This window comes from Pholis gunnellus (assembly GCF_910591455.1).
Source record: "Pholis gunnellus genome assembly, chromosome: 15".
NCBI classification, from domain to species: Eukaryota; Metazoa; Chordata; class Actinopteri; order Perciformes; family Pholidae; genus Pholis; species Pholis gunnellus.
The window spans coordinates 23,217,167-23,361,345 of NC_136542.1; the positions used below are offsets into that span (position 1 = coordinate 23,217,167).

At 42.1% G+C, this 144,179-nt stretch overlaps 5 protein-coding genes and 1 long non-coding RNA gene across 8 annotated transcripts; 3 read left to right on the forward strand and 3 right to left on the reverse strand.

Moving 5' to 3' along the window:
* Window positions 1-23,392: 23,392 nt before the first annotated feature.
* LOC306707136 lies at window positions 23,393-43,493 on the reverse strand. Its single transcript, XR_013767415.1, has 3 exons — window positions 43,416-43,493; window positions 42,033-42,152; window positions 23,393-23,549 (listed from the first exon to the last, which is right to left on the reverse strand). It is a non-coding gene; the product is annotated as an uncharacterized lncRNA (long non-coding RNA).
* rin3 (Ras and Rab interactor 3) lies at window positions 34,029-56,857 on the forward strand. 3 transcript variants are annotated; one of them, XM_079174458.1, is made up of 14 exons: window positions 34,029-34,458; window positions 39,442-40,093; window positions 42,066-42,177; window positions 42,297-42,369; window positions 42,615-42,706; window positions 43,241-44,306; window positions 45,356-45,536; window positions 45,675-45,846; window positions 46,607-46,728; window positions 46,859-47,045; window positions 50,747-50,878; window positions 50,964-51,130; window positions 51,427-51,541; window positions 54,442-56,857. In XM_079174458.1, exons 1-14 carry the CDS (start codon window positions 34,424-34,426, stop codon window positions 54,717-54,719), a joined length of 3,384 nt encoding a protein of 1,127 aa, XP_079030584.1. In that variant the 5' UTR covers window positions 34,029-34,423; the 3' UTR covers window positions 54,720-56,857. The 3 variants fall into 3 exon arrangements, with proteins under 3 accessions (XP_079030584.1, XP_079030585.1, XP_079030586.1); XM_079174459.1 differs by lacking the exon at window positions 39,442-40,093; XM_079174460.1 differs by lacking the exons at window positions 34,029-34,458; window positions 50,747-50,878 and having other exon boundaries at window positions 39,950-40,093.
* A 9,289-nt stretch (window positions 56,858-66,146) lies between these two features.
* On the forward strand, window positions 66,147-68,463 carry pth2 (parathyroid hormone 2; the record flags this gene model as incomplete). The annotated part of the gene is made up of 3 exons (XM_079174539.1): window positions 66,147-66,250; window positions 66,484-66,657; window positions 68,003-68,463. 3 exons carry the CDS (start codon window positions 66,147-66,149, stop codon window positions 68,178-68,180), a joined length of 456 nt encoding a protein of 151 aa, XP_079030665.1. The 3' UTR covers window positions 68,181-68,463.
* Window positions 68,464-69,583: 1,120 nt separating this feature from the next.
* tedc1 (tubulin epsilon and delta complex 1) lies at window positions 69,584-77,393 on the reverse strand. Its single transcript, XM_079174207.1, has 8 exons — window positions 77,117-77,393; window positions 76,642-76,711; window positions 75,977-76,203; window positions 75,769-75,906; window positions 75,376-75,441; window positions 74,852-74,938; window positions 73,217-73,363; window positions 69,584-70,813 (listed from the first exon to the last, which is right to left on the reverse strand). The coding sequence occupies exons 1-8, from the start codon at window positions 77,258-77,260 to the stop codon at window positions 70,454-70,456; spliced, it is 1,239 nt and encodes a 412-aa protein (XP_079030333.1). The 5' UTR covers window positions 77,261-77,393; the 3' UTR covers window positions 69,584-70,453.
* A 449-nt stretch (window positions 77,394-77,842) lies between these two features.
* On the reverse strand, window positions 77,843-82,124 carry dnal1 (dynein, axonemal, light chain 1). Its single transcript, XM_079174219.1, has 6 exons — window positions 81,989-82,124; window positions 80,633-80,688; window positions 80,480-80,535; window positions 80,208-80,334; window positions 79,650-79,790; window positions 77,843-79,143 (listed from the first exon to the last, which is right to left on the reverse strand). The coding sequence occupies exons 1-6, from the start codon at window positions 82,021-82,023 to the stop codon at window positions 79,094-79,096; spliced, it is 465 nt and encodes a 154-aa protein (XP_079030345.1). The 5' UTR covers window positions 82,024-82,124; the 3' UTR covers window positions 77,843-79,093.
* An 8,651-nt stretch (window positions 82,125-90,775) lies between these two features.
* LOC306706956 (uncharacterized protein) lies at window positions 90,776-96,507 on the forward strand. Its single transcript, XM_079174211.1, has 2 exons — window positions 90,776-91,006; window positions 94,765-96,507. The coding sequence occupies exons 1-2, from the start codon at window positions 90,814-90,816 to the stop codon at window positions 95,949-95,951; spliced, it is 1,380 nt and encodes a 459-aa protein (XP_079030337.1). The 5' UTR covers window positions 90,776-90,813; the 3' UTR covers window positions 95,952-96,507.
* Window positions 96,508-144,179: the final 47,672 nt, after the last annotated feature.

Here is a 144,179-nt window from a genome sequence, read left to right on the forward strand (position 1 = left end):
TTTGGTGCTGGACAGATATTGATTACTGTAGCTTTAAGCTTTGTTCCGGGTTCTTTTCTTTTGGTTCTTTTTTATTTTTGTTTATTCAGGTTTTTTAGTGAACCTGAGTTAAGGTATAAGGTAGCCTATATAGTAGTGTAGTGTAATCCAAGCATAGACCCTTTACAGATTGTAAACAAGAATGACGTATACGTAACAGAAGTACAATAGATTGTCAAGCTATGCAAGGACATTAACCACCAAAGATGGTGAACGCAACCTAAACAAAGGGACTTCCCAGATCTATGTGATATTAGTGAGCGGGTAGAATGCACGGAAGCATTCGGCTGAACGTCACTGATTAAACTGAAACACCCCTCGCTTTGAAAGGGTCGGAATCTTGTCGCAATTCTGTAGAACTTGAGGTCGCTGTTAGAATTTCAATTGCAACAACCGAACATTTAACAACCAGACATTTGTTCAACAGTTTTAATTCACTGTTTAAAGCTTGCTAACTTTTCTGGATGGCTGGAGCAAAACGCCAATTCTGTTCCTAACATACGCGTGCATATTATTGATGACGTCGGCTGTAAAAGGGTTTATTGATTGATTACTTCCCTGAGTACCATGCAGGGTTAAGACAGCGGAGACAGACACCAAACAGGTCAGAGTGAGTCACATTCCACCATCAAGCTTAGTCTTTATTTGCACATGAATGCATTTCAACAAGGCTTGGGAATACGGCACACAATACGATTTCACATAAATCATCTTTATCCACTAAAAAGTCCTCTCAGGTCTTAGTTCTTAATCATCACTAAGCTTTAACAGTGATCAGCGTTTACATGAACAGCAAAGTATTACGCCTACGGCCTGATATTAGTGAATTTCACAAAAGTCAGTAAAGGTGTATAGTAATTTAGCCTTAATATTTCACAGTGAAACTAAATGCCTTGCCACAGTTTAATGCGAGCGGAAATCCAAAATTATTTCATTAATAAAAAATAGTACATATAGCTATGCGGATCACTCTCTCATTTGGTCCACTGTGTGAGCTTTAAAGTTTAGTTACTAAGATAAACATTCCATCCAGCAGACATGTAAAGCAGCATGGTTAGAAAATACTGTGTGTCGTTATTCCAATAGAAACCAGGTTTTGAAGTGCTACACAGCATAGTGCCAAATGTTTAATATATAATAGAGACAATCCCCCACAGGTTACACGTAACTAATAGTGTCATGTAAACAGCCTTTTTAGGATGAGACCTCAGCCAGAACGTACAGTGGTTGTGACGTAACAGGCAGCGTGGACTAACAGGTAGTTTTATGCCAGGGCCCTGTCACGTTTCTACAACAATAAGTAGTCAGCTTCAAGTAAACAGCACAGCTCTCCATACATGATCACTTCGAGATGCCAGAGCTGGCAGAGAACCACCAAGAAACTTGTTGTTCCAATGCAATCTTTCATATAGAATAACGAGGAGAAGATATGAGATTGCGTCTGTGAAAACAATGTCTCATAACACATACATCCGCTCCGTGTCTTTATATTGCTCATGTGTGAAATGTGGGTGGAATGTGTCCAAACACTTCTAAATAAGAGCTAATTTTGCCATGTTTCTAGAATTCTGATATTTCAACCAACGGTTCCCAAGATGTAAGACTAGATTACAAACAAAGCAAGAACATGAACCAGGCCCCCACAAGTTCCTGTTTCACTGTATGTCAAAGGTCTTTGGTAATTTGATTGATTGTAGATTTGTTGACACCACTACAGTAGAATATCAAATGAGGCAGGTCCTGCTTAATAAACTTATTTTGAGATCCCAAATCTATTTTATTAGTCGATACCATGGCCAGTGAGAATCCTCAATTTTGATTGACAGGTGTGGATTAACATTTAGTAGGCTTACCGCATAACCAGACACTCAGGCTTTTGTTACCATTCTCTTGTATGCAGTTGCTGAGGATAAACCAGTTGCTGGATGATCAATAAATCCCTCCAAATAATAGGCCTGCTGGCTTGTGGAGCCAAAATGTCTCCATATATGATTCTACATGTGTTAAATAGAAAAGCTGCAACATGAAATAATGAGTAATGTTAATTACTTTAGCTGCTGACTAATTAGTAAAGTTTTGCAATTACTTTATAAGCCAATTGTCATGGACTTCGCTGAGGCTAACACCTTATTGTGTTAGTATGGTACAAATAACTGCAAAAAATTAAATTACCACTAACTGACACACACACAGAAAAACAGTAGAGGAAATTTTTGCCCAGGCGGCCCCTTAACAGGTTAATCCCTCCATGCCAAAATGTCCTCGCAGCTCACTTTTTCATGTTCTGAAACTGCTGACTTTTAACAGGGATTTGGGGTGCTATTGGTTATTATAACAATACAAATGAACTTACTTAATGCATTTTGACATGGTTAAAGGTGCTAAATAGGAAATTCCGAGCATATTTATTGCCTCTACATGTCTGTCAACATGGCGTAGGCTGAGCAACCTGCTCACAGCTAACAGTGTTGCAACAACGGCAACAGCGCTGACGGAGCTAACAGTGTTTACCTGAGGGGGAACAGGAGGGTGAGCGCAACGCTTCCACGACAAAGTCGCATCATCTGCAACCGCCGTAAAAGGTGTAGTGCAGAGCGGCGGCCGTGAGCTAGCACTCACATACACTAACATGCACTAAAAAGCATGTGCCGCCGGCCCGTCTACATAACAAAGCACAGAGAAGCTCTGATTACAGCACACACAGAGGGAGATTGACTTCCTTCTCTGCTCAGGTAGACATTAGTCCACGATATCTTTACATACACAATAGTTGTTTGCTGCTATATTGATGCTCTGAATATCGTATAGAGAGCCTTCAAGGCATTGGTCATTTTAAACCCTCGTCAGTCATTAGTTCAGTCCTGCTTAACATTCACGTCCAAAGACATACTGACAATCTTGCATCTTTAAAAATACAGATGCATGCTAACCAAGCACGTAATTCCTCTATGGTGGAAGTGCTTGTAAATCTGTGCTCCAAAGCACAAGAAAGTATAATAATGAACCATCACTAAACCAGGGGGGTGTATTTGGGGCTCCACCAAATCCTGCTGGTTTACACAGAGCATCATCTGTAAGAATAAGGACTGGCGGATCATATTAATGTTTAGAATGGCAGTTAAATCAGCACAAGGCAACATCATTCTCATTTCATGAAAGAAAAAAACAACAACCCTCCGCCCTCCCCCCCCCAGATATCCGAATTGTTGTGGCAATTTCTTCTTCTCTCACCAATAAACTCACACCAATACTTGACTTGGATTTTGTCATAATTCAAACGGTAATCTCTCACTGTCCAATCTGAAAAGTGCATATTTAAAATAGCACGACTACACCTGCTTCAGAAGCAATTTGCTTGCCAGGCCATAACTTCCCACACACAGCCTTTCATAACCACATCATATTGCAACAATAATTATTATTGTGTAACTGATAATGATTTGTCAACCTGCCATGTTCTCTTTGTCCCATTTGCAAAAGGATAACAAATGAGATATCACTGTGCTCTCTTTTAAAGGTACATGTGTCATTTTCAACATCAGCAAATGATGACCACATTCATTTTGAGACATTAGCATAATTACTCAACAACAAAACCACTGCTGGGATGATTGGCAGCCCGACCAGCCTCCACACTGCATTTTACATTTTGTGCAACTGACATGGATTCAGAGGAAAATCTTCTGGATTGCTTCCCTTTCTGCGCAAACAGAGCTAAATCTGTCAAATTTTCTCACTGTGACAAATGGTGGATGGGAGTGAGAGCAAAGTGGTAAGAAAAAAAAAAAGAAAATCTCCAACATGTTGTCCTCTTCAGTAAAGCCAAAGATGCCACAGAGGCGAGGAGAAGAGACAAAGCAAAAGGGATTATGGGAGATGAAGTCGCAAGCACTAAAAATACCACTGGCATGAGACGAAGGCTATCAATCATCTCATTGTTTATGGCAATTTTACCTGATGATAAAGACATGTTTAAAAATGTGTACGTGGAACCTCTAATTGACTGCATTTACAATTAGTATTTGGCTGTATAAATACAATTAAACTCAGCCATTATTATACACACCACTGAGGCAACACTTTCCACTTATGAAACGTAGAATATAGCATGAATCTGTAATCATATTGCTCAATTATTACATTCACATTTTAAAATCTAAATGATAAATAACACAATTTGTTTTAATTAAATGTTATTACTAAATCATTCCATATATATGTATATATATATATATATATATATATAATTATCACTATAATTATTTCAATGTTTCAAAATATATTATTGACAGACAATTAAATACACTTTAAAGTTGGATGTAATTATAAAATACATTGTACACTTTAAAGTTCGACCTCAGTCAGTTTTTAAACTGACTGAGGTTGTTAAAGTATATATGAAGTAGTAAAAGCAGGTATTAAAGAGAGGCATTACATGGGAAGTGTAATTTGATATAAGGCCTGAGACACATTTACATTGTTGGATCTGTATAAATGGAGTCCGACAGAAATTATTTTCTCCAGCTGTAATTATTTGTATGTGTTTATGCTAACTGAATTCCAACATTGTAGTATTTTTTTTAAATACAGGTGACCGAGTCAAATCATTAAGAATGTCTCATTGGTGAACTACGTTTTAAGGTGGATTTTCTTTGTTGTTGTGTACATCCTGTTCTGTACATTCAATAGAATAAAAAAAAAACTCAGAACTATTCATATTTCTTATTTAGATAGAGAATAAATCATCCATGCGTTTCAAAATTTGACCTTTTGTGAAAAACCATGATACATTTTCAGTGGCAGTATTTCCAAATAACCTCAAACTGAAGGTTTCTGTTTAGCCTTAGTCTTACTCCAAAGATCCAAACAGTGTCCACTTGTGATTTTTCCAGGGACTGTGTTGACTCATCCGTCAACAGACAGTGACTGAGAAGATATTTATTCAAATTAAAACTTTGAGATGATTACTTTAAACTGATAATATATGATGTTGTCTAGGCTAGTGTAAGAAAATGCATCTATGAACTAGTCTTTTATGCAGCCTTTAGAAGGTCATAAGAAGGCAATGGCAGCAGCTAGATGCAAAATTCAAAATTTACAGGCAAAAAATCTGTAGCTGTTCCAGTTGTCAGTTTCTTCTTCTCTTCTTCTTCTTCTTCTATTGGCAACAAACTCAGCTTCAGGTGATGGAAGCTCCTCCCGAATTTTTGCACAAAAAAACCATTTCCTTCACAAATCAACCCGAGGACGATGACGACGATGACGACGAAGGGCAGAGTCTATGGGTCTCACCCCCCCTCAGTTCCGTGAACCCTACCAATGGTGATGATGTCACTTCCTTCTCTTTCTCCTTCCTGCTTCCAGTGCAGACGGACCTCTGGGCTGGTCTAAACTGCCAAGTCACCTTCTTTGCTGTCGACGACTGCTCTGCCGATGTCTCCCGTTTTACCGGCGAAGGGACATGTTGGGTTGCCTCGGGAACGGCTGCTGTATCTGCCAGGCCGGCGGTGGCCCCAGTAACCTTCCTTGCTTTGCCGTTGTTGTTTTTGTCCTGTTCCGTGAAGAGCTCACTCAGCACTTCGGCTTCGTTGGTTTCTCCGAACAAGTCCCAGCCCGGCTCAGCAGGCGGCCGCTTGGACCGCCAGCAGCGGTCAGCAGCAGATTTGTTACCAGCAGCAGAGAGTCGGGAGGAGCGACTGGGATCGGAGTCGGACAGGTCGGAGTCCCAGTCACTGTCCCCTGCCACAGAGCCACAACCCAGCACCGACAGATCAACAGGTCCGGATCCTGAACTCTCTGAGTCTGACTCCCTGGAAAACCACAACAGACAGAATCTGGGTGAAATAATTGAACCACAGTGATATTGGATTGCAGTGACCAAAGTAATCACTGGCATCTACAGACTCACCAATCTTGAATTCAAACAATTTAAAATATTTCTGGTATCTTCATTCTTTTTATTAGAATGATGTTAAAATGACTGCTTTTAAATATATTGCATAAAATCTAAACTCTGTCACAAGCAATCTTTATATTATTGAAATTCAGTGGCGGGCCGTCAGGGCCTGCAAAGCCTTCTCTGCTGGCCTAAACAGAATCACAAAGTTATAGCTATTTTATAATTTAATATTTTTTCTTAAATACATTTAATTTTTTCTTATATGTATTATAATTTATAAAAATATTTTTCCCATTATCTTATTTTCTCATTGCACAGCTACTGTGCTCCTCAGTTGATCTGCTTCCAGTGCAGCTTGTTTTAAGTAGAGCTTTTATCCAATCAGATTTCACCTCTGTGTCTCTAGGTAAGAAGAGAGGCCCCAGGCCTGCAGACTCACCAGTGCTTCCATGTGCAGTTTAAGTTGAATGGGGACGATATTGTTGATTGACATAGTCTTCAACCAATCAGATCTTTAGTTTGGGATTCATGGACGCACCAGAGCGGTTTGCAGGCCTACAGTGACGTCAGCATTACTGCAGCTCAGAGTCCAGATGCCTCTCTGCCGCAAGGTGCATAGTGTGCTGTGATTGGTCAGTGGGCGGGCATGTGACTATGTGCCCACGAAACATAATGCTTGCTAGCAGAGCTTTGGTTGTAGCAGACAGAGTTCAAGTGGAAATATTTGAAAGACATTTTACCTAGCTTTGTTTTTTTAATATCAAATGGCAGAAGGAGGAGGAGAAACGGATTCAGTGGCGGAGTTACTGGGAACGCTTTTCTCAAGAAGGACATTTCTGAACAAACTGGACATAGTAAGAAATGACCCCACAGCTAGCAGCCCTGACCCAGCCAGGAAAAGGATTTGTATGCAGCGTCGGAGAAGCGTTACACATGTTATGGCTGTGAATGTGTTTCATTTTAACTGAGCGTCGGTACTTTTGGAGAGACTCGAGTGGATCTACAACTCAACGACCACGTTCGCAGGGAAACAGCAGCCCGCCCTTCGCCCTTTGGAAGACATTGAACTTCATGTAACATTTTATTTCATTTGTCAAATGTTGCAGTGTTATGTGAATATGCGGCTTTTACACGAAACAAATAATAACCCGTAGCTGTGACGTCATAATGAGGTTATTTGAAGTGTAGAACAGCACTGAAGGCCCAGGTATAAAATCCACGGCCCGCCACTATTGAAATTACATTATTATTAGTGCTGAATTTGTAGAGGGAGGGGAAATCAGACACACCCACACACATACATCCTTTTAAAATAGTTTATATCGAGTTCATAATGGAAATGAGATGAATGATGGTTTGTGAATCAAAGTATACTTTTGCATGGATTTAAAAAAATGAGCATCAAACACTTCATTTCCTGCGTTCTGGTGAATTATTCTGCATCAAGTTATGGTGGGAATGTTTTCATTTATGTAAAGGAAAACTCTGATGGCAGGTGACAATTCAAAATATAACTACAATTACCTCCTTATGCCTCCGCCAACTAAGTTATAGTTTACATTCATGTCTGTCCAAAATGTCATCACCGTATCATTTTATCATGTCATAATTAGCATATTCATTCTTGAATTATGGCCAAAAATGTGTTTCGTGAAGTCACAGTGACCTTTGACCACCAAAATGTAATTAGTTCATCCTTGAGTCGAGGTGGATATTAACACATGTAACGTAGTATAACGTAAAGTAATGTAATGTAACGTAACGTAACGTAACGTAACGTAACGTAGCGTAGCGTAGCATAAAGGCATTAATCTTACCATGTAGCTTATTGTCCACACAAATGTTAGTATGCTAGTGAGCCATAACTATTACATAAGAATCTTTCAATTCTAAAAAATGTAGTCCAACTCAAATCTCAAATACAAATCTGCTCAATATTTCATCAGCGCTGTCTCACAGAGGAAAGGGCCAGACTTTATACTGTACGCTATGACACTCATGGTCAGCTGTGGAGCAACGCAGCTGGTAAAATTATCATCGGTTTTAGAAATCTAAGATAACATAAAATAGAATAAAATAATGGCACAACAGAGCGTCAATAGTTTTCAACAACATCTTCTAATACTGTTCATATCACACTCTTTCATCTGCAGCCACCTCACCTGCCAGTTTCAATCGGTTTAGATGCGGAGAGACTGTGGGCTTTTTAGGAAATATGACAGAGGCCTGGATTTTGGTGACTTCATGGCTGGTGGGCTGTTCACACCAGAAGCGCATCTCTGCTCTTCCGCTCCTCTGTGTGTGTGTGTGTGTGTGTGTGTGTGTGTGTGTGTGTGTGTGTGTGTGTGTGTGTGTGTGCACTCAAAATATTGGTAGGTTAAATTCTGTCTTCCCAAAATATTGCAAACCTAGTCCTTGATTCATATTCAGGAGTTCCCTAGTCCTGGTCAGCAGTTCTCCCCTGTTCAAAACAGCATGGGCTAAGCCCTGTCTGCCCTTCCTGAGATGTCTGCTCCGGGCCCTCCCGAACATCCAAACAGGTCTGTAGCACAGACCGTATATATGGATGGACAACACGTCTCCACTTCTTCCCACTGTACAAAAGTGAAGCCAAAATATCCCGGATGCCTGAGCTGTCATCTTGTGCTTTTGCTGTTATCTGAAGTCAGAGGCTATGCAGTAGTAATAGGAGTGCTGGAGCCACGGTACCAAGGTCTCGCCATGCATCGCCCCCAAGCCCATCATCAGCCGCAGCTTGTTAGAGTGAAAGCCATCGAGCTTCTACGTTAGCACCACGGTTACTATTTGGCTAGAAAGACACAACAACTGTAATATCTCTATAAATACATTCATGATCAACATGGGCATGTATTATTACACATGTCTGGGGGCCCCAGGTAGCCCACCTGGTAGAGCGGGCGCCCTATGAAGTCCTTAGCAGAATCCGACCTGGCACCCTTTGCTGCATGTCGTCCCCTGTCGCTCCCTCTTCTCTGTCTATCCTCAGCTGTACTGCAATAAAGGCAAAAAGACCCCAAAATGATCTTTAAAAAAGATCTTTAAAAAATAAGTTAAAGTTACATCCCCTCTCAATGTCAAATAACTATTCCAAACAAAAATTCGGTGTCCTTTCTTTTTTTTCTTTTTGGCCCATGTCCCAAATGCGAACATGGAAGGGGCGGAGTTTGTGGCCGATGCTGCAGTCGGCTATAAGGGGGCGATCAAGATGTTTTGGCTTCACTTTTGAGGAGCTGTCATCTCGTTTATCTTTACATACAGTCTATGGTCAGCAGTCCTTTTGGCTTCCTCATACTTGTATGCTGCTTCAGTAGTCCCCTGATCCAAACATGAAGCCTCCTGTGAAGGTAATCCAGGCACATCCAGCCGGGACGAGTCCCTGTGGAAGACCCAGACCTCACTGGAGGGATCACATATCCCATCTGGCCTGGAACCTTTTCGGTTTCCCTGAGGGAGAGCTAGAAGATGTAGCTCGGGAGAAAGACATCTGGGCTACCTTACTTAGCTTTGAAATGCTGTTTTAGTTATTTCTCGGACCCCTCACTGAATAACAAACAATAGACTGCACTAGAGCCACAGTGAACACACACAAAAATACACATACCTGCCGCTGTAGGGTGCGTTTCCTGCAGGGCCCAGTAGGAGGCAGGCTGGAGCGGCCAGGTAGACAAAGCTGTCAGTGCACAGAAAGTCTCCTTCCTCTGGTTTTTGTGGGACAAGATAAGTCGGCTTGGCATTTATTTCTGTATTTGACTGGTCCAGGTGTGTTATCATGCTTTCCGAATGTTTCTGCGCAATGTCGTGTTTTATGCCATGGGTGGGGACTTCTGCCAATGCAGCGACTTCCCCCTGGGAGGCAGGTCTTGCAGACACGGCAAGGTAAACAAAGCTGTCCGATTGGACAAAGGGATCTAAATCCCCGCAGTCCAGTCCTGAGCTCCTGATTGGCTTCTGATAGGGATCTAGAAGGTGTTTGATTGGTTGTTTTGAGGGAGACAGAGGAAGAGGGAAGTCACTTCCCATGAGGGTCACTTTTTTCCTGGGTGGTGTCTCCTCACTTTGTGGAGCACTTAAAGATGTGGAGCCCTCAATGTTTGTTTGGTCGAGTTGGGTCCTAATGATTGAAACCGTTCCTATCTTACCAACCCTTCTTCCACTCTCACCTTTGCCTCTGTCTCCATCTCTCCCCGTCTGTCCACGCTCTGCTACCTGTCTTCCGCCATCACCTCCTACGTCCTCATGCGCAGAGGTGTTGAGAAGTGACGGGTAGCACCACTGCAGCTCCGCACTCTCCTCCCTCCCCCACTCTTTCAACCCGCCATCTTCCCCGTCTTTCTCCAGCGACGTGCTGCTGCTGCCGAGGTCAGAGCCGCTGATCGGCTGGTCGCTGTCAGAGCCGGCCTCCTCCTGGCTCTGGTTGGATAAGGAGAGGAAGACGCCACTGGAGTCGGACTCCAGCGTGAGGTTAGAGTCTGGAGAGCTGTCCTCCTTAGTGTAGCTAGAAAAAAGACAAGGCAGTCAAATGACTGCTACATCCCCATGTACATCCCCATGTACAGCCCCACCTACATCCCCACCTGCCTTCTAATGGTCTCTCTCTACCACTGGTTATCACTGATGCCATCAGACTTGTCATAACCTACTCTTTCTGATCTAAGTTATCGATTGTGTCTTAGTCCCCAGCTCAGCAGAGCACTTTGATCTTTAAAGTCTCTGATTTGAACACTAATTGGATGATGAACACATCAATATGGATACATCAGCCCTCTACTTTAGCTGAGGATGTGTTGCTTTCACACCTACCTCACTTGGTGCAAATCAAATGAACCTAATTTTACAGTTCATTAATGCATGATGTGCTGTCTAACTGTGCACTCACACAAATCTTTTTTTATAGAGAAGTTTTAATATGGTCCAGACCACAAATGTTACCCACAACAATTACAACTACGGTAGGGTGTTAATAAATACTGCAAAAAGAGGGAAGACATACAAAGTTAACTTTAAATGAGGTAATCGGCCAGAGATAATTACTCAAACAGATGTAAGGTTATTAAAGACATATATATTGGATTCCAGTGGCGGGCCGTCAGGGCCTGCAAAGCCTTCTCTGCTGGCCTAAACAGAATCACAAAGTTATAGCTATTTTATAATTATATAATTTTTCTTAAATACATTTAATTTTTTCTTATATGTATTATAATTTATAAAAATATTTTTCCCATTATCTTATTTTCTCATTGCACAGCTACTGTGTTCCTCAGTTGCTCTGCTTCCATTGCAGCTTGTTTTAAGTAGAGCTTTTATCCAATCAGATTTCACCTCTGTGTCTCTAGGTAAGAAGAGAGGCCCCAGGCCTGCAGACTCACCCAGTGCCTCCATGTTCAGTTTAAGTGAATGGGGACGATATTGTTGATTGGCATAGTCTTCAACCAATCAGATCTTTAGTTTAACATTCTTTGACGCCGGCTCGTCAAAGAATGTTAAACTAAAGATCTGATTGGTTGGACTTTGTCTTTAAATAGTGAACAGCAGCTCTGGTACGTGAACTGCAGTAGCTTTAACTGCCATAAATATTATTGATGTCATTATTTAATATGCTTGTTTATATTATTATTTGTACAACTTGTTTTTATGAATATGGATTTTCGTTTGGTTTTATATGTGATAGGAACTATTGTTACGTCCTATGTTGCGCTGGGGACACATTTAGCCGGTGCACAGCAACAAGAAGACGCGCAAAGCGGTAGCGGTCTACATACTCCGCACTAAGTGTTAAAGTTAAAGTTACGTTTAAGTGTTTAAGTGATCTACTTTGGAGATTCATGTATTTAAGTGGACTCATTTTCCCTCTCGGTGTTGACAGACGAATAAATCCGTCAGTAACAACAACTACGGAGTCGTGTATTTCCTGGAGAGTGATCGTTACTACTCTGTTCATTTGTCTATCTATGGTGTCGTTTTCATGATGTGGGTAATGTTGTTCCCTCTGATATGAATCATATTTGAATGGCTCGTGCTCTTGAGTGTGTGGCGGAATGCGTGTTTTGACTCTATGCATTGTTCGTTAATGCCGCCGCATCCCGTCATGCGGGTATTCATGTATCTGCAGGTATGCAGTATTTGTAGGTGTTGAGCTTCATTTTTACGAGTGCAGGCCCAGTTATAAAATGCACAGTTCGCCACTGGATTCTAGGTCCCGCCAATAAAAGCCCACTAATCACAAATGTTGCACAGCAACCTTTCAAGCCGACTTGGTCCACATTATAAAACTAGCCAATGTTGTAGAGTCAGCACAGTCTGTATTTGAACATGGATCATGTGGACTTGGGCAGGAATGTCAATAGCAGTAAGGCTTCCATAAATAAAATTGTTTGATTAATAAATCAGGATTATCACAGCCAGCCTTTCTTGGCTTTTACTGCCTTTCATGGCCAATACACAGGACAGATCTAGGAAAAAAACACAACTTCCCTTTCTCTAGCAGCTCATCAACACTGTCCTGCTCACATGTAATGAATGTGCCTATTCTCATCCCAAACTATGGGCACACACTCTGTTCTACCAGAATGAGATGTTCATAATAATGACAGATGAAAAGCAATGAAATAGCAACACGAAGCATTTGGCAGTCCATCGTAACAAATGTATGAATGTTCTCCAGCTGCATTGCCCATAAACACACAGATCACTTAAAGGTGGAGTCAGCGATCCAATGCACTTTTTTGTCAAATTCAGCAAATATCCCGTCATGGTCTGTTAGCTGTCAGTTCTCTGTATGAGCTGACAAAAAATCTGGTGTTCATACACAGCCCTGGCTGTAAATGGGAAACAAACAAAGGAACTCCGACCAAGCCACACAACATTATTCTAGCCAATCAAGAACACAGGGCGCTCAGATCAGGGGGAACACTTGTAAAGGCAGCAATCTGGGAGGGGGGTATTTGTTTGGGTGTTCAAATACAGTGTGAACAGCTCATAGTGATCACTGTTAATTAAGGTGTGTTCACACCAAACGGCGCGAATCGCGTTCATCGCGTCATTTGCGCCGCCGGAATCGCCGGGGACTATTTGTGTTCATTCGCGTGCATCGCGTGAATCGCGCTGGATGCGCCGGAGAGGGGGCGTGGCTTATCGGCCTGAAAGCTGTTCAACTGTCCGCCATCAACCGTAGAAAAAAAGCCTCTATTTCTGCTCAGTACGTGTTGTGGAAGTCCCAGATATCACGGGGAACTAAACGCCGTCATGTCTGGTTCATAACATACAGAGATGGGCAGTATTTCAATTACTTGTATTTGAAATATGTATTTCGATTACTTTTGAGTATTTTGTAATTTGTATTTGATAGGGCCGATTCAAAATCTAACGTAATTTGTAACAAAATACTTTAGAGTGGAGTAATTTAGTATTTAAAATACTCAAAATACTTTCTCCAGAATCAAAAAACAGTTCACGAGTTCAGTCTTCAGATCTTCAAGTTCAGCTGATTGTCTGTCAAGTTAAATATTGTATCTGAGTGTGACAGATGTCAACTAGCTTGATGTATAACTTATGTCTGGGTCTGGCTACATAGCCTATTGTATATACATGGTGATGGTTATAATATCAAGCTAGCGATCGATGCTAACATGCTAATGACGCTAGCATGCTGTCTAGGCTAGTGCATAGCCAGTGTTTAGCAAGTTAGCTTATCAGTCGAGTAGCTATAGGAAGAGGGAGATTGGGAGCTTGTATGTCATATGTGATGAATATTTTCTTGTTGATACAAAACAAAGTTTATGGGCTGTTAAGTCCCATTAATAAAAATATATATATACATAATCAAGTTGTTGTCTTTTAATAGCTTTGCTTAGTTACACTGACATTCTGTGACTGTTCTTCCTGTTTGTGGGGTTCACCAGAGCTTTGTGTACATTATATAAACCTGAATGCTCTGCTATACCAAATTGTGAGAAAACAGAAAATCTAGAAAAAAGTATTTCCTATATTTTAAATACAAAATACATGTATTTTGTTACATTTTCTGGCACCAGTATTTTGTATTTTGTATTTTGTTGTAATACATTTATTTGGGGGTATTTTGTATTTTGTATCAAAATACATTTTGATGTATTTTTGCCCATCTCTGATAACATAGTCCGTCATGAAAAACGAAAAAAAAAAAATGTATTCAAAATAATTCCAGAACTGAATAAAAATTATATTCAACCCAAAAAAAAATGTCATTCACTTATTTTTATTTTGAATACATTGCTGTATTTTTCAATGTTCAAGACCACAACTTGAACTTTCAGGTTTAGATTTTTTTTTCAAATGAACAAAACTTTTGACCTGGATTTAGCTCCATAGAACAGAACCACCCCTATACAAATGCTGTTTAAATTATTCTCTTATAATAATCAAGAAGTACACTAAAACTGTTCATTTTGGGTCTTTAAATACATGACAAAATATGGAAAAACATTTTAAAACTACTGTAGGCTTAATTAAATACATTTTTTGTTTTGTTTTTTACTTTACTCCCTTGATACTTTGCCTCGCAGTCTGCTTGTCTGCTTCCGGCTGGTCACCTGAAGCACATTGAAATCACTACAAGGAAAAGTAAATCACTTTCTCTCAATGAAAAATGAATACACACGCCTGTGGTTGAAGCTACCCATAATAATCATCTGCTTATAGTGATCAATTTGACCCGCAGAGAGTGTAAGCAGTTTCCACTGTATCAACAATCTTTCTCCAGAATCGTTGACCCCACCTTTAATAAACAAATTGCAGTATTTAAATTGTTGCAATGGGTCTGCTGGACTGGAATTTAGCAAATGACTAAATGCTAGGGAAAAATGGAGCAAACTAACAAATTCTGACATTAATGAATTTATCTTAATCTCCAGGACTGGCCAAGATTGTTATCCATCTTTCTTGTTACTGTTACTGTTCTGATCTACTGATTGCATGTGATGGGCCTCAAGGCTCAAGTGTTGGGTCACTACCATATTGTTTATTTAAATCACTCATGGCATTTACTTACATGTAGAATCCAAACAGTTCATTTTAAAGAACAAATCTTGCCACCACACTGCACTGTACAAGCCACAAGTCCAAATTAGATGTTGATAGATTTCATTGCTGTGTTAGTATCTAAAAAATATAAAAAGAAAATGAGAAATTAAAAGAATGACATCCAAATTGATGTTTTGTTGTCTAAATCAGCTGTAGTTTCTCAAAAAACAAGCGATGCACGTGCCATGATCCATATTAAAGTGTTTACTCTGGCACACACAGAATTAATTTAAAAATTCACAGATATCCCAATAAAAGTCATATATTTGCTAAACTGACCCAAAAAGGCCAGTAAATATAAATGTATAGTACACAATTATGGCATATATTTTTATTCTTGGACTTTTTATTGATATTAAAATTGCTCACTCTTCTCTACTGCAACTGCTGCACAATTTCCCTTGGGATGAATAAAGTTCTATCTTATCTTATCTTTGAATTGAACTGTAGATCCAGTCATTGTGGCCCTGTGCATTTACAATCCCGTCTAGAGGTAACTTTGATCAGATTTCTAGTATACCTTGGCTGAATTCAAACCTGGATGTTGTTTCTTCCCTGTGTGATGAACCTTTAGTCACCCAGGATGTACGTCAACATCTGGTGGAGAACAGTTCAGAATCAATGCTAACAACAATGAGGAATTACCTTGTGCCAACAGTGGAAGTCCCAGCAGATTTGGTTGACCAGTCAACAGGAGGTCTGTCTGTGTCTGTAGCTGGTGAGGCCATAGCACTGAGCTCCAAACTGACCTTGGATTTGCCCACCACTCCTGGAAAATATAGCACAGATTCAACACAATTAAAGATAAGAATTGGGAGCTATAATCAAAACATCAACATTCATGCCCTTCCTGGTCAAGCCTTTGGATATTTAATCACAGCCAGTGGATCAGTGTTTGCCATCGTCTAGTGGCTGTGGTAACATTTGTTCACAGGTTTCTGAGAGCATAACTTTGCCAGTTACAGTACCGGAGCCGGAGCCAAATAATTCTAATCTAAAAAAAATGCATAAAAAAATGCATAGAGCTGAGGTAGGACAAGCAAACAGCACGAACCACGCCTCAGACCCACGACAAGCAGCAAACAAAAAATAAATAAGCCCCTTGATGGACCAGTTAGTGCAGGGGCGGGCAATTATTTTTCCCAGGGGGCCACATGCGAAACAGGGACTGTTGTGGCGGGCCGGACAATAGACTGGACTCAATCCTGCTCTATATTATTCCACCTCTTTATCAAAAGTAAATTGTATGGTTTTGATAAGCTGTGAATAAATATTATGATCAGTGTCTGAATGTAACTAAGTATATTTGCTTAAGTACTGTACTTATGTACAAATTCAAGGTACTTTACTTGAGTATTTCTATTTTATTCAACTTTGTACTTCCACTACATCTCAGAGGGAAATATTGCACTTTTTACTCCACTACATTTGTCTGGTAGCTTTAGTTACTTTGCACAATATAATTTTTCAAACCTTTCCTAACTACCCAAACAGAGTATAAAAGAGTTAAAATGAGCTCCACCTAAAACATCTGCAGCAGCAATAATGATCCAAACAAATAATTTGTAATATCCATATATAGTAATAAAACACTGACAGGGATCATGTTTCTGATAGATTAGTACTTTTATTACTTTTGTTTGTAGTCCAATGACCTCATTTTCAGTTTTTCCATTCAGTGAACGAGTGCACTGAAGTCAGGTTGAATGTGTGAGGTGAAATGTGAAGGACAGCTGACAGGTGATCGTCAGTGAGAGAAGATCTGGATTAATTAATTAATTAAACTTCATCATGATGAGAATGTTTGTTCACATATGTAGGTCGACCCAAAGAGAACCAACATCTTCTGAGCATGTTGCTTTAGCAGCTTAGCTAGCAAAGCCTCAGATGTCCGTGCCGCTCTGCATCACCAACACATCTCAGGTAACCAAAATGACCTGGCCCAGCTCCGGCAAAAACTTGGCATGCCAGAAGAAACACGTCGGGCTGAGTCCGGTTGCCGACTCGGCTGAGACTCGGGATGAATTACGCCCCAGAATCAGGCCAAATACACCGGCCCGATTCCAACTGTCGACACTGCTATTATGCGAGCGTACTAACGTAGTAAATTGAGATAAAAAACGTTAAAAGCAATGCAGCTGTATTCCGTGCATGATGTACAATTATTTACGTTTTATTCCTAATTTCCCATTGAACAATGCCCTGATCTGAGTTAGTGCATTTACATCAGTGGTGGGCCGTCAGGGCCAGAAAAGCCTTCTCTGCTGGCCTAGACAGAATCACAAAGTTATAGCTATTTTATAATTTTTCAAAAATACACTACTTGTATTCTTAATATTTTTTCCCATTAGCTTATTATCTCATTGCACAGCTACTGTCTTCCTCAATTGCCCTGCTTCCAACTCTGCTTCCAGCACAGCTTGTTATGAGTAGAGCTTTTATCCAACCAGATTTTGCCCCTCCATCCATCCATCCATTTTCCTCCGCTTATCCGGGGTCGGGTCGCGGTGGCAGCAGGCCAAGCAGGCTGACCCAGACTTCCCTCTCGCCCGCAACATTCTCAAGCTCATACTGGGGGATCCCGAGGCGTTCCCAGGCCAGCTGGGAGATATAATCCCTCCAGCGTGTTCTGGGTCTTCCCCGGGGTCTCCTCCCAGTTGGACGTGCCCGGAAAACCTCCAGTGGGAGGCGTCCAGGAGGCATCCTAATTAGATGTCCGAACCACCTCAGCCGACTCCTTTCGACGCGAAGGAGTAGCTGCTCGACTCCGAGTTCCCTCCTGATGTCCGAGCTCCTTACCCTATCTCTAAGGCTGAGCCTGGCCACCCTACGGAGGAAACTCATTTCGGCCGCTTGTAGCCACGACCTTGTCCTTTCGGTCACGACCCAGAGTTCGTGACCATAGGTGAGGGTAGGAACGTAGACCGACCAGTAAATTGAGAGCTTTGCCTTCCGGCTCAGCTCTCTCTTCACCAAGACGGTCCGGTGCAGCACCTGCTTTACTGCTGCAGCCGCACCGATCCGCCTGTCGATCTCCCGCTCCATCTTACCTTCACTCGTGAACAAGACCCCGAGACACATAAACTCCTTCGCTTGAGGTAGGCACTCTGTCACCACCTGGAGGGAGCAATCCACCGGTTTCCGGCAGAGCACCATGGCCTCAGATTTGGAGGTGCTAACTTTCATCCCGCCGCTTCATACTCGGCTGCAAACCGCCCCAGTAAATGCTGGAGGTCACGATCCAAGGAGGCCAACAGGACCACATCATCTGCAAACAGCAGAGAGGTGATCCCGAGACCCCCAAAACTGACGTTCTCCACCCCCTGGCTGCGCCTAGAAATCCTGTCCATGAAAGTCACGAACAGGACCGGTGACAAAGGGCAGCCCTGGCGGAGGCCAACACCCACCGGGAACGTGTCTGACTTATTGCCGAGTATGCGGACACAGCTCCTACTCTCTCTAACTAAAAGAAAATCTGCCCGGAGGCCTGGAGAATTACAAGTGAATGCCTTTGCAGTTTAAGTAAATGGAGACGATATTGTTGATTGTCATAGTGTTCAACCAATCAGATTTTTAGTTTGACATGTTGGGCGTATTCTTTGACGACAAGTTTGTTCTTGTCATTGTGTTAATTACGTTGATTTTGACTATATGCATTGTCCGTTAATGACAAAGCATCCTGTCGTGCGCGTTTCATGTATCTGCAATCTGCAGTTAGTGTATTTGTAGGTGTTGAGCTTCATGTAACATTTTATTTCACTTGTCAAATGTTGCAGTGTTATGTGAATATGAGGTTTGTACACAAAATAAATAATAATAATGAGGTTATTAGGAGGTGGTTCAACTGTAGTAGGACAGCACTGAAGGCCCAGGTATAAAATACACGGCCCGCCACTGATTTACATGGATGATTTACCTGCATTCACATGTAGAATCTGTAGGCAGCGGGACAAGATTCTGGTATCAAAAGCATTCTGGTTTCCGTATGCAGTCAGAGTTATATTTACTAATCACATTCGAGCAGACTTTGGTTGTATGCAGGGTTGATATTTGTCAGCTTTTGCATTTATTTGTATAATAACTGTGTGCATAAACTTGTGGGTAAGGCGGGATTTCAGCTTGTCAATTGTGTTTTGGCAATTTGTTTTAACTGCAAATTTGTAACAGTGTAGAAATTTGCACCACTAAAGTAAAATATCAATTAAGGTGGATCCTGCATTGTTACCTGATTATGTGCTCTTGTAGAGGATCATCACCATTAACAGTTTATATCTTGCTCATGGTCCATATTGCCATATATTGTTTGATTAAATTAGAGCAAACTAATTTACACAGAAATCTATGATCAGGTTTGGTTTTTCGAGCTAAGATTACTAGTTTATAGTCCCTGGGAAATCAATTCATCAATTAAGCTCCACTTTAATATTATCAGCTGTTAATGCTATTCAGTGTGTTATTCTGACTAAAAAGAACATGGGAAGAAAGAAAACAACCATACATAAAATGCAACAACTGTCTACCTGTGGAGAGAGCAGCTTTCTCCCTTTGCGGACCGGGGTGTGTTTGGTACATGTCAGCTCGTTCCCTCAGTGGCTCCAGCAGTGATTGGTATACATCATGGGTGTCCCTGTGGGGCTGAGACAGGTCTAGGTGCTCCAGGTCAGAGTCCAGTTCCCTGGCTCTCCTTTCCAACTCTGTCAGGCTGAGCTCCGAGGCTGCCGATGAAGGGGGGTGGGAGCCTCCAAAGCCAATCGGGGGTCGGAGAAGAGGCCAACGTTGCAGGGAGCCAGAGAAAGAATCTGTATCCCCACCTCCCCCCTCTCCCCCCTTCTCCCAGCCATCCTCCCACAAAGTGTTGACCATGTCAAGGACAGTGTCCCAAGCCTCTATCCCCCCTTCCTCTCCAAATGTGCCTCCTTCTTCCTCCTCTATTGGGCTTTCTTTTTTCTTTGATTTAGCCACTACCTTCTCCAACTCTTGTACATGCCACTCTTGTATTCCATCCTTAGTCTTCACTCCTCTATACTCCACTTTTCCACCCATCATTTCTACATTCCTTGCCTTTTTGACATCTTCCTTTGTGTTTCCATCCTCTTGCACCTTCCCTTCAATCTTTCTCTCTGACTTTTCTCGTTTGGTTTCCTCCACAAGCCCTTCACTGACAGTAACCCTATCTTTCTCCTTATCCACTTTCTCTTCCATTTTCACTTTGTCTTTGTTCTTCGCCTTGTCTCGCTTCTCTTCCTTTCCCGTTCTCTCCTCCATCTCAGTGTTCTCCTTGCTCTGCTCCACTTGTTTCTCCTTGCTCCTGGATCTCCTGGGTTCTTCCTGCTCTCTGTAGACCCTCCAGTGCTCCAAGTTCTGCTCCTTCAGGGAAGCCCTGCCCACCACACTGGCCCCTATTCCTAATTCTGGATGGGAGGGCTCTTTAAGTGAGCATCGTCCCACCATACTTGAAGCATTCATAATGGTTGTTAGCGGGTTCTCTGAGAAGTGGCCTGGACGGGGGTGGAGGTGGGCATGAGGGCGCCTCTTCTCTAATGCTGAGAGGACAGAAGGGAGTGGGGGGAGAATAGGCAGGTTGTGGAGTGCCCCGCCCTGACGTACAGTCCTCTTTCTGACCATGATTCGACGAGGCCAGGTAGACTCAATGCCCTCAGCGGGGCCTGTTGACTCAAGGTCTGCAAACCCTCTACTTAGGCGAGGGCTGACCACGCCTGGTCGGAGTCCTGTGGCTGTGCCAGGTCGAGTCCTAGAGCTAGACTTGGATGATTTGGACTTGTGAGAACTGGAACCTTTCCCTACATGGCTAGATTCAATTTTAGCGATGTCCGAAGGCTTTTTCTCAACCTGATCTGCTGGGACAATATCATTTTTTTCCCCAGCCACAATACTTATCTGGGCTTTATCGGTAGTAAAGTTGTTGCTGTTCTGAGTTTTACTGAAAACCCCAGTTTCAGTATTACTTTTAGTCTCTGTTTCATTACTAACAACAGCGTCAAGTACTTCCTCAGGCTCAGATGTAGGAGCAATCTTAACTTCTGTTTCAACTTGAGCTTCTACTCTAGACTCTGCTCCTGAACCAACCTCATTCTTAACTGCAGCTTCACCTCCAACTTCTGTTCCAGTCCTGTTCTCCACCTGTCTTGAACTGACTTTGGCCTCAACCCCTGCCTCAATCTCTGGCTTCATCGCCGGACCAGGTTCATCTCCAATCTCAACTTTATCACCAGGCTCAATCCTGTTCTCATTGTCATTCACAGTTGAAGGTATAGTCTCAGCAAAATGTTCTAGTTTAGCCACACCCCTTACATTTTTTTCTCCACTCCTTGTTCCTCCCCTGTGTCCCTCCTTGTTCAAAGCTGGAGCCATATTTTCTATGCCCATTCCAGACTGCACTTTTCCTTCGAGATCCCGTCCCCCTGGTCGTGTTTTCACTTGGGAACCCATTCTTGATTCAGACCCATTTCTAATGCTAGCCCTGGACTCGTTGTCATATTTGTTCCAACTTTCAACACTATGGTGTTCTTGTATTCCAGCCCTGATTTCAGCCTCTGACATGTTTCCAATTCCAACTTCACTTATTAACCTCGGCCCACACCCAGATCTGCTGTCAACTAACACCAAACCCACACTCCCATTGTCAAACTTTGAAACCATACCCCCACCTACACTTTCAGGGCCAACCTTAGATCCAGCTCTATTCCTACCCACAGCTCCCGTGCCCATTCTGGGAGCAGCATTGGGGGAGGGGGAGGGCTGGGGGAGCAACAGGGGTGTTGTGTCTAGAACCTGTTCGGACTCTAAAAACACGGAATCTCTGTCTAAACGCAGTGGAACTGGTCGACCATATCCAAAGGTCCCAAAAGTCGATGTTTCCCTCCTCTCTCTTTCTCTTGCCCTCTCTCTCTCCAGCCTCCCCCTCTCCCTCTCTCTTTCCCACTCACGCTGGGCCCACCCTCGCTCCATCTCTCTTTCTCTCTCCCTCTCCCACTCCCTTTCTCGCTCACTCCGGCCCCATCCTCCTCCTCGTTCCCTCATGTCCTGCTCAAGGTCATGAGCAGACAATTGGACCAGGGGGGCACGGTAGGGGGATCGTCTAAGCTCCTGGGGTGGTGACAGTCTGAGGCTCTGGGTTTGGGAATAATGCCTCGGCTGGGTGACGTGGGGAGGTGAACATCGCAAACTCTGGGACTGACTGGGGCGAGGTTTGGCAGGGGAGAAAAACACTGGAGTATGGTAACCCGAGGAGAGAGGTGAGCCTGAGAAGGGGGAAATGAGAGGGGAGGTGAGAGAGGAGGACTGGCCCCCAGGGGGAGGGTATTGCCCAGGGTTCAGATACCCTCCTCCCCTGTCCATCATTTCGTTTGTAGTAAGCTCCAGACATTCCAGGTGTTTCGGAGGTGTCAAGACTTTCCAGGAATGTCTGCCATCTCTGCTCTTTGTACTGTCTCCATGGTGATGATGGTGTTGGTGATGTTTCTTAGATGAGGAAGAGGACACTCCAGGTGCTGAGAATGATGACACAGAGGGAGAAACTGATCGGTTGAAACATCCTGGTGAATGGCAGCCGCCACCATCAACATCTTGAGCCCCAAGTTTCAGTGAATCATAGATGGCTCTTTCATCCAGTCGTCGAACAAACGAGGGGTTCGGAGTTAGAGAGCGGGGCTGCGGATCGAACATGTCAGCCGTAGACCTGCTAACCCTAAGGGAGCCGCTTGCAGAGTAGCTAAAACTCCCCTCACCTCCAATATCTCGCCTAATGGACCCTCCAGGGTGATGGTGATGGCTGTCAATCTGTTGATTGATGCACATGGTATCGTAGATGGATCGTTGGGGTACGTAACCGTCTCCGTATCCTCCTTCCAGTCCCCCAGCTCGCCCTCCCACTCCCCCATCCCCAGGTTTCTCCAGGCAGCAGGAGCTCTTCCTGAAACACCCGGGACGGCTAAGAGGCTTGCCCATGATTGGTCGGATGGCTGATGGTGGGAGGGGTTGGTGGGAGACGCGTCTGTAGTTTGAAGAGTGAATTGTGAATTTGGTAATTTCACTAATACTGAAAATATTTGCTTGCAAAATAAATTTCGGAATGTGTAAGATGCATGGCAGCTGGCTTTGAGGGGGCCATGACAAAGTAAAATAAATGGAAAAATGTCAAATTCAAAATTTCTGCTTGTTCTTTTATGGTAAAATACTGAGGCATATTCCATCCAAGTCAGGACAATCTTGTGATCAAAGTATTGCAAATAACAATGGAAACAAGATAATGTCTGAATTTAAATATTCCAACCAGAAGTTGAAGAAAAACATGAAAATATATGACAAAATATGTCAAGCATGGCTGAATTTGTATTTATTCTGGTTGTTTATTGTTCTGGCTGTCCTTTTAGGGCCAATTAAGTCGTTATCCAGTGGAGCGTTAGTCAGTCAGACACAAAGCGACAGAAAGGCTGAATGCAGTGGATGGAGGATTGAATCCAGTCAAAGCTTCTCCTCTCGTTCTGGCTGTTTGTTGATTTCCATCGTTTGTCTGGAAAACAAAGCAAACAACAAAAGATCTGTATGGAAGACAGCTTGAAGACAGTCTCCCCATGAATATTAATGTAAGTGTATGGTAGTATATTCAGTATTAAGATATTAGTTAACAATCACTGATATCATTGCATGTCCAATTGTAGGGGCAGGCCCTCCACTAATTTTAAAAACAAAACAAAGCTCAGGTTACAATTTACAAGAAGTATTACTCAACCATTGTATAATGTCCTCAAATCTGAGAATGTAACCCTGATGATGTCATCAGAGTCATCTCAAAGTCTTGTTACAACCTTGAAATTGGGGGGTTTGATCAAACAAGAAGTGTCTACAGAAAGACTGTATTAAGCTGCATTATGGGAAGCATAAGATTCAGTGTTGTTTGGAGCCTGACCCATATTAAGGAGTAAAAGTAGCAAACCATTTCCTCAGTCTATTGAGTAGTATTGAGTTATTAGTACAGTATATATCTAGTTATTAGTATTGAGTATCAGAATCTGTTATCGTAAATAATGCAATCAGGTCAAACAGCACCAACCCAATGAACTCCATTCATTAGTGGGTTACCAATAATGCTGAGGGAGAAGCCTTGTGCTGGGATTAGCGGAGAACCTTATGGATTGTCAAAATTGTTTGTTTTAAACCTTTTTTGACTCAAAGGGCATTTACTTTTTGGAATTTGGAAGTGAAGCCATCACTTCAAAACATTGTCAGTACAACTGTATTCTATAAAACCCATTGTGTTTTTCTTCCAAGGACAGGCTGAACCCTGAGTGAGGAACTGTAGTCCTAGTTGGAATTTATTACATATCACTTATAAGGCAAGACAATGAAAGATTAAAAAAACCTAAATGTTCTTTTTAGACACATGTTTCCCCCCTGAAACATGAGCTAAACATTAAGTTACTAAAGCCCTAATTAGATAATACATTTGGTTAAATGTAGAATCGAAAGGGTTAGAAAAACTGTCCATAGTCAAAACAACAAAAGATTAGAATAAAAAACCTCAAACAACTCAGCAAGCATTTTAAATTTGGAGAGACGCAAATGCCACAGCCTGCACCAAGCAGCCTTAAAGCCCCATGCAAATTTGGTGCCAAAAATAAAGTCAAGGTGACGTCAATATTCCTTCAAATCTGTTCCCTCCATCAATACGAGAAATCAGAAGCCGAATACTTCAACATGTCATAGTATGACATTGTGGCCATTTGGTTTGATGTTGCCATTCCTGCTTTGAATATATCAAACTGGTTAATCTACAGCAGCTAGCCTGCTAACTCCAGCTTTGTGGGAGATAACAACAATACTTAGTATGATGAGCACTAAGCATTAGCTTACAGGAAGTCCCCAACACCTTAAAAAAAACAAGATTTCAAACCAATTTTGACCACAGAAGCATGGCATCCCCAACACACACACACACACACACACACACACACACACACACACACACACACACACACACACACACACACACACACACACACACACACACACACACACACACACACACACACACACCCTTGTGACGACACTGACTAAATTCACCAGTTCAGAGGGGAATAAAAGTTGAGAGAGGAATGAAAAATAATTTACTGGTTTAAAAACTCCATTAAGACTTCTTTTTGTCACATAAAGAAAAGAAGAGATTGACATTTACGTATAGAAAAAACATCTTTAGAAGGCTTTCCGCCGTAGTCCTGAAGTATCCACACTGATATCCATCTCAAATGTAGTATCAAAGAGTCAGAACTGTCTAATTTGCAGATGCCTTCCTCACAACTTAGTTAAGCTCCATCAAAGGATAGTTGAGAATCATTCCTGGTCTCTTCTTTATCTCGTTCCATATCTTTTCAACGTCCCTTTGTTCTTAAGCATCTCTCTCCCCCTTCCCTCTCTCTCTCTCTCTCTCATCACTGCCGCTGCCACCTGCTCTACCCCCCCCCCCCCCCCCCGGATCAATAGAAAAGCCAGAACCTTATCAACATGGTCACAGTCATTAAACGGCTTCAGTCAATCCAATCCGTCGATCTCAGTCCCATCCTGTTAGCGTCTTGTCATTCTGCCTCAAATCAGCGTCCTCATTTGTTTTTCTTACCGGCATCTCTCTGCCCCTGTCGTCGCTCTCTCTCTCTCTCTGCCGTTTTTCGCTTTTTTTCTGATGCTTGTCTCCCTTTCTCTCCCCTCTCGCTCTCACTCTCTCTCCCTCTCTCTGCTGTGAATCATGCCTTCTGTCAGAGGAAGGTTTTTTTGACAAGCGCTCTCTCTGCCAACCAACACACCAACGCAAACCCTCCTCCTCCTCCTCCTCTCCCTTTCACTCTCTCTCCCTTCTAGCTTTTCTTCTCCACAATTCAGCCTCCCTCCACCTCTTGCTCTTCTCCATCTATCTATCTATCCATCCATCTCTCTCTCCTCCCATTTACACTCCATACAGCTTCGGGGCTTTAAGAGCTTTGGAGCTGTAAAGAGACCAACTTCTCCTCTCCAGCTGCTTCTCTTTTCTCTCTTTCTCCGTCTCATCCTTCACTCCTCATCTCTCTGTGTAGCTGCCTTTCTATTCTTCTCTCTCCCTCATTCTCTCATTCCATCCTGGATTTAGTTTGACCTGAGTGTGTTCACTTGGGAAATCATCACCATCCGACATTTTGGAAATGAGGTAACGAAGGAGAAGAGGAATGAAGGAAGGATCTATCTATCTATCCATCTATCCATGTTTCAGTCTCCCACACACAATTTTCTTCTCCATCCCTCTTGTAGCCCTTTCAGTTTGCCCTCTACCTCCCACTCTTCACCTCAGTGTTAATGCAACACGCATCACTGTGGAGGTGGCAGGGAGAGTGAGAGAGACAGAGAAAGAAAGAGCAACAATGGGCACTCACATACAGTGCAGTGCAATTTATAAAGCGTCGTCATCACCAACATCATTTGACCATGTACGGCTGTGTGGAAGAACATGCTCTATTTTTAATCATTAAGAGATGTTAATGTGACGCAATGATCAGTAGTATCAGAATGTATGTTTGTTTTATTTTTTGCTCCTGTACCAAATGCAGGCAGTGATGGTTTTGTTTCCATTCAGTGCAAACAGAAGAGGAAGAATCAAATCGAATAAGTGCAACCTACAGAAAAAATATAAATCCAAGGAAGGTGTGCTGTTAACATTATTTAATTGTCAAGGCTGCAAAGTCCTGTAATGTTGATCACAGAAGACGATATTTGGAAATTTCTAATCTGCATCTGAATCAAGAACTCAAAATTAGAGCCAAAACCAAACAGGATTAAAGAGATAAAGCCTGTTTACCAGCGCTCTCAGTTTGCCCTCGACAAGATCGACAGCATTTTACAGAGCCGAGGTCCTAGTCTTTGATCCGGTGATCATGACTGTAAAGTTATTAGGGGCTTTGTAAGAACTGTAACGGTGGCCCAAGCTTTCCATCGATGACTTTGGAGATATTAACAGTAAACTCAGAAACTCGCCTTCGAGTTTGCATTAGCTTCTTCGACAGCTTGTTGGCTAAGTTCTACCGACTTGCTGGAATTTGTGTCTCTTTTATGCAACATGTCGTCGGACTGTCTCAAAAAGCAGTTATTAATACCAGTTACTGAAATTGTAAAAGTTTACGAGATGCAATGCTTGTAGGTAGGGCTGCACAATTAATCGAATTTTAATTGCAATCACGATTTTGGCTGCCACAATTAAATGAGCATGATCGTCAGCGATATTGACGTTTAAAATGCGTGCTCTGCTACATATCAAATCAAGCGCTTCCTCAACTAACAGTCAGCCAACCACCAGGGGGAGAACGAGATGGGAGGTGTCATGCGCGCACCCTGTAGAAGTAGAAGAGTAGAAGAAGGAGAAGAGTAGAGAGACAGGATCTTGAAGGACGAGTACTTGTGCTTAATTTATTTACACGCCGGCATGTTAAGTCTGTCACTACATGGTCGCACGTTTACAATTCCCCTGCTTTCTGTATCGCGCATGGCGGTGTTCCGCCCCGATCAACGCGCACGATGCAACTGTCGCTCTCCTGCGAGTAGCACCCCCCCCCAAAAAGCTGTAAACCTAGGGAAAACACTGAAAAGAATTAATGAATAATCGTGATAAATAATCGTGATCTCAATATTGATCAAAATAATCGTGATTATGATTTTGGCCATAATCGTGATTATAATTTTGGCCATAATCGTGCAGCCCTACTTGTAGGTGTAGAAAATTAGCGTAAAAGGCACGTCATTAACTAAAGTCTCTAAAGTTGCGCAACTCTTTTGGAGTTTTAGTGGCTAAAAAGTCTGTCAATCACCTGACTGACCGGCCCACTGCATTCTAAATTCATTTCCGCATTCTAAGACGTATCACATGTGCAAATCGACCAATCATAGGCTTCAAAAACTGCCAATACACACAGGGACCGACGAAAAAAATCACATAAAACACATAAATCAGGCCCCTGAGAGATCAAAAATGGTTCAAAATGATGCCAAACTGCTGTATTAGATAGATTGAACACTATTAGTGATAAAACAAGTGAAATTTATAGTTATATAGTATATAAAATTAGAATAGAACAGCTGGAAACCTGGTTTGAAAATTCTGAATTTTGGCTTGACCTGGCATGAACTCTCTGTACTCCAACCTCTATAAACTTGGCTTGCTTCACTTTATCAAAGCAAATTCTTTTTTAAAAAGGACTGCTGACATGATGAGCTATGATTGTGGAGAGTTTTAGGCTTACTGCTGCATTATTTCAAAGACAAAAGTGCTTTCTTTTCCAGGCGAACCTGAACATTTTCAATTTGAGCTGTGTTATATTCATTCAGCATTTACCAGTAACATATACACTACCGTTCAAAAGTTTGGGGTCACTTATTTCTCAAAGAAAAGCACTGTTTCTTTCAATGAAGATAACATTAAATTAATCAGAAATACACTCTATACATTGTTAATGTGGTTAATGACTATTCTAGGTGGAAACGTCTGGTTTTTAATGAAATATCTACATAGGTGTATAGAGGCCCATTTCCAGCAACTATCACTCCAGTGTTCTAATGGTACATTATGTTTGCTAATCGCCTTAGAAGACTAATTGATGATTAGAAAACCCTTGAAAACAGTTATGCTGGTGAGAGAAGCTATAAAACTGGCCTACCTCGCATCACATTTGTGGGTTCGATTATACTCTCAACATGGCCAGAAAAAAGAGAACTTTCATGTGAAACTCGCCAGTCTATTCTTGTTCTTAGAAATGAAGGCTATTCCATGCGAGAAATTGCGAAGAAACTGAAAATTGACACGAAATTGTCTGTGTGACCCCAAACTTTTGAACAGTGTACACTGATATGTACACATATTAAAAAACTATCACAAGTGTTAGTGTTATAATCCCATTGAAATTATTCAAATAGACCTTGTAGTTAGCGAGATAAGCCCCTTTCAGTATGGGTATGACATTTTCGAGGAGAGGCCTCAAAATAGGCTGAGAGGTTAAAAGGTTAAATGTGGTTATTAAAGAGATGTGACCAAGATATGCATATGACACATTTTACAGTGGAAAACTCTATTTATCAGTACACTCTGAACATACGTATGTGACGGAGGCACTGTTTCTCAATCCCCTCGATTATAGCTGAAATTGAAAGTTAATTTCGGTCACTCAACAACCACATTGACATGACAACTGGGAAGTGGCACTTCTTCACTGCAATTTCTGCTCTATTAAAAAACAAATCACATTATCATATCTGTTGGCTACTGATGGCCATTCATTTGGGTCATTTCAAAATCCTAAGCAGGAATATCAGCGCTTTAAAAGAGGATAAATTGTTCAAAATGTAAAGTTAATCAGCAGTACAACGACCATTCATCATATTGCTGTTATGTATATATTTGCAGAAGTTCTCGTTGATTTGCACTAAGTTTTCTAAATTTGGGTACAATTACACAATATGTTCAAGAGTTACAGATGTGAATTTCCAATAGGCCACACCTACAAGAATTGGAAACCAGATGGACCATCAAAAAACTTCCCTTCTTCAGCAACAAAAATTAATTCCTTACTTTTTGGACCATGGCCTACCTTTCCATCAAATTTCCCTGAAATTTCTCTCTACTAGTTAACTACTTTGACATTTCCTGACTAAGATTCAAACAAACCAACAGGACTAAAAACTCATTTTTAAGAAGTCCTAAATTATTATCATAAAGGCAGATGTTGGTGAGGAGGAGGATGAGTAGGAGTATTATATGTATTGAGTTTTGTTAATCAACTGAACAAAATGTCCCTCAATGAAATATTCCTGCAAGAAACATTCAGCTCACTCAATGCTAAGGCAGTGGACAGAGTTCTAACAACAAAGACAATAGATGTGGCTCACAGTACAAAAAGTCTGTACGGACCATATGCATTCAAATGATTTAAATTAAATTGATTTAAACATGAGGAATACCATGAAAATAGTTTGAGATGTCTGAAACTCCTGGGTTTCAAGTGCAAGCTGTACCTGGTTCTTGTTAGAATTGGATCAGTCGTTTCCATGATGTTTTGTGTGATTGACAGAGAAGACTGACTCACACTCCCCTTTATTATGCTTGTTCACTATGTGAGCTCAAGTGGTGTTGACTCTGTGAGTGTGTGTTGGAGAGAAAGACAGACAGGAGAGAGAGGCAAGCAGAGACAGGGAGAAAGATCTCAGTCAACAGCCTTGAAAATACATTGTCTGAAAGAAAAACAGTGACTTGCTCTGAAAATCTGTGGCTGTGATTTTTTTCTCTCCAGACTGCAGAGCCTGGTGTGTCTACACCGGACAGCTGAGCATGTTGTGTTTGATAAGACCAACAGCTGTGAGAAGACTAAGCCTAGCAGTAGGTATTTCTCACTGTTTCTTGAGGTCTAATTTGCCATTGAGGGTAAATGTTTGACCTTAGTCTAACTCCTTGTTCACACCAAACAGATCGAATTTTCACTTTGCGTTACTTGACAGCGGAGTTTGACATGCCTTGCTGACACCAACTTGTGCGAAGTTTGAATAATTTGTGTTCATTTGCGTCACTCGCTTGCGATGCATCAGAGAGGATTTCCATGTAGATTCCGACAACTTCTTATCAACCATGGCGTGACCTGTTACCATTCCGACGGCCCGTCCGCGGGCTATCAGAGTGTTTACTGTACATTTGTGTCATGTACACAATGGCTATTTATAGGTAGGCACTGAAGCGATATCGCGTTAGAAAGCTAAGATTCTTGAGATTCGACTCATGTAAACCATTTCAAGATACAATCACAACAGCAGGTACAGTCAATGCCTCTGTCAGACCACCAACCCCAAAATAAGCAGTTCAAATATTGACGCAACTTACCAATTATGCTTCATGGTACTTCCCCCATACATAAAAGTCCGACATAAACGGTCTTGTTAGATTGCCAAAGGTCCAGACGATCCAATCCAGTAAAAGATTTAGTCCAAACACATTATTACGTCCATAAACACCCAAGGACTGCTGTTGCATCATTTCAAATTAGCCGGCAGATATGCTAACTAGCGATCTATTTTCTCAATATACCTTCACTTTCCATGTAAACACGGCGCTGTCTGTATCTCAAAATGGCTGCTGCATTATGACGCTTCGATTGACACCTCATTTGACCTATTAGGTGCTTCCATATGCTCTTCAGAGCCTAGAATAGCCAACGAGAGTCCCAGTTGAAGGCTAGTGCCTGCCTCTCTTCTTTCGTGTGACGCTCGAGCCAATTGCAACCGATCGTTCTGATGAATCACACGTCGTATAGCCAATGAAATTACGAAAAGAATGATATGCAGATTCAGGGGGTAGATTTAGAAACAGATTGTGGAAGTCACTTGTGACACCGCGAGTCAGGTCCTCGTGTCTGAGCATAAGGCCAAGGTGTGTAAGTTGGATTTCCAGAGGCTTTTTGAAAATTGCTAATGGTAGAATAATTTATAGGTGACTGTATTTAGACTCAAATAAGCTTTGTTTGAATTTTGAATACACACTTTCACATAAGCTGGGTGTAATACCATGGGTCACCACATGTCCTGTTTTGAAAAGGGCCAAGACATACTCATAGTAAAACATGTGTAAAATCTCTTATCAATATAAATAACTCTTAGTTAGTGCTATTGTTTTCAAATGTGAACCTGGACTAGGTAAGGCTTCATGCTGTGGTCCCATTGTGTTTTCCAGCTAATAAGTCCAGCTATAGTCATCTGCAGGCATCAGCTTGCAAATAAATATTCAGGCGGAAATAAAAACCTTCTCCTTCAGTGTGTTCAACCTTATATTACTCAATGCCAGTAGCACTTACAGTACTCCAAATGGTTCAAGAACAGCTTTCAATTTACTTTGGGTATGCCTTGGATAGACGTTTTAGGCGAATTTTACAGGAGTGGAAACAGGTTTTTAACCACCACTGCTGTTTTGTAGCTACATATTGTAGAAGTCCCAGATATATCCAGAAACCAAATGTTGTCGTGTCTAGGTACATTACATCATCCAGAGGTGCCTGTCTTCACTGTATCTAACAAGCGGTATTGAGGGCTAGGGTTTTATTACAATACACGGACCAAAAAGATGCTAAAATAACTCCATCATGACGGCAATTTGTAAAAAGTCTGAATTCATGCATTCGTAAAATGCTTGCTTTCTGAATACAGTATGGATCGATCAGGGCTGGAGTATGCTAACATTGTAGCTGCTATCAACACTCAAAATAATTTAGTTTATAACCTTACAGAGCTGCTAGCATAGACACTGTAATGTACATAACAGTTTATATTCCTATGGACAACCTTGTTTGCCTTTACAGTCGCTCTTGAATTGATGTCCTTTAAATCTATTTTTCCATTTTCTGTTGAGTACCAGCCTGTCCTCAGATATGTAGATAAGCTAAATAAGAAAGGTCAAGAAAAGGAGAATACACATTACATAAGCATGTGAGAAGGGAAAGGTTTTCAATAGTCAGTGTTATAAGGTTTCAGCTCTATTTTGTACGTACAAAATTTCAGTACGTGACTGTTTCAATATTAAACGTTAAATTATGCGTATGGGGTTCTTTTCCGGTCTTTGCTGAAGTTCTTTGAACTCAAGGCGTTCAGGGAACTCCCGCAAAAACACAGAACTATAGACTGTATATTAGAAGTGGACATAGTCATTGTGATGTCAACCATTGGTTTGTAGACTGCAGTTTTGAAGCTTCGAGTTCTGCATTGTGGCAGTCGCCATCTTGGATCTTTGCAACCGGTGATTGGAAGTAACCATATTTCGACTTTACAAGGTAGCCCCGCCCTAAAGCATACCCTGCTTTATGGTCTATTTTGACTCTAAATGGACCATAATTTACTAAATGAACATTATGCTGTATTGAAGAAGACTTGAAACTAGCGATTAAGACCATAAACTCATGTTTACAATGTTTACTGAGGTAATAAATCAAGAGAGAAGTAGAGTCATTTTCTCTCAGACTTCTATACAACCAGAGGAGTTGCCCCCTGATGGTCAGTAGAGAGAATGCAAGTCTAGGGTACTTCCGCATTGGCTTCACTTTTCAGAACCGGACGTTGCCACCTGGCAAAAACGATATTTTAATAATCCATGTTCCCTCCTGACGGCATGCCTAGTGATGAAACGGTGCCTAGAAAAGCACTGACCATGTTTCATGGTGTGTAATAGGCCTTTGTTCTATAATAGTCCACCACCATGGCTACTATAACTATGGTGTGTAAGGAGCTCCCTCCAGTGGTTGCTGACGTTCAACCGAGCAGAGTTTGCAGAATCCAAGCATGTGTGACCACCTCTGTTTGCACAGGAAGCAGCTGCACAGTCACCACACTTGGCTGCATTGTGAATGCAGGCTGTGTACGTGTGTGTGTGTGCGTGTGTGTGTGTGTCTTTGACCACATCTGCATGTCCACGCAGAAAGTAAATGCAAATATACATTTTTAAAAAGTTAGCTGTTGACCTTTAGACCATGCTTTTGTTAACAGTGCTAGAATTTGACTGACGTAAGTCTCTGATTAGCATAAATATTTTTGTGACAATATTCAGGTTTTTGTTTTGAGTATTTTCATGCCTGCAAAGTATCAAGTCACTCCTCCGGAATATGATTCTTCTCGATACGCCTCTACAAGTGCATAGACACTTTACACTGAAAGCTTCACACTAACATATCAGTCCAACCCCAAGTGTGATCTACGTGGTTAAAAAAATGTGGGAAGGACTGACAAGACAAGTAAAGTTGTGAGTTTTAATTGTGTTGGGAGGGGGGGCAGGAAGAGAGGAGAAAAAAGGGGGGGTGGGGGACATGAAGTTGTACATTCCACAGTTTGAACAGGGGAGCATCTGGAAGTCTTTAAAGGAGAGGGGAGGGCAGAAGGAAGGAGAGGAGGAGGCTAACAGAGAATCTGCTGAATATTTGGGCCACATCTACAGATTTGAATACGCTGACATGAGCAGATGATGACATCTATTGGAAGATGTCTTAACTTCAGCACTTAACAAAAAAAAGAAGAAGAAAAAAGGAGTAACGACACTAGGCGGGACTGTCAACAGTGGGACCAGAAAGCATGATTGCATGACAGAAAAGAAAAAGAAAGACAGAGAAGAGAGAGCAGGGGAAGTCTGACCAAAGTGCTCGGCCTCTTCCTGCTTGACGATCAGCTCAGGAAGTTGAGGCAGAAACGGAGGGGAGGGCTGACAGAGAAGCATATTTTCCCTTCGCCTTTTTTTCCCTTATTCAGCCCTGCTCCTATTCAACAGCAGGAAGAAAAAAGGCAGGGGAAGGTGGGGTTCTTGATGGAGCAGAGAGAGAGAGAGAGTGACAGAGAGCAGTCGAACACTTAATCTGTGGAAATATGATGAAAGCCAACGTTGTTTGCAAGGACACAAGGTGAGTGTGTGAGGGGTCTGCGACAGTGTAGCTGGGTGAAAATACAGCGGAGGAACTATATACTCCGTCGAGACAGTGGGAAGGGGGGGGGGGGTGTTGAAACTGCCACGGAGGGGAGAGGGGGGGGGGGGGGTTCCGGGGGTTGAAAAGTTAGACAGCCAGAGCAGGAAAAACAGATGTGAAGACTCAACGGCTGATATTTAGGTCAATACCTTCTCATCAAATCACATTTCTACTCCATGAATTGCTTGTATGGGGGAATAAGAGCGGTTGAAAGTTGTTACTGACCACTGAAAGGGCAGATCAGACCGTTATAAGGCCTGTGGGGATTTGTAAGCATGTTTGATTTCTAATGTTCGCAGCTGTGACTTTGAATGTCACTCTTTACAGTAGAACAGCCTCAACTTTAAACTTTACTTACATTCATTTTGTGAAAGAGCTAGTGCCAGGATTGTGTTGCTTTTTTTCTTGTACTTCGATAAGAGTGCGATTTTCCTAAAGGTCATGTTAGGTCAAGCAAAAGTCAGGTGTGGATGAGGTTTTCAGATACCTTACTTTGTCACTAGTAATAGTGCCAGGTATTATTAGCAAAATGTACTTATAAATAAAAGTAATGCAGAATGATTTCCTTTTGAATATTACTTCATTACTGAATTATTGTTATTAATGATCCATAACTAGCTTGTTGTGGCCGGAAAGGGAGATTTCATATTCTGTTGGGTAGATTAATCTAAAAAGATCTCGTTTTGTAATAACTTGTATTTGTAGTTTGTAGTGGAACTGAAGTATTAACTAGCATGGAATGGAAATACTCAAGTAAAGTACCACTCCTATATCTATATTTGCATTTGAGGCAATGTACTTAGTAACTTTGCACCAGTCAGTAAAGTGCTGGTGTGTTATCCAAAGGACTGCAAATAAAGCTCACATCCCACATTTAAAACAATTCCTCTTTGACCCTTTGGAACCATATGACTATATGTGTCACACATGTGTGTCACTAACAGGGTTAGGGTGATCTGCAGACATGTGATTTGCTCAGTTTTTCCCGATATTCCTTTTTTAATTCACAGGAGAGGGATCTGACTCAAAACAGGATTCTATGTGGCTTAAAAAGATATTCAGTGGTTTAAGTAACAAATAGTTCAAAGGAGGCAGATCTTAAGTAGGGCGCTAACTCAAATATCTGTTCTTTTAGAAGGAGATTGTAAAGGACAAATGACAAAACAACATCTCACTTACCTCTCATGGTTTCTATACATCCAGATGTTTTATTTGCTCAGGTATTGAGATGCGATGAGATTTCTGCCACTGCTCAAAAACTATGGAGGTAAATTAAATTTGTTTGTGATGTTCACCACATAGTTTAAAAAATTAAAAAATACATTATTTGGGTGAACTGACCCTTTAATACCTCTAAAAGAGCTAAGGTCCATTAAAGGTTGACTCCATCTGTGTTCTTTCCCTGGTTTTTCAAATGGAAACACCCACTCCGCCGTAAGCTAATCAATCAGGTTATGAAAGAACTATTTATATATGCTAAATTTGGAAATAACTTAAAGAGTAAGTTCAGATTTATAGAAGTGGGTTTTCTATGTATATACTCCCCTGTTCTGTGAGGTAAAATTAAAGTATAGTTTTTTTCAATGGAGTCTTGTGGCTCTGAAGAGACAGTTTCAGTTACCGCTTACCGGAAAGGCTGTCTGACGGCGAGGTAAAGCAGAAGTGAACAGCAGAGAAACATATTTTAGCAACCTTAAGAGAAGGCCCCCCTAAAAAAATGTACTCTATATTTAAAATATATTTCACATCTTGCCATCATCAGACACTTTTTTCAAACTGGGAACTGAAGGAGTTGCATCGCTCTCGTCAAAGCCACTGAACTCAATTGACAAAAACAGTAATTTTACCTCGTAGAACACAGGAGTTGTTGGTCCACCACAGCATCAATTATGTTAGTTTGTTTGTGTTACTGTGTGACTTACGGATCCGAACTAACTATATTTCAAAGGTCAACATTTACTGTATATCTTCTTCACTGAGGTGGGGTACTGTGATTTGTGTTAGCTAGCTAATGCTACAAAAAGAAGTAAGCAGTCTGAACAGCAATGGAGGCCACTGTATAAAATCTAAAATTGGATTGATTTGGTCACGTTGTTTTCTCATTAAAATCCTGCATGTTGTACTAACTGCAAACACAGCATCTCAACTGTCACTGTATTAAAAGTAATATCAACATGCTGTAATATTGAAAGCAGAACTGGTTGCATCTAAGTGGAACTGGTTTAGAGATCCTATCTCTGTGCTATACAAGGTAAAACCATCAGATCTTGGGAGTGTTCTTCTCTGTCATCTGAAGGCAAAGTAGAGTTACTAGTGGAGTTGCTAGTTGTTACGTGAAGTCGGAAACGCTGGAGCATTTTAAACATCAACATGGCATCATTGTGAAAATACCCTAATCGTAGCATCTTTCTCCTGCTCAGAGTTAAGACTATTCCCACACTGCTTTCTCTTGCAACGACAGTGTTGAACTTGACCTTCTTCTCCAGACAATTGTCTTGTTTTCCATCAGCCTAACATGTATACCATATACATATATACCAAAGGGATATGATACGAGACGATTCAACGCTATGCGATTTCACACAGTTCAACAGTGCGATTCAATGCCTTACTATGCTATTGGACATGATGCAAAAGAATGTGATGCAATACAATAATGTGAGGAACAGGGCGTTTGATTTTATTTCTTTGATTCTTCTTAAGCAAACAGAAAATCATAAAACAACTAAAAAAGTGCAATTTTTACTTATTTGTTTCTCTAGTACTGCAACTCATTACACATCTCAGTTGTGCACGTATGCATTTATACACTTGGCCTTTCCACAAACAGGTCTGTCACAAGTCTCTGTGGTGCAAAAACAAAGGCACTAGAGGATGGCACTGGATTTTGTCTACCAAACTGAGTGAACAGAAGCAAATAATTAAGCGTCAAAAGGGTGGACAACCTAAACGTTTCACAAACCAACCTAAATCTGTGAGGTCCGTCACAACTGCTAAAAGCACATCAATAGGCCACACTGTTGCACTGGGTGATATGTTCCTTCAAACCATGAACACACACACAATGTAATGTATTTTGACATACACACCGTCCTGCAGCCAAAAATACTCAGCAACACAACAAATGTAGATTCATCTGAAAATAGTCCCCAACAATAGCCTACTTCCTGTTTGACTGACGTTAATTTAACACCACATTGCCCAGCTGTTTTCAAATTAGATTATAGAATTGTGACCCACTTTACATGCATTGCATTATTAATTTTATAGAGTAGTAACAAGCTCTCAATTAACCATGTGTAATGTGTCGCCTGTAGTGACAAACCTGCAGAGAAGTATCACCAACATTGTTGTGGTTTTATCCACAGCTTTCATTAGTGTTGTTACCAAATAAAAAAATTCTAAACTACGGTTTCAAAATCAGTTTACAGGAATATATTTAAGGATTATTAATTTAATAATGTTAGATGTACTGAACTCCGGAGGGTGTGAGAGAGTGCAAGTATGGACTGAAGAGAAGACTGTCTCACATACAGACATGGCAAAGATGTATCACGCCGGTGCTACTGTGGTGATCTCAATCATCACACATGTATGTCAATGTTGCGTTAAATGCTTGTTCTGCTGCTCTCAAGGGGCCCAAATGAATCTGTTAATGCAGCATTACTAATGCCGAGTTATGCTGTGTTCACACCAAGCAGATTTTGTGTTGCGTTACTCGTGGAGGTTTATCTCAGGTTAATTCGTGTTTGTTCACGTCATCCTCCGCCTAGACAACGTTTCATCAGTCACGGCTGAAATAACGTCTATTTCTGCTTTGTACATGTTGTGCAAATCCAGGACATTCCGGGAAACTAATCGGCATCGTGTCTGGGTTCATAACGCTTGGTGAATTTTACTGAGCTTTATTCACTATATCTAGCAAGCCACACATCGGCTGGTTTACCACAGCTGTATGAACACAACATTTTAAAAATTGCTGTGATTTAATTGCAATGACCGGATAAAAAGGATCCTGAAATAACTACATAATGATGCCGATTAGTAAAAAGTCTATATTCATGCTGTATCTTTCTTCTTGTTTTCTGAATGGAACTCGGATCGATCGGCGCTAGGCTTTGCTAACAATGTAGCAGCTCCAATCAACACTCAAAATAACATTATATAGGCGTAAACATGGCAGTCGTTATTGATTGTACCATATGGTTTTTTACACGCACATTTATATACATAGTTTCGTCCAGTCTCTGGACTATGTATTATAGAGCTCTGGGTGAAAACCTACGGCTACAATATTTTTTTCCTCCATTTCTGATTCAACAACGTCAGGACGTCAGTGATGACAGGAGAATGTCAACGCTCATAGGCTTTTGAGACACAGCATCTTTGCACTGACTTTGGATGTAATTGGATGTCAGCTTTGCGTTTGGTGTTAAGTAGTAACCAATGGGCTTGGGGCTGAATGCTAGAGACAAGATTAGGACATTGGGAAGTATTGAGAGATGGGTCAACATGTTGGAATAGATGGCAATAAGAAAAATATAGAATAACACCAGCTCTATCCTTAAAGCTTATGTCAAATTGAGACCACACTGCAACAGCAGACCATCTTTCTGTTTTGTGCCATAAAGCAAAACAATGCAGCAGATTCCTTAAAGCAAATGGATGGCCCCTGGCCCTCTCAACAACGGTTTCAGTCATTCACAGTTATGAAACACATCATGTGTCACAAAACTGCATGCAGCACATGGGGTAAGCTTCAGCTTTTACTGAAGTGTTTCTGCAATCCGAGTCAATAATCCAAGTCCTGGTGACCGGATGCTCGTTTATAGAGGCAAACTGAAGCAGAGACGAGATATAAACAAATCCTCCACATGTTGTTTCCTTCCTTAACCTTTCGCCTTTTTTTTCCATTTACAGCCACGCAAGTCCTCTGACAGGATCACTTGACACTCCATCCATCCCCTCTTCTGCCTCCATCCCTCCATCTTCAACCCTCTCTCCACCCTCCCTGCCCTCCTCCAACCCTCCGGTCCGGCCATGTCGACCCAAACCACCCCCTCCCACGTTGAAGTCCTCCCAGCTCCCCTCGTGTGCTCCTCTACCTGCATCCACTCCTCCAACCCTCCCTCCCCCTCTACCCCCCATCTCCAAACCCCCTCCTCCTCTCCCTCCCATCTCCAAACCTCCTCCCCCCCTTTCCTCCAATACTCCCCCTTCCTCTGTTCCTCCCCCTCTCTCCCACAACCCTCCTCCTCCAGCTCTCCCTCCCCCTCTCTCCCCTACTCCAGTCTCTCCTGCTCCCCTGCTTTCTCTGCAGCCAACTGTCTCCTCTGATCTTACTTCCTTCTTAACTTCTCTTCCCGCTCCATTGTTGCCAGCAATCCCATCCTCCTCCTCCTCCTCATCTCCTCCTCCTCCTCCTCCTCCTACCCCTGTTATCCCACCATCACCTCCAACTCCTCCATTGCTGAGTCCTATAGATCGACTGGTTGCGAGTATCTCTGTATGGCAGCCAAAAGGACTCAGCCAAGACCAAACCACAAGTATAATGGAGAAAGAGATGGCTGGGGTGAGACACATACACATGTACACACTGTTCAACTCTTCGAATTAGAGTTTATATTAAAACCTCTCTGGAAAAGCGGGGCAACGATTAAAATTTTTAATCGCAATTAATCGCATGATTTTTATGCGCAAAGTTCAATAATGAATTCAAGAGTAGTGTATTGCGCACATTTTAAAAGTGCTGCTATATGAACAAAAGTGCAATAACATTTGGTTTGCAAACAATTTAAACAAATAAGGTTCTTTTTAACAGCAGTATTCCCTTTACACAGTAGCAGTTATAATACAGTTATAATGATTCTGATAATAAATATTCAGCCGGTGTTCACAACTTTATCTTCATCTGTGTAAGAGATGCAATTTGAAATATACACCTTGAAAACTGCAAACCTATCTAAGTCATGTTTTTTTCCTTTTTAAATGATATGCTTATTATACATATTACATACAAAAACACTTTAAAAACTCTAAAAAACTAATTTAAATGAATAATTTATTTTTTACTATTTTGGTCAGACACTATGCAACGCTGATTACCGTAATATGTGTGGTATTTGTTATAAATGTACGTTGGTACATAGAGGGTGATAAGAAGCTGTACTGGAGGGACTTAGGACCCAGGGGAATGTAGGTGAAGGAAACGGGAAGAGACGGAAGAGATGCCACACAAACAGCTTTTCACCGCTCGCTGCCCAGTTCCTGTGTTAAAAATGTCCGCTTAATAATAAATAAAACTGCGTTAACGCGTGATAATATAATTGTCGGCGTTAATTAATGAATGTGTTAACGCGATAATAATGCGTTAACTTGCCCAGCACTAATATTCATATATATATATTCATATATATATGAACTTCTCCCTGTTGTTATCAGAGCTTCTCCGTGCTTTTCATATGCCGCTGTTTGCACTGTAGCACCATTAGCTGTTAACCGCCGGCTGAGCCCTCAACATGTACAGAGCCGTGTGGAGGCAATAGAAATGCTCTAAATTCCATATTTAGCACCTTTAAAAATACACCCAACACTACTATAGTTTAGTTATTGACCTGTCGTATTTCATTTGTTTAATCCATACACGAACAGAACATTAAAAACCCCAAATTGTGGTTTTTAGTTATGCTGGGCGGATTAAAAACCTGTCTAAAAATAGTGACAGCATGTCACTCCCTCTAAAACCGCAAATTGCCCTTTTCTGTTTGTGTACGGATTAAAGAAACAAGATCCAGCATGTGAGAACAACATTTAGAGATGTCGGTAGATGTACTTTTAAATTTAGGACAAAGCCAGGCTAGCTGTTTCCCTTTGTGTCCCGTATTTATGCTAAGCTAAGCTAATTGCCCCCTGTCTGTATTTTAGCTTCATACTTAATGAGCTTTATGTCAATCCTCTCATCTCACTCTAGGAAATAAAGTAAATAGGTGTATATCCTAAGATGTCAAACTATTCTTTCAAGCTCAAGTCAAATATGAATTCATTATTCATATTAAAAATTGAAAACGTTAATTTCCACGTTTAGATTTTGAATTATATGCTTGACCGTAGACAAAGTTAACATTTTTGTATGATCTGCTGTTGACTGACTAAAGAATCTCAAGCTTACACCACTAACTCATTAGAAGTTTGACAACTAAACATTATCTCAGTTTCCTCTAAAGGCATAGTCCTTTCCAGGACTCTTCTTATTAATCTACAGTTATATGTCATTTTCTTTCTGCATAAGAAACTATGGGACAAAAAATAACAGTTTTTGAAACCCATATTTGTGGAACTTTAATACAGGCTGCAGTAGTTGGCTGCGTTGTTTTTGCTGTTGTCAGCTTTTGCAATATGAAAATGTGATACAGTATATCTGACATTTTTGTCACAAAGCAGTGCATTTATGTTTGTGGCGTTTGTGTACATATTTGATTCAGTACTTTTCTATACATGTTCTCCATTCTGACCTCAGAGTTGTAACCACATGTCGTCGTTCGCAGGCGTTCCTGGTTCACGGCACAGAGGACAAGGGCACGACACTGTCAGTACGCCTGCCTGATGAACAGGGGACGCCGCCCGTACACGACCTGATGGTCAAACAACACAAGACATGTGCGTGTTACACACTAATGCAAAGAGCTACTGTGGAAATACAAAATGCAAGATATGCGTGGCAGAGCACAGACAGCAGAGTGGTTGGTGATTCACTCTTAATGTGTTTTCTGTCACAGTTCTCCACTTAGATGGTTCCTCTCTGGTGTTTGATGACATCTTCAAATTAATCTCGTTCTACTGTGCCAGCAGGTAACACATATACTTGTACACACACACACACACACACACACACACTCTCACACACACACACACACACACACACACACACACACACACACACACACACACACACACACACACACACACACACACACACACACACACACACACACACACACACACACACACACACACACAGTGTTATGTCATATTATTAAACCTCCCTTCCTACACTTAATGCTACTTTTTTTTTATTACTATCAAATCCACCCAAGGGACATTCTGGCCATCCCACTGAGGTTACCCAGCGCTATTACCACGGCAACTAAGAGAGAGGAGCTGGAGGTCATCTCTGCTATGGGTGCAGGTAGTGAAATCTACATCATTAGCACATTGAATTTGGGTCACTGCTGCTGCAAAGAGCTGGATACAGTAATGGAAGATAGAGGATAAAAGGAATCGCATCAATACAGCTACTCAGCAGAAATGAAAATATATGTGAAGGACAACATGAATGAATATATACAGACACAGAATGTATGCATTATATCATTTACCGATCTTCATGGGCATTAAAGGGTGCTTAGGTAGTTGCATTGTAAAGGAATTAATATGCATGTATTCAATTTTAACTGTCAAGATACTTTGGAATTTTGTTCGCCTTCTAGCCGAGAGTTAGAGTAATATCTTATCAAGATCTGTATCTTTCTGTTCAGTATGAAACTTTTCAAAGGTCAATAATGAACCATGAAGCTCAGTCAAACTGTAAACGAATGTTTTCATATAATCATACAATGTGAGACGGACGATTAAAGAGAGAAACATTTATAAAAAAGAGGGAAAGCAAATATTAAAAACCTGATAAAAGCCACTTTTTTGACACTGACTGCATGTGTTGCAGATTTCTGGATGTCCGATCTGAACCAGCCGGCGAAGGACCAGGACCTGGCTTTGGATCAGAACCACAACAGACTGTACTTGTATGTCAACCCAGTCACCGTGGAGGAGAGTGCCAACAAAGACCTAAACCACTCCACTATCTCCAAACTTGATATCGTCACCGCTCAAAACCTTACCTCCTCCTTGCAGAATGGAGAAGTCTCACAGAAGACCAGCACAGAAGTCAAAGGTCAGGCCAAAACCACTCCCACCCAGGACATTAAATACAAGCGCCCCCCACCACGACCCCCCAGTCTGGGCTCAGGGATGGGCCTCCTCTTCTCCTCTCCCCCCTCGCTTCACACTTCACCTCCAACAGCTGAGAGAAAAGAGGAAGGAAGGGGTGGAGCGGGTGAGAGAGAAGAGAGGAAGTCAATGTCAACATCACTCACTCCATCGAGGCCTCCTGTCCCCCTGCAGAGTCGAGCCACTCCCCCGCTGCCTCCTGCTCCTCTCCGTCGCACCACCTCCAGGAGAAGCACTGACCGAGGGGTGGGAGAGGGGACGGAGCGAGAGAAGGGACAAAATCCTGCAAAGAGAACTGAGAGAGAGGCAGGAGGAGAGGGAGGGGAGGAGAAAATGGGAAGTAAATCAGGTCAGCTGGATGAGGGGGTTGAACAACAGAACTGTAGCCAACCTAAAGAGAGTGAGGTAAAACAGGACAGAGGAAAGAGAGAGACTGAGGATGAGAAGGAGGAAAAAGAGGTGAAAATGGACACAGAGGAGCAAAAACAAAAATCCAGCTGCCGCTGTGCGCCATTAGTGAAAAAACCGTCCCGTCCAATCCCTCCGCCGAGGAGGAAACCGTGTCCCCCGGACACACCTGTGTGCCCCAACCAAGCAGGAGGAGGATCAGCCAGTCAGACTGCTGGGATGAGAGTGCCCCCTCCCTCACCGGCGAGGCGTCCAGATGTGTCTCTGTACTCTCCACAGGGGGGTACTGTGCTGGTGACCGATCCAGACTCCTGCTCAACCAGCAGCACAGAGGAAGAAGGAGAGCCGAACCAGGAACAGGAGAAAAACCACAAGTAGGTCTGGGTAGGCTGGTGTAGAGAAGCAAAGTCCTGGGCTCTGTTCAAAATCACATACTAACCTACTATTCATACTAACCTACAATTAATATGAACTTACGATTCATACTAACCTACTATTCATACTTACCAACTATTCATTCAAACCTACTATTCATACTAACCAACTTTTCATACCAACCTACTATTCACACTAGTCTACTATTCATACGAACTTACTATTGAATTGATACTAACCTAATATTCATTCTTACCAACTATTCATACTAGCCTACGAATTATACTAAGATACTATTCATAATAACCTACTATTCATACTAATCTACTATTCTTACTAATCTACTATTCATTCAAACCTACTATTCATACGAACTTATTATTCGTACTAACCTAATATTCATACTTATTTACGTCAAATAAAGTAAAGTCAGAGATTTAAGCGTGTTGTCCTTAGTAGTGTCTAATGCAGCCTCAATCTACTGTTAAATGCATTAAACATTAACTATTTATCTGTGCACCACAGCCGTTGTTTAAGATCAGTGTATTCACATCTCACATCAGAAAGTGTAGTGAATTGAACCAGTGTGTAACAAAGTATGACGTCTTAGCCTTTTTTTAACACATAGTTAAAACATGTTGGCTAAACCCGTTTACTATTTAATAAAAGTATTAAACTATTGTAAACTGGCAAAAGGTCCAAATAACAGAGTCGGTTTCCAATTAAAATATCTGTGTAGTAAATGGATACTTCTTTTTTCTCGTACTGTCTGTCTGTCTGTCTGTCTGTCTGTCTGTCTGTCTGTCTGTCTGTCTGTCTGTCTGTCTGTCTGTGTTATGTACACGACATGCAAAGCATCAGATTGCACACGGTTGCTGGTTGTTTATTAAGACAGCGTACAATTCATCTCTGTGTAACACTACCCCGCACTGAAGGCCTTAGACGAGTCACGCTGGACAGAAATCAAACGCCGTGGTGGAGAGAGTTAGCCTACTCATCGATGTCACACGTAGAAGGGAGGACGACTCACTTAACATGTTTTTTCCAGTCGCCCTGCAGAAAGCCGCAGCCCCAAGGCAGCGGTGAGGAGAACCCCCACCACTGTTATGTTGGACCGAGCCTGCTACCGCCTGTCCACCGTCATCACCGGCCTCATCAGCCACGACCGCCGCCTCACACAGCGCCTCGTGGAGCTGGCCAGGGACCCTCTGAGCTACTTCGGTAACCTGGTGAGTGCACACGAGGGAGAAAAAGATCTGTTAAGGATTTTGGATTTCAACATTCAGCTGATTTGGATTTCTCTGGACAACAACAACAAATCTAAAATACAAATGGAATGAAGTTTAGCTTTCATGTTTTGCATTCAGGTAAAAGAGCACCGCGCGTTCACCTTGGAGACCATGTTGAAGCACTCCTCCTCCACGGAGCTGTTACAGGAGATCAGACAGATGATGACTCAGCTGAAGAGTTACCTGCTGCAGAGCACGGAGCTGCAAGCCATGTTGGAGCCACAGCATCAGTATGCACAAGATAAACTAGGTAACTTTAAAACCTCTTTCAATTGATTTCTTAAAGTGTTGTGTCTGTGGGACCAGCTGTATGGGGAATATTGGAAAAATTGTATGTTCTTTACATTGTCATTCTTAGCCTGTGAAAAACAGTTGTGTCATGTCTTCTGTCTGCAAAATATAAGGGGTAATCTCAGTTTGGGTTTGTAAACTATGACATTTATAACAGAGCCTGTGTGACAGAAGGCATTATCAGACAGGGACAATCTAACGAAAAGATACTATTGAGTTGCATTGTGGGAAATGTAGGATCCTGCATTTATGGAGCTTGACCTGAAATTCAAGATATCTTGGCCCCTGCTGCTTCAAATTTCGACCATTCATTTTTTTATCTGTTGCTTGTGAGTCCCACTGGTTCATGGCAGTGCAATACTACAATCGCTGGAGTCACTTTAAAGAGCCTGAAGCTTTTTTAAGCACATAGTGTCTTTAGCCTGTGATGAGGTGGATGAAAATAGAATTTATTAATTTAAAGCTGCTCAATATTGTCATAACTACTAATTATCAATGTATCAGTTTATTCTAACACCTGTACAGTCTAATATAATCCAATAGAGCAAACCTGTAGTAGTTGGAGATTTTGTGAAGCCATTACTTAGTGCTTAGTTTTTGTCGACACTGTCACCGAAGGTGTTGATTCAACTACATGTTCATTTTCAAGAAGGCGAAATTAGCAAAATAGAAAATTAGAAAACAGTTTGAAGTAATAGTCTATGTGTGTGTCCGTGCAGAGAGCATAGCAGAAGCTGCTCTGTGTAAGAGCGTACTGAAGCCACTGAGGGAGCCAATTTACCAGAGTCTGGAGAAGCTGCACACCAACGATGGCAGCCTGAAACAGCTGGCCCAGAACCAGGTAGGGCTGGACGGGATCACTCCCGCTGGAGACGACACACAGCCACTGTGCAGTACATTTATATCCATACCAGCAGTAAGAGTTGTGATGCTGACGGTGTGTGTATTGTTGTTGTTGATGTGTGTGTCAGTCTGGTGTCCTGGGCAGCACCACCACGGCGTTGGGGATAACCACTGCCGTCCCCGAGGCCTCTGCAATGGAGAAGATCAGCATCAAACTGAACAACCTCCATCTGGAGTATTCTCCCCAGAAAAAGATTGAGCTCATGCTGAAGGCCTGCAAGCTCATCTACGACTCCATGTCTGTCAGCAGTCCAGGTCAGACAGTCTTTAACCATTCGACCCTGAATGCTATTCTAATATCGCCATTGTTTTGTTACCAAAAAAAAGTAAAACAGGAAGTAAACTTGCCAGCGTAGTCACCTTGATGTCACCCATTGGTTTGTGGACAATGGTATTGAAGCCTTGAGTTCTGCTTATTAGCCGTAGCCATCTTGGTTTAGACAGACGGTGGAGCTAAGTCAAATCAAACACTGAATAAGACATTTCTAGGCAACCAAAATGTTACATTAACTTTCATGAACTGAAAACTCATTGTCAAAGGGTTTAAGTTGCAAGATAAAAAAAAGAACTCACAGAGCGGATAACAACTTGGTAGAGACCTGTCAATCCCAAGGTAGCCCCGCCCTAAAGCATACCCTGCTTTATGGTCTATTTGAATCTAAATGGACCATAATTTACTAAATGAACATCATGCTGTATTGAAGAAGACTTGAAACTAGAGATTGACACCATAAACTCATGTATATAATTTTTACTGAGGTAATAAATCAAGAGAGAAGTAGTCATTTTCTCATAGACTTCTATACAACCAGTGAGTCGCCCCCTGATGGACATTAGAGAGAATGCAAGTTCAAGGCAGTTCCACATCGGCTTCATGCTGCGTTCCATTTGAACTGCATAGTCGGAATTTCCGAGTTCCCAGTCGGAAATTTCAACTGAAATACCCCCTGAAGTGGGAGATCCTGCTCAGTAAGTCAAACAAACCTCACCAAACCCGACCTCAAAATCAAAGACTGCTGCTCCACGCATCAATAGTAAAAAAGCTGTAATTAATATTATTTATTAGCACTTCTGTCTCATTAAATCAGTCGTTCACAGTCTGTGTGTTGTAGTACTACTGCTGCTGCTGCTGTCCAACTTTTATCCGTGGACATGTTGCTATAGTGTTTGTATGCCCAAAATACCAGCATTGTTATCAACTGGACGTAAAAGGTCGCAGGGAAAGCTAATGACTGGGCCTGAGACTCTGATTGTTGGTGACTATGCTGTAAAAGATGTCAGAAAGATGTGCAGCAAGAACACCAAAATACTCTGCTTTGGGAAAGATATGGTCTCTAACATGAGGGACAAAATCCTGGACATCGTGGCTGACCATTCCACAGTGAAAAACATCATCGTGCATACAGGAAGCTGTGATATTGTGAAACAACAGTCTGAAGTTCTGAAGCAAGACTTTATTGATCTGTTAAACACAGTCAGCTATGTCAATGCTGAGGTGTTTACAGTGGAGGAGATGAAGGATTCTGACGATTTGCACTGAACAAATGGCTGTAAACTGCATGGACTGACCATTCAGTACATTTTATCAACAATTTCTACCTTTTCTGGGAGATTTTTAAGGCACATGGTGTTTGCCTGAACAAGTCAGGGGTAAAACTGTTTACCCAACAGCCTATGGGGGACCAAAAGTGGGTGAATGACTTGAACTTATTCTTTAACAGATTCGATCAGTCATCCACCCCTCCCCCCATCCAGTCCCCCCTGCTGCTGCAACCTCCTTTGGCTGCAACCCCTGTAGATTGCCCCCCCTCCTCCACCCCCTTCCCCACAACACTCAGCTCCCCCCCACACTCCTCAAACACTACACTCCATGACCAGCACCCCCCCCCCCCCCCTCCAACAACCTACGGCACACCCCCCCCCCCCCCCCCCCACCCCCCAGCTTGTCCTTCACAACATACCGAGTGAGAAAAGCACTGAGAAGGATCAAGGTAAGAAAGGCCACGGTCCAGACGGCATCAGCTCAAGGCTCCTCAGGTCCAGCTCGGACCAGCTGTGCGGGATAGTGGAGCACGTGTTCAACTTGAGCTTGGAGCTGGGACTAGTACCACAGCTGTGGAAAACATCCTGCATGGTACAAGTCCCAAAGACCCCACGACCCAAGGACTTCAACAGCTTCATGCCGGTTGGGTTAACATCCCACCTGATGAAGACGCTAGAGAGGCTGGTCCTTGTCCATCTCCACCCCCTAGTGAGCTCATCTTTGGACCCACTACAGTTCGCTTACCAATCTGGCATCGGGGTAGATGTCATCTACCTGCTACACAGATGCCTTTCTCACCTGGAAAAGGCTGGAAGCACTGTGAGTCATGTTTTTTGATTTTTCCAGTGCCTTCAACACCATCCAGCCTCTGCTTCTGAGGGATAAGCTGGAGCTGACCGGGGTGGACCACCACCTCACTGCATGGATCTTGGACTATCTCACCAACCATCCACAGTATGTGCAGATACGGGAGTCTGACCTGGTGTCCTGCAGCACAGAGGCCCTACAAGGAACCATTCTAGCTCCATTCCTCTTCACCATCTACACCAGACTTTAAATACGACTCTCTCGCTGTCCTCCGGTACCAGTGAACACCCAGGGAACGGACATTGAGATCGTGAGAAGTACCTGGGTGTTCACTTGAACAATAAACTGGACTAACCACATACACGCACTCTATAAAAAGGGTCAGAGCAGACTCTATCTGCTGAGGAGACTGAGGTCTTTTGGAGTACAGGGAGAACTCCTGAGGACCTTCTTTGACTCTATGGTGGCATCAGCCATCTTCTATGGAGTGGTCTGCTGGGGCAGCAGCATCTCGGCAGCCGACGGGAAGAGACTGAACAAACTTGTCAAGTAGGCCAGCAGTGTGCTGGGGTGTCCATTGGATACGGTGGAGGTGGTGGGAGACAGGAGGATGATGAACAACACCTCCCACCCCATGCAGGACGCCCTGGCAGCTCTGTGCAGCTCCTTCAGCCACCGGCTGATTCACCCCCGGTGTGTGAAGGAGAGGTACCGCAGGTCCTTCCTTTTTGCTGCTGTCAGGCTGCACAACCAGCTGTGCTCCCAGTAGACCACACAACACCAAAAAACACAAATAATCTGTGTAATAGAAACACACTGTGCAATAAAAATACCCCGTCTGTAAATATAATATATTAGTTCTTTAGTTATACTTAGTTACTGTGGATTTTGTACTTTTTGACTTAGTTTATATTCTTACTGTTTATTACTTTACTTATTTATATTACTTGTTGCTCTTGTTTTTTTACTCTGTATCTTGTGTGCACTGTCCACTTTGCTGCTGTGATCATGTGAATTTCCCCACTGCGGGACTACTTTCTGTTCCCAGAGTCAGAACTAAACATGGAGAAGCAGTGTTCAGTTTTTCTGCTCCACATATCTGGAACAAAGTCCCAGAAAGCTGCAGGTCTGCTGAGACCCTCAGTTCCTTTAAATCAAGATTGAAGACTTTTCTGTTTGCTGCTGCCTTTAATTGAACCAGATTAGTTTTATTAGGCCTTCTCAGGTGGCTTCGTTTTTTGACCCATAGCTAGGATTAAGCATTAGAGTACTCCTCTGGCTGTGACACTACATTCTTGCTGACTCTCCATACACAAATTATACAGCTCTTTGATTTTAATTGGAGCTAATGATTCAAATTGTGAGAATACTAGACTTAATTAAGAAAAATGTATTCATTGTTCTAATGCCGTGGCTTTTTGGGCCAGTGGGCATCACGTAAATTGTAATTCCAACTGTGGTAACTATGCCAAAGTCACCCCGCATGCCAACGCCGTTCCTCGGGGCTTGCCTTGTGGTGACCTCAACTGGCTCAAGACAAAATCTTGAATGAAGGTAAATCCAATGTGGCGTTATCCTGTAATTGCCTATAATTGTGTGTGTTAAGGGCGGGCCCACGGCGCTGATGACTTCCTGCCTGTAATGATGTATGTCCTGGCTAGATCCAATCTGTCCGCTCTGCAGCTGGACGTTGAATACATGATGGAGTTGATGGACCCATCGTTGGCACTAGGAGAAGGTGCCCAGTAAATACTTCAAACCGTTTCTCCCCGTTGATGTGATCTGTGTTTATCACATTATTGATTGTGTCCTTGCGTGTGCAGGTTCCTATTATCTGACCACCACCTACGGTGCTCTGGAGCACATCAAGACTTTTGACCAGCAGAGGTCAGCAACACGGCAGCTCAGCAGAGAGGTTCAGGACTCCATCCACTGCTGGGAGAGACGACGCACACTCAACCAGGAACGCATGGCCCAAGGATCTGTGCGGGTACACACACACTCACTCTCACACTCTCACTAACTCACTCACTCACGCCGCCAGTATTGGAATGTACTATGGCTCAAAGTATAATATGATTAGAATGCAGTATTCATTGACCGATATTTACAAATGAATAAACAGGAAAACATACTGGTAGACATGTGATGTATTGTGCTTGTATTCTGTCAGGGGAAAAAATAAAAATAAATCAGACGTCTCACACAGACTCCCCTAGAGAAACAAGCTGAGATGTTTCCATACAGATATCTCTCTGGAGCTTCCTGTGTATTTCTGTTGAACAGGACTTTCTGACGGTGTGTTGTCCAGAGATTGGAGCCAGTCCAAAAACTCTAGGTGTCCTCCCCACCACCACGATGCAGCAGCTAGCTGAGCAGTGTGCCGCACGCTTCGAACAAGGTATATGTCTGGAAGAGGCTGTCACATGTTGCTGAGAGAACTGGGTTTTTACACTTCATTTGTATTCTATTCAGCAGAATTCAGTTCCTGGCCTGATTTTTATTGCGTTACTCTCAAATCGAAAATGATGCAATTTGACAATGCACAAATTGGAGGACTTCCGAGAAACAAAGAAAAAAAGAATCAACACTGATCTAGCAGAGGATGAGATATCCTGACTTCCTGACAAGCCCTAAAACTGCAGGATCCCACACTTCCCATAATACACCTCAGCACATCATCAGGGTTACGTGACAAAGCTGCTCCAGAGTCACAGAACACATGAAAATGATATTGAACTGTTTTCACATGTTGCAGTTCCCCTTTCGGTACCGAGCGAGGACCATTTGGGGTTCCAGGGAGAAAGTTTAATGAAGAGAGTGTTGTAGAATGCACTTTTCAGAAACGAATATAATGAATGTTACACACATGTTATATACCCAGTTATAGAATCTGGGCAAACATTTTTTTTACACACTCCAAACACAATTCTACTTAACTAATATTTTAACTAGAAGATTTACCACAATATCACGTATTTTTCGCCATGAGTCCGCGAGCTACGCACTCCGGACAAAGCTACCAGCACAAAGCTAAAAGCTAACACGGACAACCAATATATCAGAAAGCAAGAGAATTCGACACAGATTCCAGAGATATCTTCAAAATGTATCTCCGTGAAACCACTACAGAGCTATAAGCAAACAAGCACCAGAACCACAAACCGCTTTATCAAAAGTCAAAATTTGCAGAGAGACTGTTCACATGTTGTGCTATGATTTGGGAGAGGTCTAAACTTCCGTTAGCGTCATTCAAAAGAGATAAACATAAAAATTATTCAAATAAACCTTGTAGTTCCAGAGATACTCTTTTTAGTATGGGTATGCAATTTTTGAGCAGAGGCCTGAAAATAGGGCTAGGGATAAGAAGTAACAAAAGTCAGTGTCACATAAGTTAACTTATGACCTCACGTGTGGTTAACTTACGTACGTAACTTAAGTTAGGTCACAAACATACTTATTTTAACCCAAACCATGATCTTTCCCCAAACCCAAGTATTTTTGGTGCCTAAAGCTAACCAAAGCGCGACTGCTTCACAACGTTAACCACGCGTTTAAAACTGCAACCGTTCCCTCAAGAGGACGTGCTGATCTCCTGTCACCAGTAGGGGGCGCTTATTTAGGAAACGCTCCTGAGGGTCGCATTAGAAACGATATATGTGGTCGTATGGGTTGCAAGACTCATTAAAAGAAAAACCTTCCATTGTTGTCAAGCAGAGGTTGCAATCTCTGCCAGGTATCAAAATTATTGTTCAGTTGTCAAACTACTTTAATTGTTACATTACCACGAATACTCAGCTCCAGGGGTGGGCTGGCCATAGGGGATACCGGGGATTTGGTAGGCCGACGGGGTTGGGCTGGTCCAATACCGGCCCACCTCCATCACCAACTGGCCCTCCCTCTGACATCGCCGGCCCCGACTATATTCTATGCTTCACAGAACACGTTAAATTTACTCTAAGACCTAAAGTCAATAATCACTGACTGAGATTTATACTACTCCTCGCGATCTGTATTCACACTCATGGTTTCCATCTTCTTTACTCATCTAATCTCTTCCATCAGTCTAACTTTGTTTTAGGTGTTATTAAATGTCAATCACTCTAGCCCAGTGGTCCCCAACCACCGGGCCGTGGGTTATTTGGTACCGGGCCGCACAGAAAGAATAATTATTATATAATTTCCTTTTTATTGATTTTCTTTTTTAAGTTTTATTTTGAAAAATGACCGGATTCTCTCGCAATTTCATCCACTTGTGGCTCTTGACACATGGCAAGACGCTTGTCTCGGTCATATTATACGTTACCTCAAAAATGTATCCCGCAAACTAGCGAAAATGAGTAAAACACTTTTGGAGAGCTTATTTGCGTCTTAATTAAATATCAAGAGTAATTCTGACGCGCTAAACCCGCTCTGCATAATATGTGGCCACAGAGGAAGATCAGCTGCTGGAGATTGAAAATGACGGTGGCCTTAAAAGTATGTTTGAGACAACAACTCTGCTGGTGTTTTGGATTAAAATCAAGGCTGAATATCCTGAGATCGCCACAAAAGCACTGAAAACCCTGCTCAAACATCCTCTTTGTGAAGCGGGATTTTCTGCAGTGACAGCAATCAAAACAAAACAAAGTAGACCGGACATAAGGAACACACTTCGAGTGTCATTCTCCCATTACCCCCAGATGGGACATTTGAGTGGTGTTTAAGGTTGCCAGTGTCAACAATTTGTTCTTGACTATAACAGCGATATTATCACGTATCCCCTTACAGCGGTTCGTATTGGCATCTTGCGAAAAAGTCACTCCTCATTTTTCAAGTCCAGCAACACGTGTCAATTTCCGCTTGTTACATGCATAGTCTTTTCAAAATGAACTTCTGTAATCACAGGAAACAGTTTGGTGAGGTTCAAGCAAAAAAACTACTAAGTTAGGTTCAGGAAAAGATAATGGTTTGGGTTTAAATAACTACGGAAGTGTGCTTAAGTACAGCAGTTACGCGGCAAATAAATCAACGTTGACTTGTCGTTTCATACGGGGGGAAAAACAACGGTCTCCTGGTTGAAAGACTGGTTTTTGTTTGACCCATCCACCACTCCTCCTGCCCACCCTGTGTGGGTTTCTGCAGTCTTTAGATTTCCTGGTTCATGATTACGTGGATTACATACAAATGTATTTTGTGGGATACCTACGAATTACAGTGTATATTTATTTTCATAGCTACGACCGCGATATGAGAACAGCCTGTATCTACATTATCATCATTCTCTGGGTAATGTCATGCCTCCTTGTTTCCTTCTCCCAGACTCCTACATGCTCAGTGTGTACATGGATGGTGTTCACCAGCCCCTGGCTCCCACAGAGCTGGCCCTCAGTGTGAAGAACGGTTCCCAACCCGGAGCCTACTGCTTTGTCTACCACCCTGTTGACCAACCTGTCGAGCAGCCCCAGCCCGAACGCAGCTGCCCCACTGACCCGCCTCCAGCTCCCCCTGCAGAAAGCTTTTTCCCAGCTGACTTTGCAGCTGTGGACACTGTAGAGCTAGAGGCGCAAGTGGAGGAGGAAAGTCTGATTAGCTTGTAGCCGCTCCAGCATCACAGGGGCAGCTGCTTTATTGCCATGGTAACTACATCACTGTGGCGACGGCATTACTGTGGACAGTGTTGTTATCTCAGGTCTCACTTGAAATATTGATCCAAGTGTAACTGAAATCAACCAGTGGCGGGCCGTGGATTTTATACCTGGGCCTTCAGTGCTGTTCTACACTTCTAATAACCTCATTATGACGTCACAGCTACGGGTTATTATTTGTTTCGTGTAAAAGCCGCATATTCACATAACACTGCAACATTTGACAAATGAAATAAAATGTTACATGAAGTTCAACACCTAGCATACAAAACACAAAATGCAGAGTGCAGATACATGAATACGAGCATGACAGGACGCTGCGTCATTAACGGACAATACAGTCCAAATCAATGTAACACAATGACAAAGAGCAGTCGCATATATTCGTATGACAACAAAGCATGACAAATCAATTCAGCAGACCTGCAGCGGATCCACGCATTCCACCACACGAGCCATTCAAATATTATCCATAAAAACGCCACGATAGACAAATGAACAGTAGAGGTAAACAAACGAAGTTCACTTACCAAATGCTGTCTATCCTACTTTCTTTGTTGACAAAGAGTTTAATCCCAGTACATCAGTTCCAGTAAGAAGTCCTTCTCGATTCATCGATGCCAGTCAAGCCTCCCCAGTTATATTTCGCCGGTCGTCGTCGGTCTTCCGCCGCCGGTGGTCGTCTTCGGCCGTGGACCGGCCGTGGACCGGCGAAGGGCGGGCCGCGTTTGTGGAGCTGTTTCCCTGCGAACGTGGTCGTTGAGTTGTAGATCCACTCGAGTCTCTCCAAAAGTACCGACGCTCAGTTAAAATGAAACACATTCACAGCCATAACATGTGCAACGCTTCTCCGACGCTGCATACAAATCCTTTTCCCGGCTGGGTCAGGGCTGCTAGCTGTGGGGTCGTTTCTTACTGTCCAGTTTGTTCAGAAATGTCCTTCTTGAGAAAAGCGTTCCCAGTAACTCCGCCACTAAATCCGTTTCTCCCCCTTCCGCCATTTCATATTAAAAAAACAAAGCTCGGTAAAATGTCTTTCAAATATTTCCACTTGAACTCTGTCTGCTACAACTGCTATGTTTCACGGGCACATAATCACGTGCCCGCCCACTGACCAATCACAGCACACTCTGCACCCTTGCGGCAGAGAGGCATCTGGACTCTGAGCTGCAGTAATGCTGACGTAACTAGGCCTGCAAACCACTCTGGTGCGTCCATGAATCTCAAACTAAAGATCTGATTGGTTGAAGACTATGTCAATCAACAATATCGTCCCCATTCAACTTAAACTGCACATGGAAGCATTGGGTGAGTCTGCAGGCCTGGGGCCTCTCTTCTTACCTAGAGACACAGAGGTGAAATCTGATTGGATAAAAGCTCTACTTAAAACAAGCTGCACTGGAAGCAGAGCAACTGAGGAGCACAGTAGCTGTGCAATGAGAAAATAAGACAATGGGAAAAATAATTTTATAAATTATAATACATATAAGAAAAAATTAAATGTATTTAAGAAAAAATATTACATTATAAAATAGCTATAACTTTGTGATTTTGTTTAGGCCAGCAGAGAAGGCTTTGCAGGCCCTGACGGCCCGCCACTGAAATCAACGAATGCAGGATGTCACAAAATATCGCATGCGATGAAGCATGTAGTATGACTCCTTTCTTTTGAAATTAATTTGAGATGCACCACCAAACAGAGCAGCGGCCGACTAAAATGACACAAAGACAAAAGAGATGAATGACATCTCAACATGGGGTCTGGAACCACAGGGACTGCAGGACGAAAGGATTTTATAGAATGTAAAAAATGCATGTTATTCTAACATGCGCATATATGATCACGTTTCTACCGTTTCTACTCTATGATACTCGATGCTACTCTCTACTATGCTCAAGCGTGTCTACAGGGGTGGACTGCACGTTACTGATTATTGGTTCTGTAACTTCTGTTGTGGGGGGTTGTTACAGTAGCAGTTTTATGGACAAAAACTTTTAATGTCATTCCCAAATATCCAGCAAGCATCATCAAGTGTCATATCACATGTGTCTGTATACTAATACGGATTGAATTGTAAATAAACTGTCTTTTACAATTTTCCAATGCTGTTTCTTGTTTAAGTTGACATTTCTAGACTAAAGGAGTACTCAACAATGTTTCTTCAGTGTATAATATCTCCGAAAGGATTCCAATATCAAATAACAATTCACAAATGCTCTATAGATCAGTTTTAAAGCCATTAAAAAAAACAACTTCTGGGTTGTTCTTTCTGCACACTGGGGCGTTTACGAAAAATCCTCCAATCAAATGAGACTTTAGACGACTATCTAGCTCCACCGGTCATGTAAAACCGCGTTTGTTGATTTTAGTAGCTAACAGGGCAAGACGGACAGAGACAGAGACGTGCGTTTGGATATCTCTGGGCAAAAACTTTGTTTTCATTTCTAAATCAATGTGCCTGAGGTCTGATTCATTCAAGGGAATCTTTTCAAACGGCTCTGTCACTGCAGAGCAGGCAGCCCAGCAGATGAACGTCAGCCGATTGACGCAAATAATTGACTAGTGGAGTTTTGCTCCAGCGCTGGCGACGTGGTGGGAGGCCGGGTGCCATTACACTGCCCTCGCTGACACAGACCCGGCTGTAAATCAGCAAAGTTTTCCTTTGTTCTCTCCTCTAGGGAGGTGTGTGTGTGTGTGTATATATATATATATACACACACACACATCAGTGGTGGGCCGTGCATTTTATACCTGGGCCTTCACTGCTGAAATACCACATTATAACCACACGATGGCGCCACAGCTAGGGTTATTATTCGTTTCTTGGGCTGTAACTATATAACGTTACGGTATTAAACCGTTCGGTACGAGGCTTAAAAACCGAACAATACGTTTGAATAATACTAGTGCATTTAGAAAATGCAGAAGCTTAAATTGTAGGAAATCTAATGTTTTCTGCGCTCACTAGGTCTGTGTGACCTCTGAACCGGAACAAAAACAGCTGAGGCTCTGCAAGTGTTCTGGGAGGCTACGCTAACTAGCTTAATGGAAAAACAACAGCAGTAACATGCATTCTGCTACACACTCAAGGGCGATTCAGATATTAGATGTAAAAAAACAACAGTTGACTTACCAAATGCTGATCACATCCTCCTTTCTTTGTTGACAAAGAGTTTAATCCCACGGTTAAATCCCAACTCACAAATCCGTTTCTCTTCCAATTTCAGCCATTGAGTGTTAAAAAACAAAGCCAGGTAAAAAAATCTTTCAATTTGAACCGTTACTACTCCGACTAAGCCTCTGCTGTAAATTTCATTTCAAAATAGTCACATGCTCGCCCACTGACCAATCACAGCACAGAATCTCACTGCAGCGCTGCTGCTAATGCTGACGTAGTTGTAGGCCTGCAGGCCGCTCTGGCGCGTCAAAGAATGTTAAACTAAAGATCTGATTGGTTGAAGACTATGCCAATCAACAATATCGTCCCCATTCACTTAAACTGAACATGGAGGCACTGGTGAGTCTGCAGGCCTGGGGCCTCTCTTCTTACCTAGAGACACAGAGGTGAAATCTGATTGGATAAAAGCTCTACTTAAAACAAGCTGCACTGGAAGCAGAGCAACTGAGGAACACAGTAGCTGTGCAATGAGAAAATAAGATAATGGTAAAACATTTTTTATAAATTATGATACATGTAGTGTATTTAAGAAAAATTATAAAATAGCGATAACTTTGTGATTCTGTTTAGGCCAACAGAGAAGGCTTTGCCGGCCCTGACGGCCCGCCACTGATGTATATATATATATATGTATATATATATACATATATATATACATATATATATAACTCTTACAATAAGAGTTGCAGAGATTTCTTACAGTTTAGCACTCTGTGTGCGCTCAGCTCAATTACGATTACCAGAAGGGTAAGCTAAACTGTTAGCATTACCATAACATTTTCTCTCCATGACTAAAACGCTTTGCTGATATTGTAGCTCGCTAGAGCCTCGAGTCACAGTTTGTAATCTTAAATATATATATATATGATACTGATTCTGGCACCCAACGACAGCAATTATGTAACTTAAGCCGAGGTGATTCATATTTGAGGTGATTCATATTTGCCTCTCGTCTTCCCTTTGTTTTGCATGATGTCTGCACTCAAAGGGTCTATTTTTGGAGAGATGTGAAAACGAGAAACTGGTTTAATTCAAGCATACTTCACCCCTAATCCGCCTTTTCCCCGTCTGAAATGAACAGTATTCCATGCTGATGTCGGGGCTGTCAACAAACTTTAAAATACCACCATTCACTCAAGTTTCTCCAGGATTTGATCACTGATTAAATGCCATTTCCAACTGATGAATGCAGTTCGGTTCGATGGGAGTTGACGGTGTGTCTGATGAGAATACAGGTGGTGTGAGGTGACACTACTTTGTATGTGACGCTTGTTATCCTCTGTAACATCAGTGTGTCGCACAGCCATTGTTAAGGCCAGCTGCGTCCTATCTGCTGGTCATTATTTCCAGCAAGAGTCATAATGAGGTACTTAAATGGTAACAAGCTTCCTGTCTGCCGACAAACCTCAGATTCTCCATCACCTTTTGTCTTGTTTCCATTTCAGTATTTTATACTTTCCCAGAGGCAACGTATCAAATGGACACATCCAATTTTTTTTATCACTTCCTGTAAAGCTGATGTTTGGAGATGAGGGGTTTCTCAATACTGATATACTAACAAGGTGTCTATGTACAGCAGTGATGGCTGACTCTTCCACTAAAAAAGTGTCAACAAACACTCAATAAATTGTAGATGCCATTCGGTATAGCAAAGCCAGAGAACCTTTTTTTTTTTTTTAATGATTTGTCCAGGAAATGATAGCTGTGCAGCACTGTACTACTTCAGAGTATCACATCGACGGATGCCTTTAGTCCACAGATATTTTCACCAAGGTTGTCTTGGAGAAAATGGTAAGCTGAGATGATGTATATGGACATGATAGCATCATTGTTGTGTCTACTACAGGCATGTCCAAAGTCCGGCCCGCGGGCCAATCACGGCCCGAGGTCAGATTTTATACGGCCCGCGCCTTCTGTCTTAAAATGCATTATTTATGGCCCGCCAGCACAGTCAAAACGGAATGAATAAATCATACAAATTCAACATGCAATTCCTCTTTTCACCTCATGGTGGCAGCACCACTCTGTAACTGTCTGCCTTTTTTTAATTGTCTCTGACCCTTCAACTGTCATGGCTACGGCAAGTAAAATAAGGAAAGTCGATACCGAGGGCCGCCGCTTTCATAGTTTTTCACCGAAAACCGAAACAACTGTGTCTGCCTAGTTTGTCATGAGACTGTTGCCTTGTGATATAATGTAAAGAGACACTACGAGAAAAAAAATGCTAATACTTCAACAAGCTATCAGAGAGCGACCATGCTAGAAAAGCGAAGCAACTCCAAGATAACTTGGCCACACAGCAGCGGTCTTTTTCGCGGGCCCACGAGTCAAATGCATACCTGCAAACTTGTTGCTTTTCAGCGAAATTAGCCGTTTTGAATGAAAATATATCATCCACGTGATCCGTAGATGTTTTCTCTTTAGGGGGGGGGGGGGGGGGGGGGGGGGGTCATCTGGCCAGCCAGCGTTTCTCAGATTGGATTGAGACGAGGAAAAAAGGTGATGACGTGATCTTCGCAATAAAACATCTTTGATGTGTCGAGTCTTAGCCAATCAGCGTTAAGATGTCTACACCGTCTTTCCCTCCGTTACAGTTCAGACTTGCTCGGTTAAGGATAACGTCCACTGCATGCGGAACTTTGTTTGTTAACATTCGTCATTATCGCGATTTAGGAGGGAAAAAAACGTAACGCGATGAAACATGCCCGGTTCAGTTCACGCGGCCACTCGTTAACGTTAAACCGGAACACCGGCGGATCTGCTGGCAGGTTGTTTTTTTTAACTCAAAGTAGAATGAGGATGATTTCGTGGTGACAATAACTTTTAAGACCACGATGATGAGGCCCAGATACTGATGAGATGATGAGGTCAAAGAGCTTCAGGGAGAGGACGCTGTTTGTGTAGCGCAGCTTGATGCAGGGCTGAGATGTGAAGGAGCTGGGCCTGGATAAAGGTGGAGGTCTACTCTAAACAGACGTGAGTACAGCTTCCTGCTGTCGCAGTGTTTTAGAAATATTGATAAGGCAGGGTATGCTAAATGCTGCCTCTGCTCCAAGGAGATGAACTACAGTAACAAGGGCTCACGTGCCCTCTCATCACACTGCCAGACACTGTTCACTGTGATGACCACAGCCAGGGTACTTCCGGTCCCAACAGGGCCCTGAAGTAATGATAGAGAGGGTTAAGGTGCCTGTATCTTCATTTCAGCGGGTTGCTAATGCAGAGGTGTGTATAGATCACAGCTATTACTTTACTCTTCATTCTAATTTAAATAATTGAACTGGATTGAATGCATATTATTTGCAAATAGAAGATAGGCCACAATTCTAACAGCTTTACAGTAACAGTGGAAGTTAATACAGTAACGGGGTTCAATGAAAACTAATCACTTTATTTGTACAGGCGATGGTTCTCGCTACTCTTGCTATCTTTGTTTTTAAATGACAAACTTTTGAAAATGAGACCTCGTTCTCAATGGATTTTGTATACATAAAAGGTTAATAATAATAATAGATTGAAAAAAACTATCCAGCTGTTCAACCAGAGCTGAAATACTGATTAATAACTGAATAATAAATTAGTTTTTTGCTTAAAGTAAATGTCTTATCACTTAATTTTCTTCTCAGAGTGCTACATTTTAAAGATCATATTTAAAATAAAATTATCCCTGCTGTGTCATTGAAAACATAATTATTAAATAATAGTGTATGTATAGGCAACTTGTATTGTTTAAAATAATGTCAGCAGGGACTGCATCTTCACATTATCAAATCTGGCCCTCTTTGAAAAAAGTTTGGACACCACTGGTCTACTAGATGCAGTGAACACATTTGGAGGATGACCTTCAAGTCTGTAACATTAATTATTCACACTATGGTGTGCTCATTGACTACCGTTCCCCCAGTTGAAAAAACAATCGACAATTGCCACACAGACCTTTGTATGTGCAATTAAGAATCGGGAAATCCTGAAAAATTGCCATGCAAATGGTAACAAGCATGGATGAAGATGCTATCAGCCTGCCGTCAATGGGACGGATAGTTCACTCACTACAGATTGGTTGGGACAAAATAGCAATCCCTCCCAAACTTGTTAGGTTCAGAACCTCTCAGAACTGTGGAAGGCCGCATGTTGAAAAGCAGCCCAGGAGAAGAAGCCCCCCCCCTGCTCCCATTCTGATGGAGGACAGGAATCGGCAGGTCCAGATCAAAATCACAAGATATTTAATAACTAACAGAAGCCAAAACAACTGCAAACTGAAGTACACCATGAATGATAAAACAAACATAATATTCCATAAATGTGAGACCCCGTTCAGGCCACCCAGCAAACTGGTGTGTTCACTGGATGGCCCCAAGGAAGTATGACTCTCTCCTGGGATTCACAGCTCTTTGTCCCCCCAAAGTTACATCCCCGAGCCCATCGATCAGCTCTCACGATTGGCTCATCCAATAAGCCCCTCCTGGGCCGATGACCCATTGTTCTGTTCTTCTCACCTAGGTCAGCCAGCTTCGTTCCAACCCCCGCTGGCAGACACCTCCTTACATTCTTGGGGCCAGTTCCTTTGTTTGATTCGCCAAACCCCCGCTTCCAGTACACTCCTCACACCTTCTTCTTACAGCATGAAATTACCTCTGATGATGAAATGACTTCTTGGTCTAAACTCTTACAAGTAAACACACTGTAACATAATATCCAGCACTAGGAATGCTCTAAAACTTAAATTCCTCACACTGAAAAAGCAACTAAAATGTCCAACCAATGGCTCTAGTTTGGATCAGTATGCTGGTCCATCACATTACAGTGTGATTTCATATCTATGTCACTATACATTACTTAAGAGGTGAAAAATTTGAAATTCCAAGCATTAATAAAGCAGCAAACAACTATTTGCTATGTAAAGATATAGTGGAGTGATGTCTACCTGAGCAGAGAATGAAGTTGCTCTCTTAGCTTAACATTTAACAGTACATAAACTTATCATGTCAGTATTTTTTAATAGTTTTGCTTTGATCATACTAGCAAATAAAAGTGTGTGATTGAGTATCATTTTTTCAGAATGCTGCTGTCACAAGAGCTTTTGACAAGTTGATCAAGGTTGAATTGTCTACTTTGATCCCCTGTTCTCTCATCTAGAGCCATCTTTGGGTAAAAATGTATTTGGTCCAATACTGTACCTTGGTTTGTGACCAAATACCTAATAAACAAATAACCTCAGCTGTACATTGTGTTTAGCGCTAATTAGCAAATGTTAGCATGCTAACACGTAAACTTATATTATACCCTAAACATCAACGTGCTAGCATTGTTATTGTGAGCATATGAGCATGCTAACGTTTAAGTGTAACTTCACCCTCAGGTCTGAGCTTAAGTTCACCTACATTATTTTGAAAAACACAAAAATGTAGGCAAGGGGCTGAGAGATGAAACCACACCCACTTCTGTGTGACCAAAGCCTCTACAAAGCTTTAACAAATTAACAGCTACAGTAGCTTGGAAAACAGCTATACGGCATTAGGTACTGAATTTGATGACTGCGGTTCCTTTGCCTCACAAGGGACCATTTTCTGTAGCCAGTGTATTGTTAGCATTAAAAACATGGTGGAATTAGCAGGCTAATGTTAGTTAGCGAACTAGCCTGATGCTACACACTCTTGTCACAACATAGGAAAGCACATTGTCATCACTACCACTCAACACTAAAAACAACACATTTGACTGTGCAGTTACTCTTTAATCTCAAGCATATCTCGCGAGCCGCTAGCATGGTTGTAGATTCTTTGCCGGCGTCAGACGTTCAAAATCATCCTTATTAGCACAATGTAGAGGACGAAACATTTTAGTATTGCAAATCCCGTTGAAATCTGGTCTAAGCGTGAATGCTTAATCAACGTCTATAAATAGTCAGCTAAATGTCTACAACATTTACTAACACATATTGCTAACGCTACTAGCTAACATGCTAACGCTAGCTAGCAGTCTCGCCCGCATGGTGAGCAAAACATGATATTAGTGGTATGGTAATGATATTTCGGTTTGCAATAAAGTAGTTCAAGTACTTACAGAGTATGTCGTTAGCATGAAGCCTCGATTATTCCCAGTGAGCACTAACCCGGATTTCAACGTTGATATTTGGTTTAAATCGCGTTGAAATCGGGTCTGAACGTCTTAGACCTATTTTCACCGTCATTTCACCCGGCTAAATTACGGTTACAATATCAACTGCCAACGTAATATGATTTCGGAGAAATACGTTAAAAGTAACCAAAATTGCATCTCTTTCAACCTACAACTGAACAAACCATCAATATTTTAAAAGAAATTAGTGTTTTGTGACACGTTGATATTGTAATCGTAATTTAGACGGTTGAAAACGCGTTGAAAATAGGTCTTAAACGTTCAGACTCCATTTCAACACGTTTTAAACCAGAAATCAACGTTGAAATCCGGGTTAGTGCTCACTGGGATTATTTATTTATTATTATGTGTTGTTTCACATGATTTTGTTGTCTCATCTGAAATATTGCATTATGGACATCACGTAAGATCATTCTCCCCAAGCCCACATAAATATATTTTTCTCTGCGTAGACGTCAGTAATGCCTTAGTTTTTGAGAGAAGCATCCATTGTTGTTCCAACCTGCCATAGAGTATGAATGAACGAACACACACACACACACACACACACACACACACACACACACACACACACACACACACACACACACACACACACACACACACACACACACACACACACACACACACACACAGTAATAAGATGGTGGGCTCTCCACAACAGCACCATGACTAAGAGTCTTTGAAACAGGACACTAACAAGCTAACTGCACTTCCACTAGGGCTGTCCTCTTGCACGCTAAACTCAAAGTTGGTTTGATCTGGTGAAAGGTGTGTATGCTTGCGTATATGTGTGGGTGGGTTAGGGGGATGGGGGGTTAAAACACTCCAGTCCAGGGTATATAAGTATGTTCGGCAAGAAACCGATGCTTTTCAACCACCGAAGACCTGCGCGGCCACTTACAGAAGCAACTGGCAGAGCAAACGCACACAAAAAAGCATAAATCCAAGTTTTTATACAAACTTCTTTCTATTCAGAGAAGGCAGGAGAAGAAATAAGTGGTAGATAGGAAGCAGCAACTAACAGAAAGTACCTAACTGCAAATACAGTCGTCATTTCAATCGCTGCGATCAGTTGTTCGTCCTGGAACATATCTCTGCTTATGTGACGCCTGACGTTTAACCTCTGAAGTTCAGCCTTGCGAGGCTCCTTGCTGGTACAAACTTTTAACAGACAGACAGACCAACACGTCCACCTGAGAAGCAGGTAAGAAATCAACCAGACTACTAACAACTTTAACAAATCTCATAGCCAACACCTTTGCATCAAGCTAATTTTACTTTAAGCCGTGTTGTATGTTAGTGTATTTTATTTTTTCCCCCACAAGATAGTAGAAAAATGATGTCTCATTGACTGTGACTGACCGAATTTGGTTCCAGCTGAGCACATACTAAATCTCAAAACAAAAGAGGATCTTAAAAGGTTGTTAGGTTAGGTTAATGAGTCTGTATTGGAGTGTTTCTCTAGTTTTTTAATTAAAGGGTGCTCTCACTGAAATATTTTTTGAAAATCACAAATGTTAAAAAAACACACTGTGTCAAACATACGTTCTGAAATGGTTCTTTATAGAAGCACACAAGGGCGGTGTCAGGGTGCTTCAATCATTTCAGATTCAGACCAAAATTCTTGAATTCCAGTAGATTTATGTTAATTGTAAAGACCTTGGAGAGCTCTCCAAGTGGATTACATAGAAATGATGACATATTCAAAGCCTATTTTATTTTATTTCAAATATACTGTATTCTATAGTCTTTAAAAAACCAAGACATTGACCACAAGGTTTTTGCCTTTTTGGCATTATACAGAACCTTCTAATTTAAAAAATCACAATTTAAAAAGTAGCAACACGGTCACCTTGTATTGTAAAAGATTTTAGTTTTTTTCCACAGTAAAAAGCATACTGATGTATTAATGATGATGATGAAAATAGGTTTCTGTTTTTATAGTTTTGTATTATTTTGTTGTTAATTGGGTTTAAGATTGTAAATACACAACTCAGTTAATATGTAACTTGTATTGTCAAAGAAGCATCTTTTTTTCTTTTTTTTCCCTTTTTTTAGGATGTCTGAGCTGCCTGCTTTCCCCCGTATGTCCTTCCTGTTGCTTTGCATTCTGGGTATGACCTTGGTGACATCTGGCTTCCCTCAGCCTCGACTACCTCTCAGGTGGGAAATCTCACTCAATCTCATCAAGGTAGCAGCAAAATATGAGTGGAATCGACATACAGTGGTTTGGAGTAAATACGTACCATAATTACAGACCACTGAACTACCTAGTACCTTAGATACCTAACTTTGTATTTTCCTTTATACGTTGGACTAATTTTAATATTACTATATACAATACAATCAAATATGTTTCTCAAGGAATCATTAAGTTTAATACGATCTTATTCCAGAAGTCCTCATGATTCAGAGGAACCTAAACGAGGCGACTGGGATGTCCTCTTCCCCTCCATCTCTCTCCGTGATTGGAGCATTCAAATGACGTCAGCACCCAGCCTCAGAGCTGATAGCAAGGCAAGACTGATGAGGGAGGCGTGGCTGTTTGCTCCTGAGAGGGCAGAGGCGAGGTAACTGCATAGTGAGGGAAAACGTCCTATAACACACTTCATTCAAACTCAAAAACAAGCAGGCAATCGGCTCGAAGTCGTTGTCTATGACACGTCATACAATCTTGCCAAAAACAAAATTAAACTCACTAAACTCTCTGCCCGCGTAGCAGCAGCCGAGTGGTAGAGCTGTACAGCAGTGTGTGCATTGGTAGCGCCGGTAGCTGTCAGCAGTTAGCCAAACACATCGTGCAAAACAATCAAATTCTTTGTGTGTGGGTTTGGCAGCACTTTTAGCTGTCTATTCCTGTCCTTCCTTTGTTTGTGCCAACATCTGGTACAAGGCCTAAATTTGATGTCCTCCTTTAATTTACTTAGTTAATATTTCATTCAACGGGCCATTTGAGTCGAGAGTTATATGAGAAGATTGATACCCCTCTCAAATCTGAGCGCTAACTATGTAGTTCAAGCCAGAAGATGGTTAGCTTAGCGCAAAGACTGGAAACAGGGGTATTAAGTTCATTAATTAACATGTTATATCTTGTTTAATTCCCACAAAAACCGTAGTGTAAATTATGACAGTTATCTGGCTATTTCTTGGCAGGGTGGATTCCGTTCACTTTGGATAGACCCAGGCTAGCAGTTTCCCTGTTTAAAGTCTTTATGCTAAGCTAGGCTAACCTTCTGCTGGCTATAGCTTCGAATTTAACGAGTGGTAATGATCCTCTTATCAAACTCTCGGAATGATAGCGAATATGGGTATTTCCCAAAATATCAACGGTATATAAGAAGTGGACGTAGTCGGCGTTACGTCACCCATTGGTTTGTGGACTGCTGTTTTGAAGCCTCAAATTGAGTTGTCAGATTTAAATCCAATCCTTCTCATTTAATTGGACTGATAAAAAGTGGGTGGGCATAGAATTTAGCACAATCCCGATACAGAGTTTTAAAGGACTGTGGCTCACACACCTCGCTTGTCGGCAAAGGTTGCATATTGATTGATGATTAGATCTCATGACATTACTGGTTGAAAATAGTTGGTACTAGCTTACTTAAGCACACTTCATATTTTACAGGAAATAATGATTATTGGATTTTGATATAAAAATACAATAAATCGTTTATTTGGTAATTCCTTTGTATATGTTGTTAAATAGGTGCACAATACGATCGGGGGAAGTGATCTAAAAAAAAGGCATTTTTAACTTCATCTTGATTTTAAAGTAAACAATTTCAATTTTTAATTCAAACTACAATTCAAATTGTCATGACAAAAACAAAAAACAACAGTACTATATTAAGTGTTGGAGATGTTGGTACCTGGAGTGTTTTCTAGTCTCTGATCTTGAGCTCTGTGTTTCTCTAGCGTGGAGAGGGCATGGCCTGCTGAATGGTCGTCTCAGGGTGCCGGCATGATGAAGAGGAACATGGTTGTGGCTGATGACGCTGCCTTCAGAGAGAAGAGTAAACTCCTCACCTCCATGGAGAGACAGAAGTGGCTCAACTCCTACATGCAGAAACTACTGGTGGTTAATTCGTCATGATAATTTAGTCTTTACAGCCCGTTATTCAGAAAATCAAACCACCTCTCTGCATCCTGCACTGGCAAAAAGCTTTTTGAAGGGATACCCTAAGTCTCCGGTGGGTATTGCTCAGTCCATCAACATCAACTTATGAGACAAGAAAATATTGTAGACATCAAAATTCATTAACACCTGCTGTATTATTAGTCTACCATCTTAACATTCGATTCCTACTTTGTTGTAGCACTTTCAATATCTTACGATGCTGAAAATAATTTGGTGTTATTCAATTTGATGAATAAAGAGATACAAATTATGTTTTCAATGACTGTAGATTGTGTTTGGCTTAATTCAGTAGTACAGCTGAATTTAATACTAATGTTATTCTTTTTAATCAGCCATCTGTATACTTAAAGACATATTTAGCTTTCAAATAAATGTACAAAACAAATAGTAAAATAGAATAAAAATAGTGGTTTAACATACTGGGAGATACACTGGTTTGCTTTCTTTCAGAGACTTGAGATAAGAAGATTGTTACCAATCTCATATCTGAACATTAAGTACTGATCTAGAGTCAGGATGGGGTTAGCCTAGCTTAGCATTACATCTTAAAGAAAGGTGGAAGCAGCGCCGTCTAAAGTTCAGAAATCGTACCAGTACTTTCTATTATTATTATTACATTTCTGTTTATGTATAGATTAAACCAGTGGCGGGCCATGCATTTTATACCTGGGCCTTCACTGCTGTTCTGCAGCTGAAACACAGCTAGGGTTATTATTTGTTTTGTGTAAAAATGAAGCAAACACCTATAAATACACTATCTGCCGAGAGTGCGTCTCCTCTCTGCTCTGACTGCAGCTGGGACGGCTGCGCGAGGCTTCTGTGGGCGGCAGCGGAGGGGCTCACGGCAGCACCCGCTGCTCGTTCACGACAGTGCAGAACGTACGTGCATTAACGTCAAAACACCAGAAAATTCTCCAATAACACCAGAACCAGTCGCTAGATTTGTCACTAGTAGCTTTTGACAAAAAAAAGTAGCCATGAGGGTTTGGAAAGTTGCCAGATTTAGCAAGAAAGTCGCCAACACTGGCACCGGCTAAATATGTCCCCAGAGCAACATTGGACGTAACAATGGTTCCTATCACATATAAAACAAAAACCTTCATAAAAACAAGTTGTACAAATAATAATATATAAACAAGCATATTAAAGCTACTGCAGATGTAAAAACAAACGCATTTAACTTACCAGAGCGGCTGTTCACTATTTAAAGACAAAGTGCATCCTCCTTTCTTTGTTAATAAAGAGTTTAATCCCACGGTTGTTCATTATATCCGTGCGTTTTAGTTCCAGTAAGAAGTCTTTCTCGATTCATGGACGCCAGTGAAGACAGTCGAGCCTACTCAGTTGTATTTCTTGAATAGGTTTTAATGCGTTTGAGGGCTGAAAATGTCCGCTCCACAGAGGCAGCAGATATTGGGATTATCACCGCCCAACATGTCATGCTAGCCCACTGACCAATCACGTACTTTTAGGCCAGCTAGCAGGCTATGGCACGTCAAAGAATACGCCCAACATGTCAAATTAAAGATCTGATTGGTTGAAGAATATGACAATCGACAATATCGTCTCCATTCACTTAAACTGCAAAGGGATTCACTTGTGAGTCTGCAGGCCTGGGGCCTCTCTTCTTACCTATAGAGACACAGAGGTGAAATCTGATTGGATAAAAGCTCTACTTAAAACGAGCTGCACTGGAAGCAGATCAACTGAGGAAGACAGTAGCTGTGCAATGAGAAAATAAGATAATGGGAAAAATATTTTTATAAATTATAATACATGTAGTGTATTTAAGAAAAAGTATTAAATTATAAAATAGCTGTAACATTGTGATTCTGTTTAGGCCAGCAGAGAAGGCTTTGCAGGCCCTGACGGCCCGCCACTGGATTAAACAAGGGAGAAACATGTTAATTAATGACAATTTGAGGGCTTTTAGGTATTTTCTTTGGACAGAGCCAGGCTAATACCCCTGCTTCCAGTCTTTTTGCTAAGCTAGGCTAATCATGTCTTAACTCCAGCTCTTTACTTAACGCACAAGTGTGTTTCCCAAAATGTCTTATACAATCCAGTTCTTAAACACTTTTTAATTTTTTTAATTCTATACTATATAATATTATGTTTGTGATGTAGGTGATGTTTCCATCCGAATGTCAAGTGAATCTTTGGCAAACTAAAAACATGAAAATCCCTATTGTGTTCATTTCTGAATTAATAAATCAGCAGTTTTTGGATTAAATAAAAGTCTGTGATGGTATTAACATCAGTTCATCCAGCCTGCCAATCATGTCCTGCAGCTGCATCCTATTGGCCAGTCTCTGCCTGTCCCTCCTTTCCAGCAGCAGAGCCTCTGTCTGAAGAAGCAGCTGGGCAGCCTGAGACGCTGGGAGCTCGTCCAGAGTCTCGGCCCTGCCGCGGGTCCCCTCTGCTGTGTGGCTGCTGTGTCTGACTGGCCTCCCGGTCTGGAAACTGGCTCGGTAGACCTGAGGGAGGGAGGAGGGAAGCGGAGGGAGGCAAGAGATGTCCGATCCACCCTGCCACCTCTCTCCTCCTTCTCTGTCCTCAACATCCCTTCTGCCTCTCCTCTGTCCTTTCTGGGGCAACATACAGCACACAAATATCAAAACAAAACAAGAATAACAGTACGGTCAACAGTACAAAATGTTATGATAATATTAAGCTTTGTGTCTGCCATATTTTCTTAAATATATGGTTCTATGGCAGAAGAAGTAGTTTAAGAGTGAGCTAAAATAGTCTCCCCAATCTGACAATTGAACCTTCGCTAAGCCCCGCCCCTCGTTGCTAGTCCGTCAAACTACTAGTCTGTCAGAGCTACGTTACCATGGAGCCCACACTGTCACTAACTGAACTCCCTGAGAATATTATGTAGTTTTGGTAAAAACAAAAAAGCTATTTCAGAAACAGGCAGACAAGAAGGGTCTACAATATGCGATATATTCAGGATGTCAAAAGATAAAAATAGAAGCTAAAGCTACAGATCACAGTGTAAAAGTGAACTAACACATCACCTGTAGATCCAGACAGAAGACAATGAAATGAAAGAACACCGTTCCTGTGAAGCCATGGTCTTTATACACCGGTACGATCATTAAAATGCAAAAGCAGCATGTGGATGCATTCAGTATACCTTCTGTAGCTAGCATAGCATAGACGTGCTAACGCTAGTTAATTACGTGCTAACATACTCTACTAATGTCCACAGGTTTTTACATAGAAATGTAACGTTATAGAAAAGTATTTCTCCTTCCAACCTCTCCGGGTGACGAGCATCACTATTACTCAATTGCATGAGAGTCTATGGAGCAGAGCTGGATAGTTGTCCGACCCTGGTCAGAGCTGGCCGATGCTACGCTTTGATAGGGCTGGGCTATAATTCAACATGATGATTTATCGTCTTTCAACAGAATCATATTGTGATGAAATCATATATCAAGATAGTGCGTTACACAACTACATTGCGTAATAAGTACAAGCACATACTCAAATTTCTCAGAAAATCAGATTATCTCTGATAATGAGAAAATACTTAGTACTTTTCATTTGTCAAGAATTTAATTCACACAGGAACAAAACCGTATGGCTTTTCACATAGACTATTCAGTTATTAAATTGAACAGAAACAATGCCATGTTGTGATGTACATCGTTATCAAGATATGAAATGGCCTACATCAGGAAAGAAGATTTTGGCCATATTGCCATATATGATGTTTGAGGAGGGCCGTGTGTTATTGGTTCCTGTTATTGCCAATTATTATGGTTCTATGCATTAATAGCTCTCTTTCATTCTGTTCCTGCACTTTGAGATGTGCCTGCATGATAGATGTGACCAAAAATATACTTCCGTTTCAAAATTGAAACAATAAACATTGTGTTGTTTTACTATATTCATTTGCATTTGGCTAAAATGTTGCACTACCAAAAGGCTAGAAAAGGCAAAAAAATTATGAAGTCATTCTATTGCAAAATGTTGTGTTTTAATATCAATTGCACTTTCCTTACTATTTAAGGATCTAGAACTTGTAGCACATCATTCAAAATAACTTGTTTTTTTAATGGTCATAACGGTATTATCGCGTTAACGCATTCATTAATTAACGCCGGCAATTATTTTATCGCGCGTTATTATTATCAAGCGGACATTTTTAACACAATAACCGGGAAGCGAGCGGTGAACAGCTGTGTTTGTGTGGTGTCTCTTCCTTCTCTTCCTGTTTCCTTCACCTACATTCCCCTGGGTCCTAAGCCGCTCCAATGTAAAGCTTCTTATCACCCTCTATGTACAAACGTACATTTATAACAAATACCACACATATTACGGTAATCAGCGTTGCATGTGTCTGACCAAAATACCAAAAAAGCAATGATTCATTTAAATTATTTTTTTTAGAGTTTTTAAAGTGTTTTTGTTTGGAATATGCATAGTAAGCATATCATTTAGTTTTAGCTACTGAAAATTTAACAAACATAAAAAAAAAGGAAAAACCATGACGTAGATATTTTTGCAGTTTTCAAAGTGTATATTTCAAATTGTATCTATTACACACATGAAATTGAAGTTGTGAACACCGGCTGAATATCTATTATCAGAATCATAACTGTATTTTACATACTACTGCGTAAAGGGAATACTGCTGTTAAAAAGCCACTTATTTGTGTGTTTACAAACCAAATGTCATTGCACTTTTGTTCATATAGCAGTACTTTTTAAATAAAAGTGCGCAGTACACTACTTTTGTATTCATTATTGAATTTTGAGCATAACAATGCGATTAATCGCAAAGAAATCATGCGATTAAACATTTTAATCGTTGCCCAGCACTAATATATATGTAATATATATATATATATATGCAACAGAGAATCCCCCTTTCTTGAAGCGTTCCTTTAGTTCAATCACATACTTTTTCATTCACTTTCATTTTCGACCTCTGTAGAAATTAACAAACTGTGTGTGGGTGTGTGTGTGTTGCACACCTGTCCTGTAGGCAGCCTCAATAGCACGTCCTCTAATTTTCCTAGCCCCCGGTTTCCATGGTGACACACTCTCGCACTCTCATTGGGTGCATCATGTGTAGTCTCCTCGACGACAGGATCTGTCAGATGGCAATCCAACACACTGTCCTACACACACACGCATTGAGTCACATTTCCAGGCACACATGGCTGCTGACATCACAATAAATGGCCCTGTTTAGACCTGGCATTAACATGCGTCCTACGTGATCTATCCCCAGCGGACAGCTTTGAGTAGGTCAGTTCACACCCGGCATTAGAATGCGTCTTCAGTAGTGGTGTAACCGATCATGGATCGATCCGTAACGGATCACCGATTGATCCGTGATCGGTTCGGATCACCCCTCCCGGTTCGGATCACTTGTAAACCACGGATCACCATTTTTTTTTACAGTGTAATCATCATAGTGTGTAATACAGTTTTACTGCTGCTGTTCCTTTTCAAGTAACAAGTCCCGAGGGTCCCCAGGGTAGCACTTCTTGAAGAGGTGGTGCACTTATTAGCATTTATTGTATTCGTATTAGTTTGTTGCACTTATTGTATTTGTGTTAGTTCGTTGCACTTATTGTATTCGTATTAGTTGTTGCACTTATTGTATTCGTATTAGTTCGTTGCACTTATTGTATTCGTATTAGATTGTTGCACTTATTGTATTCGTATTGGTTTGTTGCATTTATTGTATTCGTATTGGTTTGTTGCACTTATTGTATTCGTATTAGTTTGTTGCACTTATTGTATTCGTATTAGTTTGTTGCACTTCTTGCATTCGTATTGGTTTGTTTTTGCACTGTATTTTTTGCTCTGGTTTATGCTCTTAGATGCTTGTTTAACAAAGGAGATGCACTTATGACTTCTGGTGACTAGTAGTTCTCTTGAATACCTATGTTGAATACACTTATTGTAAGTCGCTTTAGATCAAAGCGTTTGCTAAATGACTGTAATGTAATGTAATGTTATATTTGTCTCCTCCCCTTTTCTTTGCTGATCCGAAAAATTATCCGAAACGTGACTCAAGAACCGTGGTTGCCGAACCGAACCGTGAGGTTTGTGATCCGTTGCACCCCTAGTCTTCAGTGACCACTTATCAGATCTCATTTCCATTCTCTACATACAAATAAACATATACATTGTTTCTGTTTGCAAAGACCAAATGTGTTGTTGTTAACTTGTTTCAGATTATCTCATTTATTTATTTGTGCCGAGCAAATGCAGCACTTTGCTAACAAAAGACTGAGGAAAAAAATATTTAATTAACTGTACCACTCAAAGGCAATGGACAGCTTTAAGGTGGAATGTTTTCTTGCATGTTGACGTTGGGACTAAATAAAAACACCTTAAATGTCAATATGACAACTTTGATCAGTACATTTGTTTTTACTGTCTCTCTTGCATGACACGCTTTAGTGATGATTGGATCTTCACATGCTTTAAAAAATGCTTGTGAATTTCAGCTGGATTATGCGTATTGCCAATATTCTATTTCCTCACTTGGAGGAAAAAGACGTTTCCTCTTGTGATCAGATAACCCAGGTGTGAACCGGGCCAAGTGTTGGAAATCACTTCTGTGTTGAATCGTGCTGTTGTGTCTCACTCACCATCCAGGTCCAGAAGACTTTCTCCACCCGTTTCCAGTTCAGATATGCTTCTAGGAGGTCACAGAGCCGCTGCACACAAACACAGTCCTGTAACACACACACACACACACACACACACACACACAATAGTTTTAAGGACACCCCAAAGCATGTTGTACTCTCAGATGTAACTTTAACACTGCATTTGACAAGATTAAGAAATTACACAAACAACAAAACAAACTAAATGAACTGTTTATTGTTGAATTCTTAAACTAAGTAAGCTATTAAGTCAAACTTCACTATCATGACGTGGCCAAAAGCTTGGTAACGAAGTGTCAAATAAACAATCAAGAACATGACACTCAAACATTTGATTTTCTTGGCATTGACAAAACCCAAATGACTTGTGGCCTGAAAGTATGATAGAACATGTTTAACACATAGTTGTAAACAGAGAGGAAATTGTTCAGTTATGTAACTCTAACTATAGGCAGAGCATGTAATTGGTATTTCCTTTTAATAACAGCAGCACACTCTCTTACCTCCCTTAGCACGGTTGAGCTTTGATCAGAGGAGGATACAGAAGAGGGAATGCTGGCAAAGAAAACCTGAGAAAAACATGGATTTCATAGAACTTATTCCAATACCTATTTCAGTTACTTAAACTGAGTATTTCAAAAATATTTCCAGATTTTAAGGCAGAAAAACACTTGACAGTAGCCAAAGGGCATAAACAGTGAGTGTGCCTATTCTGTCTTTTGGAATGTTCGCATCATTGAGCAGAAAAGGTCTTGGCTTCGGTTTGGAATGGAAACTTCCGTCATTGTCACGCTTCCTGCACAAAATGTTTGACTTGCTTAACTTTAAGCAATATTCAGTTCACTGTACAGAATGGCAGCATGTGGAAAAGTTGGAAAAGACAGGAATTTTCTCACAGCGTGGAGCAAGCGAGTTCGCTCATCTTGCATGGACAGCAGGGTCCGCCCCTGGTGTCTCAGGCAACCAATGAGCCACTGCAGTTTCCTCAGAGATGCAGAGTCTAACAGGAGCTCGTTGGGGAGCTGGGGGTTCATCTGACAGAGAGATATTAAGTTACACACATTTACCAATACAGAATTAGGTTTAACGTGGTGGGATACTTACAGGTGTAGGTATGAGCAGTGTCTTGTCCAGCCGCTGCACTCGCCGGGTCAGCAGCTCCTCCAGTTTTCCTGTAGCGAGCAGCCAGCCCAGCCCCAGGAGGAGGTCTCTGCTGGAAAGTCTCCCTCCCTCCCCTCCTCCTCCTCCTCCTCCCCAGCTCCCATACATCCAGTCCGCATGGTAGCCAGTCTGCCAGAGGCCTGCCGCCACTAGCTTCCTGTTGTCTGCGGCTAAACACAGATGGAGAAAACACACTCGGTCACTCAGCAAGTCCGCTTAAACGCTTTTCATCCCCATCAGGAGATGTCAGTCGGTTTGGTCCGGCTATGTGCAGAGAGCATGTTTTTGGTTCTATTCTAACAGTAGAACTGAATCCAAGTCAAGAAGTGCAGTGGTAATCAGAGTCAAATAGGGTTATAAACAAAAGTGGGTCATATATGTGGTGAGCAAAAGTCACAAGATGATGTTTTTATAAGCACACAGAACAGACTTTGCATATTGGACAATGTGTCATTTTGGGTGCTTTTCCATGTACCAATTTAATGTGCAAACACGTGTTTTGTCTAACGGGGTGTTTTCAAATCCTGGGGAAAAAAATCATCTATGTGAAAATTAAAGTAAAGTCCTGAAAATAGCATTAAAGCCACAGAGGGATCCACGTGACTTACCTCCTCCTGGCTGTGAAACAATGCTAGATGTCTGAAGCATACCAACGAGGAGCTGCCAGAACTGGTCCTCCTGGGAAACAACAGCAAGCAGAGAGATGTCAAATATGTGCTGTTAGGTCTGTTAGGAAGAGTGCTGCCACTGAAAGCACAGGACAGGAACACGTGCTGCTTTACAGAGTGCTCCAACACTCTGCTTCTTCTTGGCATGATGCACTGCTGATGTTTATTGTTGCCTTACTGGTATCATTGCCACATGTTCTCCCATTTTCTGCTCCTGCTGAGATCCAATTGTAATCAATGAAAAATAATTAAACACAGCTTAAAACGGTTTGATTTCGGCTACTCCTAGCTAATAAAGTGAACATCAAGTAACTAGTACCTAAAGCTGTCAAATAATAATAATACATGTAGCCTTACCTCAAGAGAAAATACAGTTACATTCCACCCTGACAGTGACAACAGAAAAGGAACGTACCACCTCGGGTCCACCGCCGAATTTAGCCCGTCTGAAGTTCTCCGGTGGGGGGACAGATTCCAGGCCGGCGGCCGCTAGCAGTCTGCAGAGAGCTCCTATCACCTGCTTCACTTCCACACTCACAGCCGCTTTACTCCGCTGCATTGCAGCCACATCACACTACAAGCATACGGACAAACGTTATATCCACTCAGCTGTCACGCTTATTCCAGTAGAGACTGTTTTTAATATACATATTTTCAAGAAACTTCTACCGCTCTGAAGTTGAGCTGTTGATATTTCGAGGCGAAGACAACAACTTCCGGGTACGAGGGCCGTTGCCAGGGAAGCGAATGGAAGAAGTTGTGACTGATATCTACTTAGGCCAATTATAAATGCGATTCTGAAAGCGGTAGGCTGGACTGACTTTTCATTGGTGCCCTGTTAAAGTACATGTTTCACGTACAATAACAGGGGACTCCCTACAGTCTATGGGCGGTTAACTCGTGGAGACAAAATATGCCAATCACGTGACTGTAAATTACCCATTGTTAGAATTACAAAAGAAAAACCCTGTTTGGATGCATTAGTCCAAGTACTAACTTATTCTATACTTTATTTTCAGAATTTACCAATATTAATGTTGTATTTCAAGTAACAATGCTCAACTGAGATACTTCAATAGCATTTATTTCAAATATCAAAATCATAAAAAATAAATAAAAAAATTCACAATTGTATGTACAAACACACCTAAATACTTTCAAACATGAAAATAAATTTAACAAAGATAACGTGTCATGTAATTAATGAGGACATGCTACATGCATTATACATGCGTATAACATGTCGAAAAAAAACTGGAACAATGTCAAATCTAAGAATCCAAAATAAGATTAGAACTGTCAGTAAAATACAGTAAACTAGTGCCCATCAAAGAGTTCAAAACGTTTAGAACATATAAATAGAATATCTCAAACACAGTGCCAAACAGAACTGTATATGTATTTTTGTGCATGTCAGTTATCACTGGCCCCACAGTCCTGACCAAAGGCTGTTGCAATGTGGCTGGTGATGGCCCCTTCATGTCCCATGAGAAGGATCGTAAATACCAACTTCCTGCTATAATGCTTCTACTGTTTACTACCTGAGAAGTCAGAGTTCGGTAACAGACCCTGATTTACATTTGTTGTTCACTCTTAAATGTATCTCTCCAAGTCACAATTGTTCCACTGCTTAGTCTATGGTGTGAAAGTAGCATCATACATCTTATATTTAGCTGTATATGCTCATCTCTCCATGGAGGGAGGACAGTGTTTTTGGCCCATAAATAGTACTGTGCTCATCATGTATTTCCACTGATAAGGTCTCAACAACACTTTTTTTTGGTCCCAAGCCCACAAGGCCTTAAAGTGGCAGTCGTTAAGATTTCAGTCCTGGTTGATTTACAATTTCTATTTGGGTGAAAAGAATGGGATTGTGCTTTGAGTTTAACAGCGTGAAGTCAATGGCTGCGCCCAAAATTCCATACTAACATGCTATTTGTTTTAGAATTGTGTTCAGAATTGTGTTTTTTGTGTGTTTGTTAGGAAAAACTGAAATACATCATTTTTTCTTGGGAATGTAACCACAGACACCCAGTTGGTAATACTGCATATATATATATATATATATATATATATATATATATATATTGCAATCAGTGGGCCATAGGCTCAATCACCACTGTGTTACCGCCTTCAGTGATAGATAAAAGACATTTATTCAAATGTCAATCTTCGAGATTACCAATTTAAGTATTGATCTTTTTTTAACAGACTTTTCTCATTCTATACAAAATAATTGGTAATCTTGTACTTGTCTATCTCTAACAAAGTGTACGCTGTTGTAAAAATCATTTTATAAAAAGAAAAGCACCATGACAAATCATACAAAACTTTAAAAAAAGAGAAGACTCTTCAGAAAATGAGGTTGCAGTTTTGTAGATAGTCATGCTCCTCAGTTCTCTCCATCTGCTTCATCCTCTTCCTGTTTGATGACTGGGGTTCCTGGAAACCACAGGAAAAGATATCTCCAATCATAACTTCAAAGAAACAACGTATCGCTATTATGTGTCTTGTAGCTGACCATGTAAAGGGTAATTATTGTTTTTATTTCATGATTTCTCCTTTTCACTTCACAGACCATCAAGCCCTTTTTGTAATATTTATGAGTCCATAATGGGGGAAATTGGACATTTTCTTTAAATTAATACCCTATTTAAAACCAAAGTAAATATTCATTTAACATTACCTAAGCTGACTCACTAAAAATACTGTCATGGTTATGTTGGCAATGAATTTTAATTCATTATTATTAATCATTCAGAATTTATGGACCGGTAAAGTGTCATCACGATATTTCTTCAACCCTGGAATCTCATGTTAATAGATAGTTAATGGTTCAGTTTTTTTAACAGTTAAGTCTATACCATGGATAACTGGATGACAATTGCAGGAGCAGCATGGAATGTAGGTAGTGGTTCTAACACACATCGCTGCTGAAACATTCTTACCATCTAGTTTCCATAGCTTAGGTAGTCTTTTAGAGGCTTCATCCATCCAGGTTCCCTCGGCTGAATGCTTCTCCTCCAGAGGGTTTCCAACAAACACCAGGTCTGCGAGGGATGGCAGGTCGGCCAGCCTCACAAACTCTCCTACACAACACAGACACGACAGCATATAATAAATGAAAGTGATCACAGGGGATTCCTACACCAACAAACCATCAGCACAATACCTTTAAAATATAAATTACTAAAGAGACCATTGCTAAAAAGTTAGAAAGCTTTACTGTCGTAGTTTTTTTTTTTTTTGTATTTTAAACGTTCGCCCCACCAAGACATGCAATGGAAGGAATAAAAGGCTGCTTTTAAAAAACACTGCTGACATAGTTATCCTCTTCAATAAAACAAAATGGTGTTAGGCAAGAGGAGGATTTTATCTGAACAGGTCACTTAAAAGCCTCATAAATGTTACATGAAACCAGGAATAAACATGACACAATACTTTCACTATGTCATTAGCTTTGTCTATCTCAATATGTGTTGATTGTGTTGATGAACGTAGCTCACCCCATTCTTTCACCAGGTTGTTGGACATGTAGAGGACTCGGAGTTTCTTCATGAATTGAATTCCCTTCAGTTTCTCGATCAAGTTATAGGAGATCCACAACTCTTCTAATGTGTTCGCCACTGCCTCCTGCGAACACACACATAAACACAGAAACAACCGATGCAAAATAATGTACATTCAAAGTATGTGTGTAGCATATCTGGATCCCCTTTAAGAAAAGAGGGAACCTATAAAACACTGCTAATTCTGTTGCATACAGTATGTAACTTACCAGCCCATTGAAGGACTTAATATTATTCCTTCCTAATGACAATATCTTCAAGTTCTCTGGAAGAACACAACACAACAACACATTACAACCCCACAATTACATCAGTGAAGAGTGTGTGTCTGTGTGGTGTGTATTTATGCAGTCAGGACTCACTCAGGCCATTGAGATTGGTTATTTTTTCAATGCAGTTTGTGGACATAGAGAGCTTCCTGTGGAGGATACAGTACAAAAACCGATCAGGTATTTCAATGAGGGTGTTTTTTTTAAAGTGGTGATTCTCAACCTTTTGTTACTCAAGACCCACTTCTTATTGTGACAAAGTGTCCTAGAACCATCTTCCCAAATAAATGAGAAAAAAGCATAACATGAATATCCTGTTGATGCCGGAAGAAGTCTGTGAGTTGTTTTGTGTTATCTGCAGTTTAATTGTTTTTTTAGTTGTTGTTTTTGTAAACATCAACATAATTGATCTACTAAAGTATTAGACAATAATGGAAATGTGTTGGTTGTTTCTTGGACTCTGATGTTTGGATTTATTCTGTCAGTTACATTGCTGCTGATTGTGTGAATTTCTGACGAAAACAGTGATGTTTCGTGGGAGTGTGAATGTCGATAAAGTAGTCGTGTGCATGTATACAGCCTCTGATTGGAACAAAAAAACATCTTTGCATTAAAAGGGGTGTTTTCAGGGGAATTTACTAAGAGTAAGAAAACATCATGGAAGTACAGTCTAAGGGTGAACTGCACAGCGACCTATCTACCTCTATCTACCAACCTGAGCTCCTTTCTTCGATAATTTCATTTCAAGACAAAAAGTAGCGCCACGGTCTCACTGCCATGGTGCATATAAACGGGAACTTTTATCAAATTAAAGCTGAATCAATTAGTTTAAATGACTGGCACATTGATTGGTCATGAAAATAAGCATATGTAAGTTACTAAAAAGCAGAGAGGGTTATACCAGCCATCCATTTTCACAGATTAAAGCTATATTTCCTTAGACTCTCAAAAAAGTAAAGCCAAATTGTACTCAGGAAGAGAGTTGACGCCCAATTTATACTTTTGAAATTTACCAAATAATTTCAAACACCAGCTGAACGTGATATAATATAGTGCCAAATAGTCATCTGTAACAGCTAGCCTACTACCATACTGTATCTCCTATTGCATGTTGAAAGATTCCTACTGTAGATTTTGCTCAGCCTGAATCGGTGTAAATGTGTAGCTTTACCAGACAGTATCAACCTATTCAATTCAATTCAATGAATTTTTGTTTAGCCCAAAATCACAAATTAGTCACAGAGGGCTTTACAATCTGTACACATACGACGTCCTCTGTCCCAGGACCCTCACATTGTAACAGGAAAAACTCCCCCCAAAAAACCTTTAGCGGGGAGAAAAGGGGAAGAGACCTTAGGGAGAGCAACAGAGGAGGGATCCCTCTCCCAGGATGGACAAAAGTGTGATAGATGTTATGTGTATTATTTGTTGTGTCGTTACAGGACTCACTCGCAGGTGGTGAGTGTGGATAGAGAGGCATCCATCCTCTCTATAGGAGGAACCTGACCATACAGTTTTATGGCTTTACTCTCGCTCACTTTCTCCCCTGACTTCTCCTCCTGTGCGCACGCACGCGCACGCGCACGCGCACACACACACACACACACACGCACACGCACACACACGCACGCACACACAGATCAAAATAAAAGTGCAATTACAACACCTATGCTACCATCAAGCAACTACTTTCAGTCATGAATTTGAAACACTCGTACGAACACAAACAAATAATCATATTACAAAATATTGCATGATATTCTGTGCATGTGCTACTCACCAGTTTGGCCAGCGCTTCTTTCACAGTCGTTGCTTTGGCCTGGAGACATTACATAACATTCAATTAGACAGGGAGAGGCTAGATGCTAGTGTGATGACAAAATAGCAGATGGGTACTGTAAATAAGATAGAACAGTGCTACATTAAACACACAGGCTTTTAATATGCACACTGTCTTTATTTCCATTTTCATTGGGGGAGTTTGGCGGCTAAGACACTTCATTCTGAGTGAGCAGCCATTCCAACACCTAGTCTTCGTCCTAGCCCTAGCCCTCCCAATACTCGGTTTAGCGGGAGGAAAAACTGGCAAACTAGACACAGACATCCACACACGTTTAGGGCAGACTCGACGTTAGCCAGCTAATTGACGTTAGCTATCCAATTCAGCTAATTAAAGTTAGCCCATGTTAGCTAACAACGACCACAATATCCCACGTAATGTCAATTAACATAGCCCATAACGCTGCATGTTCATAAAGGTTAGAGTCGTAACATGTCGCAAAAAAACACGAAACAGCAACGAAACACATGAAGCCACAACACAAACACTCACCATGTTCATGTTGACGTCGTCTCTCTGGTTGCTATGGCACTGACAGGAAGTCTACAAGCTGCGCCTGCGCAGTGTAACTGTGACAGGGTTTGACCCAGTTAAATGCAGAAGAACAAGACAACTGTTGGCTTCTTATGTCATTACGACTGTACATAGTACAGTATAAGTGATTGTATCTGCTGTGACATATTCCTCATCCATTATCACAATTTCCCAGTGGTGTATAGTAACGAAGTAGAAATACTTCGTTACTGTACTTAAGTCGTTTTTTTGGATATCTGTACTTTACTTTACTATTTATATTTCTGTTGACTTTTACTTTTACTTCACTACATTTTGCAAAGAAAACTGATACTTTGACTCCGATACATTTCCCCTGAAACCTTCGTTACTCGCTACAAAATAAAATCTATCTTTAGAAAATAAATGAATCATGAGACCAACGTCGAGGACTGTGGTGGAAGACAGGCTGCAAGCAAGCAGGTTAGGCGAATCAGTGGACCTAGCTTGCAAGTTAAATCATTGGTTAATCACGTTAATGCGCAACTGCAAACAAGTGCTCTCAATGCCACGGTGTTTTGATTCCCAGTGATGCCCAGGATGCTAGCTAGCGAGCAACTCCATGAGTAGAATTCCACTACGATGACTGATTTCAGAAATGGAAGCACCTGCTACTCCCGCAACAAAGCGATGGTGGTGACGAAGACCCACACCCGTGGCCATATATTGCGAGAAATGTTTTCTTATGTTGGAGTGAAAGATTCTTCGTACCGGATGAAGTGCCTCTTTCCCGAAGCTACTGAAATATTGGCATTCAAAAACTCCCCATCCAACCACAGGAAACACATTGGGGTAAATTAAGATGAATCCCATGAGCCGCAACGTTAATGTTTAGTTATCATAATTATCATAAACCTGTTAAGATATCTAGCAGTGTTTCCCACAGGATTGGAGTATATCTTTGGCGGGGGGAGAAAGGTGTCTGATCTTCTTAATTTAGCTATACATGGTGTATGTTAGGCTAACGTTCGCTAGCTATCGTAAATCAAATGAGACAATTAGTGTAGTAGACAGATCGCTAGCTAGTTAGTGAACTGAGGAAGTGTTGACAGTTGTGAGATGTTGTTGTTGATTTGAATTCATAATAGCTATAATCACTGCAGCACTAGTTGGCTAACGTTAGCTAACTGAACGTTAGCTAGCCACCACACCATATGATTGACAGAATCCGCGAGAGCGCCGCATTACGATTTGTAATACTTTAGTATTGATCATGTTTTGATATTTGAGTGATTTTGTGGATGATCAGATCGAGTTATGATGGTAGCAGTCGACCAATTGCAGATTCAGCTTGAGCAAAACCTTTGTGTTCAAATCAGGCCCATAGTTCATAGTAGATGCAAAAGTATACTTATGTACAATATATGATGTTCAACATTGTTGCTCCTGGATGGATCACAGCCAACCCAATTATTTGCAACACAACTCCTTGTCCTTGGTCATGGTGGCCACAGCACTTAAAAGAATAAACTTCCTAATTCTCAAAATTCTGACCCTTTGCTTTTTTATTAACAGCATTTACCTGTACTTTTACTTTCAATACTTAAGTACATTTAATATCAGAAAATTACTTTTGATACTTAAGTACAGTAAATATCAAGATACTTTAAGACTTTTACTCAAATAGTATTTTAATAGGTGACTTTCACTTTTACTGGAGTCGTTTTCCAGTAAGGTATCTTTACTTTTACTCAAGTATGGCTTTTGGGTACTTTATACACCACTGGTGCTAACTGACTGAAGACCAGGGTCTGGTGGCAGGCAGATGAGAAAGAGCGAGGGCGTAGCAAGGAGGCGCTTATATAGGTGAAACCCACACCTTCATCCAGGTGCCCTCAATCACTCATCAGGGAGCTGCACCTAGAACTCAGAGGCATTGAATACACATATGCACACACATACCCAGTGGGGCATAGAATAATATGTAACAGTACTTATGTACAAATTCAAGGTACTTTACTTGGGTATTTCCATTTTATTCAACTTTGTACTTCCACTCCACCTCAGAGGGAAATATTGTACTTTTATACTCAACTACATTTGCAGCTTTAGTTACTAGTTACTTTGCACATTATACATTTTCAAACCCTTCCCAACTACCCAAACTGAACAACAGAGTATAAAGTTGTTAGATTACATGTCGCCTTTATTAAAAATGTCTCTGCTGCCATCTCCAGAAACTCTCTCTGGTTAGGAGATGGCTCCATGGGGAGGAAGAGAAAGGGGAAACTGAGACAAGGTCCTGACTTCAAGTTATTATACGGTGATTTTACTTACCACTATCAACACCTACGTATCGACTGGAAGAGTCTATCAAGTAAATCTATCTATAAAAAGATCAATGATTTTAAACATGGTGGACTTGTTAAATATACAAATTTGACAAATGGCGAGAGTGAGGAAGTATTACAAATATTGAAGGATAAGAATCTCTCGGAGAGCATCAGAGATGTCCGATGGCTCATGGCAGTGAATAGACTCGCTGTAAGAGCCACTGTGTCATGGAGCTGCTATGTCACCACGAAAAAATGTCCCATGATGCATTGTAACGAGGACGAAACACAAAATCACCTGTTCATGGACTGTTACAGAGCGCAACAGGTCTGGGCCTCACTTCAAGGCCTCGGCCTAGTCTTCAATGTGAACTATAAATCTGTAATGTTTGCTCTGTTTGATGAGAAGATGTCCGTTAAACAGAGAGAACTTTACCAGCTCATTGTTAGCATCACATGTTTCAAAATATGGAAGACCAGATGTATAATGGTAATAAAACAGACTGTAATGGACGGCAACATGGTGGTGAAACATATAGTCACTGAACTCAGGAGGAGGAGAACTATTGATAAAAGCCGGTCCCTCCCGTGGCATTTGTTGGACTTTTGACCCGAGCACACAGCACTTTTCTTGTATCTGTCTTTGTGTTTGTATGTCTATATACTTGTGAATCATGTATGTATTTGTGGAACTGTAGATCTGATGTAAATTAAATAAAGTTTTCTAAAAAAAAAAGAAAGAGAGAATTGTCTGTGAGACCAGTCATTAATTAAGAATGGAGAGACTTGCTTAGGTGAAGGTCTGTTTAGGAACAGTAAGTCTCATTTGGAGCAAACGTACCCACTCACATAGAGGTGTGATATAGGTGTCATATTTGTGTGTAAAAAAATGGCTCTCTAGCGCCCCCTACAAGGCGGATTTGCGGCGCCTCTCGGCTAGTATGTCCGATTTACTTGAAATTCAACACACTTGTCCAATCATGCTAGATCTACAAAAAAGCCAATCACACCCCTAAGCTCCGCCTACTTAGATTTTCAGCCATCTTGAATTTAGTGAAAATCACATTTTTGCGAACTCCTCCTACACGCTGGCTCCGATTGCTACCAAATTTGCTGTGGATCATTATTGGATGTAGATCACTCAGCTTTATCAAAAGCTCTTTGCGTTGAAAATATATGGACTAATGAACTTCTTAAGGGCGTGGCTTAATATCAATACACATAACTTCTCAACCATTTGTCGAAAATTCACGAAACTTTCAGCATATGTGCACATCACATCCTGTAACATACCCTGAGATTCTTTTTGCATTCAACCAATAGGGGGCGCTACAATAAACCCGCAACGTTGTGTTTTTTGCCACATTTTCCATTTTTCAGCCTTCGTACTTTAACGAACTCCTCCTAGAGTATTTATGCGATCGACTTCAAATTTGTTCAGGATGCTCTTAAGACCTTTGTGATTAAAAATTATTAAAAGCTAGAGTTTTCATCGAAGAACCTTGACGTAGCGTGGTGGCCATTTTGCATCATTTTTATGAAAAAACGAGTTATTATAACTCCAAGGTACATTATCCTATCCGTACAAAACTTCTTGTGCATGATGCCACTTCAAGCCTGAACATACTTAAATTTAAAAAAATTCAATATCTCATAGCGCCGCCTACTGGCTGAAGGAAATGTTATATTTTATACTTTTATTTATTCCTCCTAGCCAGGTGACCTGATTAGTCTCAAAATCGGTAAGGATAGTCTTAGGACATTGATGAAGAATCGCCATAAATATTGTCAGTTTTCGTTGAACGCTGTTGCCTTGGCGACGCATCGTTGGCCATGAAAAAGGAAGATGTTATAACTCCAAGGTACATTATCCAATCCGCACAAAACTTCTTGTGCATGACGCCACTTCAAGCCTGAACATACATGAATTGAAAAAATGTAAAAAACTCATAGCGCCACCTACTGGCTGAAGGAAATATTTCTGATTTTTATTTTTGTGGGGAAGGAGCTTTTTGTGGCAGTTGTGTTTTTTGGCACATTTCCATTTTTCGGCCTTCATACTTTAACGAACTCCTCCTAGAGAATTTATGCCATCCACTTCAAATTTGGTCAGGATGCTCTTCAGACCTTTGTGATTAAAAATTATTAAGAGCTAGATTTTTCGTCGAAGAATCTTGACATGGCGTGGCGGCCATTTTACCTCATTGGGCATGACAAATGAAGTTGTTATAACTCCAAGGTACATTATCCAATCCGCACAAAACTTCTTATGCATGATGCCACTTCAAGCCTGAACATAGATCAATTGAAAGAAATTAAATAACTCATAGCGCCACCTACTGGCAAAAGCAAATGTCATATTTTATACTTTTATTTACTCCTCCTAGCCAGTTCAAAAGAGCAGCCCCGGGGCTACGCTTGACGTACATGTATGAAACTTGGTCAGAACATGTTTCACATAGAGACTTAAAAATAAGGCTTTTGGGACCATGCTCTTAACTGTACCGGACCATTTTCATTTTTATGTCATTTTTTGATCGATTTTGGCCTATTTCTAGTCGCTATACTTTAACAAACTCCTCCTAGGGACTTTGTCAGATCCACTTCAAATTTTGTCAATACAATCTCAAGACCATTGTCATTAAAAATTATCAAAAGCTTTACTTTTCACAGAACGGCTTAGCCGTAGCGGGCGGCTACTTTACGTGATTCCCCATGCAAAAAACTAATGTAACTCAACTGGACTTGTTCCAAACGGTCCCAAACTTCACATGCTTGATAACACTCATGGCCTGAGGATGTCTACAAGCTAATTTTCACTAGAACTCACAGCGCCACCTGCTGGCGAAAGATAGTCTGCATTTTCTGACAAACACCATCTGATTTACATGACTTTTACACAATGTGGTTTACATTTGACATAGAGTAACATAATGCATGTTTGCAAGTGTTCTGTAGCACCAGGCAGCGGATACAGGAAGCATTAGACTATTTGCAAAGCATCATTTCCAGCAGGACCAAAAACGTCTCACTCGCCGACGCTCTGTCCGACGGTCGCGGAAGTTCCTGGCCGGAACCCGCCGGCACCCCGACACGGCGGAGGAGGCGAGGGCCCGTTCATCGCGTGTGGTTGAATGCAAAAAATATATCAGGGTATGTTACAGGGTGCGATGTGCACATGTGCTGAAAATGTGGTGATTTTAGGACAAACGGTTGAGAAGTTGTGTATTGATATATAAGCGGATTTGGACATGTGTGTTGAATTTCAAGTCAATCGGACATACTGGCCGAGGGGCGTCGCCGGTCCGACTTGTAGGTGGCGCTAGAGAGCCATTTTTTTACACACAAATATGCAACCTATGACAGATGGTCAACCCACAAAAATAAATATCATAATAATAATAAAACCCATACAATTTCAATAGGGCCTTCGCTGGCCCGACGTTGTCAGTTGCTCGGGCCCTAATAATACCCCATCGAATTTCAATAGGGTCTTCGCTGGCCCGACGTTGTCGGTTGCTCGAGCCCTAATAATACCCTGTACAATTTCAATAGGGCCTTCGCTGGCCCAACGTTGTCGGTTGCTCGGGCACTAATAAATGAGAGCAAAGGATAACCTGACTGTACAAACACACTAAACTTGAACAGATTGGGGTGAAAATGTGTTGCAACTTCAGCACCTCTAAAGCTAATGGTGTTGTTCTCCTATGCACAATTGACTATTTTGATAGAGTTTAAAACTAAACATTTAAGTCTTGGTTGTAAGCAATTCATATACATTCACATTTTAGTTGCACAAATCAGTTAAATTTGCCATACCATATTTGTAATTGTGAATTAAACTTAGGCTTCTGGAAAGGCATGCTACTGTATTTTATTGTTACAAGAGAGAAGCTATAAACTTTCAAAAAAGGTATGTTTTAACAAATACATTGTTTAAATCTTGCAATAAATATTGATTTGCCTTTTCTGTTGAGAAGATAAGACTTCTGTGAGTTTTGTGGCACTGCTAGCCTTTCAATATAATTTAAGCATTAGTCACTTATCTATACAAAATAAATTGTATTTTGTGTGACCACACTTTAGATGAGGTCACACAAAATGCTTAACTAATGACTAGTAAATGCTTTCTAACTACCTGAATTAACCATAAATTGCTGTATTAATAAATGTTTATAGAACATCGGTTGAGAAAATATTTTGATACTTGCAAATCTTGAGATGCTGCTGGAATCAGTTATTGCTAGCCTTTCAATGTAATTTATAAATGCTTTGTAAGGCATAAATAATACTCACTTTAGATGAGGTCACACAAAATACTTAACTAACAACTAGTAACTACCTGAATTAGTCATGAATTGTAATATTAATACACGTTTATAAAACATCTATTATCTTGCCCACTAACTATTATTGCATGTCTAAATCATTATTTGTATAAATGTACATCAAAATAATTTCTTAATTATTAACTTACACTTTATAAATTATCTCATGAACCATTAACAACTACTAAATAATTGGTTTGAAATTGATAAATAAATTCATTTAGAAATGGAGAATACATCTTTTTTAAGACCCACTCTCCCCAGCAAACAGTGGAAGCATCAGGTACTCATGAAAATGTGCTTTTCTGAGGGGCTTTATTCAAGTGAATCATGTAACATGATTTTTTCAACATATTTTCCATTTTCATGTATGTTTGATAACGGGATATAACACACAGTATATGATTTTTTTTCAAGTAACTGCATCTAAATAGCATATTTTCCACTTTCATCAACTGTTCATGAACAACTGTAGTTTCCATCACTGTACTGCCTGTACCATTTCTTCCTTAAAGCTCCAAAACACGTTTCAGTAGGCGATACACTCAAATCTGGATAATGTGAAAGAACACACAGTATGATTTTTCGGCAGGAGATATACTCAAATATGGACAGTCAAGATATTCAAGAACTGACTATATCAAGAAATATATATCAGTATCACAACATCATTTTAAAAGGGGTGTCACGATTCTCCAAATCCATGATTCGATTTGACTTTAGATTTTTACGTTTTTCTTTCAAGTCGTGATTTGCAAACATCAATAGATCATTTTCAGCAGGAAATGCATTTTCTAGTTAATTTTGTGCCTTGACAACAGTCATTTAAATTTTCTAATTCTTAAGCTATATGATATTAAGTGTGATATGACTCATTAAGTGTTATGGCTTTTCTTTTGCCTTATGTTTTGATGCTTTTAGTGGTTTTATGTGAAGCACTTTGAATTACCTTGTTGAAATGTGCTATACACATAAACTTGCCTTGCCTTGAAACAGGTCAGGAGACAAATAATTAGTTCTATAATTGGTTTTGAAATAACTTCAGTATTCAGCGTTTCCGTTCAAAGTTACATATTAAATGAATGATTCAAAAATATTTGAAAAACAATGTTCACCTGTGCAGACTTAAAGGTTTCGATCCAGTTAATGTTAACGGGGATGTAGAATTATTCTGAAAGAGTCGGTCCGGAAGTCGCCCCGTCGCTACTGCTCAAAACACACGGAAGTGGTTTAAGCTTCTAAGTTCTATCTGTACAGCGCTGTCCAGTCGACAGTTTAAATATGTCTAAAGTGGAAATGTTGAGAGTGGTGGTGACTGAGCGTCTCACCACGGCTGCCGAGGAGATATTTGGACTTTTTGAAAGAACCTTAGCGGAGTACGAAGAGGAACTTTGTCGTTCGAAGCGAGAGAACGAGTGTCAACGCAAACTACTGGACGCTGTTTTGAAGCCTGAAGTTCGGTTACACAGAGTAGGTTAGTAGCATATAAACGTCATTTAGCTACACGTTATTTCACTCCTGCCACTCATTTTATGTTCAGAACGGGCCGAATGCCCTGTGGCGTAGCTGCTTTTATCTTTCTCAAGAGCCGCTCAAACAAACCCAGAGCTGGCTCTAATCGTGGCAATGGCAGCTAGTCGAGGCTATTCCTGTTGCAAGCTCAGCTGCTGTCCTTGAAGGTATGACTGTTGGTAGTTGTAATTGGTTTAGTAAAAAAATGCTGAATTGTAATAGTATGGCTACTCGTTTTTATTAAACTAAGCTAATATAGGCTTGTAAATATGGATAAGATGCATTGTACTGTTTAGAATGATGACAACCCATATAACCTATTGACTTGGATATACAGGTGCATCTCAATGAATTATAATGTCCATATACAGTATGCACTCAATACTTGGTCGGGGCTTCTTTTGCATGAATTACTGAATCAATGCGGCGTGGCACGGAGGTGATGAGACTTTGGCACTGCTGAGGTGTTATGGAAGCCCAGGTTGCTTTGATAGTGGCCTTCAGCTCGTTTGCATTGTTGGGGCTGGTGTCTCTCATCTTCCTCTTGACAATACCCCATAGATTCTCTCTGGGGTTTAGGTCAGGCGAGTTTGCTGGCCAATCAAGTACAGTGATACCGTGGTCATTAAACCAGGTATTGGTACTTTTGTCAGTGTGGGCAGGTGCCAAGTCCTGCTATAAAATGAAATCAGCATCTCCATAAAGCTTGTCAGCAGACGGAAGCATGAATCTGGTTTAATGCAAACGAACGTTTAAAATCAAACTCTGCCTCGGCTCTTACAGGTCTTACTAAGTCATACCTTCAAGGACCTTAATGTATTGTCACATATTGCCAAATGATGAAAAATAAAGGCTATAGTGGCAGCTACCAAGGTAAGTTATGGCAGCTGCCATGAACAGTGGAAACTGCCGCGAGAAGTTGTGGCTGAGCTGGCAACAGGAAGTGCAGCTGAGCTTGCAACAGAAAGTGCCTCTACTAGCTGCCGCTGCCACGTTTTGAGCTTGCCCTTTCTCAACAAACAACTTCACACACTGCACTTCCTCGTGACCTTTCCTTGTGGTATGGAAAACACTAGGGACAGACTTTACCGTTGTTAATCCCCAACTAGTTTTCAAATGTATCATTGTGGTCTTTTAAACAGTGACCATAAGACAATACTGTCAAGATGGACTAAATATTTTCTAACACTGAGCCAACGGAAGAAAGAAAACAAGCAATGTTCTAGCCGATACTGAAGGCATGGACTTAATAATAGTCATGATGTTTGGCTTTACAGTGGCATAGTGGAGGAGGGAGTCTCCTTCTACGGGCTCTACTGGTTTGAATAAGAACAATTTCCTCAAAGAGACCAGGGCTCTCATTTATAACCGTTGCGGTCTGAAAGAGGCACCACTTGCCACACAAACGTGATCTATAAAATGCCACAGTCCTGACGCCTGACTGACGCTTGCCACAAACTTGCGACACGCTTGGCTGGCTTCGCATAGGTCAGAGTTTCCATACAGGTGGAGAGACAGCGAGTGGCGTCTTAGTGGCGTGAATAACATATGACAATGATACCGGCCAATATCACAGTATGAATGTGAATATACATGGATACCTTTCAAATTATGGATATGATTGATTTTACACAAACATATTTCAAGACACTAATTTTCCTCCCACAGTATCGATACGCGTACTCTCATCGATACTGCTTATCATTTTGGTTCCTTATCGATACTCTAATCGGTTCTTTTTGATTGATTTGTTTTTTCCGCAGAGATTTAACTCTGTAACTTCTAAAGTACCGAGAGCAGAACCATTAACTCCGGACCTTATCGATACTGCATGTTTTTACTACTGTCTTATTGGTTCCCGTTTACAAACCAGGTATCGGGGAGGGGGGGGGGGGGCTCATCTCTAACTGTATTATTTTCTTCTTTTGTCACTGACCACTGTTATGTTCATAATTTCTCAAACAAAGGCAAAGAAGCCCCCCCCCTCCTTGCACTTCTTCGTCTGTCTGAAACTGGGCCGAATCAGCTGTTTCAAGTTAAAATCAAAAGGTATTTAATATCTAGCAAATGCAGTTACAAACCGAATCACACTATTAATAACAAAATATCCCATGGAATAGAGACCTAATGTGTTCTACCCGACAGACCGGCAAAGTCCAGTTAGCTGCCCACCAGAAAACAGGAGCTCTGACGATTTCCGGGGATTGACAATCCTTTTGTCCTTCAAGAGTCTCTGAAATGTCTCGTATTACACATTCTTCAACACATCGATCAGCTCAGTGATGGGCTGAAACCTGATCTGCTCCTCCTGGCCTATGACCTGTTTGTTTGGTCAGACACCCCACTTCGAAGCCAGCGTTCATCCTCCTCCGCTCCTGGCACTCATTACCTTATATGGTCGTGACCTGAAATCCCCTCTCTCACAGACACTTGATACATTCAGCAAATCTTCTTCACAGTGTTAATACATTCAGTGACTATACTTTTGGTTTAAAATTTCTACAAGTAAATATATTGTGACATATAATATCCAGCACTAGGTGTGCTTTTAAACATACTAGGAATGCTTTTAAACATAGATTTCTCGCCTGTACTGCTCTCGTGATGTGGTGTGACGTAATCATAACGTTCAACTCGGTGTTCTAATCATCTAACATCATCTACAAAAATGTATCAATAATGCATATCGATGCACTATTGTTAAAAAACATATCGTGAAAGTAAGCTATATCGATATTTTTGCACAACCTTAATGCAGTGAAGAACTTTACTGGCCTCCCTGATCACACACTTTGTGAAACAGCTTCCTCCTTTATGTCAGCCACAATAACAAGCTTTTGGATGAGAGCACATGTAGGAAACCCCTCCAATAACAAATGTTCTACGCAGTGACAAATTGGTAATGTGGAAACAGGCCAGCCCTTTTCACCTATTATTTCATTTTATTTTTTTAATAATATCTGTATATAGAATGTCTCTTCCCTCCCCGACTGAAGCCGTCCAGAGTTCTGGCCTGATCATCTCCTGAACAACATAGATTAAGTTGACGTTTTAACTTCAATACCACTTGTGCTTTTTAATCCGACCCCATCATTGCACAAAAACAGACCCCAAAAGCCAATGTAGTGAGAACACTGAATCCATCCAAAGTCTACCTAAAACTGAGTGTCTGTTCTCTCTGTCAGCCCACCAACAGACACACACACATGCTGTAAGAAGTGTAAGTGGTATTTTAATTTGTTTAAAATGGTTTGTGTGTCACTGCCTGGATGTCACATTTCATAAGAGCCATATTTTTGCAATTCGACAATTATTGTGTACAAATCAATACATTTAAGAATACATCAAGAACCTGAATCTCAGGCCTAATAATAATATCTGATTCTCTTTCACTTGGTTTTGTATTTTGTTGTCAATAAGAAAGCAAGATAAAACAATGTCATTTCTCACATTATTTTACCAGCCTTTTCTCTCTGTCTCTCTTAAGGTTAGATAATAACTGGTCATCGTAAATTATAAATATACTGTAAATGCAAATTTCCAGTCTGAGATGACGTCTCCATACTGGATGTCAGGCTGGTGGTACTGTGATGCCCAGTAGTGTCCCCTCTTCTCACACACACTTCGCTTCTGTCATGCTGTACTTGGTGTGTTTAAACTGTGTTGAACGTATAATCAAATTTCCTAACTTGTCTGCATTCATTTGTTTTGTTATTTCAGTGTTATCTGCAGATGCTCAGCAGGACCCAGAGCCCCCACATATTGAAGAGGAACAGGAGCAATGCTGGAGCAGTCAGGAGGAAGAGCAGCTTCAAGGACCATTTCCTGTGAAGAGTGAAGATGACGAAGCTCAGTCCTCACAGCTTCATCAAATGCAAGAAGAGAACAGCGGGGCAGAGCCTCCAGCTAGCAGCTCAGCTCAACAGAGGGATATGGAGAGTGCTAGAGAGGACCGTGGAGGATCAGAACCAACCAGGAGCTTAGATCCAGATAGTTATTCACAACCAGCTAATGATGAGACTCTAGAGTCTTCTGAACAAGTGGACACTGTGAAATCAAAGCAGACCCAGACGGGTGTTTCTGTCAGTCAACCAGCTAGGGACGACGGGATTTCAGACTCTTGTGAGCCTGAGACTGAAGACCGTGATGGGGACTGGGAGGAGATAAAGAAACAGTCAGATTTAAAAACACTGACAAACAATGGCGTTGCTGAAGGTGATAAAGACCATAACACCAGCAAGAAGTCTCTGAGCTGCTCAGAGTGTGGTAAAACATTTAAACCCAACAGAAAAAGCATTCCGGGAATGGAACCATCAGCTTGCTCAGTTTGTGTTCAAAGATCCACACAAAGTTCACGTTTAATCACAAATAAGAGAACTCATTCAGGGGAAAACATCTTCAGATGTTCAGTTTGTAAGAGACAATTTAGCTACAAAGGAGATGCTGTGAGACACGTACGAATTCACACCGGAGAGAAACCCTTTAGCTGCTCAGTGTGCAGTAAACGATTCACGCAGAGCACAGGCTTGGGCTCCCACATGAGAACCCACACAGGAGAGAAACCATTCAGCTGCTCGCTCTGTCCTAAACGGTTTATCCGGAGTGGAGTTCTGGACCGACACATGAGAGTTCACACAGGAGAAAAGCCTTACAGCTGCTCAGAGTGTAACGCAAGTTTTAGTCTAAGTCAGTCACTATTAAAACACATGAGGATCCATACAGGAGAGAAACCATTCAGCTGCTCATTTTGCAATAAAAATTTCACTCAGAAAGGACATCTGACACAACACATGACGCTCCACACAGGGGAGAAGTCATTCAGTTGCCGTGTCTGTGGTGGAAAATTCACTAGACATTCTCGTGTGAAAAATCACAAGTGTGTTTCTGAGAGCAGCAGCAGTAAATGAAACTCTTAATGAGAATTTTTGCACTTTGAATGTCTTACTATCCGCCCAATATGGATTAAGTCGTTAAGGTAGGAACAGCATGAATGCATTTGAAATATGTACGCAATTGGGCTAATTCTTTTGTAAAAGATCTAATTTGAATTAGAACTAACGCATCATTTTTTTATTACGTTGCTGCAAACTAATGATCGACGAATTATTAGCTGCAATATTCAACATATTTAAGATAATAGGAATCTTTATTATTTTATCCAATTGCAGATATAATAGATTAATTAAGAAATATGCCACTTCGCCTCTGATGCAGCTGCTCCAGTATGTGAGCGGTAGCCGATAATTCATGTTATTGGACGATATATTGTCCCAGACATAATTGCAATAAACATTATTGTAATTTTTACTGATAAATTCCTAATATATTAGTATAACAATGCAAGTACACCTTTAAAAAGAGCAATTAACTTTTTATCACGAAAGCACTTCAGTTAATGCAAGACACAAGGGATGGTGGTAAAGTAACGTATTTATTGTTCACTGAATAAAGAAGTAATTGCCTTTGTGAAATGTGTCAGTCAGTATATCAGTAATGTGAACATTGATGCATGTGTGGGGTGTTGTCAGCGAAACCAAAGAAGACCAAACCAAAATATAATCGGTAGCCACTGGCAGAGATCACTCCAAGTATGCCAGAGAAAGACCAGGGCAGAGCAACACTGGAGCAGGGCTTTTATGCTCCAGGACCAGCTGCTGTGCATCATGCAATCAGCCACGATGTTAAAGGCTGGGTTGTCACAAATGTGAAAAAAAAAATATATATATCCTAGATAAATAGGACATTAATAGAATAAAACAATGCAACCAAAACAATAAATATAATGATCTCTCAGGCTCTGTTAATAAAAATGTGCAATGTCGGCACAATGCTCAAGTCCTCTTGGTAGGGACAACCCTGAAATTTGTTCTGGCATCATGTCGGTTAAAGGTTTGTGACATTCTTATGTTAACAAACACGCATGTAAACAACAACACAGAGGTAGGCGAAAACGCTAGATGTCATGTCCTAATATTGACTTATTAGGGCCAGAGCACCGACGTAGTCGGAGCGGAGGACCTATTGTTATTCTAATGTTTATTATTAGGGCCTGAGCACCGACGTAGTCGGAGCGGAGGACCTATTGTTATTCTAATGTTTATTATTAGGGCCCGAGCACCGACGTAGTCGGAGCGGAGGACCTATTGTTATTCTAATGTTTATTAGGGACCGAGCAACCGACAACGTCGGGCCAGCGAAGGCCCTATTGAAATTGTAAGTGGTATTATTCTTCTGATTTTTATTTTAGAACATTGGGAGCATATCTGGGGTACTTCCTCTGCATGAAAACTCACCAAATTTTGCACACTAAAAATTTTTTTTTGAGTGAGGCAGGCAGGCAGACAGACAGTTATATGTACTGAGTGAGTGAGTGAAATATAACTGTCACATATGTGATGAGTGAGACAGGCAGACAGACTGTCATTTGTACTGAGTGAGTGAGACAGAGAGATAGACACAGAGACAGGCAGACAGTTAGGTGGAGTGAGTGAGTGAGACAGGCAGACAGACGGTCATTTGTACTGAGTGAGTGAGACAGGCAGACAGTTATATGTACTGAGTGAGTGAGGGAAATATAACTGTCACATATGTGATGAGTGAGACAGGCAGACAGACTGTCATTTGTACTGAGTGAGTGAGTGAGACAGGCAACAGACAGTCATTTGTACTGAGTAAGTGAACTATAACTGTCACATATGTGATGAGTGAGTGTGTGAGACAGGCAGACAGACAGTTATTTGTACTGAGTGAGTGCTTGAGACAGGCAGACAGAGTTATATGTACTGAGTGAGTGAGTCAAATACAACTGTCACATATGTGATGAGTGAGACAGGCAGACAGACAGTCATTTGTACTGAGTGAGCAAAATATAATTGTCACATATGTGATGAGTGAGACAGGCAGACAGTTAGAGGAGTGAGGTAGTGAGTGAGACAGGCAGACAGTTAGATGGAGTAAGTGAGTGAGACAGGCAGACAGACAGTTTTATGTACTGAGTGAGTGAGACAGAGATAGACAGACAGGCAGACAGTTAGGTGGAGTGAGTGAGAGAGACAGGCAGACAGACAGTTATATGTACTGAGTGAGTGAGTGAAATATAACTGTCACATATGTGATGAGTGAGACAGACAGTTAGATGGAGTGAGTGACTGAGTGAGACAGGCAGACAGACTGTCATTTGTACTGAGTGAGTGAGTGAGACAGGCAACAGACAGTCATTTGTACTGAGTAAGTGAACTATAACTGTCACATATGTGATGAGTGAGTGAGTGAGACAGGCAGACATACGGTCATTTGTACTGAGAGAGTGAGACAGGCAGACAGTTATATGTACTGAGTGAGTGAGTGAAATATAACTGTCACATATGTGATGAGTGAGACAGGCAGACAGACAATTTTATGTACTGAGTGAGTGAGACAGAGAGATAGACACAGAGACAGGCAGACAGTTAGGTGGAGTGAGTGAGTGAGACAGGCAGACAGACGGACATTTGTACTGAGTGAGTGAGACAGGCAGACAGTTATATGTACTGAGTAAGTGAGTCAAATATAACTGTCACATATGTGATGTATGAGTGCGTGAGACAGGCAGACAGACAGTTATATGTACTGAGTGAGTGAGTGAAATACAACTCTCACATATGTGATGAGTGAGACAGGCAGACAGACGGTCATTTGTACTGATCGAGTGAGTGAGACAGGCAGAGAGACAATTAGATGGAGTGAGTGAGTGAGACAGGCAGACAGTTATATGTACTGTGAGTGAGTGAAATATAACTGTCACATATGTGATGAGTGAGTGCGTGAGACAGGCAGACAGACAGTCATTTGTACTGAGTGAGTGAAATATAACTGTCACATATGTGATGAGTGAGTGCGTGAGACAGGCAGACAGACAGTTATTTGTACTGAGTGAATGAGTGAGAAAGGCAGACAGTTAGATGGCGTGAGTGAGTGAGACAGGCAGACAGACAGTCATTTTTATTGAGTGAGTGAAATATAACTGTCACATATGTGATGAGTGAGTGCGTGAGACAGGCAGATAGACAGTTATTTGTACTGAGTGAGTGCGTGAGACAGGCAGACAGGCAAACAGACAGTTATATGTACTGAGTGAGTGCGTGAGACAGGCAGACAGTTAGGTGGAGTGATTGAGTGAAACACGCAGACAGTTATAAGTACTGAGTGAGTGAGGGAAATATAACTCACATATGTGATGAGTGAGACAGGCAGACAGACTGTCATTTGTACTAAGTGAGTGAGTGAGACAGGCAGACAGACATATTTGTGTCTGATCGAGTGAGTGAGACAGGCAGAGAGACAATTAGATGGAGTGATTGAGTGAGACAGGCAGACAGTTATGTACTGAGTGAGTGAATGAAATATAATTGTCACATATGTGATGAGTGAGTGCGTGAGACAGGCAGACAGACAGTTATTTGTACTGTTGAGAGCGTGAGACAGGCAGACAGACAGTTATATGTACTGAGTGAGTGAGTGAAATACAACTGTCACATATGTGATGAGTGAGATAGGCAGACAAACGGTCATTTGTTCTGATCGAGTGAGTGAGACAGGCAGAGAGACAATTAGATGGAGTGAGTGAGTGAGACAGGCAGAGAGTTATATGTACTGAGAGTGAGTGAAATATAACTGTCACATATGTGATGAGTGAGACAGGCAGACAGACAGTCATTTGTACTGAGTGAGTGCGTGAGACAGGCAGACAGTTAGGTGGCGTGAGTGAGTGAGACAGGCAGACAGACAGTCATTTGTACTGAGTGAGTGCGTGAGACAGGCAGACAGGCAGACAGACAGTTATATGTACTGAGTGAGTGAGTGAAATACAACTTACACATATGTGATGAGTGAGACAGGCAGACAGACAGTCATTTGTACTGAGTGAGTGCGTGAGACAGGCAGACAGTTAGGTGGAGTGATTGAGTGAAACACGCAGACAGTTATAAGTACTGAGTGAGTGAGTGAAATATAACTGTCACATATGTGATGAGTGAGACAGGCAGACAGACGGACATTTGTACTGAGTGAGTGAGACAGGCAGACAGTTATATGTACTGAGTAAGTGAGTCAAATATAACTGTCACATATGTGATGAGTGAGACAGGCAGAAAGACAGTCATTTGTACTGAGTGAGTGAGTGAGTGAAATACAACTCTCACATATGTGATGAGTGAGACAGGCAGACAGACGGTCATTTGTACTGATCGAGTGAGTGAGACAGGCAGAGAGACAATTAGATGGAGTGAGTGAGTGAGACAGGCAGACAGTTATATGTACTGTGAGTGAGTGAAATATAACTGTCACATATGTGATGAGTGAGTGCGTGAGACAGGCAGACAGACAGTCATTTGTACTGAGTGAGTGAAATATAACTGTCACATATGTGATGAGTGAGTGCGTGAGACAGGCAGACAGACAGTTATTTGTACTGAGTGAATGAGTGAGAAAGGCAGACAGTTAGATGGCGTGAGTGAGTGAGACAGGCAGACAGACAGTCATTTTTATTGAGTGAGTGAAATATAACTGTCACATATGTGATGAGTGAGTGCGTGAGACAGGCAGATAGACAGTTATTTGTACTGAGTGAGTGCGTGAGACAGGCAGACAGGCAAACAGACAGTTATATGTACTGAGTGAGTGCGTGAGACAGGCAGACAGTTAGGTGGAGTGATTGAGTGAAACACGCAGACAGTTATAAGTACTGAGTGAGTGAGGGAAATATAACTCACATATGTGATGAGTGAGACAGGCAGACAGACTGTCATTTGTACTAAGTGAGTGAGTGAGACAGGCAGACAGACATATTTGTGTCTGATCGAGTGAGTGAGACAGGCAGAGAGACAATTAGATGGAGTGATTGAGTGAGACAGGCAGACAGTTATGTACTGAGTGAGTGAATGAAATATAATTGTCACATATGTGATGAGTGAGTGCGTGAGACAGGCAGACAGACAGTTATTTGTACTGTTGAGAGCGTGAGACAGGCAGACAGACAGTTATATGTACTGAGTGAGTGAGTGAAATACAACTGTCACATATGTGATGAGTGAGATAGGCAGACAAACGGTCATTTGTTCTGATCGAGTGAGTGAGACAGGCAGAGAGACAATTAGATGGAGTGAGTGAGTGAGACAGGCAGAGAGTTATATGTACTGAGAGTGAGTGAAATATAACTGTCACATATGTGATGAGTGAGACAGGCAGACAGACAGTCATTTGTACTGAGTGAGTGCGTGAGACAGGCAGACAGTTAGGTGGCGTGAGTGAGTGAGACAGGCAGACAGACAGTCATTTGTACTGAGTGAGTGCGTGAGACAGGCAGACAGGCAGACAGACAGTTATATGTACTGAGTGAGTGAGTGAAATACAACTTACACATATGTGATGAGTGAGACAGGCAGACAGACAGTCATTTGTACTGAGTGAGTGCGTGAGACAGGCAGACAGTTAGGTGGAGTGATTGAGTGAAACACGCAGACAGTTATAAGTACTGAGTGAGTGAGTGAAATATAACTGTCACATATGTGATGAGTGAGACAGGCAGACTGTCATTTGTACTGAGTGAGACAGGCAGACAGACAGTCATTTGTATTGAGTGAGTGAGTCAAATACAACTGTCACATATGTGATGAGTGAGACAGGCAGACAGACAGTCATTTGTACTGAGTGAGTGAGTGAAATACAACTGTCACATATGTGATGAGTGAGACAGGCAGACAGACTGTCATTTGTACTGAGTGAGTGTGTGAGACAGGCAGACAGTTAGGTGGAGTGAGTAAGTGAGACAGGCAGACATACGGTCATTTGTACTGAGTGAGTGAGACAGGCAGACAGTTATATGTTCTGAGTGAGTGAGTGAAATATAACTGTCACATATGTGATGAGTGAGACAGGCAGACTGTCATTTGTACTGACTGAGTGAGTGAGACAAGCAGACAGTTAGGTGGAGTGAGTGAGTGAGACAGGCAGACAGACAGACAGTCATTTGTACTGAGTGAGCAAAATATAACTGTCACATATGTGATGTGTGAGACAGGCAGACAGTTAGAGTGAGGTAGTGAGTGAGACATGCAGACAGTTAGATGGAGTAAGTGAGTGAGACAGGCAGACAGACAATTTTATGTACTGAGTGAGTGAGACAGAGAGATAGACACAGAGACAGGCAGACAGTTAGGTGGAGTGAGTGAGTGAGACAGGCAGACAGACGGACATTTGTACTGAGTGAGTGAGACAGGCAGACAGTTATATGTACTGAGTAAGTGAGTCAAATATAACTGTCACATATGTGATGTGTGAGTGCGTGAGACAGGCAGACAGACAGTTATATGTACTGAGTGAGTGAGTGAAATACAACTGTCACATATGTGATGAGTGAGACAGGCAGACAGACAGTCATTTGTACTGAGTGAGTGAGTGAAATACAACTGTCACATATGTGATGAGTGAGACAGGCAGACAGACGGTCATTTGTACTGATTGAGTGAGTGAGACAGGAAGAGAGACAATTAGATGGAGTGAGTGAGTGAGACAGGCAGACAGTTTTATGTACTGTGAGTGAGTGAAATATAACTGTCACATATGTGATGAGTGAGACAGGCAGACAGACAGTCATTTGTACTGAGTGAGTGAAATATAACTGTCACATATGTGATGAGTGAGTGCGTGAGACAGGCAGACAGACAGTTATTTGTACTGAGTGAATGAGTGAGAAAGGCAGACAGTTAGATGGCGTGAGTGAGTGAGACAGGCAGACAGACAGTCATTTTTATTGAGTGAGTGAAATATAACTGTCACATATGTGATGAGTGAGTGCGTGAGACAGGCAGACAGACAGTTATTTGTACTGAGTGAGTGCGTGAGACAGGCAGACAGGCAAACAGACAGTTATATGTACTGAGTGAGTGCGTGAGACAGGCAGACAGTTAGGTGGAGTGATTGAGTGAAACACGCAGACAGTTATAAGTACTGAGTGAGTGAGGGAAATATAACTCACATATGTTATGAGTGAGACAGGCCGACAGACTGTCATTTGTACTAAGTGAGTGAGTGAGACAGGCAGACAGACATATTTGTGTCTGATCGAGTGAGTGAGACAGGCAGAGAGACAATTAGATGGAGTGATTGAGTGAGACAGGCAGACAGTTATGTACTGAGTGAGTGAATGAAATATAATTGTCACATATGTGATGAGTGAGTGCGTGAGACAGGCAGACAGACAGTTATTTGTACTGTTGAGAGCGTGAGACAGGCAGACAGACAGTTATTTGTACTGAGTGAGTGAGTGAAATACAACTGTCACATATGTGATGAGTGAGATAGGCAGACAAACGGTCTTTTGTACTGATCGAGTGAGTGAGACAGGCAGAGAGACAATTAGATGGAGTGAGTGAGTGAGACAGGCAGAGAGTTATATGTACTGAGAGTGAGTGAAATATAACTGTCACATATGTGATGAGTGAGACAGGCAGACAGACAGTCATTTGTACTGAGTGAGTGCGTGAGACAGGCAGACAGTTAGGTGGCGTGAGTGAGTGAGACAGGCAGACAGACAGTCATTTGTACTGAGTGAGTGCGTGAGACAGGCAGACAGGCAGACAGACAGTTATATGTACTGAGTGAGTGAGTGAAATACAACTTACACATATGTGATGAGTGAGACAGGCAGACAGACAGTCATTTGTATTGAGTGAGTGCGTGAGACAGGCAGACAGTTAGGTGGAGTGATTGAGTGAAACACGCAGACAGTTATAAGTACTGGGTGAGTGAGTGAAATATAACTGTCACATATGTGATGAGTGAGACAGGCAGACTGTCATTTGTACTGAGTGAGTGAGTGAGACAGGCAGACAGACAGTCATTTGTATTGAGTGAGTGAGTCAAATACAACTGTCACATATGTGATGAGTGAGACAGGCAGACAGACAGTCATTTGTACTGAGTGAGTGAGTGAAATACAACTGTCACATATGTGATGAGTGAGACAGGCAGACAGACTGTCATTTGTACTGAGTGAGTGTGTGAGACAGGCAGACAGTTAGGTGGAGTGAGTAAGTGAGACAGGCAGACATACGGTCATTTGTACTGAGTGAGTGAGACAGGCAGACAGTTATATGTTCTGAGTGAGTGAGTGAAATATAACTGTCACATATGTGATGAGTGAGACAGGCTGACTGTCATTTGTACTGACTGAGTGAGTGAGACAAGCAGACAGTTAGGTGGAGTGAGTGAGTGAGACAGGCAGACAGACAGTCATTTGTACTGAGTGAGCAAAATATAACTGTCACATATGTGATGTGTGAGACAGGCAGACAGTTAGAGTGAGGTAGTGAGTGAGACATGCAGACAGTTAGATGGAGTAAGTGAGTGAGACAGGCAGACAGACAATTTTATGTACTGAGTGAGTGAGACAGAGAGATAGACACAGAGACAGGCAGACAGTTAGGTGGAGTGAGTGAGTGAGACAGGCAGACAGACGGACATTTGTACTGAGTGAGTGAGACAGGCAGACAGTTATATGTACTGAGTAAGTGAGTCAAATATAACTGTCACATATGTGATGTGTGAGTGCGTGAGACAGGCAGACAGACAGTTATATGTACTGAGTGAGTGAGTGAAATACAACTGTCACATATGTGATGAGTGAGACAGGCAGACAGACAGTCATTTGTACTGAGTGAGTGAGTGAAATACAACTGTCACATATGTGATGAGTGAGACAGGCAGACAGACGGTCATTTGTACTGATCGAGTGAGTGAGACAGGCAGAGAGACAATTAGATTGAGTGAGTGAGTGAGACAGGCATACAGTTTTATGTACTGTGAGTGAGTGAAATATAACTGTCACATATGTGATGAGTGAGACAGGCAGACAGACAGTTATTTGTACTGAGTGAGTGAAATATAACTGTCACATATGTGATGAGTGAGTGCGTGAGACAGGCAGACACAGTTATTTGTACTGAGTGAATGAGTGAGACAGGCAGACAGTTAGGTAGCGTGAGTGAGTGAGACAGGCAGACAGACAGTCATTTTTACTGAGTGAGTGAAATATAACTGTCACATATGTGATGAGTGAGTGCGTGAGACAGGCAGACAGACAGTTATTTGTACTGAGTGAGTGCGTGAGACAGGCAGACAGTTATAAGTACTGAGTGAGTGAGGGAAATATAACTCACATATGTGATGAGTGAGACAGGCAGACAGTTATGTACTGAGTGAGTGAATGAAATATAATTGTCACATATGTGATGAGTGAGTGCGTGAGACAGGCAGACAGACAGTTATTTGTACTGTTGAGAGCGTGAGACAGGCAGACAGACAGTTATATGTACTGAGTGAGTGAGTGAAATACAACTCTCACATATGTGATGAGTGAGATAAGCAGACAAATGGTCATTTGTACTGATCGAGTGAGTGAAACAGGCAGAGAGACAATTAGATGGAGTAAGTGAGTGAGACAGGCAGAGAGTTATATGTACTGAGAGTGAGTGATATATAACTGTCACATATGTGATGAGTGAGACAGGCAGACAGACAGTCATTTGTACTGAGTGAGTGCGTGAGACAGGCAGACAGTTAGGTGGCGTGAGTGAGTGAGACAGGCAGACAGACAGTCATTTGTACTGAGTGAGTGCGTGAGACAGGCAGACAGACAGTTATATGTACTGAGTGAGTGAGTGAAATACAACTTACACATATGTGATGAGTGAGACAGGCAGACAGAAAGTGATTTGTACTGAGTGAGTGCATGAGACAGGCAGACAGTTAGGTGGAGTGATTGAGTGAAACACGCAGACAGTTATAAGTACTGAGTGAGTGAGTGAAATATAACTGTCACATATGTGATGAGTGAGACAGGCAGACAGACTGTCATTTGTACTGAGTGAGTGAGTGAGACAGGCAGACAGACAGTCATTTGTATTGAGTGAGTGAGTCAAATACAACTGTCACATATGTGATGAGTGAGACAGGCAGACAGACAGTCATTTGTACTGAGTGAGTGAGTGAAATACAACTGTCACATATGTGATGAGTGAGACAGGCAGACAGACTCTCATTTGTACTGAGTGAGTGTGTGAGACAGGCAGACAGTTAGGTGGAGTGAGTAAGTGAGACAGGCAGACATACGGTCATTTGTACTGAGTGAGTGAGACAGACAGACAGTTATATGTTCTGAGTGAGTGAGTGAAATATAACTGTCACATATGTGATGAGTGAGACAGGCAGACTGTCATTTGTACTGACTGAGTGAGTGAGACAGGCAGACAGTTAGGTGGAGTGAGTGAGTGAGACAGGCAGACAGACAGTCATTTGTACTGAGTGAGCAAAATATAACTGTCACATATGTGATGTGTGAGACAGGCAGACAGTTAGAGTGAGGTAGTGAGTGAGACATGCAGACAGTTAGATGGAGTAAGTGAGTGAGACAGGCAGACAGACAATGTTATGTACTGAGTGAGTGAGACAGAGATAGACACAGAGACAGGCAGACAGTTAGGTGGAGTGAGTGAGTGAGACAGGCAGACAGACGGACATTTGTACTGAGTGAGTGAGACAGGCAGACAGTTATATGTACTGAGTAAGTGAGTCAAATATAACTGTCACATATGTGATGTGTGAGACAGGCAGAAAGACAGTCATTTGTACTGAGTGAGTGAGTGAAATACAACTCTCACATATGTGATGAGTGAGACAGGCAGACAGACGGTCATTTGTACTGATCGAGTGAGTGAGACAGGCAGAGAGACAATTAGATGGAGTGAGTGAGTGAGACAGGCAGACAGTTATATGTACTGTGAGTGAGTGAAATATAACTGTCACATATGTGATGAGTGAGACAGGCAGACAGACAGTCATTTGTACTGAGTGAGTGAAATATAACTGTCACATATGTGATGAGTGAGTGCGTGAGACAGGCAGACAGACAGTTATTCGTACTGAGTGAATGTGTGAGAAAGGCAGACAGTTAAATGGCATGAGTGAGTGAGACAGGCAGACAGACAGTCATTTTTACTTAGTGAGTGAAATATAACTGTCACATATGTGATGAGTGAGTGCGTGAGACAGGCAGACAGACAGTTATTTGTACTGAGTGAGTGCGTGAGACAGGCAAACAGACAGTTATATGTACTGAGTGAGTGCGTGAGACAGGCAGACAGTTAGGTGGAGTGATTGAGTGAAACACGCAGACAGTTATAAGTACTGAGTGAGTGAGTGAAATATAACTGTCACATATGTGATGAGTGAGACAGGCAGACAGACTGTCATTTGTACTAAGTGAGTGAGTGAGACAGGCAGACAGACAGTCATTTGTACTGAGTGAGTGAAATATAACTGTCACATATGTGATGAGTGAGTGCTTGAGACAAGCAGACAGACAGTTATATGTACTGAGTGAGTGAGTCAAATACAACTGTCACATATGTGATGAGTGAGAGAGGCAGACAGACAGTCATTTGTACTGAGTGAGCAAAATATAACTGTCACATATGTGATGTGTGAGACAGGCAGACAGTTAGAGTGAGGTAGTGAGTGAGACATGCAGACAGTTAGATGGAGTAAGTGAGTGAGACAGGCAGACAGACAATTTTATGTACTGAGTGAGTGAGACAGAGAGATAGACACAGAGACAGGCAGACAGTTAGGTGGAGTGAGTGAGTGAGACAGGCAGACAGACGGACATTTGTACTGAGTGAGTGAGACAGGCAGACAGTTATATGTACTGAGTAAGTGAGTCAAATATAACTGTCACATATGTGATGTGTGAGTGCGTGAGACAGGCAGACAGACAGTTATATGTACTGAGTGAGTGAGTGAAATACAACTGTCACATATGTGATGAGTGAGACAGGCAGACAGACAGTCATTTGTACTGAGTGAGTGAGTGAAATACAACTGTCACATATGTGATGAGTGAGATAGGCAGACAAATGGTCATTTGTACTGATCGAGTGAGTGAGACAGGCAGAGAGACAATTAGATGGAGTGAGTGAGTGAGACAGGCAGAGAGTTATATGTACTGAGAGTGAGTGAAATATAACTGTCACATATGTGATGAGTGAGACAGGCAGACAGACAGTCATTTGTACTGACTGAGTACGTGAGACAGCCAGACAGTTAGGTGGCGTGAGTGAGTGAGACAGGCAGACAGACAGTCATTTGTACTAAGTGAGTGCGTGAGACAGGCAGACAGGCAGACAGACAGTTATATGTACTGAGTGAGTGAGTGAAATACAACTTACACATATGTGATGAGTGAGACAGGCAGACAGACAGTCATTTGTACTGAGTGAGTGCGTGAGACAGGCAGACAGTTAGGTGGAGTGATTGAGTGAAACACGCAGACAGTTATAAGTACTGAGTGAGTGAGTGAAATATAACTGTCACATATGTGATGAGTGAGACAGGCAGACAGACTGTCATTTGTACTGAGTGAGTGAGTGAGACAGGCAGACAGACAGTCATTTGTATTGAGTGAGTGAGTCAAATACAACTGTCACATATGTGATGAGTGAGACAGGCAGACAGACTGTCATTTGTACTGAGTGAGTGAGACAGGCAGACAGTTATATGTTCTGAGTGAGTGAGTGAAATATAACTGTCACATATGTGATGAGTGGGACAGGCAGACTGTCATTTGTACTGACTAAGTGAGTGAGACAGGCAGACAGTTAGGTGGAGTGAGTAAGTGAGACAGGCAGACATACGGTCATTTGTACTGAGTGAGTGAGACAGGCAGACAGTTATATGTTCTGAGTGAGTGAGTGAAATATAACTGTCACATATGTGATGAGTGAGACAGGCAGACTGTCATTTGTACTGACTGAGTGAGTGAGACAGGCAGAGAGACAATTAGATGGAGTGAGTGAGTGAGACAGGCAGACAGTTATATGTACTGTGAGTGAGTGAAATATAACTGTCACATATGTGATGAGTGAGACAGGCAGACAGACAGTTATTTGTACTGAGTGAGTGAAATATAACTGTCACATATGTGATGAGTGAGTGCGTGAGACAGGCAGACACAGTTATTTGTACTGAGTGAATGAGTGAGACAGGCAGACAGTTAGGTAGCGTGAGTGAGTGAGACAGGCAGACAGACAGTCATTTTTACTGAGTGAGTGAAATATAACTGTCACATATGTGATGAGTGAGTGCGTGAGACAGGCAGACAGACAGTTATTTGTACTGAGTGAGTGCGTGAGACAGGCAGACAGTTATAAGTACTGAGTGAGTGAGGGAAATATAACTCACATATGTGATGAGTGAGACAGGCAGACAGTTATGTACTGAGTGAGTGAATGAAATATAATTGTCACATATGTGATGAGTGAGTGCGTGAGACAGGCAGACAGACAGTTATTTGTACTGTTGAGAGCGTGAGACAGGCAGACAGACAGTTATATGTACTGAGTGAGTGAGTGAAATACAACTCTCACATATGTGATGAGTGAGATAAGCAGACAAATGGTCATTTGTACTGATCGAGTGAGTGAAACAGGCAGAGAGACAATTAGATGGAGTAAGTGAGTGAGACAGGCAGAGAGTTATATGTACTGAGAGTGAGTGATATATAACTGTCACATATGTGATGAGTGAGACAGGCAGACAGACAGTCATTTGTACTGAGTGAGTGCGTGAGACAGGCAGACAGTTAGGTGGCGTGAGTGAGTGAGACAGGCAGACAGACAGTCATTTGTACTGAGTGAGTGCGTGAGACAGGCAGACAGACAGTTATATGTACTGAGTGAGTGAGTGAAATACAACTTACACATATGTGATGAGTGAGACAGGCAGACAGAAAGTGATTTGTACTGAGTGAGTGCATGAGACAGGCAGACAGTTAGGTGGAGTGATTGAGTGAAACACGCAGACAGTTATAAGTACTGAGTGAGTGAGTGAAATATAACTGTCACATATGTGATGAGTGAGACAGGCAGACAGACTGTCATTTGTACTGAGTGAGTGAGTGAGACAGGCAGACAGACAGTCATTTGTATTGAGTGAGTGAGTCAAATACAACTGTCACATATGTGATGAGTGAGACAGGCAGACAGACAGTCATTTGTACTGAGTGAGTGAGTGAAATACAACTGTCACATATGTGATGAGTGAGACAGGCAGACAGACTCTCATTTGTACTGAGTGAGTGTGTGAGACAGGCAGACAGTTAGGTGGAGTGAGTAAGTGAGACAGGCAGACATATGGTCATTTGTACTGAGTGAGTGAGACAGACAGACAGTTATATGTTCTGAGTGAGTGAGTGAAATATAACTGTCACATATGTGATGAGTGAGACAGGCAGACTGTCATTTGTACTGACTGAGTGAGTGAGACAGGCAGACAGTTAGGTGGAGTGAGTGAGTGAGACAGGCAGACAGACAGTCATTTGTACTGAGTGAGCAAAATATAACTGTCACATATGTGATGTGTGAGACAGGCAGACAGTTAGAGTGAGGTAGTGAGTGAGACATGCAGACAGTTAGATGGAGTAAGTGAGTGAGACAGGCAGACAGACAATGTTATGTACTGAGTGAGTGAGACAGAGATAGACACAGAGACAGGCAGACAGTTAGGTGGAGTGAGTGAGTGAGACAGGCAGACAGACGGACATTTGTACTGAGTGAGTGAGACAGGCAGACAGTTATATGTACTGAGTGAGTGAGTCAAATATAACTGTCACATATGTGATGTGTGAGACAGGCAGAAAGACAGTCATTTGTACTGAGTGAGTGAGTGAAATACAACTCTCACATATGTGATGAGTGAGACAGGCAGACAGACGGTCATTTGTACTGATCGAGTGAGTGAGACAGGCAGAGAGACAATTAGATGGAGTGAGTGAGTGAGACAGGCAGACAGTTATATGTACTGTGAGTGAGTGAAATATAACTGTCACATATGTGATGAGTGAGACAGGCAGACAGACAGTCATTTGTACTGAGTGAGTGAAATATAACTGTCAAATATGTGATGAGTGAGTGAGTGAGACAGGCAGACAGACAGTTATTCGTACTGAGTGAATGTGTGAGAAAGGCAGACAGTTAAATGGCATGAGTGAGTGAGACAGGCAGACAGACAGTCATTTTTACTTAGTGAGTGAAATATAACTGTCACATATGTGATGAGTGAGTGCGTGAGACAGGCAGACAGACAGTTATATGTACTGAGTGAGTGCGTGAGACAGGCAGACAGACAGTTATTTGTACTGAGTGAGTGCGTGAGACAGGCAGACAGTTAGGTGGAGTGATTGAGTGAAACACGCAGACAGTTATAAGTACTGAGTGAGTGAGTGAAATATAACTGTCACATATGTGATGAGTGAGACAGGCAGACAGACTGTCATTTGTACTAAGTGAGTGAGTGAGACAGGCAGACAGACAGTCATTTGTACTGAGTGAGTGAAATATAACTGTCACATATGTGATGAGTGAGTGCTTGAGACAAGCAGACAGACAGTTATATGTACTGAGTGAGTGAGTCAAATACAACTGTCACATATGTGATGAGTGAGAGAGGCAGACAGACAGTCATTTGTACTGAGTGAGCAAAATATAACTGTCACATATGTGATGTGTGAGACAGGCAGACAGTTAGAGTGAGGTAGTGAGTGAGACATGCAGACAGTTAGATGGAGTAAGTGAGTGAGACAGGCAGACAGACAATTTTATGTACTGAGTGAGTGAGACAGAGAGATAGACACAGAGACAGGCAGACAGTTAGGTGGAGTGAGTGAGTGAGACAGGCAGACAGACGGACATTTGTACTGAGTGAGTGAGACAGGCAGACAGTTATATGTACTGAGTAAGTGAGTCAAATATAACTGTCACATATGTGATGTGTGAGTGCGTGAGACAGGCAGACAGACAGTTATATGTACTGAGTGAGTGAGTGAAATACAACTGTCACATATGTGATGAGTGAGACAGGCAGACAGACAGTCATTTGTACTGAGTGAGTGAGTGAAATACAACTGTCACATATGTGATGAGTGAGATAGGCAGACAAATGGTCATTTGTACTGATCGAGTGAGTGAGACAGGCAGAGAGACAATTAGATGGAGTGAGTGAGTGAGACAGGCAGAGAGTTATATGTACTGAGAGTGAGTGAAATATAACTGTCACATATGTGATGAGTGAGACAGGCAGACAGACAGTCATTTGTACTGACTGAGTACGTGAGACAGCCAGACAGTTAGGTGGCGTGAGTGAGTGAGACAGGCAGACAGACAGTCATTTGTACTAAGTGAGTGCGTGAGACAGGCAGACAGGCAGACAGACAGTTATATGTACTGAGTGAGTGAGTGAAATACAACTTACACATATGTGATGAGTGAGACAGGCAGACAGACAGTCATTTGTACTGAGTGAGTGCGTGAGACAGGCAGACAGTTAGGTGGAGTGATTGAGTGAAACACGCAGACAGTTATAAGTACTGAGTGAGTGAGTGAAATATAACTCACATATGTGATGAGTGAGACAGGCAGACAGACTGTCATTTGTACTGAGTGAGTGAGTGAGACAGGCAGACAGACAGTCATTTGTATTGAGTGAGTGAGTCAAATACAACTGTCACATATGTGATGAGTGAGACAGGCAGACAGACTGTCATTTGTACTGAGTGAGTGAGACAGGCAGACAGTTATATGTTCTGAGTGAGTGAGTGAAATATAACTGTCACATATGTGATGAGTGGGACAGGCAGACTGTCATTTGTACTGACTAAGTGAGTGAGACAGGCAGACAGTTAGGTGGAGTGAGTAAGTGAGACAGGCAGACATACGGTCATTTGTACTGAGTGAGTGAGACAGGCAGACAGTTATATGTTCTGAGTGAGTGAGTGAAATATAACTGTCACATATGTGATGAGTGAGACAGGCAGACTGTCATTTGTACTGACTGAGTGAGTGAGACAGGCAGAGAGACAATTAGATGGAGTGAGTGAGTGAGACAGGCAGACAGTTATATGTACTGTGAGTGAGTGAAATATAACTGTCACATATGTGATGAGTGAGTGCGTGAGACAGGCAGACAGACAGTTATTCGTACTGAGTGAATGTGTGAGAAAGGCAGACAGTTAAATGGCGTGAGTGAGTGAGACAGGCAGACAGACAGTCATTTTTACTGAGTGAGTGAAATATAACTGTCACATATGTGATGAGTGAGTGCGTGAGACAGGCAGACAGACAGTTATTTGTACTGAGTGAGTGCGTGAGACAGGCAGACAGGCAAACAGACAGTTATATGTACTGAGTGAGTGCGTGAGACAGGCAGACAGTTAGGTGGAGTGATTGAGTGAAACACGCAGACAGTTATAAGTACTGAGTGAGTGAGTGAAATATAACTGTCACATATGTGATGAGTGAGACAGGCAGACAGACTGTCATTTGTACTAAGTGAGTGAGTGAGACAGGCAGACAGACAGTCATTTGTACTGAGTGAGTGAAATATAACTGTCACATATGTGATGAGTGAGTGCTTGAGACAAGCAGACAGACAGTTATATGTACTGAGTGAGTGAGTCAAATACAACTGTCACATATGTGATGAGTGAGAGAGGCAGACAGACAGTCATTTGCACTGAGTGAGCAAAATATAACTGTCACATATGTGATGTGTGAGACAGGCAGACAGTTAGAGTGAGGTAGTGAGTGAGACATGCAGACAGTTAGATGGAGTAAGTGAGTGAGACAGGCAGACAGACAATTTTATGTACTGAGTGAGTGAGACAGAGAGATAGACACAGAGACAGGCAGACAGTTAGGTGGAGTGAGTGAGTGAGACAGGCAGACAGACGGACATTTGTACTGAGTGAGTGAGACAGGCAGACAGTTATATGTACTGAGTAAGTGAGTCAAATATAACTGTCACATATGTGATGTGTGAGTGCGTGAGACAGGCAGACAGACAGTTATATGTACTGAGTGAGTGAGTGAAATACAACTGTCACATATGTGATGAGTGAGACAGGCAGACAGACAGTCATTTGTACTGAGTGAGTGAGTGAAATACAACTATCACATATGTGATGAGTGAGACAGGCAGACAGACGGTCATTTGTACTGATCGAGTGAGTGAGACAGGCAGAGAGACAATTAGATGGAGTGAGTGAGTGAGACAGGCAGACCGTTTTATGTACTGTGAGTGAGTGAAATATAACTGTCACATATGTGATGAGTGAGACAGGCAGACAGACAGTCATTTGTACTGAGTGAGTGAAATATAACTGTCACATATGTGATGAGTGAGTGCGTGAGACAGGCAGACAGACAGTTATTTGTACTGAGTGAATGAGTGAGACAGGCAGACAGTTAGGTAGCGTGAGTGAGTGAGACAGGCAGACAGTCATTTTTACTGAGTGAGTGAAATATAACTGTCACATATGTGATGAGTGAGTGCGTGAGACAGGCAGACAGACAGTTATTTGTACTGAGTGAGTGCGTGAGACAGGCAGACAGTTATAAGTACTGAGTGAGTGAGTGAAATATAACTGTCACATATGTGATGTGTGAGACAGGCAGACAGTTAGAGGAGTGAGGTAGTGAGTGAGACACGCAGACAGTTAGATGGAGTAAGTGAGTGAGACAGGCAGACAGACAATTGTATGTACTGAGTGAGTGAGACAGAGAGATAGACACAGAGACAGGCAGACAGTTAGGTGGAGTGAGTGAGTGAGACAGGCAGACAGACGGACATTTGTACTGAGTGAGTGAGACAGGCAGACAGTTATATGTACTGAGTAAGTGAGTCAAATATAACTGTCACATATGTGATGTATGAGTGCGTGAGACAGGCAGACAGACAGTTATATGTACTGAGTGAGTGAGTGAAATACAACTGTCACATATGTGATGAGTGAGACAGGCAGAAAGACAGTCATTTGTACTGAGTGAGTGAGTGAAATACAACTCTCACATATGTGATGAGTGAGACAGGCAGACAGACGGTCATTTGTACTGATCGAGTGAGTGAGACAGGCAGAGAGACAATTAGATGGAGTGAGTGAGTGAGACAGGCAGACAGTTATATGTACTGTGAGTGAGTGAAATATAACTGTCACATATGTGATGAGTGAGACAGGCAGACAGACAGTCATTTGTACTGAGTGAGTGAAATATAACTGTCACATATGTGATGAGTGAGTGCGTGAGACAGGCAGACAGACAGTTATTTGTACTGAGTGAATGAGTGAGAAAGGCAGACAGTTAGATGGCGTGAGTGAGTGAGACAGGCAGACAGACAGTCATTTTTACTGAGTGAGTGAAATATAACTGTCACATATGTGATGAGTGAGTGCGTGAGACAGGCAGACAGACAGTTATTTGTACTGAGTGAATGAGTGAGAAAGGCAGACAGTTAGATGGCGTGAGTGAGTGAGACAGGCAGACAGACAGTCATTTTTACTGAGTGAGTGCGTGAGACATGCAGACAGTTAGGTGGCGTGAGTGAGTGAGACAGGCAGACAGTTAGGTGGCGTGAGTGAGTGAGACAGGCAGACAGACAGTCATTTGTACTGAGTGAGTGCGTGAGACAGGCAGACAGTTAGGTGGCGTGAGTGAGTGAGACAGGCAGACAGACAGTCATTTGTACTGAGTGAGTGCGTGAGACAGGCAGACAGACAGTTATATGTACTGAGTGAGTGAGTGAAATACAACTTACACATATGTGATGAGTGAGACAGGCAGACAGAAAGTGATTTGTACTGAGTGAGTGCATGAGACAGGCAGACAGTTAGGTGGAGTGATTGAGTGAAACACGCAGACAGTTATAAGTACTGAGTGAGTGAGTGAAATATAACTGTCACATATGTGATGAGTGAGACAGGCAGACAGACTGTCATTTGTACTGAGTGAGTGAGTGAGACAGGCAGACAGACAGTCATTTGTATTGAGTGAGTGAGTCAAATACAACTGTCACATATGTGATGAGTGAGACAGGCAGACAGACAGTCATTTGTACTGAGTGAGTGAGTGAAATACAACTGTCACATATGTGATGAGTGAGACAGGCAGACAGACTCTCATTTGTACTGAGTGAGTGTGTGAGACAGGCAGACAGTTAGGTGGAGTGAGTAAGTGAGACAGGCAGACATACGGTCATTTGTACTGAGTGAGTGAGACAGACAGACAGTTATATGTTCTGAGTGAGTGAGTGAAATATAACTGTCACATATGTGATGAGTGAGACAGGCAGACTGTCATTTGTACTGACTGAGTGAGTGAGACAGGCAGACAGTTAGGTGGAGTGAGTGAGTGAGACAGGCAGACAGACAGTCATTTGTACTGAGTGAGCAAAATATAACTGTCACATATGTGATGTGTGAGACAGGCAGACAGTTAGAGTGAGGTAGTGAGTGAGACATGCAGACAGTTAGATGGAGTAAGTGAGTGAGACAGGCAGACAGACAATGTTATGTACTGAGTGAGTGAGACAGAGATAGACACAGAGACAGGCAGACAGTTAGGTGGAGTGAGTGAGTGAGACAGGCAGACAGACGGACATTTGTACTGAGTGAGTGAGACAGGCAGACAGTTATATGTACTGAGTAAGTGAGTCAAATATAACTGTCACATATGTGATGTGTGAGACAGGCAGAAAGACAGTCATTTGTACTGAGTGAGTGAGTGAAATACAACTCTCACATATGTGATGAGTGAGACAGGCAGACAGACGGTCATTTGTACTGATCGAGTGAGGGAGACAGGCAGAGAGACAATTAGATGGAGTGAGTGAGTGAGACAGGCAGACAGTTATATGTACTGTGAGTGAGTGAAATATAACTGTCACATATGTGATGAGTGAGACAGGCAGACAGACAGTCATTTGTACTGAGTGAGTGAAATATAACTGTCACATATGTGATGAGTGAGTGCGTGAGACAGGCAGACAGACAGTTATTCGTACTGAGTGAATGTGTGAGAAAGGCAGACAGTTAAATGGCATGAGTGAGTGAGACAGGCAGACAGACAGTCATTTTTACTTAGTGAGTGAAATATAACTGTCACATATGTGATGAGTGAGTGCGTGAGACAGGCAGACAGACAGTTATTTGTACTGAGTGAGTGCGTGAGACAGGCAAACAGACAGTTATATGTACTGAGTGAGTACGTGAGACAGGCAGACAGTTAGGTGGAGTGATTGAGTGAAACACGCAGACAGTTATAAGTACTGAGTGAGTGAGTGAAATATAACTGTCACATATGTGATGAGTGAGACAGGCAGACAGACTGTCATTTGTACTAAGTGAGTGAGTGAGACAGGCAGACAGACAGTCATTTGTACTGAGTGAGTGAAATATAACTGTCACATATGTGATGAGTGAGTGCTTGAGACAGGCAGACAGACAGTTATATGTACTGAGTGAGTGAGTCAAATACAACTGTCACATATGTGATGAGTGAGAGAGGCAGACAGACAGTCATTTGTACTGAGTGAGCAAAATATAACTGTCACATATGTGATGTGTGAGACAGGCAGACAGTTAGAGTGAGGTAGTGAGTGAGACATGCAGACAGTTAGATGGAGTAAGTGAGTGAGACAGGCAGACAGACAATTTTATGTACTGAGTGAGTGAGACAGAGAGATAGACACAGAGACAGGCAGACAGTTAGGTGGAGTGAGTGAGTGAGACAGGCAGACAGACGGACATTTGTACTGAGTGAGTGAGACAGGCAGACAGTTATATGTACTGAGTAAGTGAGTGAAATATAACTGTCACATATGTGATGTGTGAGTGCGTGAGACAGGCAGACAGACAGTTATATGTACTGAGTGAGTGAGTGAAATACAACTGTCACATATGTGATGAGTGAGACAGGCAGACAGACAGTCATTTGTACTGAGTGAGTGAGTGAAATACAACTGTCACATATGTGATGAGTGAGATAGGCAGACAAATGGTCATTTGTACTGATCGAGTGAGTGAGACAGGCAGAGAGACAATTAGATGGAGTGAGTGAGTGAGACAGGCAGAGAGTTATATGTACTGAGAGTGAGTGAAATATAACTGTCACATATGTGATGAGTGAGACAGGCAGACAGACAGTCATTTGTACTGACTGAGTACGTGAGACAGCCAGACAGTTAGGTGGCGTGAGTGAGTGAGACAGGCAGACAGACAGTCATTTGTACTAAGTGAGTGCGTGAGACAGGCAGACAGGCAGACAGACAGTTATATGTACTGAGTGAGTGAGTGAAATACAACTGTCACATATGTGATGAGTGAGACAGGCAGACAGACAGTCATTTGTACTGAGTGAGTGCGTGAGACAGGCAGACAGTTAGGTGGAGTGATTGAGTGAAACACGCAGACAGTTATAAGTACTGAGTGAGTGAGTGAAATATAACTCACATATGTGATGAGTGAGACAGGCAGACAGACTGTCATTTGTACTGAGTGAGTGAGTGAGACAGGCAGACAGACAGTCATTTGTATTGAGTGAGTGAGTGAAATACAACTGTCACATATGTGATGAGTGAGACAGGCAGACAGACTGTCATTTGTACTGAGTGAGTGAGACAGGCAGACAGTTATATGTTCTGAGTGAGTGAGTGAAATATAACTGTCACATATGTGATGAGTGAGACAGGCAGACTGTCATTTGTACTGACTAAGTGAGTGAGACAGGCAGACAGTTAGGTGGAGTGAGTAAGTGAGACAGGCAGACATACGGTCATTTGTACTGAGTGAGTGAGACAGGCAGACAGTTATATGTTCTGAGTGAGTGAGTGAAATATAACTGTCACATATGTGATGAGTGAGACAGGCAGACTGTCATTTGTACTGACTGAGTGAGTGAGACAGGCAGAGAGACAATTAGATGGAGTGAGTGAGTGAGACAGGCAGACAGTTATATGTACTGTGAGTGAGTGAAATATAACTGTCACATATGTGATGAGTGAGTGCGTGAGACAGGCAGACAGACAGTTATTCGTACTGAGTGAATGTGTGAGAAAGGCAGACAGTTAAATGGCGTGAGTGAGTGAGACAGGCAGACAGACAGTCATTTTTACTGAGTGAGTGAAATATAACTGTCACATATGTGATGAGTGAGTGCGTGAGACAGGCAGACAGACAGTTATTTGTACTGAGTGAGTGCGTGAGACAGGCAGACAGGCAAACAGACAGTTATATGTACTGAGTGAGTGCGTGAGACAGGCAGACAGTTAGGTGGAGTGATTGAGTGAAACACGCAGACAGTTATAAGTACTGAGTGAGTGAGTGAAATATAACTGTCACATATGTGATGAGTGAGACAGGCAGACAGACTGTCATTTGTACTAAGTGAGTGAGTGAGACAGGCAGACAGACAGTCATTTGTACTGAGTGAGTGAAATATAACTGTCACATATGTGATGAGTGAGTGCGTGAGACAGGCAGACAGACAGTTATTTGTACTGAGTGAGTGCGTGAGACAGGCAGACAGGCAAACAGACAGTTATATGTACTGAGTGAGTGCGTGAGACAGGCAGACAGTTAGGTGGAGTGATTGAGTGAAACACGCAGACAGTTATAAGTACTGAGTGAGTGAGTGAAATATAACTGTCACATATGTGATGAGTGAGACAGGCAGACAGACTGTCATTTGTACTAAGTGAGTGAGTGAGACAGGCAGACAGACAGTCATTTGTACTGAGTGAGTGAAATATAACTGTCACATATGTGATGAGTGAGTGCTTGAGACAAGCAGACAGACAGTTATATGTACTGAGTGAGTGAGTCAAATACAACTGTCACATATGTGATGAGTGAGAGAGGCAGACAGACAGTCATTTGCACTGAGTGAGCAAAATATAACTGTCACATATGTGATGTGTGAGACAGGCAGACAGTTAGAGTGAGGTAGTGAGTGAGACATGCAGACAGTTAGATGGAGTAAGTGAGTGAGACAGGCAGACAGACAATTTTATGTACTGAGTGAGTGAGACAGAGAGATAGACACAGAGACAGGCAGACAGTTAGGTGGAGTGAGTGAGTGAGACAGGCAGACAGACGGACATTTGTACTGAGTGAGTGAGACAGGCAGACAGTTATATGTACTGAGTAAGTGAGTCAAATATAACTGTCACATATGTGATGTGTGAGTGCGTGAGACAGGCAGACAGACAGTTATATGTACTGAGTGAGTGAGTGAAATACAACTGTCACATATGTGATGAGTGAGACAGGCAGACAGACAGTCATTTGTACTGAGTGAGTGAGTGAAATACAACTATCACATATGTGATGAGTGAGACAGGCAGACAGACGGTCATTTGTACTGATCGAGTGAGTGAGACAGGCAGAGAGACAATTAGATGGAGTGAGTGAGTGAGACAGGCAGACCGTTTTATGTACTGTGAGTGAGTGAAATATAACTGTCACATATGTGATGAGTGAGACAGGCAGACAGACAGTCATTTGTACTGAGTGAGTGAAATATAACTGTCACATATGTGATGAGTGAGTGCGTGAGACAGGCAGACAGACAGTTATTTGTACTGAGTGAATGAGTGAGACAGGCAGACAGTTAGGTAGCGTGAGTGAGTGAGACAGGCAGACAGTCATTTTTACTGAGTGAGTGAAATATAACTGTCACATATGTGATGAGTGAGTGCGTGAGACAGGCAGACAGACAGTTATTTGTACTGAGTGAGTGCGTGAGACAGGCAGACAGTTATAAGTACTGAGTGAGTGAGTGAAATATAACTGTCACATATGTGATGTGTGAGACAGGCAGACAGTTAGAGGAGTGAGGTAGTGAGTGAGACACGCAGACAGTTAGATGGAGTAAGTGAGTGAGACAGGCAGACAGACAATTGTATGTACTGAGTGAGTGAGACAGAGAGATAGACACAGAGACAGGCAGACAGTTAGGTGGAGTGAGTGAGTGAGACAGGCAGACAGACGGACATTTGTACTGAGTGAGTGAGACAGGCAGACAGTTATATGTACTGAGTAAGTGAGTCAAATATAACTGTCACATATGTGATGTATGAGTGCGTGAGACAGGCAGACAGACAGTTATATGTACTGAGTGAGTGAGTGAAATACAACTGTCACATATGTGATGAGTGAGACAGGCAGAAAGACAGTCATTTGTACTGAGTGAGTGAGTGAAATACAACTCTCACATATGTGATGAGTGAGACAGGCAGACAGACGGTCATTTGTACTGATCGAGTGAGTGAGACAGGCAGAGAGACAATTAGATGGAGTGAGTGAGTGAGACAGGCAGACAGTTATATGTACTGTGAGTGAGTGAAATATAACTGTCACATATGTGATGAGTGAGACAGGCAGACAGACAGTCATTTGTACTGAGTGAGTGAAATATAACTGTCACATATGTGATGAGTGAGTGCGTGAGACAGGCAGACAGACAGTTATTTGTACTGAGTGAATGAGTGAGAAAGGCAGACAGTTAGATGGCGTGAGTGAGTGAGACAGGCAGACAGACAGTCATTTTTACTGAGTGAGTGAAATATAACTGTCACATATGTGATGAGTGAGTGCGTGAGACAGGCAGACAGACAGTTATTTGTACTGAGTGAATGAGTGAGAAAGGCAGACAGTTAGATGGCGTGAGTGAGTGAGACAGGCAGACAGACAGTCATTTTTACTGAGTGAGTGAAATATAACTGTCACATATGTGATGAGTGAGTGCGTGAGACAGGCAGACAGACAGTTATTTGTACTGAGTGAGTGCGTGAGACAGGCAGACAGGCAAACAGACAGTTATATGTACTGAGTGAGTGCGTGAGACAGGCAGACAGTTAGGTGGAGTGATTGAGTGAAACACGCAGACAGTTATAAGTACTGAGTGAGTGAGTGAAATATAACTGTCACATATGTGATGAGTGAGACAGGCAGACAGACTGTCATTTGTACTAAGTGAGTGAGTGAGACAGGCAGACAGACAGTCATTTGTACTGAGTGAGTGAAATATAACTGTCACATATGTGATGAGTGAGTGCTTGAGACAAGCAGACAGACAGTTATATGTACTGAGTGAGTGAGTCAAATACAACTGTCACATATGTGATGAGTGAGAGAGAAAGACAGACAGTCATTTGTACTGAGTGAGTGAAATATAACTGTCACATATGTGATGAGTGAGTGCGTGAGACAGGCAGACAGACAGTTATTTGTACTGAGTGAATGAGTGAGACAGGCAGACAGTTAGGTAGCGTGAGTGAGTGAGACAGGCAGACAGACAGTCATTTTTACTGAGTGAGTGAAATATAACTGTCACATATGTGATGAGTGAGTGCGTGAGACAGGCAGACAGACAGTTATTTGTACTGAGTGAGTGCGTGAGACAGGCAGACAGTTATAAGTACTGAGTGAGTGAGTGAAATATAACTGTCACATATGTGATGTGTGAGACAGGCAGACAGTTAGAGGAGTGAGGTAGTGAGTGAGACACGCAGACAGTTAGATGGAGTAAGTGAGTGAGACAGGCAGACAGACAATTGTATGTACTGAGTGAGTGAGACAGAGAGATAGACACAGAGACAGGCAGACAGTTAGGTGGAGTGAGTGAGTGAGACAGGCAGACAGACGGACATTTGTACTGAGTGAGTGAGACAGGCAGACAGTTATATGTACTGAGTAAGTGAGTCAAATATAACTGTCACATATGTGATGTCTGAGTGCGTGAGACAGGCAGACAGACAGTTATATGTACTGAGTGAGTGAGTGAAATACAACTGTCACATATGTGATGAGTGAGACAGGCAGAAAGACAGTCATTTGTACTGAGTGAGTGAGTGAAATACAACTCTCACATATGTGATGAGTGAGACAGGCAGACAGACGGTCATTTGTACTGATCGAGTGAGTGAGACAGGCAGAGAGACAATTAGATGGAGTGAGTGAGTGAGACAGGCAGACAGTTATATGTACTGTGAGTGAGTGAAATATAACTGTCACATATGTGATGAGTGAGACAGGCAGACAGACAGTCATTTGTACTGAGTGAGTGCGTGAGACAGGCAGACAGGCAGACAGACAGTTATATGTACTGAGTGAGTGAGTGAAATACAACTTACACATATGTGATGAGTGAGACAGGCAGACAGACAGTCATTTGTACTGAGTGAGTGCGTGAGACAGGCAGACAGGCAGACAGACAGTTATATGTACTGAGTGAGTGAGTGAAATACAACTTACACATATGTGATGAGTGAGACAGGCAGACAGACAGTCATTTGTACTGAGTGAGTGAGTGAGACAGGCAGACAGACAGTCATTTGTATTGAGTGAGTGAGTCAAATACAACTGTCACATATGTGATGAGTGAGACAGGCAGACAGACTGTCATTTGTACTGAGTGAGTGAGACAGGTGGACAGTTATATGTTCTGAGTGAGTGAGTGAAATATAACTGTCACATATATGATGAGTGAGACAGGCAGACTGTCATTTGTACTGACTGAGTGAGTGAGACAGGCAGACAGTTAGGTGGAGTGAGTAAGTGAGACAGGCAGACATACGGTCATTTGTACTGAGTGAGTGAGACAGGCAGACAGTTATATGTTCTGAGTGAGTGAGTGAAATATAACTGTCACATATGTGATGAGTGAGACAGGCAGACTGTCATTTGTACTGACTGAGTGAGTGAGACAGGCAGACAGTTAGGTGGAGTGAGTGAGTGAGACAGGCAGACAGATAGTCATTTGTACTGAGTGAGCAAAATATAACTGTCACATATGTGATGTGTGAGACAGGCAGACAGTTAGAGTGAGGTAGTGAGTAAGACATGCAGACAGTTAGATGGAGTAAGTGAGTGAGACAGGCAGACAGACAGTCATTTGTACTGAGTGAGTGAGTGAAATACAACTGTCACATATGTGATGAGTGAGACAGGCAGACAGACGGTCATTTGTACTGATCGAGTGAGTGAGACAGGCAGAGAGACAATTAGATGGAGTGAGTGAGTGAGACAGGCAGACCGTTTTATGTACTGTGAGTGAGTGAAATATAACTGTCACATATGTGATGAGTGAGACAGGCAGACAGACAGTCATTTGTACTGAGTGAGCAAAATATAACTGTCACATATGTGATGAGTGAGTGCGTGAGACAGGCAGACAGACAGTTATTTGTACTGAGTGAATGAGTGAGACAGGCAGACAGTTAGGTAGCGTGAGTGAGTGAGACAGGCAGACAGACAGTCATTTTTACTGAGTGAGTGAAATATAACTGTCACATATGTGATGAGTGAGTGCGTGAGACAGGCAGACAGACAGTTATTTGTACTGAGTGAGTGCGTGAGACAGGCAGACAGTTATAAGTACTGAGTGAGTGAGTGAAATATAACTGTCACATATGTGATGTGTGAGACAGGCAGACAGTTAGAGGAGTGAGGTAGTGAGTGAGACACGCAGACAGTTAGATGGAGTAAGTGAGTGAGACAGGCAGACAGACAATTGTATGTACTGAGTGAGTGAGACAGAGAGATAGACACAGAGACAGGCAGACAGTTAGGTGGAGTGAGTGAGTGAGACAGGCAGACAGACGGACATTTGTACTGAGTGAGTGAGACAGGCAGACAGTTATATGTACTGAGTAAGTGAGTCAAATATAACTGTCACATATGTGATGTATGAGTGCGTGAGACAGGCAGACAGACAGTTATATGTACTGAGTGAGTGAGTGAAATACAACTGTCACATATGTGATGAGTGAGACAGGCAGACAGACTGTCATTTGTACTAAGTGAGTGAGTGAGACAGGCAGACAGACAGTCATTTGTACTGAGTGAGTGAAATATAACTGTCACATATGTGATGAGTGAGTGCTTGAGACAAGCAGACAGACAGTTATATGTACTGAGTGAGTGAGTCAAATACAACTGTCACATATGTGATGAGTGAGAGAGGCAGACAGACAGTCATTTGTACTGAGTGAGCAAAATATAACTGTCACATATGTGATGTGTGAGACAGGCAGACAGTTAGAGTGAGGTAGTTAGTGAGACATGCAGACAGTTAGATGGAGTAAGTGAGTGAGACAGGCAGACAGACAATTTTATGTACTGAGTGAGTGAGACAGAGAGATAGACACAGAGACAGGCAGACAGTTAGGTGGAGTGAGTGAGTGAGACAGGCAGACAGACGGACATTTGTACTGAGTGAGTGAGACAGGCAGACAGTTATATGTACTGAGTAAGTGAGTCAAATATAACTGTCACATATGTGATGTGTGAGTGCGTGAGACAGGCAGACAGACAGTTATATGTACTGAGTGAGTGAGTGAAATACAACTGTCACATATGTGATGAGTGAGACAGGCAGACAGACAGTCATTTGTACTGAGTGAGTGAGTGAAATACAACTGTCACATATGTGATGAGTGAGACAGGCAGACAGACGGTCATTTGTACTGATCGAGTGAGTGAGACAGGCAGAGAGACAATTAGATGGAGTGAGTGAGTGAGACAGGCAGACAGTTTTATGTACTGTGAGTGAGTGAAATATAACTGTCACATATGTGATGAGTGAGACAGGCAGACAGACAGTCATTTGTACTGAGTGAGTGAAATATAACTGTCACATATGTGATGTGTGAGACAGGCAGACAGTTAGAGGAGTGAGGTAGTGAGTGAGACACGCAGACAGTTAGATGGAGTAAGTGAGTGAGACAGGCAGACAGACAATTGTATGTACTGAGTGAGTGAGACAGAGAGATAAACACAGAGACAGGCAGACAGTTAGGTGGAGTGAGTGAGACAGGCAGACAGACGGACATTTGTACTGAGTGAGTGAGACAGGCAGACAGTTATATGTACTGAGTAAGTGAGTCAAATATAACTGTCACATATGTGATGTATGAGTGCGTGAGACAGGCAGACAGAAAGTTATATGTACTGAGTGAGTGAGTGAAATACAACTGTCACATATGTGATGAGTGAGACAGGCAGAAAGACAGTCATTTGTACTGAGTGAGTGAGTGAAATACAACTCTCACATATGTGATGAGTGAGACAGGCAGACAGACGGTCATTTGTACTGATCGAGTGAGTGAGACAGGCAGAGAGACAATTAGATGGAGTGAGTGAGTGAGACAGGCAGACAGTTATATGTACTGTGAGTGAGTGAAATATAACTGTCACATATGTGATGAGTGAGACAGGCAGACAGACAGTCATTTGTACTGAGTGAGTGAAATATAACTGTCACATATGTGATGAGTGAGTGCGTGAGACAGGCAGACAGACAGTTATTTGTACTGAGTGAATGAGTGAGAAAGGCAGACAGTTAGATGGCGTGAGTGAGTGAGACAGGCAGACAGACAGTCATTTTTACTGAGTGAGTGAAAGATAACTATCACATATGTGATGAGTGAGTGCGTGAGACAGGCAGACAGACAGACAGTTATTTGTACTGAGTGAGTGCGTGAAACAGGCAGACAGGCAAACAGACAGTTATATGTACTGAGTGAGTGCGTGAGACAGGCAGACAGTTAGGTGGAGTGATTGAGTGAAACACGCAGACAGTTATAAGTACTGAGTGAGTGAGTGAAATATAACTCACATATGTGATGAGTGAGACAGGCAGACAGACTGTCATTTGTACTAAGTGAGTGAGACAGGCAGACAGACAGTCATTTGTACTGAGTGAGTGAAATATAACTGTCACATATGTGATGAGTGAGTGCATGAGACAGGCAGACAGACAGTTATTTGTACTGAGTGAGTGCTTTAGACAAGCAGACAGACAGTTATATGTACTGAGTGAGTGAGTCAAATACAACTGTCACATATGTGATGAGTGAGAGAGGCAGACAGACAGTCATTTGTACTGAGTGAGTGAGTGAAATACAACTGTCACATATGTGATGAGTCAGACAGGCAGACAGACTGTCATTTGTACTGAGTGAGTGCGTGAGACAGGCAGACAGTTAGGTGGAGTGAGTAAGTGAGACAGGCAGACATACGGTCATTTGTACTGAGTGAGTGAGACAGGCAGACAGTTATATGTTCTGAGTGAGTGAGTGAAATATAACTGTCACATATATGATGAGTGAGACAGGCAGACTGTCATTTGTACTGAGTGAATGAGTGAGACAGGCAGACAGTTAGGTGGAGTGAGTGAGTGAGACAGGCAGACAGACAGTCATTTGTACTGAGTGAGCAAAATATAACTGTCACATATGTGATGTGTGAGACAGGCAGACAGTTAAGAGGAGTGAGGTAGTGATTGCGACACGCAGACAGTTAGATGGAGTAAGTGAGTGAGACAGAGAGATAGACACAGAGACAGGCAGACAGTTAGGTGGAGTGAGTGAGTGAGACAGCCAGACAGACGGACATTTGTACTGAGTGAGTGAGACAGGCAGACAGTTATATGTACTGAGTAAGTGAGTCAAATATAACTGTCACATATGTGATGTTTGAGTGTGTGAGACAGGCAGACAGACAGTTATATGTACTGAGTGAGTGAGTGAAATACAACTGTCACATATGTGATGAGTGAGACAGGCAGACAGACGGTCATTTGTACTGATCGAGTGAGTGAGACAGGCAGAGAGACATTTAGATGGAGTGAGTGAGTGAGACAGGCAGACAGTTATATGTACTGTGAGTGAGTGAAATATAACTGTCACATATGTGATGAGTGAGACAGGCAGACAGACAGTCATTTGTACTGAGTGAGTGAAATATAACTGTCACATATGTGATGAGTGAGTACGTGAGACAGGCAGACAGACTGTTATTTGTACTGAGTGAGTGCGTGAGACAGGCAGACAGACAGTTATATGTACTGAGTGAGTGAGTGAAATACAACTGTCACATATGTGATGAGTGAGACAGGCAGACAGACGGTCATTTGTACTGATCGAGTGAGTGAGACAGGCAGAGAGACAATTAGATGGAGTGAGTGAGTGAGACAGGCAGAGAGTTATATGTACTGAGAGTGAGTGAAATATAACTGTCACATATGTGATGAGTGAGACAGGCAGACAGACAGTCATTTGTACTGAGTGAGTGCGTGAGACAGGCAGACAGTTAGGTGGCGTGAGTGAGTGAGACAGGCAGACAGACAGTCATTTTTACTGAGTGAGTGAAATATAACTGTCACATATGTGATGAGTGAGTGCGTGAGACAGGCAGACAGACAGTTATTTGTACTGAGTGAGTGCGTGAGACAGGCAGATAGGCAGACAGACAGTTATTTGTACTGAGTGAGTGAGTGAAATATAACTGTCACATATGTGATGAGTGAGACAGGCAGACAGACTGTCATTTGTACTGAGTGAGTGAGTGAGACAGGCAGACAGACAGTCATTTGTACTGAGTGAGTGTTTGAGACAAGCAGACAGACAGTTATAAGTACTGAGTGAGTGAGTGAAATATAACTGTCACATATGTGATGAGTGAGACAGGCAGACAGACTGTCATTTGTACTGAGTGAGTGAGTGAGACAGGCAGACAGACAGTCATTTGTACTGAGTGAGTGAAATATAACTGTCACATATGTGATGAGTGAGTGCATGAGACAGGCAGACAGACAGTTATTTGTACTGAGTGAGTGCTTGAGACAAGCAGACAGACAGTTATATGTACTGAGTGAGTGAGTCAAATACAACTGTCACATATGTGATGAGTGAGACAGGCAGAAAGACAGTCATTTGTACTGAGTAATTGAGTGAATTATAACTCTCACATATGTGATGAGTGAGAAAGGCAGACAGACATATTTGTGTCTGATCGAGTGAGTGAGACAGGCAGAGAGACAATTAGATGGAGTGATTGAGTGAGACAGGCAGACAGTTATGTACTGAGTGAGTGAATGAAATATAACTGTCACATATGTGATGAGTGGGTGCGTGAGACAGGCAGACAGACAGTTATTTGTACTGTTGAGAGCGTGAGACAGGCAGACAGACAGTTATATGTACTGAGTGAGTGAGTGAGACAGGCCGAGAGACAGTCATTTGTACTGAGTGAGTGCGTGAGACAGGCAGACAGTTAGGTGGCGTGAGTGAGTGAGACAGGCAGACAGACAGTCATTTTTACTGAGTGAGTGAAATATAACTGTCACATATGTGATGAGTGAGTGCGTGAGACAGGCAGACAGACAGTTATTTGTACTGAGTGAGTGCGTGAGACAGGCAGACAGGCAGACAGACAGTTATTTGTACTGAGTGAGTGAGTGAAATACAACTTACACATATGTGATGAGTGAGACAGGCAGACAGACCGTCATTTGTACTGAGTGAGTGAGTGAGACAGGCAAACAGACAGTCATTTGTACTGAGTGAGTGAAATATAACTGTCACATATGTGACGAGTGAGTGCATGAGACAGGCAGACAGACAGTTATTTGTACTGAGTGAGTGCTTGAGACAAGCAGACAGACAGTTATAAGTACTGAGTGAGTGAGTGAAATATAACTGTCACATATGTGATGAGTGAGACAGGCAGACAGACTGTCATTTGTACTGAGTGAGTGAGTGAGACAGGCAGACAGACAGTCATTTGTACTGAGTGAGTGAAATATAACTGTCACATATGTGATGAGTGAGTGCATGAGACAGGCAGACAGACTGTCATTTGTACTGTGTGAGTGAGTGAGACAAGCAGACAGACAGTTATAAGTACTGAGTGAGTGAGGGAAATATAACTCACATATGTGATGAGTGAGACAGGCAGACAGACTGTCATTTGTACTAAGTGAGTGAGTGAGACAGGCAGACAGACATATTTGTGTCTGATCGAGTGAGTGAGACAGGCAGAGAGACAATTAGATGGAGTGATTGAGTGAGACAGGCAGACAGTTATGTACTGAGTGAGTGAATGAAATATAATTGTCACATATGTGATGAGTGAGTGCGTGAGACAGGCAGACAGACAGTTATATGTACTGAGTGAGTGAGTCAAATACAACTGTCACATATGTGATGAGTGAGACAGGCAGAAAGACAGTCATTTGTACTGAGTAATTGAGTGAATTATAACTCTCACATATGTGATGAGTGAGACAGGCAGACAGACATATTTGTGTCTGATCGAGTGAGTGAGACAGGCAGAGAGACAATTAGATGGAGTGATTGAGTGAGACAGGCAGACAGTTATGTACTGAGTGAGTGAATGAAATATAACTGTCACATATGTGATGAGTGGGTGCGTGAGACAGATAGACAGACAGTTATTTGTACTGTTGAGAGCGTGAGACAGGCAGACAGACAGTTATATGTACTGAGTGAGTGAGTGAGACAGGCAGAGAGACAGTCATTTGTACTGAGTGAGTGCGTGAGACAGGCAGACAGTTAGGTGGCGTGAGTGAGTGAGACAGGCAGACAGACAGTCATTTTTACTGAGTGAGTGAAATATAACTGTCACATATGTGATGAGTGAGTGCGTGAGACAGGCAGACAGACAGTTATTTGTACTGAGTGAGTGCGTGAGACAGTCAGACAGGCAGAAAGACAGTTATTTGTACTGAGTGAGTGAGTGAAATACAACTTACACATATGTGATGAGTGAGACAGGCAGACAGACCGTCATTTGTACTGAGTGAGTGAGTGAGACAGGCAGACAGACAGTCATTTGTACTGAGTGAGTGAAATATAACTGTCACATATATGACGAGTGAGTGCATGAGACAGGCAGACAGACAGTTATTTGTACTGAGTGAGTGCTTGAGACAAGCAGACAGACAGTTATAAGTACTGAGTGAGTGAGTGAAATATAACTTTCACATATGTGATGAGTGAGACAGGCAGACAGACTGTCATTTGTACTGAGTGAGTGAGTGAGACAGGCAGACAGACAGTCATTTGTACTGAGTGAGTGAAATATAACTGTCACATATGTGATGAGTGAGTGCATGAGACAGGCAGACAGACTGTCATTTGTACTGTGTGAGTGAGTGAGACAAGCAGACAGACAGTTATAAGTACTGAGTGAGTGAGGGAAATATAACTCACATATGTGATGAGTGAGACAGGCAGACAGACTGTCATTTGTACTAAGTGAGTGAGTGAGACAGGCAGACAGACATATTTGTGTCTGATCGAGTGAGTGAGACAGGCAGAGAGACAATTAGATGGAGTGATTGAGTGAGACAGGCAGACAGTTATGTACTGAGTGAGTGAATGAAATATAATTGTCACATATGTGATGAGTGAGTGCGTGAGACAGGCAGACAGACAGTTATTTGTACTGTTGAGAGCGTGAGACAGGCAGACAGACAGTTATATGTACTGAGTGAGTGAGTGAAATACAACTGTCACATATGTGATGAGTGAGATAGGCAGACAAATGGTCATTTGTACTGATCGAGTGAGTGAGACAGGCAGAGAGACAATTAGATGGAGTGAGTGAGTGAGACAGGCAGAGAGTTATATGTACTGAGAGTGAGTGAAATATAACTGTCACATATGTGATGAGTGAGACAGGCAGACAGACAGTCATTTGTACTGAGTGAGTGCGTGAGACAGGCAGACAGTTAGGTGGCGTGAGTGAGTGAGACAGGCAGACAGACAGTCATTTGTACTGAGTGAGTGCGTGAGACAGGCAGACAGGCAGACAGACAGTTATATGTACTGAGTGAGTGAGTGAAATACAACTTACACATATGTGATGAGTGAGACAGGCAGACAGACAGTCATTTGTACTGAGTGAGTGCGTGAGACAGGCAGACAGTTAGGTGGAGTGATTGAGTGAAACACGCAGACAGTTATAAGTACTGAGTGAGTGAGTGAAATATAACTGTCACATATGTGATGAGTGAGACAGGCAGACAGACTGTCATTTGTACTGAGTGAGTGAGTGAGACAGGCAGACAGACAGTCATTTGTATTGAGTGAGTGAGTCAAATACAACTGTCACATATGTGATGAGTGAGACAGGCAGACAGACTGTCATTTGTACTGAGTGAGTGTGTTAGAGAGGCAGACAGTTAGGTGGAGTGAGTAAGTGAGACAGGCAGACATACGGTCATTTGTACTGAGTGAGTGAGACAGGCAGACAGACAGTCATTTGTACTGAGTGAGTGAAATATAACTGTCACATATGTGACGAGTGAGTGCATGAGACAGGCAGACAGACAGTTATTTGTACTGAGTGAGTGCTTGAGACAAGCAGACAGACAGTTATAAGTACTGAGTGAGTGAGTGAAATATAACTGTCACATATGTGATGAGTGAGACAGGCAGACAGACTGTCATTTGTACTGAGTGAGTGAGTGAGACAGGCAGACAGACAGTCATTTGTACTGAGTGAGTGAAATATAACTGTCACATATGTGATGAGTGAGTGCATGAGACAGGCAGACAGACAGTTATTTGCACTGAGTGAGTGCTTGAGACAAGCAGACAGACAGTTATATGTACTGAGTGAGTGAGTCAAATACAACTGTCACATATGTGATGAGTGAGACAGGCAGACAGACATATTTGTGTCTGATCGAGTGAGTGAGACAGGCAGAGAGACAATTAGATGGAGTGATTGAGTGAGACAGGCAGACAGTTATGTACTGAGTGAGTGAATTAAATATAACTGTCACATATGTGATGAGTGGGTGCGTGAGACAGGCAGACAGACAGTTATTTGTACTGTTGAGAGCGTGAGACAGGCAGACAGACAGTTATATGTACTGAGTGAGTGAGTGAGACAGGCAGAGAGACAGTCATTTGTACTGAGTGAGTGCGTGAGACAGGCAGACAGTTAGGTGGCGTGAGTGAGTGAGACAGGCAGACAGACAGTCATTTTTACTGAGTGAGTGAAATATAACTGTCACATATGTGATGAGTGAGTGCGTGAGACAGGCAGACAGACAGTTATTTGTACTGAGTGAGTGCGTGAGACAGGCAGACAGGCAGACAGACAGTTATTTGTACTGAGTGAGTTTGTGAAATACAACTTACACATATGTGATGAGTGAGACAGGCAGACAGACCGTCATTTGTACTGAGTGAGTGAGTGAGACAGGCAGACAGACAGTCATTTGTACTGAGTGAGTGAAATATAACTGTCACATATGTGACGAGTGAGTGCATGAGACAGGCAGACAGACAGTTATTTGTACTGAGTGAGTGCTTGAGACAAGCAGACAGACAGTTATAAGTACTGAGTGAGTGAGTAAAATATAACTGTCACATATGTGATGAGTGAGACAGGCAGACAGACTGTCATTTGTACTGAGTGAGTGAGTGAGACAGGCAGACAGACAGTCATTTGTACTGAGTGAGTGAAATATAACTGTCACATATGTGATGAGTGAGTGCATGAGACAGGCAGACAGACTGTCATTTGTACTGTGTGAGTGAGTGAGACAAGCAGACAGACAGTTATAAGTACTGAGTGAGTGAGGGAAATATAACTCACATATGTGATGAGTGAGACAGGCAGACAGACTGTCATTTGTACTAAGTGAGTGAGTGAGACAGGCAGACAGACATATTTGTGTCTGATCGAGTGAGTGAGACAGGCAGAGAGACAATTAGATGGAGTGATTGAGTGAGACAGGCAGACAGTTATGTACTGAGTGAGTGAATGAAATATAATTGTCACATATGTGATGAGTGAGTGCGTGAGACAGGCAGACAGACAGTTATTTGTACTGTTGAGAGCGTGAGACAGGCAGACAGACAGTTATATGTACTGAGTGAGTGAGTGAAATACAACTGTCACATATGTGATGAGTGAGATAGGCAGACAAATGGTCATTTGTACTGATCGAGTGAGTGAGACAGGCAGAGAGACAATTAGATGGAGTGAGTGAGTGAGACAGGCAGAGAGTTATATGTACTGAGAGTGAGTGAAATATAACTGTCACATATGTGATGAGTGAGACAGGCAGACAGACAGTTATTTGTACTGAGTGAGTGCGTGAGACAGGCAGACAGTTAGGTGGCGTGAGTGAGTGAGACAGGCAGACAGACAGTCATTTGTACTGAGTGAGTGCGTGAGACAGGCAGACAGGCAGACAGACAGTTATATGTACTGAGTGAGTGAGTGAAATACAACTTACACATATGTGATGAGTGAGACAGGCAGACAGACAGTCATTTGTACTGAGTGAGTGCGTGAGACAGGCAGACAGTTAGGTGGAGTGATTGAGTGAAACACGCAGACAGTTATAAGTACTGAGTGAGTGAGTGAAATATAACTGTCACATATGTGATGAGTGAGACAGGCAGACAGACTGTCATTTGTACTGAGTGAGTGAGTGAGACAGGCAGACAGACAGTCATTTGTATTGAGTGAGTGAGTCAAATACAACTGTCACATATGTGATGAGTGAGACAGGCAGACAGACTGTCATTTGTACTGAGTGAGTGTGTGACACAGGCAGACAGTTAGGTGGAGTGAGTAAGTGAGACAGGCAGACATACGGTCATTTGTACTGAGTGAGTGAGACAGGCAGACAGACAGTCATTTGTACTGAGTGAGTGAAATATAACTGTCACATATGTGACGAGTGAGTGCATGAGACAGGCAGACAGACAGTTATTTGTACTGAGTGAGTGCTTGAGACAAGCAGACAGACAGTTATAAGTACTGAGTGAGTGAGTGAAATATAACTGTCACATATGTGATGAGTGAGACAGGCAGACAGACTGTCATTTGTACTGAGTGATTGAGTGAGACAGGCAGACAGACAGTCATTTGTACTGAGTGAGTGAAATATAACTGTCACATATGTGATGAGTGAGTGCATGAGACAGGCAGACAGACTGTCATTTGTACTGTGTGAGTGAGTGAGACAAGCAGACAGACAGTTATAAGTACTGAGTGAGTGAGTCAAATACAACTGTCACATATGTGATGAGTGAGACAGGCAGACAGACATATTTGTGTCTGATCGAGTGAGTGAGACAGTTAGAGAGACAATTAGATGGAGTGATTGAGTGAGACAGGCAGACAGTTATGTACTGAGTGAGTGAATGAAATATAACTGTCACATATGTGATGAGTGGGTGCGTGAGACAGGCAGACAGACAGTTATTTGTACTGTTGAGAGCGTGAGACAGGCAGACAGACAGTTATATGTACTGAGTGAGTGAGTGAAATACAACTGTCACATATGTGATGAGTGAGACAGGCAGACAGACGGTCATTTGTACTGATCGAGTGAGTGAGACAGGCAGAGAGACAATTAGATGGAGTGAGTGAGTGAGACAGGCAGACAGACAATTGTATGTACTGAGTGAGTGAGACAGAGAGATAGACACAGAGACAGGCAGACAGTTAGGTGGAGTGAGTGAGTGAGACAGGCAGACAGACGGACATTTGTACTGAGTGAGTGAGTGAAATACAACTCTCACATATGTGATGAGTGAGACAGGCAGACAGACGGTCATTTGTACTGATCGAGTGAGTGAGACAGGCAGAGAGACAATTAGATGGAGTGAGTGAGTGAGACAGGCAGACAGTTATATGTACTGTGAGTGAGTGAAATATAACTGTCACATATGTGATGAGTGAGACAGGCAGACAGACAGTCATTTGTACTGAGTGAGTGCGTGAGACAGGCAGACAGTTAGGTGGCGTGAGTGCGTGAGACAGGCAGACAGACAGTCATTTGTACTGAGTGAGTGCGTGAGACAGGCAGACAGGCAGACAGACAGTTATATGTACTGAGTGAGTGAGTGAAATACAACTTACACATATGTGATGAGTGAGACAGGCAGACAGACAGTCATTTGTACTGAGTGAGTGCGTGAGACAGGCAGACAGTTAGGTGGAGTGATTGAGTGAAACACGCAGACAGTTATAAGTACTGAGTGAGTGAGTGAAATATAACTGTCACATATGTGATGAGTGAGACAGGCAGACAGACTGTCATTTGTACTGAGTGAGTGAGTGAGACAGGCAGACAGACAGTCATTTGTATTGAGTGAGTGAGTCAAATACAACTGTCACATATGTGATGAGTGAGACAGGCAGACAGACTGTCATTTGTACTGAGTGAGTGTGTGACACAGGCAGACAGTTAGGTGGAGTGAGTAAGTGAGACAGGCAGACATACGGTCATTTGTACTGAGTGAGTGAGACAGGCAGACAGACAGTCATTTGTACTGAGTGAGTGAAATATAACTGTCACATATGTGACGAGTGAGTGCATGAGACAGGCAGACAGACAGTTATTTGTACTGAGTGAGTGCTTGAGACAAGCAGACAGACAGTTATAAGTACTGAGTGAGTGAGTGAAATATAACTGTCACATATGTGATGAGTGAGACAGGCAGACAGACTGTCATTTGTACTGAGTGAGTGAGTGAGACAGGCAGACAGACAGTCATTTGTACTGAGTGAGTGAAATATAACTGTCACATATGTGATGAGTGAGTGCATGAGACAGGCAGACAGACAGTTATTTGTACTGAGTGAGTGCTTGAGACAAGCAGACAGACAGTTATATGTACTGAGTGAGTGAGTCAAATACAACTGTCACATATGTGATGAGTGAGACAGGCAGACAGACATATTTGTGTCTGATCGAGTGAGTGAGACAGGCAGAGAGACAATTAGATGGAGTGATTGAGTGAGACAGGCAGACAGTTATGTACTGAGTGAGTGAATGAAATATAACTGTCACATATGTGATGAGTGGGTGCGTGAGACAGGCAGACAGACAGTTATTTGTACTGTTGAGAGCGTGAGACAGGCAGACAGACAGTTATATGTACTGAGTGAGTGAGTGAAATACAACTGTCACATATGTGATGAGTGAGACAGGCAGACAGACGGTCATTTGTACTGATCGAGTGAGTGAGACAGGCAGAGAGACAATTAGATGGAGGGTGTGAGTGAGACAGGCAGACAGACAATTGTATGTACTGAGTGAGTGAGACAGAGAGATAGACACAGAGACAGGCAGACAGTTAGGTGGAGTGAGTGAGTGAGACAGGCAGACAGACGGACATTTGTACTGAGTGAGTGAGTGAAATACAACTCTCACATATGTGATGAGTGAGACAGGCAGACAGACGGTCATTTGTACTGATCGAGTGAGTGAGACAGGCAGAGAGACAATTAGATGGAGTGAGTGAGTGAGACAAGCAGACAGTTATATGTACTGTGAGTGAGTGAAATATAACTGTCACATATGTGATGAGTGAGACAGGCAGACAGACAGTCATTTGTACTGAGTGAGTGAAATATAACTGTCACATATGTGATGAGTGAGTGCGTGAGACAGGCAGACAGACAGTTATTTGTACTGAGTGAATGAGTGAGAAAGGCAGACAGTTAGATGGCGTGAGTGAGTGAGACAGGCAGACAGACAGTCATTTTTACTGAGTGAGTGAAATATAACTGTCACATATGTGATGAGTGAGTGCGTGAGACAGGCAGACAGACAGTTATTTGTACTGAGTGAGTGCGTGAGACAGGCAGACAGGCAAACAGACAGTTATATGTACTGAGTGAGTGCGTGAGACAGGCAGACAGTTAGGTGGAGTGATTGAGTGAAACACGCAGACAGTTATAAGTACTGAGTGAGTGAGTGGAATATAACTGTCACATATGTGATGAGTGAGACAGGCAGACAGACTGTCATTTGTACTAAGTGAGTGAGTGAGACAGGCAGACAGACAGTCATTTGTACTGAGTGAGTGAAATATAACTGTCACATATGTGATGAGTGAGTGCATGAGACAGGCAGACAGACAGTTATTTGTACTGAGTGAGTGCTTGAGACAAGCAGACAGACAGTTATATGTACTGAGTGAGAGAGTCAAATACAACTGTCACATATGTGATGAGTGAGAGAGGCAGACAGACTGTCATTTGTACTGAGTGAGTGCGTGAGACAGGCAGACAGTTAGGTGGAGTGAGTAAGTGAGACAGGCAGACATACGGTCATTTGTACTGAGTGAGTGAGACAGGCAGACAGTTATATGTTCTGAGTGAGTGAGTGAAATATAACTTTCACATATATGATGAGTGAGACAGGCAGACTGTCATTTGTACTGAGTGAATGAGTGAGTCAGGCAGACAGTTAGGTGGAGTGAGTGAGTGAGACAGGCAGACAGACAGTCATTTGTACTGAGTGAGCAAAATATAACTGTCACATATGTGATGTGTGAGACAGGCAGACAGTTAGAGGAGTGAGGTAGTGATTGAGACACGCAGACAGTTAGATGGAGTAAGTGAGTGAGACAGGCAGACAGACAATTTTATGTACTGAGTGAGTGAGACAGAGAGATAGACACAGAGACAGGCAGACAGTTAGGTGGAGTGAGTGAGTGAGACAGCCAGACAGACGGACATTTGTACTGAGTGAGTGAGACAGGCAGACAGTTATATGTACTGAGTGAGTGAGTGAAATACAACTGTTACATATGTGATGAGTGAGACAGGCAGACAGACGGTCATTTGTACTGATCGAGTGAGTGAGACAGGCAGAGAGACAATTAGATGGAGTGAGTGAGTGAGACAGGCAGACAGTTATATGTACTGTGAGTGAGTGAAATATAACTGTCACATATGTGATGAGTGAGACAGGCAGACAGACAGTCATTTGTACTGAGTGAGTGAAATATAACTGTCACATATGTGATGAGTGAGTACGTGAGACAGGCAGACAGACTGTTATTTGTACTGAGTGAGTGCGTGAGACAGGCAGACAGACAGTTATATGTACTGAGTGAGTGCTTGAGACAAGCAGACAGACAGTTATATGTACTGAGTGAGAGAGTCAAATACAACTGTCACATATGTGATGAGTGAGACAGGCAGACAGACAGTCATTTGTACTGAGTGAGTGAGTGAAATACAACTGTCACATATGTGATGAGTGAGACAGGCAGACAGACTGTCATTTGTACTGAGTGAGTGCGTGAGACAGGCAGACAGTTAGGTGGAGTGAGTAAGTGAGACAGGCAGACATACGGTCATTTGTACTGAGTGAGTGAGACAGGCAGACAGTTATATGTTCTGAGTGAGTGAGTGAAATATAACTTTCACATATATGATGAGTGAGACAGGCAGACTGTCATTTGTACTGAGTGAATGAGTGAGACAGGCAGACTGTTAGGTGGAGTGAGTGAGTGAGACAGGCAGACAGACAGTCATTTGTACTGAGTGAGCAAAATATAACTGTCACATATGTGATGTGTGAGACAGGCAGACAGTTAGAGGAGTGAGGTAGTGATTGAGACACGCAGACAGTTAGATGGACTAAGTGAGTGAGACAGGCAGACAGACAATTTTATGTACTGAGTGAGTGAGACAGAGAGATAGACACAGAGACAGGCAGACAGTTAGGTGGAGTGAGTGAGTGAGACAGCCAGACAGACGGACATTTGTACTGAGTGAGTGAGACAGGCAGACAGTTATATGTACTGAGTAAGTGAGTCAAATATAACTGTCACATATGTGATGTGTGAGTGAGTGAGACAGGCAGACAGACAGTTATATGTACTGAGTGAGTGAGTGAAATACAACTGTCACATATGTGATGAGTGAGACAGGCAGACAGACGGTCATTTGTACTGATCGAGTGAGTGAGACAGGCAGAGAGACAATTAGATGGAGTGAGTGAGTGAGACAGGCAGACAGTTATATGTACTGTGAGTGAGTGAAATATAACTGTCACATATGTGATGAGTGAGACAGGCAGACAGACAGTCATTTGTACTGAGTGAGTGAAATATAACTGTCACATATGTGATGAGTGAGTACGTGAGACAGGCAGACAGACTGTTATTTGTACTGAGTGAGTGCGTGAGACAGGCAGACAGTTTTGTGTACTGTGAGTGAGTGAAATATAACTGTCACATATGTGATGAGTGAGACAGGCAGACAGACAGTCATTTGTACTGAGTGAGTGAAATATAACTGTCACATATGTGATGAGTGAGTGCGTGAGACAGGCAGACAGACAGTTTTATGTACTGAGTGAATGAGACAGAGAGATAGACACAGAGACAGGTAGACAGTTAGGTGGAGTGAGTGAGAGAGTCAAATATAACTGTCACATATGTGATGAGTGAGACAGGCAGACAGACTGTCATTTGTACTGAGTGAGTGAGTGAGACAGGCAGACAGACAGTCATTTGTATTGAGTGAGTGAGTCAAATACAACTGTCACATATGTGATGAGTGAGACAGGCAGACAGACTGTCATTTGTACTGAGTGAGTGTGTGACACAGGCAGACAGTTAGGTGGAGTGAGTAAGTGAGACAGGCAGACATACGGTCATTTGTACTGAGTGAGTGAGACAGGCAGACAGACAGTCATTTGTACTGAGTGAGTGAAATATAACTGTCACATATGTGACGAGTGAGTGCATGAGACAGGCAGACAGACAGTTATTTGTACTGAGTGAGTGCTTGAGACAAGCAGACAGACAGTTATAAGTACTGAGTGAGTGAGTGAAATATAACTGTCACATATGTGATGAGTGAGACAGGCAGACAGACTGTCATTTGTACTGAGTGAGTGAGTGAGACAGGCAGACAGACAGTCATTTGTACTGAGTGAGTGAAATATAACTGTCACATATGTGATGAGTGAGTGCATGAGACAGGCAGACAGACAGTTATGTGTACTGAGTGAGTGCTTGAGACAAGCAGACAGACAGTTATATGTACTGAGTGAGTGAGTCAAATACAACTGTCACATATGTGATGAGTGAGACAGGCAGACAGACATATTTGTGTCTGATCGAGTGAGTGAGACAGTTAGAGAGACAATTAGATGGAGTGATTGAGTGAGACAGGCAGACAGTTATGTACTGAGTGAGTGAATGAAATATAACTGTCACATATGTGATGAGTGGGTGCGTGAGACAGGCAGACAGACAGTTATTTGTACTGTTGAGAGCGTGAGACAGGCAGACAGACAGTTATATGTACTGAGTGAGTGAGTGAAATACAACTGTCACATATGTGATGAGTGAGACAGGCAGACAGACGGTCATTTGTACTGATCGAGTGAGTGAGACAGGCAGAGAGACAATTAGATGGAGTGAGTGAGTGAGACAGGCAGACAGACAATTGTATGTACTGAGTGAGTGAGACAGAGAGATAGACACAGAGACAGGCAGACAGTTAGGTGGAGTGAGTGAGTGAGACAGGCAGACAGACGGACATTTGTACTGAGTGAGTGAGTGAAATACAACTCTCACATATGTGATGAGTGAGACAGGCAGACAGACGGTCATTTGTACTGATCGAGTGAGTGAGACAGGCAGAGAGACAATTAGATGGAGTGAGTGAGTGAGACAGGCAGACAGTTATATGTACTGTGAGTGAGTGAAATATAAATGTCACATATGTGATGAGTGAGACAGGCAGACAGACAGTCATTTGTACTGAGTGAGTGCGTGAGACAGGCAGACAGTTAGGTGGCGTGAGTGCGTGAGACAGGCAGACAGACAGTCATTTGTACTGAGTGAGTGCGTGAGACAGGCAGACAGGCAGACAGACAGTTATATGTACTGAGTGAGTGAGTGAAATACAACTTACACATATGTGATGAGTGAGACAGGCAGACAGACAGTCATTTGTACTGAGTGAGTGCGTGAGACAGGCAGACAGTTAGGTGGAGTGATTGAGTGAAACACGCAGACAGTTATAAGTACTGAGTGAGTGAGTGAAATATAACTGTCACATATGTGATGAGTGAGACAGGCAGACAGACTGTCATTTGTACTGAGTGAGTGAGTGAGACAGGCAGACAGACAGTTATATGTACTGAGTGAGTGAGTCAAATACAACTGTCACATATGTGATGAGTGAGACAGGCAGACAGACTGTCATTTGTACTGAGTGAGTGTGTGACACAGGCAGACAGTTAGGTGGAGTGAGTAAGTGAGACAGGCAGACATACGGTCATTTGTACTGAGTGAGTGAGACAGGCAGACAGACAGTCATTTGTACTGAGTGAGTGAAATATAACTGTCACATATGTGACGAGTGAGTGCATGAGACAGGCAGACAGACAGTTATTTGTACTGAGTGAGTGCTTGAGACAGGCAGACAGACAGTTATATGTACTGAGTGAGTGAGTGAAATATAACTGTCACATATGTGATGAGTGAGACAGGCAGACAGACTGTCATTTGTACTGAGTGAGTGAGTGAGACAGGCAGACAGACAGTCATTTGTACTGAGTGAGTGAAATATAACTGTCACATATGTGATGAGTGAGTGCATGAGACAGGCAGACAGACAGTTATTTGTACTGAGTGAGTGCTTGAGACAAGCAGACAGACAGTTATATGTACTGAGTGAGTGAGTCAAATACAACTGTCACATATGTGATGAGTGAGACAGGCAGACAGACATATTTGTGTCTGATCGAGTGAGTGAGACAGGCAGAGAGACAATTAGATGGAGTGATTGAGTGAGACAGGCAGACAGTTATGTACTGAGTGAGTGAATGAAATATAACTGTCACATATGTGATGAGTGGGTGCGTGAGACAGGCAGACAGACAGTTATTTGTACTGTTGAGAGCGTGAGACAGGCAGACAGACAGTTATATGTACTGAGTGAGTGAGTGAAATACAACTGTCACATATGTGATGAGTGAGACAGGCAGACAGACGGTCATTTGTACTGATCGAGTGAGTGAGACAGGCAGAGAGACAATTAGATGGAGTGTGTGAGTGAGACAGGCAGACAGACAATTGTATGTACTGAGTGAGTGAGACAGAGAGATAGACACAGAGACAGGCAGACAGTTAGGTGGAGTGAGTGAGTGAGACAGGCAGACAGACGGACATTTGTACTGAGTGAGTGAGTGAAATACAACTCTCACATATGTGATGAGTGAGACAGGCAGACAGACGGTCATTTGTACTGATCGAGTGAGTGAGACAGGCAGAGAGACAATTAGATGGAGTGAGTGAGTGAGACAAGCAGACAGTTATATGTACTGTGAGTGAGTGAAATATAACTGTCACATATGTGATGAGTGAGACAGGCAGACAGACAGTCATTTGTACTGAGTGAGTGAAATATAACTGTCACATATGTGATGAGTGAGTGCGTGAGACAGGCAGACAGACAGTTATTTGTACTGAGTGAATGAGTGAGAAAGGCAGACAGTTAGATGGCGTGAGTGAGTGAGACAGGCAGACAGACAGTCATTTTTACTGAGTGAGTGAAATATAACTGTCACATATGTGATGAGTGAGTGCGTGAGACAGGCAGACAGACAGTTATTTGTACTGAGTGAGTGCGTGAGACAGGCAGACAGGCAAACAGACAGTTATATGTACTGAGTGAGTGCGTGAGACAGGCAGACAGTTAGGTGGAGTGATTGAGTGAAACACGCAGACAGTTATAAGTACTGAGTGAGTGAGTGGAATATAACTGTCACATATGTGATGAGTGAGACAGGCAGACAGACTGTCATTTGTACTAAGTGAGTGAGTGAGACAGGCAGACAGACAGTCATTTGTACTGAGTGAGTGAAATATAACTGTCACATATGTGATGAGTGAGTGCATGAGACAGGCAGACAGACAGTTATTTGTACTGAGTGAGTGCTTGAGACAAGCAGACAGACAGTTATATGTACTGAGTGAGAGAGTCAAATACAACTGTCACATATGTGATGAGTGAGAGAGGCAGACAGACTGTCATTTGTACTGAGTGAGTGCGTGAGACAGGCAGACAGTTAGGTGGAGTGAGTAAGTGAGACAGGCAGACATACGGTCATTTGTACTGAGTGAGTGAGACAGGCAGACAGTTATATGTTCTGAGTGAGTGAGTGAAATATAACTTTCACATATATGATGAGTGAGACAGGCAGACTGTCATTTGTACTGAGTGAATGAGTGAGTCAGGCAGACAGTTAGGTGGAGTTAGTGAGTGAGACAGGCAGACAGACAGTCATTTGTACTGAGTGAGCAAAATATAACTGTCACATATGTGATGTGTGAGACAGGCAGACAGTTAGAGGAGTGAGGTAGTGATTGAGACACGCAGACAGTTAGATGGAGTAAGTGAGTGAGACAGGCAGACAGACAATTTTATGTACTGAGTGAGTGAGACAGAGAGATAGACACAGAGACAGGCAGACAGTTAGGTGGAGTGAGTGAGTGAGACAGCCAGACAGACGGACATTTGTACTGAGTGAGTGAGACAGGCAGACAGTTATATGTACTGAGTGAGTGAGTGAAATACAACTGTTACATATGTGATGAGTGAGACAGGCAGA

What these genes read in the sequence shown, in the direction of transcription:
- dnal1 (XM_079174219.1), bottom strand. Translation starts at nt 82,023, where the DNA reads ATGGATGCCTCTCTATCCACACTCACCACCTGCGA. An exon ending in AACCAATCTCAATGGCCTGA is followed by an intron (nt 80,536 to 80,632) that starts GTGAGTCCTGAC and finishes GTGTTCTTCCAG; the next exon opens with AGAACTTGAAGATATTGTCA. An exon ending in CAACCTGGTGAAAGAATGGG is followed by an intron (nt 79,791 to 80,207) that starts GTGAGCTACGTT and finishes TGTGTTGTGTAG; the next exon opens with GAGAGTTTGTGAGGCTGGCC.
- tedc1 (XM_079174207.1), bottom strand. Translation starts at nt 77,260, where the DNA reads ATGCAGCGGAGTAAAGCGGCTGTGAGTGTGGAAGTGAAGCAGGTGATA. An exon ending in TCGGCGGTGGACCCGAGGTG is followed by an intron (nt 76,712 to 77,116) that starts GTACGTTCCTTT and finishes GTTGTTTCCCAG; the next exon opens with GAGGACCAGTTCTGGCAGCT. An exon ending in CACTGCTCATACCTACACCT is followed by an intron (nt 75,907 to 75,976) that starts GTAAGTATCCCA and finishes TCTCTCTGTCAG; the next exon opens with ATGAACCCCCAGCTCCCCAA.
- LOC306706956 (XM_079174211.1), top strand. Translation starts at nt 90,814, where the DNA reads ATGTCTAAAGTGGAAATGTTGAGAGTGGTGGTGACTGAGCGTCTCACC. An exon ending in AGTTCGGTTACACAGAGTAG is followed by an intron (nt 91,007 to 94,764) that starts GTTAGTAGCATA and finishes TTGTTATTTCAG; the next exon opens with TGTTATCTGCAGATGCTCAG.
- rin3 (XM_079174458.1), top strand. Translation starts at nt 34,424, where the DNA reads ATGATGAAAGCCAACGTTGTTTGCAAGGACACAAG. An exon ending in TGGAGAAAGAGATGGCTGGG is followed by an intron (nt 40,094 to 42,065) that starts GTGAGACACATA and finishes CGTCGTTCGCAG; the next exon opens with GCGTTCCTGGTTCACGGCAC. An exon ending in ATCGTTGGCACTAGGAGAAG is followed by an intron (nt 50,879 to 50,963) that starts GTGCCCAGTAAA and finishes TTGCGTGTGCAG; the next exon opens with GTTCCTATTATCTGACCACC.